Raw genomic sequence first — 144179 nt, forward strand, 5'->3', positions numbered from 1 at the left:
CGCCTCTAATCCCTGAGCCACACTTCTCCTCTCATTGCCCTTTCTAGCTGTTCCCAGTCACACATTGGTGCTAATACCAGTCGTGATAGACAGAAACCGTCTTCACATGTCACTCGTCAAAAAACTACCACAATCACTCATTTTCTTTGCAACTGGACATTCTGAGTTTCCATTTTATTCACCTCTTAGAGCAATTTTCCTGCGGATTGCCAGAGATCTGCCACGCACCATAGTAGACTAATCTTGTGTTGTTTTGAATTATCCTGTGTATTTTCTAATACCCCACATCCCTTCAAGGGGACTGGTGCCCTTAAAGCTGAACACAGGATATTTTTTCATGTTTTTTTGTTTCACACATTTGCTCTGGTACAGTCACGATAATATACACATTGTCATACTGATTGTCTCTATCCCAATTTATTAATGGATATATGGTGTACTGCATTTTTATGAATCAAACTGGTGCTAAGACTAAGTACACTTATGCTGAAAAAAATCATAGACCATATTTAATGTTTTATATATTTATGTTTATCTGTAGTGCTACATTTCCTCTCATATATAATATTTCTTTCCTCTTTTCCTGTTATTTATTTCTTAGGGGATCAATAATGAAGGTTCACCTTATTGCAAATGTAATATACCCTTATGTTTTTACTCTGCCTGCAACATACACTATTTCCAAACAGTTAAAGAAAGGAATAGCAGTAAGATACTGTTGAACCTGGCCCTATCTGCAGGGTCAACCCCAACCTTTTTGCCTTCCTCCTCTATTTTCTGGATGAATTTGTTTTTGTTAGCCTTACACTTTACGGCTGCTAACTAGTGCAAATGTGCTGGTGCTCACTCTGCTAAACACAAATAAATTGGTTTTCACCTGTTTGTCATATTTAATTTCCCTGATAGCCAGGGCCGGACTGACTACCGGACAGTTTGGAATGCTGCTGAGCTGGGGGCTGATTTTGTTAATGGGGACCTGCCTGAGTTAAACGAAATTTGTTTTGCTTACAGTATTTCGAAGCAGTCGCTAGTCTCCTTGAACGAAATCAGCCCCCACTGTAGTAAAATCAGCCAGCAGCTCGGCAGCATTCCAAACTACCCGGTAGCCAGTCCGGCCCTGCTTATAGCATGGTATACCATTTACCCAGGGCCTGTAAATAAAATCCTCCTAGTGGGCCTGCAGCACGAATTGTGCCACCCACTTACATAGATCCATAAAACATGTCCCTGTCCTGCCATTGCAGCTTAAATGCAGTTTTAAACTGCTCATTCAACTTGGCAATATAACCCCCTGTAGCGACAGGATAATTTGCCCTATTTCCATTGGTGATGACTATGGTCCACTGCCATCTCAGTATATTGCTATAAATCCTTTATTTTAGCCTATTTGTAGGGTTTGCCTATTGGCTTTGGCATGATTCTATGCCTATTTTTCCTCTTTTTGGGCCTAAATGCCAAAACTAGAGAGCAGCCATCTTGTCTTCCTGCCTCAGTTGTCTGAGGCGTTTGTAGGTCAGAAGTGATATTTAGAGTTGAGTTGTTATTCACTAGTTAGAAACCGGTGAGGAGCGGCCCTTATCGAAGGAATGTGCTTACTTTCCCCGGGCTCTAGACGCAACTACAGCTGGCCACTGTGGGAGCGCAGGGGGCACGGGGCTTGGTACAGGAATTCGGTGGGAGGCCGGGTGCTTGCTGGAAATTTCCATGAGCAGAGAGCCTCCCATATTATCAGAGAACAGACGAGCAGAGTTGTCAGATGGTTTTTGGAACTGAAGAGAGCGGTCAGATGTTTTTTTGGAACTGAAGAGAGCGGTCAGATGGTTTACAGCAGTGGAGAGATCAGATGGTTTTTGGAATGGTAGAAGTCAGATGGATTTGAGCGGTGAAGCTGTCAGTCAATTAAGAAGTCAGTTGGGAGTCGGCTGGAAGAGTTAGAGTGCAGTTGGAGCCAGTGGAGTGCAGAGACCATGATGAACATCAGAAGTTGGTCAGTTGGTGGTGGTGCCATGGTGATGGAGAGAGTCCTAATTCCACCAGAGAGGGACAGAGAGTTGGACCATTCTTAATAGGGTGAGGTGTTCTTAAATAATTTGCATTATATAATCATTCACTTCTTTTTGCTTCCTAGGTTATGTTTAGGTCTCCACTTGCATAAATAATGACCTACTGTATTGCTTATACATATATCATTGTTATAATGTTTTCTTTGTTTTGTCATTCTATTCTAATGTTAAATAAAGGGACCCCAGTTGCATATTTGAGTGTTGTTTTTATGGCAGGATTAACCTTTCTTTTTAACCAGGTGCTGTCGTATAGAAGGATGGGTGATTCCCTTCTTACAGGTAACTGAGAAATGGAAGACAGAGTGGTTTTGACAGGAAATAACTCCCAAATGAAATAATTAGACAGCTCTTATGTGTACATCTAAATTATGAGAAGTACCGTCAGAGAACATTAGGTATACTGTCGGGCAATGTAGTAAATACTGTCGGTAAACCTTAGGTGCACCGCCGGACCCCCATAGAATACCCCGCCGGGAGACAACAGGTATACCGTCAGGAAGTGCAGATAATATTGGCCTTAAGAGTTAGGGACATCGTCGGGTGACGTTAAAGAATCGTCGGGAGATGTTAAAGATAAAGAATTGTCGAGGGACGTTAAAGAATCGTTGGGAGACGTTAAAGAATCGTCGGGAGTTGTTAAAGAATCATCGGGTGACGTTAAAGAATCGTCAGGAGACGTTAAAGAAAAAGAATCATCGGGGGACGTTAAAGAATCGCCGGGAGACGTTAAAGAATTGTCGGGAGACGTTAAAGAGTATTCAGTGAGGTGATTATAGGATGTGATATGAAATTCCTTAGAGAGTTAGTGGTATCTTTGACTGTACAGGCTTGCAAATAGCTCTTTTTCCCATTCTCAGGAGAATATTCTAGATATCATGTGTAAAGTGGCCTGAGAGGGGTGTGGTTGCGTGACGATTGGGTTAGCTAGGCTGCTTGTTCTGAGAATCTGGTCATTACACCCCCTTGCCACGCCTTAAACTCCCCTTTTATTCAAATCAGTCACCCCAAGGGCTGTGCTAGGTAGCCCATAGGGCAGGGTGCATTGTAACTAAAAGGTTGAACATGTAAGATTTACATGTCCTGGTAGTGAACAACTCCTAAATTCCTTTTTCAGTAGTGAGGCCTACCTGTCCCATAGGACAACACTGGGTTGCCTTAATGCATTTTATCAAGTGCTCATGTTTGATTGAGGACAGAAATGTATTTCATGTTTGGTATCTATGAAATTGTAACTCAAAACTCCCCTTTAATGGTAAAGTCAGATTTTAAATTATAATTCTGAAAAATGCCTCTTTTGGAAAGTTGGCAGCTCCCTGCCCTTAGCCATTTGGTACCTGTAGCCAGTCGGATGTCTGGGTGTAACTGACAATTTGAGTTTGTGAATTCCTCCCAGACAGTCACACAATAGAGTGACTAGGTGTGCCGGAATGGGCCTTCTGCTTGCAGGATGGGGGGATGGACCTGGGAAAAGCCCCACTTGAAACTGAATAGACTGTGCTCTGCCTTCACACAAAGTGCTTGCCATCTCCATATTGTCTCTACAGCCAGCTTAGAGCCAGGGCAGGGGAGTCAGTAAATTCCAAGCACTTCAAGGTAAAGCATCTAGAAACTTCTTCCAACTTCAAAGAAGGTGACAGGTATAAATATAGTAAAGTTATACAGGAGCAAGACCCATAAACCTGGTCGGGATCAGGGTATGAAGGTAGAACAAAAACAATATCCCAACAGGTAATATTTGTTAGACAATTATATATGCATGTTGAAAACATTACATGAACGAAAATAAAGGAGACACATATTCAATTAGTCTTTTGTTGTTATTCATCTTGTATTCAAAGGGAATTGAAAAACAGGGTCATGATCATACTATTGAAGCAGCACTGTATTTAGACAAATCAGATGACAACCATAAAATACTTGGTGCTCAATGGTGTACAAGTGAGAGATAGCGACGCAAGTGGTTGGAAAAAACAGCGTGAACGGCTGCAGGTAAGGTGTGAGTGCAAGTATCATACAGTGGGTGGTTTAGTGAAGTGAACAATTCAAGTGACTTAAGTGTTCAATTCACAGTTAAGCAATAGCCACAGTAGAATTTGCGCCAATAAATGTGCTGTACAGTCGACGGCGTTTCGACCCTCAATAGTTTGGGGTCGTCTTCAGGACGAGGTTGTCGGCTAGTTCCAGTGCTTGGAAGGCAAAGGTTGGGAGCTCGGCGAGTTGAAGTGAGGGAGCAGGCGTCTTAAGAGGATCGGCAGTCAAGTGGTATGGAGCGCCGCGGTACTGCATCTCAGGAGTGCTTAATTGGCAATTGAGGAGCCGCGAATGTGGCGGGATGACTGGCGTTTATCTGTGATTCATGGGTCCGGTAAACAGAGCGCCTCGGTCGGGCGTCTCACAGGGGCTGAAGTAATGCCGCAGGACCTGAATCAATCGCGGTCACTGAAGGGCTAAGGTCCCTTGGGCGTCTGTAGAGGCAGCCAAGGTCCGCGAGGGCAGTGCGTTTAAATATAGTGGTATAAATATAGGGCCCTAAAACCCACACTTCACTTTCTGGGCCTTCAGAAGGACTCTCAGAGGACTGCCAGCTGCTGTGCTTCTCTGCTGCAACTGTCAGGACATCTTTGCTGTCTGGAGCCTGCCTTGAGCACTCTAGGTCCAGCCCTGCTGTTTGAGCCCTGCATCTTTACCTGAACCCAGAACTACTAGAGTGACTCCAAGGACGTGTTTGCTGGCCACCTGTTCAGAGCAACTGGGAAATAAAAGGCTCCCATTATCTTGAACCCACACCCGGACCCAGGATGAGTGATTACTGAACCCCCAAGTGGTGTCCCACCAGTCTTGGATCCTTGGTTGTGCGCTACAGGTGCCAAGACTGGGACCAACCTGCTGGTCAATCCATCCAAGGTGCATATTAGGCTGGCCTGACTTCGCAGCTACTCCACCTACATTCTTCTCCACAGCAGTTAATACTATTCAGCAGTCCTTCGCTAAAGGGGTATCTGGTATCTGACCACTGGAACTGTCTTTGGCTACATCTTCCTGCTTCATCCTGTTGGAGATTTTCCGATGACTCTCCCTCCTTGGATACTGCCTGCAGCCTTGCCTCGCGGAACTTTACCTTCTCTGAACATTTTTCTTGAAAATTCTTTGAAGCCATAAGGTAAGCTCTGACTGGGCCCAATATGCTTCTTCCATCCGACCCGCACTCCATCGCAGTCAGCCAATATTTAAACTTTCACCCAGTTTCACATGACTACATGTCCACAGTTGGTACTGTGATCTTTTAGCTGCTAGTTTTCAATAGAAAGCTTTTAAAACTCATAACTCCAATTCTATTAATTGGATTTTTGTTATTTTGGTGTCCAATAATATACTAAAATGTACTCCATTTTTTCTAAATTGATGTGGAATTTTGAATGTGTTGTGCTTTCACTTTATTACTGTTTGTGCGCTAGATAAATACTTTACACATTACCTCTAAGTTAAGCCTGGCTGCTTTTTGTGCAAAGCTACCCTGGGTTAAGGACAAGGTAATTTAGAGACTTTTTGTGGTTCACCCTTCTAGGGATTGTGGCTGTTGCCTGATCAGGCTTACACCCCAGTCAACCAACCACCCAATTTCTCCGATACAGTATTTATACCATGAAGAAAGAGGCTAAAACACATTGGTCTATTGTAAGTCAGTTTAGTAACTAGTAACTGAACTCATATTTTTGTCTTAACTAGAGTAGACTGCAGTGAAGAGACATTCAAGAAGCCATGTAAGTAATGTATAAATAGGAATATCCAACATAAAAGGTATGAGAATCTCTGAAAAGTCCTTGAAAACAAATTAACAATAAAATGGAGTTAGGGTTGGCAGGGCTGTAAAAGCTGTTACAGCACAATTCACAAACCAATATGAAACTCAAAAGTCATGGTAATACCATATCCGTAGAATCCTTACTCCTTGCCATCAATCACACCACCACTATATACTGAACATCCTGGAACTTTTGGCACATAATCTACTATGCTACGTAATGTACGACATTATACAGTATCTGAATTGGGAAAAACACTCATTTACGTGCTCATGTTGTCTCATACTTCCATGTAATTTCAGTCTTTCACAGTTGATGTTCAGTAAGTGAGGATGGTGGAGTGCAAAGGGCATGTGTTAAGAAAGCACCATAGAAGAAGTGTGAGGAAAATGGGTTACTACTCATGCCCTTGCAGATATTAAATGAGCCCACTATTATCCCCTGCCCTTCATGAAGTCAAGAGGTGAAATCCCCTGCACTTGTGCACTGTGGTGTTGGGGACAAACAGTTGCTCCACCATTGACAAGAAGAGGGGTGGGAAAAAATGTCCTTGTTTTTGGTGTTTCCAAAGGTGGTCGGGAAAAACGTTTATCTCCAGCTGCTCAGCAAGGTTGTGGAGGGTTTATTTTTGATAAACCCTGCCTGAACATTTGTTAATATGTTCCTTCCCTCTGATACTGGTCAGCTTTTGGTGCTGTTAGTTGAAGTTCCATGGCCTGCTCATATAGCCACTGTGTGATATAAACTCTCCTGCTGAGTTGCTTCTATTTTCATTCCATGCTAGTGCTTGTAAACACTGATTGGACCGCAATGCTGCATATCAGGTGTTCCTGCTCCTAAATGGCCCATGGGCAATTATAATTTCTTCTGTGGATTGTGATACATTCTCTGTAAATTTTCTGTGTTTGGGATCATTATATAGTGTATTTGGTTCTGGTGCCTGCACATGAGACCCTCATTTTTTTCCTTATATTCCCAAAATCACTGTGCAAAAATTCCCCTAATTTAGTAAAGGCACAAAATTATGACAAAGTTGCCAGTGTCATTTAAGTTTGGCAGACTTTAGTTCAGCAGCTCCTTAGAAATTCACACAGAATCCACCTGCGGGCAAACCCATGTCATTGGAAAAGCATTGGTGTTCCCCACATAACTTTACAACTACTTGGCCAATATGTACTAAATTTGACAGGCTTAGTTACTGAATTTTGAGTGACATTCCAAAAATGCAGAACAAATTATTAATTGAGGGCCATAGTTAATAGGAGGGGGCAGAAACTTGATTTTCTATTAAGTGAGCTGTCAACCATAATGTATTATTCAACTGGTAACAAAACCACAGCAACAGTACTTTCCAATATTCTTCTCGCTGCACTCAGATTTATGTTTGAATATTCAATTAATTGATACGTTTGTAACATTGGCTGCTTTAAATCAAGAATGTTCTCTTCCTTAATGATAAGATAACCCAGATATTCCCAAACTACAATCAAACCAACTATGATGTTACACCTCAACCGTACAACATATGTGACGAACAAGAGTTTTCTTGGCATGTGATGAAGTGGAAGGTATAACACCACAGATAACTCACTAAATGTTTGAACATAAATCTGAGTGAGGCAGAATTTGAACTGGAAAAACCATGGCCCAGCTTTACAAAGCTTTTGCATCATCTGTGTCGCACAAATTGACTCCCCGCAACACAATGCAAGGACTTAAGTTAGATTTACAAAGCAACAGAGTAGTTGATTTGCATCACTTTTGAAGGCTGCATGGTTCAAGTCCTCTGTTGCATTGCCTTGCATTAAGGAGAATTTGTTGGAGGCAAGATTAGTGTTCTCACGCAAATCATCACACAAGGCTAATCTAGTGTTATTTACATAACAGACGATGCATTCCGCAGCATCATACAGTGTAGAGTACTCCTCAAAAAGTATAACGATGCTACGCATTGTCCTCACAGTTGCAAAAAGTCATGCAATTACATCACAATAAGAAGAGTTAGGCCCTAACAATCGTTACCAACCATTTAAAACAATGGAAATTGTTATTCTGTGAGTGAACCAACGTCTGCATCAGCACCAGCTACAGAGAAGGAGGAAGGAGAAGACTTTTCATCAGAGGATCTGCCTCATTTATCTGAGAAAGGAGGGGGTGATCCAGGTATACAGATTTCAGAAGAATATCTTTGATTTATAGCAGTTCCCCTTAAATATCTCCAAATGTTGAACTACTGGCAGTACTTCATATGTTGGCATCTGGATTTTTTCAGAGCACTTCTGCCAGGTTGACAGGAATTTTCCAGCCTACAATGTCTTAATTTTGCCCAATGTGATGCCATCATTAGACTAACTCCCATTTTTTTCATGTTCCTAATTCAGGGGAATATCAATTTATAATGAAGCAAGGTTTATATTAAATTGCCTGGTTCCCTCATATCCTGGGAGCTATTGATTGCACCTATGTACAATTGGCCCCACCTGCAGCAACAGCACACATCGACCTTAATCTGAAGCATACGTATCCTATTAATGTACAGATTAGCATTATTATTCTATTAATGTGCAGACTATTGTGGACTGTAAAGGACAATTCACCAATGTTGTATTCGACTATCTTGGAAGTGCACATGATGACTAGAAATTCAAACACCACAAGATAAATCAGCGCTTCCAGGATGGGCTCTATAGGAGCTCCCTTCTGCTATTTCTATGGCATTTTAGACTAATGTGCCATGTATGATGACTTCCACACCAGACATGTTTTTGATAAAGTACATGACTCAAGATTTATTGTGGATCACTGACACAATATCTAAAGCAACAATATTGTGATACAAAAACTTAGGGGTCGATTCCGATTCGGGAAACAAATCCGTACGATGATTCAAATTCGTAGCCGTTTCCGTACGAATCTTACAAATCCGTCCGAATCGCGTAGTACGGTCCGTAGTAAAAAAATACGTCCGAATCGTTGCAAACCGTACGAAAAGCAAGGGAAAATCCATACGATACGGACCCTGAAAGTGAACCGTACGATTCGTAAACATGACGTACAACGATCATGGGGTACGGTTCGTACACCCCATGATCGTAGGAGTACGGTTCTTACAACCCATGATCCTAGGGGTACGGTTCGTATACCCCATGATCGTAGGGGTACGGTTCTTATCCCTATAATCATGGGGTGTACGAACCGTACCCCTACGATCATGGGATGTATGAACCGCACCCCTATGATCATGGGGTGTACGAACCGTACCCCATGATCATAGGTGTATGAACCGTACCCTTAAGATCATGGGGTGTATGAACCAAACCAGGGGTCCGTTTTGCACGCATTTCGAGTCGAATTCTCCTTTTCTGGACGTTTTCAGCTCTCGTAAAAAAAGAGTCGTACGTAGTGTTGACTGGACGAATCGTACTTGCTGGGTCAGAAAATGATGCTTCGATCTGTACGGACATCGTGTACTGCGCGTTCCGAATGCGATTTGTCCAGATTATTGAGTCGTATGGGCTTTGGTACAATTCGGAGAGAGAACTGCTCTGGGTACGCATCATACTACATCGTACGTATGGAAGACGTTCAAGGATACGATTCGTACAGGAAAAATGCTCCGTACGGCTATTTGTACAGGATTTTTCCGAATCGGAATCGGCCCCTTAGTGTACAAAATATTGATTAAACAAATATTGTGCTGCTAAAACATGCAAAAATATCAAATATATATTTGTGTGTGTCTATATCATTTACAATAGCAAATCAAACATTTTATTATATAACATTAAGTATAAAGTATATTAAATGCAATTAAATATGTAATAATAAATACAAATATATACTTATATAAACACATACATATATAAATCAGAATTTTATTTTACTAATACTATTATACAAAAAGATATATATGTATGTATATATACATATGTGTATATACATATGTGTGTATATAAAATATTAATATCTATATAAATATATGTATAAACAAAAAATATAAAAATAAAAAAAATAACTAATAATAATTAATATATATTTAAACAAGATTAAGGAAATTATTGAAGTCTGGGAATAATGGATATAATATTCCCACACCAGCTTATGCAACAGTAGTGAACGAGTAAGCTTTCAGAGGGATTACATTTACTGTTTCCACTCCAAACAGGTCAACAGTAAGGAAAGTATTGGACTTTGGAGGGGTAAGATTTACTATTACACCTCCAGTCTGTGCAACAGTATGTAAAGCATTCAACTTCAGGGAGATAAGATTTAATATTCCCTCTCCAGTCTGTGCAACAGTAGAAAGAGCATTGGACTTCGTAGGGGTAATATTTACTATTCCCCCTCAAGTCTGTGCAGTAGTAGGGAAAGCGTTGGACTTCAACGGGGGTAATATTTAATATCCCTACTCATGTCTGTGCAACAGTACGGAAAGCGTTAAACTTAAAAGGGATTAAACTTACTATTCCCACTTCAGTCTGTACAACAGTAGGGAAAGCGTTGGACTTTGGAGCGGTTAAATTAACTATTCTCACTCCAGCCTGTGCAACAGTAGTGAATGCATTGGACTGCTAAGGGGTTCAATTTACTATTACCTCTCCAGTCTGTGCAACAATAGGGAAAGTGTTGAACTTCGGAGGGGTTCATTTTACTATTCCCACTCCAGTCTGTGCAACACTAGTGAAATTACTTCACTTCAAACACATCACATATTTCAATAACCCAAATAAGTTAGAACAAATATAAAACTATTAATATGAAAATTGTTAACTAACTCTGCAAAAAGTATATATATATTAAATATAAAAAAACTATTAAACAATTGTTATGATTATTAAACAATTTTGTAATTAATTGCCAAATACATGTATTTATTTATTTATTACGTACCTAAAACAAATTATATTCTTGACAACAATATTGCTGCATAGAGATATTTTTGTATCACAATTTTTTCTTTCTGATATTTCTGTACCCTGATATTTACAACTCAATATTTGCCCAAATACCATTTATTGGATGTTTATGCTAGGATTATAACAGTGTACTTTATATTGCAGTAATATTAGAATCTTATATGTTTATTTTACTGAGGGGTATGAAAGCTGTTTATTAATATATAGCTAAATACGTTTCACTTACTGAAACTTTTTCAAACAGTAAATGATCATTTCAAAATCACTAGATAAGCCACATTTAGTAATGTATTGTGCTAGGCTGTGCAGCAACGCAAGCTTCTGTGCTGTGTTGTGTAAAGTGAAGGGAGCTGATTTGGTACATATTAACACATACATTGTGCATTTCATCTCTCTCCCTGTGTTAGTACACTTTGGAATGTCTAGTGCCAATTTAGGTACCTTGGTAACATAGCACTAGTTGTTTGGACCAGTTAGGAGGGAGACTACTTTGCAGTCCACCTATGGTGCGAAAAACAACAGTGGTGTATACTGTGCTGCATAATATGTGCATGCAGCCAACTAAATAATGGGAAAGTGAAAATAGGTACCACCTAGTGATGATTTTAAGGTTGGCAATTCAGAAGGAGTTCATGATTCTAGAGAAGATAAAATAATGAGGTTTAAAATATTTTCACAACATGATATATTAATGTAGTTAATGCTTTGACATTTTTTAGAAATAAAGTGGAAGATTATCTATTCTACATCATATTTTACACTAATACATGACGGTTAGGAAGTACAATGATATTTTCTTTGGATTTTGTGTAACTAGCATGTTTTGTTGATTCATTAATGCTATGTATTTTTTTTGCTTAAAAGTAATCATTGCCAATAGCTATAACACAGGCATGCATACATGTATAATAAATTAGAAAAATGATGGTCATTTCACCCACTTGCTAACATGTTGTAAATGCCTGTGCTATCACTCTCAACATGCTGAAACTAGTATACACATGATTGTATGTTTATTCCTTGCTATAGCCTACTATATGCTACAAAAGTTTAACATGGCTTGTAATGCAAATGTTACTAGTGTACTTCAGTGCCCATTGTGACACCCACTGCAGTGATACTACAACGCGACCCCAAGACTGAGGGCCTTATAATGAGTTTAGCAGTATGACCACTGTAGGATCACACCTGCCCCCGTCAGCAGCCCACATAAAATATGTGGGGAAAAGACATATACCCATTACCGGGGATTCTGCCCAGATGTGTCCAGTCCTGGCAATGTGGAATATGGCTCAAAAGAAATTGTCTTGTTGAAGATCCTGCTGTGAAGAAGAGGCCTGGAGAAAGGGATCCAAGTTGAAATCTGCTTGGAAGAAGATGAAAGGAGTGAGTACACACTCCAAATCCTTCATCACCGCCCCCTTGATTCTGGTGGTTGGACCACCACAGTCTGTTTATGGAACAGGCAACTCGCAATACGGACAACAGGGCAGCTCTCCCATGCCACCCTATGGAGTCTGCCTTTCCCCCAACTGCAAACTCATTGGTCGGTGGTCTGCTGGCAGTCATGGCGGTCCAGTGTTGGTCTTCCCAAAGCCAATCTGCCTAACACGTAATACGGCAGTTGCACCGCAGAGCTCACCATGCTCAGACCGCTGGTATGGTGGTCCATGAGACCTCCACACTTACAAATAAGGCCCTGAATGCTTTAGCTGGTTTAACTCATTGTAAAATTACAATCTTGAATTTTGCACTGTCCACACAAACATTATTGACAGGCAAAAACGGACTTTTAAATGTTTATTAAAGCTTGTTAAAGGAGCTTCTTTATAACAATAGTGCAGGATACATAGTTTGTAAAAGTATGGAATGTGTAACTATACATTTCTACATATTCTTACTGTCAAAAAGGTCTTACAACTATTGTAACTGGTTTAAGCCTGGCTACTTGCACAGGGAAAAGCAGGATTACATCAATATAACTTTCAAAGCAACATTTGTTTTCTTATCAGCTATAAAATTACTTCAAGGAATATCTTTAAATAGTTAAGCCAAAAAACATAAGGCTCTAATCTATTTTTTTCCAAAATATTTAATGAAAATTAACTTCAGCTAACTTAGCTTTTCACTGACTTACAAATGTAAAGGTCTTAATGTAATAGCATTCCATTGTCTCTTGCCTATTAATGTACCCCTGCTGTTAGTGATGAAAATCTCCCAGGACAGGTACAATGTTACTTTGGTGTTGCAAGCTGTTTTAATTCTCCTCACAGGATGCCATGTGCCCAGCCTCCCTCTGTACTTCAATGGCCCCTTACCAGTCACAGACAAATGTGCACATCTGGCCATGACTTCCATTTTTTTTTATCAGTTCAACTTAGCTGCAATCTCAGTGGGAGTGTGTGCTGCCCCATAACTTGATTATATTGACCATCAGGGAGTGGTTGCATTTCCCTATAGACACACCTCTGGAATGGCACACTGAATACTGTATGAAACATCATTGCATATTATAGTTATGGAGAGAGTTGCATTGTGTGATCGTTCACTTTGAAAAACACTAATGAAGTTCTACAAAAGTAGCTAGTGTCACCCATGTGAACTTTTAGCACAATTAATTGGCAGGATACACAGGCTGACTTTGGGCATAAATGATACATCCCCACTACCCTTCTCAGAACAGTACTGGACCTGTGCAAGGTACAGATGAATGAATTGTCTTCTGTCAGAAGTCCTGAAAAATACTGGCCCTGCTCTCCTTGTACCCAGGACCACAGAACAGAATACAATGGTCAGGTGAATAACCTCCTGTTTGCCCTTCAGGGATACACCTAGCTACAAGAGTCATTTCCATGTTTTAATGATAATGACTAGTTACAACTAGAACTGACCACGTCACTTCTGCTGGCCTTTGCTGGGGCAACAAGTTACTGAACCCTGTGCTGGTGTCAGTGTGTACTCCACCTGGGTTAGCCCTACATTTCTAGTTATAATGTTTGTGAATTTGATTTGCTATTATAAGTGGTGTGTGCCTAGAGCAAACCTAGCAAGCAGATCGGTCAAGGGTTCAATGGCCCTGTGACAAAGATTGTTGAACCTCCCGACATGTTTTCCTCTGGAACAGCAAATCTGTATGAATGGGTCCACCATCAACTGGCATACCCAATGGAGCTTTCTAATCTCTAAATAAATAGGTAAAGACTTTGCTATCTATTTATAAGAAACCATTGACAATGCAAAATTATTTTTAACCAACATCTTTAATAATACAAAATAGATATATGTTAAAAACACAGATAAACAGACTAAAATCAGCACACTATTTAATAATCTAAATAATAAATGTTCCTCCTTTAACAAACACATAATACTATGATATTTTGGCCATTTTGGGCGGCAGTTTTAAGTAATTCTTGAGATCACATTGTGTATTTATATATATATATATGTTATTGTCAAACTAAAAATACACTTGAATGGCAAGAGCAAAGCAACGGACCCTTTGCAAGGGTACACAAAAATAAAAAAGTGGCCACACATGTCCCAAAAAAATACACTGTTGATGACATTTATGTAATGTTAGAAGAAGTTGTGATCTTGCTTAACCATAGGCAGGAGACAACAGGCCACATCCAAATTACTAAAGTCCCCCGAAAATTGAACGAAGGAACAAAAGGTAGTAAGTTGAGTCCAAAGCTCAAAAATGTAATAAATACATATCTCTGGACCTACATCAAATACTAACATAGAGTTAGGCCTCAATGATTGTCTCTCAGTGACTGCCATTGTGGATCTCACAAAAAGGTCTCCCCCTCTAGTTTATATGGAAAAATCCAGAGCGAGCAGAATGGTTGGGGCGGTGGGATATGGTCCTTATCTTGTAGTTTGCTCTCCCCTATTGACCTATTGAATACTTTACTTTATTTAGCCCATGTGCTGAGTTCTGCGATCATTGAATAGGAAAAATATGATCCAACAGCTGACAATTATCTTGCAAAAATTGTGAAAGGGAATTCTCCTGCACTGGTCCTCCTCCCTGTAGTAGCCCTCCTAACCTTCCGAATTACAACCCCAATTACTTGTTTTACTTAATGAGGCTAGTGAACCAGACTAGTTAAAGCCAAGGAAAATTACAGGGAACTATAGAGCCCATTAAAAGGAGGTACCCTTCACTGATTTTAGTCACTCATATCCAGTGGCTAAGCAGTATAATATGAAAGAAGTAACATTGCAATAACCCAGTAAACTTTTGATAAAAGAGGGGGTCAAAGGCCATCTACAGTGGGTCCCACAGGTCAGGTGTGAAATGGAGCTGCATACTTCATGAAAGCTGGAAAAGTTTTATTATCAATATTCCCAGATACTGGCCTGGCATTTGGGATGAGAACAAGTCCTTCATTAAAAAGGCAACTCATTCGATCAGCACTCCCTCTACTGTTACTCACTGGTCCGTTCTGTCATTCTAGCAGTTGTCTTTACCAGGATCTGACTATGATTATATCAAACTCAGTCTCACAAAGAGAGAGCTTGCAGAATAGAATAGTTGGGTTAGATCTCGGTATCACCCCCAGAAATGGTATGTCCATCCAGTTCAAATATAAATCCACTGACTTCATTGAGGCAGAAGGGGATGAGGGGAGTCTCCTTTACTTCTCTAAACTGGCCTAATGTATATCGGAATTTGATTTATAAAGTTGACAGATGTCAGATAAAGAAATACAGGTAACTGAAATGGGTCCTTCCCAAGCATACAACAAACCTCCATCTTATACCAGATTTATGGCCAAAAGGGGTCAATTAGTTAGCACTTACATGAACAACATACAGACAATGATGTTCTTGTCTCCGTATTGTTGAATTGAGTTAACCAAACGGGTGCACACACTATATGTACACAAATTGCTGTTGGTAAGTTCAATGAACATCACCGATTATGTTGGGTCTGCTGCAATCAAACAGAAAGGAGGTGAGCAATGGGGTACAAATAACATCTACAAGGAAATTGAAGCCTATGCTGATTTAAATATTATTTTCATAGAATATAGCAGGACTGAAAGGAAAATTAGCCAACCCGAGTTGGGATGACTTTATCAACAAAATGTTGATGTTCACATATTCCAGGAAACCTGGCTAACATCACCTGTCCATAGTCATGCAGTAGTGACCCACCAACATCGGGGAAGGCCATCAGTGGGCATTACTGTTTGGATTAGAATTGCTCTGGACTGCAGAATCAAAAAGATATCCATTAACTCTAGGGACCTTTTAGGATTAATATTAATAATGTCCAAAGGCCTCACACTAAAGACTTACAACATCTATAATTGTGGCACCGCTAGGAATAATGAATCAGAGATACTAAACCTCATGGAAATGAGCTTAGAATCTAACCCAGCTGAGTGCTTTATGACAATTGCAGGAGAATGTAATTACACTTTTTGAGCCCATTGCTGCAATAATAGTATAATGGAAATCGAAAACAACAAGATAGGTATGTTCAACTTGATCTTCCAGTGGTTAAATCAGAACAGTGAAGGTAGCAGAAGAATTGACCATATATTGCATGACATAAGATTGTGGGCATCTTTGGGGGATAGGAAAATACTAGTATAAAATGACAGTGATAATAATGCGTCCTTACCTGTTGGTTCCTTGCCAGGTCTGGCCCCAAGATTGATGTCCAGACCAGGGTGTCTAAAGGGTGTCTAATAATACAAAATCAATTAAATGGGCCAAGACACAACAAAACCTGGGTCCCTAGCAATGATTTATAAGGAAGTAACAGAAGCATGGGATTGTTAAAAAACATAATTAAAACTTCATTGAATGTTACGAGTAACTGCTTGATAACGGACATTCATACTAGGCTGTGTCTAGAAGAAACAAATATGATAAGGCAGAGTAGTGAAAAAATGCCTTGGTTCAGTAGTAACTGTAAGGAAGCTAAGTCTACTCTTATACAAGCAGTTACAAGTACAGAAACTGACACTTCCAAGCTGTCGAGATAGAAGTATAAAAGGCTAACATTGGAAAGTAAGAAATTAAATGAAATGAAATGTGGCATTTGTAATGAGCAAACTGTCTCTCTCAAAGGACCTCCTGGCGCTACCAGATAATGAGCTTCAGCAGTGAAAAATTAGGATCGAGATGAGTGCAAAGCAAGATTCATCAGATGTTCCATAGATCCATGTCTTTAGGTCCTTCCTAAACTGCTCTTCAGAGTCAATTGATCTTAATTTGCTTGGCATGAGGTTCCAAGCCCTTTCCCCTAACACAGTAGCCAATTTGCCTCCCCTGGTTTTGAGTTTGAAGCCTGGCACTTTAAAGAGGGTTGCAGAAGTGGATCTAAGTGTTCTCATTGTTGTGTATGGTGTGAATCTTGTGGAGAGATATATTGGCCCTAATCGGCTAGTTGCTATGAAGGCCATGAGGAGAAGTTTGAATAAAATTAATTTGTGTAGCGGGAGCCAGTGAAGGGTTTTCAGAGCCGCTGAGGCTGACGCCCTATGGGGTAGCTTTAAGACAAATCTAGCTGCTGCATGTTGCACTACCTGTAGTCTCCTCAGGGTTGATTTATTAACACCTACCAGGAGGCTGTTGCAGAAGTCTAGGCGTGGGAATATTAAGGCCACTGCCACTGTTTTCCTTGCAGCAAGTAGGAGCAAGTCAAAGAATTTTCTAAGAGTCCTAATTAGGCCAAAGCATGTACCCACCACCTTAAGTGCGTGGGGTTTGAAAGAGAGGGAGGAATCAAACTATGCCCCCAGATTTTCTGCCACTTCCACAGTAGATGGAGGGGCTGCTGCTTCTTTTGGCCACCAGTCCTTAGGTTGAAAGGGATTATTTTTCCCTATCAATAGGATTTCAGTCTTATCCATATTGCAATGGAGGTGGTTGTTTTTCAGCCATTTGATGACCACAGTAAGACAGGCTTTGAAATTTTCTTCTGCATCCATAGAGTTTTTTTCAAGAGACAGGATCAGCTGAGTGTCATTAGCATAAGATGTTGTTTTGATCCCGTAAACCGAAAGGAGGGAAATAAGTGGGGCCATGTATATATTGAAGAGGAGTGGACTAAGTGATGCACCCTGTGGGACACCCGTGGTGATGGTACGTTCTGAGGAGAGAAAGGTGCCCAGGGACACACCTTGTCTCAAATTCGGTAGGAAGGATGTGATCCAGGCCAGTACAATATTGGAAATACTGCAGGATTTTAATCTGGCTAACAAGATGTTCTGAGTGATGGTATCAAACGTGGCAGACAGATTCAACAGGATCAGCACTGCCTTTCTGCCGCTGTCTGCAATACATTTCAAGGTATCCAATGTTTCTAGTAGCGCAGATTCAGTAGAATATTTTGGGCGATAGCCAGATTGACGAGTGTGGAAAATCTGAGCTGATTCAGAAAAATTGGAGAGTTCCTTGTGGACCATTCTCTCTGTGATCTTACCTAAAACCGGTAGAAGGGATATGGGCCTGTAATTGGAAAGATTAGAAGGGTCTATATATTGTTTTTTCTTTAGTGGTTTCACAATGGCGAATTTGAATTCATCCGGCACTATGCCGGAGGATAGGGAGGAATTAACAATATCATTGGCCACAAGATTCACTATGTCAATGATGTGATGTAGTATCGTTGGGGGCAGGCCCTCAATGGCGGACCCGATTTGCATGTCAAGACGGCTTTATGTGTCTGAGATTAAGTAAAATTTTGAAAGGCTTGAAGGGCAGACCTGCCCTGCCTATGATCCTGCTCATGTTCGTTGATAGATTCAGGTAAGCTTAAGGTTCCAAAATCCTTTTGTATATTCTTGTCCTTCTCTTCAAAATATGTTGCAATATCATTTCAAAGCATTTGAGAGGGAGGAATTTCTGAGTGTAGAGCTTCGGAGACAATAAAAGATTTTAAAATTTCAAAAATCTCTTTTTGGTTTTGATTCACCATACCGATTCTATTATCGAAGTACTCTTTTTTAGCTGATTTAATAGCCAAGTGATATTGTTTCCGGTAGATTAAAAAAATATGTAAATTGGCTACTTCATATCCCCTTTGAGGTTCCGTGACAATTGTAAGTGGTGTTTTCGACTCGCTCGAATATGGTCGAGTCTGGTATCTATGAACCGCAAATGACGAGTTTAGTGGGTGTACGCGTTTTCGCTATGCTAACCTAAACCGGTCGTCTGTTTCGTGGGGTTCTTTATCGGAACCCACGGGTTTCATTTTAGATACGGCATCCATTTTGTTTCTTGCCCTCAAGTAGCCAGCGAACGGACACTGTCCGCTTCGTGACCCTGGGATTCCCAAACTCTTGCGGAAGACACGTGTTCCTTTGAGGGTGTCTTTATGACGAGGGGGATGACACTGCAAGGCAGATGGCCCCGCTTGAGGCTCATCTTGCCGTAACGGTCTATTGTTGCAGCCGTGCATTCATTAGGCACGTCTCCTTTGATCCCTGCAATCGTGTTTCCGATATCACCGCTTACACTCTTTTCAATCTGTTGATTATCTTTGTCTTCCTCTACACCTGTTTCTGACTCTTCCTTGACTCGTTTACAGCCGGAATGGAATGCACTAATGGTGAGAAGATGTACTTTTACAGTTGGGAACCGGCGAGGCTACTGTAATTATGTTCCAGGACCTTGAATACATGAAAGCGACCCCCTATGAAATTTACTGTGGGAACTGGGTTGTAACCTTTTGTTTGCCATGTTGTTCTATGATGAAAACTGTATAAAAGGAGCGATCCACAGATACAATTTGAAGCAGTCTCCTAGAACCTACATGCTATGTACTTCTCGTGACTTCTGTGTTCCCTGCAGTAAATAAACCTCGAATCTTTGACGCCGAAGGAAGTGTCCCGTGTCTCTGTCATTTGTACGCCGGAACAGGTAACCCACAAAGGTTTCAGGTGTTGTCCCCTGGCACCGCTGGGTCTTAGAAAAACCCAGTCCTTCAGTTGGCGCCCAATGTGGGGCGGCATCAGCGGTACCGGTCCAAAGCCCGACGAACGTGAGGAACTTCGTGTGAAATCTCCGAGGGAAGGTGCACCCCGCTTCATCGATCCTGTTGTCGAAATAAGTGGCCCGAAGACTTTTCCCGCGGAGATCCCCGCCTCCTGACGGCTGCGACGGACTGATGCCCTGACTGTCGACCTGTTTTGGCGCCTGGCGTAGACCTTGGTACAGCGAGACGATTGACGGGCCTTCCTGGTGACGCCATTGTTCTTTGAGTTAAGTATTTGTGGGTCGCTCCCAGAATCCTTAGTTGTTGTGGGTGCTTAGTTGTTGCATGGTTCCATTGCATTTGTGGTTCTTCGTACTTTGTTCTTAGTTGTTCTATTTGACGACTGCAGTCGCCAAAAACCGAGGGTTTTTGCATTTTTGCAGGGACATTGTAATCCAATAACCCTTGACGTTTGTGAAACTCGGTTAGTGTGCACGATGCCTGGCCGTAGTACTTTGTTTAGCTGTTTTAGAGGTTGTGGTGCGGACTCCCGATTGGAGGACTCATGTCCGATACCTCCAGTTGGAACTCCAATCTATGAATTATATAGTCGCCATGGTGTGGGTCCTATCACCTTTAATGATTGTTGGGTTCGCTACACTAAAGATGACGGTGCCCTTAGTTGGCCACCTCACGGTAGTTTTGAGACCCCAATTTTAGATAATCTTGAAGCTAAATTGTTTCAAAAGAAAGCAAGGCCGGCCATGTTCGATTCCTTTCGGTTATGGCGTAAAGAAGCCAAGCAGAAAGAAATCAAACAGCTTAAACGTAATAAGAGAGACGGTATAGTTATGACGATGAGAAATGCAGAGCAGTTTCAGCGAGACAAAGAAGAGAAGGAAAAGGAAATTTTTGATAGATTACAACGTATGACAGTGGATAAATGTTATCCCGTTTTACCGACGGGTACTGATAAGAAGGGAGAGGAAGCAGTAGAGGACCCTTTGTTGTCTTATCTACTGAAGTCACCACCTCAATATGCACAGGATACCACAGCCCCTGTGGTTCCCCCTGTTCCTCAACCTGTTGTTCTGGCAGCTGTTAATCAGCCTGTCGCTGGTCCTGTCCTTGCGAATCCTTCTGTCCCTATTCCTCTACCTGCTGCTGTTCCTCCTGCTCCACTGTCTATACCTTCTCAAGCTGTTGTTCCCGCTACTTCTGCTCTTGTGGTTACTCCTACTGCTCCTACTGCTCCTATATTTAGCTCTCATGTTGTTGCTCCTGTGCTTTTCTCCTCTTCTCCGTCTGCTCAAAGACGCATCCCTAATGCTGTCGCTAATCTTTATTCTCCTTTTGGACCGCTTCTTGGGTCTGATGATTCTGATGTTCCCCAACGTCGAAGTCAGCTTCCTGGCGGTAGGGAACGTGATACGCTAATGAAAATGGCGCGAAATTGGATCAGGTATCCCCTTAAAAATCCCCCGCGCATAGTTGTTGAGACTTTCTCTCAATTCAATGAGCCAACACAGAGATTTGTGTTTGACGAAATGTGCAAATTCTTACGTGAAGCGATATCAAATGATGAGGTAAACGAGGTACCGGTCGTCGTAACTGAACTTCAGCTTCAGTTTTCGAGTGGTATGATTGTGGGTAGCAACGTTCGACGTGCTATAGAACACCTTCTATCTTTTCGTCCCACTGTGATGCCTCGTGCATTGTTTAAAGATGAATCTGAGGAATGGATGGCAACACCTGGTCAGTATCCTATGCGAGAAGTCCCTCCAGTGTGGATGCCAGGTGATGCGCAGGCTAATCCTATCATTTTGCCACACTTCCAGAGAGTGTGGATACACCTTCCATGGAAGCGATCGGACGTTTTGCAGGTTAAGGAGTCTTTGCCAGACCCCCGCAAAAATCCTGCAGGGTACTATAAAGAGTTGTCCCAGTTAGTGGATGCTACGATTATGAATCTTGCCGACATCGATATGTTGTTCGGCAATGTCGTACCGCAACCAGCTTGGGCGAAAATTCGTCAAGAGAATCACGGAGCCGAGTTAGGCGGTGATTGGGCTGCTCTTGTGGCGGCTGACGTACGACAAGTTGGTGGGGCTAAGCCTGAACAGCTCATTACTGATCTTCCCCAAAGAATAATTACCCTTATGAAGACACTTATGCCAGCAATGAAAGTTAATTGGGATAAACTGTCTGCGTGTAAGCAAAAGAAGGACGAGAGTGTCTCTGATTTCTTTATGAGATTTGAGGAGGCATTCATTGATCACAGTGGTCAGGATATGAGCACTGAGGGAGGTCAGAGGTTGTTCGTGGATAAATTCGTATCGAATTTGTTGCCTGAACTTAGCAACAAATTGAAAAATTCAGAGAGTTCGTGGGCCGTTTCTACCTCTGCTCAGATATTGACTACGGCTCAATACTATGAAAATAGAGAGAAGGAGGAAAATGATTGTGCGGATAAAAAGACGAAAGATCTCAAAACAAAAGTTCTGTTACAGCAAGCGTATCCTCCGCGCTCAAATCAAAATGATTCTCAACAGCGGAATAGATCGCAATCGCAGTCCGTTAGGTCACAGTCGCGGAATGACTCTTCTTCGCAGAGATCTATGCTTGGGTACAATCAATGTGCCTATTGTAGAGGTGAGGGTCATTTGAAATTTGATTGTCCGGTTTTGCGCGATCGAAATAATGGTAATTCATCTAAAGGAGGTCGTAGTGGTCCTCAACAGGCTTTTCGAGGTAGAGGTCGTGGTGTTACTCAGAATCAAAATGAGCGTTCTAACAATTCCTCTGATTCCAATCATTGTTTTGATCAGCGTGGTTCATCCTCAGGTAGATCCGTGCAGTACCATGTGGACGATTTTTATATCGAGCAAGGTACTGATGACGGTAATTACTAGGACAGCCATGGACAAAGAGAGGGAGTAGTATCAGTTCCGGTTGATCAGAGAGGGCCTTACGTCGCAGTTGTCACATCGGGCGTAGTTGAGCCTTTTCTGTTGGACACTGGTGCAGCGAAAAGTTCTATCATGCATTCAAAACTCCCTGGCGCACCTTTGTCTGGCTTAATGAATGTTTCCATTGGATTCTCTGGCGCCCCTGTTAGCAATCCGGTTTCTCGCCCTTTGCCCCTCACAATTGGGCCTCGTGAGCTGAAAGCTCCTTTGATTTTGACTACTGGTTGTGGTGAAAATCTTTTGGGCCTGGATTTGCTGAAACGTTTGTATGCGACTTTGTATTGTTCTCCTGCGGGAGTGGAGCTTACGTTGGGTCAGAGAGTGATCTCTCCCATGTACTTGTCATCTGATAAGCTCCCACCGGAATTGAGTTCTCTTCCTGCATCTCTGTGGGCAACAGGTCCCAATGACGTGGGCCTGCTTGACATCTCCCCTTATGTTGTCCAATTGAAATCGAACGTGCGATTACCACGTATTCCCCAGTATCGTATCTCCCTTGATGGTGAGCGAGCGTTGTTGGCGATCATCTATGACTTGATTGAGAAAGATGTTATTGAGGAGACTCGGGGAAACGTGTGTAATAGTCCTGTGTTACCTATTCTAAAACGCACTGATCCATCTAAGCCTCCTGTTTACCGTTTTGTCATTGATTTACGGGAGGTGAACAAAATTGTGATTCCTCAGTTCCCTGTGGTGCCTGACATTACGGCTTTACTGACTCTGATTCCAGCATCTGCGTCTTCGTTCTCTGTGATCGATCTGAAGAATGCTTTCTTTAGCATTCCGATTGCTGAGGAAAGCAGGGACCTATTCGGTTTCTCGTTAGGTGGTCGCAGCTTTAGGTTTAAACGCGCTCCTCAGGGCTACTGCGAGAGCCCATCGATATACAGCCAAGCCCTGAAGAGTCAACTTGATGCGATTGTGTTACCGGCTGGTGCAGCCTTGATCCAATACGTTGATGACTTATTGGTGGCTGCGGACACACGAGAGATTTGCAAGACTGCTACGGTATCTCTGTTACAGCATCTCTATGACTTACATCACAAGGTGTCACCTTCTAAACTGCAATATTGTTGCCAAGAAGTAACCTATCTAGGTCACTTATTGTCAAAGGAGGGAAGAAGGTTGACCCCAGAGAGAATTGCAGCGATCGCTCGAATGACTGTGCCAACAACTCAGAGAGATGTGCGTGCCTTTCTAGGTATCACGTCATACTGCAGGCAATGGATTCCAAATTTTTCATTGCTAGCAAAACCATTGGTAGCCCTCACGTGCAAGGATGTTCCAACTCCTTTGCCATGGACGGGAGAATGTCAGAAAAGTTTTTCTGAACTGCGTGTTGCGTTGTGTTCGGCCCCTGTGTTAGGTACTCCTGACTACAGTAAGCCGTTTACACTATACGTTCACGAGAGGGAAGGTTGTGCGTTGAGTGTTTTGACGCAGCAATTTGGGGGTAAGTAGCGTCCATGTGCATATTTTTCCTCGACCTTGGACCCAGTAGCTAGAGCATTGCCGAGTTGTCTAAGAGCGACAGCGGCAGCTGCGGTGTCCATCCGACAATCTGCAGGATTGGTCATGGATAATATGCTTACGGTGATGGTTCCGCATGCAGTTGACACTCTCTTGAATCGTACGAAAACCCAACACTTGACGAGCGCAAGGTTGTCCGGTTACGAGTTGACGCTTTTGGCAAGTCACATTCAAATAAAGCGCTGCAATGTCCTAAACCCGTCAACGTTGTTGCCAACTAATATGGAATCAAACGACGTACCACCACATGATTGTTATTTGCGAACTGAGGAGGAAAAACACTCCATTGGAAGATCCCGATGGTACTTTGTATGTGGATGGTTCGTGTTTTAAGTTGCCGAATGGTGATGTAACGACTGCGTATGCTGTGGTAACGTTGAGTACGGTTGTGGAAACTGCAAGATTGAATCAGAATTCTGCGCAAGCGGCAGAATTGATTGCCTTGATGAGAGCGTGTGTTTTGTCGAAAGAAAAGCGGGTGAATGTGTTTACCGACAGCCAATATGCTTTTGGCGTCGCACATAGCTTTGGTCGATTGTGGCGAGAGAGAGGTTTTATGACATCGCATTGCAAGAAGATCCAGCACGGACAGCTTGTAAACGAGCTTTTAGACGCACTTACATTGCCCAAGCAGGTGGCGATTATTAAATGTAGTGCGCACCGTAAGGTGACGGATGATGTTGGTCGTGGCAATGCGTTTGCTGATGAGACTGCTAAAGAGACTGCTAGAAACCTTGCAACCAGAATGTATGTGACAAGTTTGGTAAGGTGGCCTGCAGAAATTGGTATGTGTGAGGATACTGTTGAAAGTGTGAAAGCGATTCAGAATGAGGCCACCGAAACTGAAAAGACCAGGTGGAAGGAGAGCACAGGAAAGTTGGATGTGAATGGATGTTGGATTGATTTGTCGGAGAATCAAAGATGGATGTTGCCGGATGCATATGTGCTAGCTGTTGTGACTATGGCGCATGGTTTGTCACATATTAGCGCGAAAGGTATCTGCAAGTTGTTGTCCCCTGTATGGAAGAATGATGGTATCGCCAAGTGTGCTGAGAGATTGGTCAAGAATTGCATGGTATGTATGATGTACAATCCTGGCAAGGGCACTCCTACACCCCCTGGCCACTTTGCTCCTCCTACATGTCCCTTTGAAGTAATCCAACTGGACTTTATCCATATGGAGCGATGTAATAACCTGAAGTACGTTTTAGTTGTGGTTTGCGCATTCTCTCGATGGATCGAAGCTTACCCTCTCAAAGACAATACTGCCCTGTCCAGAGCGAAAGTCCTACTGAAGGAATACTTTCCTCGGTATGGAATGCCATGGATTGTATGGTCCGATAACGGAAGTGAGTTTGTGGGAAGTGTGATGAAGAGTGTGTGTAAGGGCCTTGGAATTACACAAAAATTCCACAGCGCCAATCATCCCCAGTCAGCAGGTTTGGTTGAGGGGTGCAATGGTACTCTAAAATTAAAACTCGCAAAGATTCAGGCTACAACTGGTCTGTCGTGGCCCGATGCTTTGCCTCTGGCTCTTTTGTCGACTAGGGCGACTGTGCACTCTCGAGTAGGGCTCAGCCCATATGAGATTGTGTTCGGCCGTCCTGCACACATTTGGGGGGTTCCTAGACCCAGGTCATTTGCAAATCTTGAATATCCAATGCTAATTGACTATCTTTATGATCTGACTGCTAAACTGAGGTTAATTTATCAACAGGTTTTTGAAGCACTGCCGGCACAGACGGAGGGTCCTGGCCACCGGCTCCAACCGGGAGACTGGGTGGTAACAAGAAATTTTGTCCGGAAGCGAAACCTCGAGCCGAGGTTTGTGGGACCCTTCCAGGTGCTACTCGCCACGAGAACTGCAGTTCGTTTGGAGGGCCGCAAGCATTGGGTGCACGCCACCCACACCAAAAAGGTACCAATACCTTTACCAGCAGACTCGTGGGTGAGGACTGGCATCGCCGCATCAGAGACAGAAGCTCTGCCGAACTTTGTGCCGTTCAGTGACGCTCAGCCTGTGGGAGATACTTCAGTGCCGTCAGATAACTTTGTTGAACCTTTGCCATTGGAGAATTCAAGACTTGAACTATCGTCTGACCGACAGAACTCTGTTCCACAATCTGAACAATTATTTGAGGAGCAGACTCGTCCTGGAAGAAGCAGATATTTTCTTCGTTCCAATACCAGAGACTAATAAAATTTTTGCCTTTTTCCCCTTTTTGAAAATTCACGTTACCCCCCATTATCATCTTGAACATTTTTGAACAATTGTGGTTTCTACTAAATTCTGAGTTCTTTTCCACGTGTGTGTTTTACCACAACTAGGAGATTTTGTATTAAAAGAACCTTACATCCGGGTTGACCGTAGGGCCGTGCGGGTACTTCCTTCTGTTTAGTAGGTTTCTGACACTAGGTCGGAGGCCGTCGATTCCTAGGAACTCCTGGGGATTGACAATTGCTACACAGAACGAAGTGCGTCAAGAACGTTGCGGACGGTTTTAGAGGATGGCATTCTCAAAGTTGTTGGAAGTGGAGAGGACTCAAGCGCAAAGATCGTTACTGCACAGGGTTGTATGTACCAAATGCTTTCTGTTTCAGGTGTTCCTACTGTTTCTAACTATTTCCATGTTACTGGTGGGTGGAGTATATTTTGGAATACAATCGTTATTGCCTTCTGCTTCACCTACTCTTTCCTCTGAACGAAAACCTACTTCCACTGTTTCTCCCCATTCTTTTCATCTTTTACCTCAACACGAGCAGGTCAGACGTGCGGAATTTATGAATAACTCTTTTGTCCAGCTTCTTCATCAACATCAGTTGGTGATGAACACTACCAATTGTTGGGTGTGTGGTTTAATGCCACATACCATGGATAAGGGAATTCTGTACTTGGTCCTTCCTTACAGTTCCCAGGGTTCAGCTCGAGCATTCCAAACAATGTTTCGTAGCGCACTAGATTCCTACCCCCATCGAGAGCCACGCACTGCAGATCATGGTCCTGGCCCGTACCACAAGCCTTTGGCAAGAGCGATTGCCGATTTAGATAGGGATATCTTCGACGCATCGCTTATCCCAGAGGAAGAGGTGCGAGCATACAGAGATCTGAGTGAGGCTGAGTACAGCATGTCAGTGGGTGATCGGCAGCTTAAAAGCTCGTCTCCGATCTGGATCGTACCCCATCTCGGTAATTTCTGTCTAAAAGGTCTTTGCCGAAGTCCGCGAGCTCAGCTTGGGAGGAGTGCCTGTACTGAAACGTATGTTTTACCAACAGCCTCTTCCCCTGTTCTTCTGACTGCCAAGGGTACATACTTTGTTTCTTACGACCGCGCATATACATGGTTGCCTCGTGACTTCTCAGGCACCTGTTATATTGCAAATCTGTTGCCGCCGACCTTTACTGTTGGGTCGGATTATCACAAGACCAGAATTGTGAGAGGCGTGATTAGCAAAGAGGACACTGCCGGTCAAGAAGCAGGAGACTTCTTTAAAGGTTTCTTGCCATTTTGGGGACCTATGATCAATAGTAGGAACCTGAGACAGTTGACTCGAGTGGTGGAATCGACTGCTAATATCACTGCAAGTGCCCTTGGTAACATTACATATTTACAACAAGGGGTGGTGAGGGACAGAGTCTCTGAATTAAACAGAAAGCTCTCACCCAGTCAAGAGATCAGGGCTAGATCCAACACCGTTTTTTAGCTCACTGCACCATCCCAGTTTCAGAACCTGGCTGTATGCAAATTAGTCTGTTCCTGTCCCAGTGCATGATGGGAACAGGGCAAACCAAACTACAAAAGCCAATTCTTACACTGGGAAGGAAACAAGCTCCCGGGGACCGGTTTCTGGCATTACAGCCGTCTTCGGCCCGGTTTGCTTGAATCCTGATGGTGCAATGAGCAAGGGTCTCACATCTGAGAATACCCTTCCACGCTTAGGGTGGACACAAATATTTACAACAAGGGGTGGTGAGGGACAGAGTCTCTGAATTAAACAGAAAGCTCTCACCCAGTCAAGAGATCAGGGCTAGATCCAACACCGTTTTTTAGCTCACTGCACCATCCCAGTTTCAGAACCTGGCTGTATGCAAATTAGTCTGTTCCTGTCCCAGTGCATGATGGGAACAGGGCAAACCAAACTACAAAAGCCAATTCTTACACTGGGAAGGAAACAAGCTCCCGGGGACCGGTTTCTGGCATTACAGCCGTCTTCGGCCCGGTTTGCTTGAATCCTGATGGTGCAATGAGCAAGGGTCTCACATCTGAGAATACCCTTCCACGCTTAGGGTGGACAAAAATATTTACAACAAGGGGTGGTGAGGGACAGAGTCTCTGAATTAAACAGAAAGCTCTCACCCAGTCAAGAGATCAGGGCTAGATCCAACACCGTTTTTTAGCTCACTGCACCATCCCAGTTTCAGAACCTGGCTGTATGCAAATTAGTCTGTTCCTGTCCCAGTGCATGATGGGAACAGGGCAAACCAAACTACAAAAGCCAATTCTTACACTGGGAAGGAAACAAGCTCCCGGGGACCGGTTTCTGGCATTACAGCCGTCTTCAGCCACTGGGCCAGGGACAGACTGATTTGCATATAGCCAGGTTCTAAGCTGGGATGGGGCAGTGAGATAAATAACGGTGATGGATCAAGCCCTGATCTTTGGACTGGGTAAGAGTGGTCTGTTTAACTCAGACACTCTGTTCATCACCACCCCCTTTTTGTAAATCGTTTTTGGCCACTATAGTTGTGGCAGGGTATACTCAGACATGAGTCCCTTTCTCACTGCTCCATCAGGATTCAAGCAAGCCGGGCCGAAGAAGGCTGAAATGCCAGAAACCGGTCCCCGGTAGCTTGTCTCCTTTCTGGTGAAGAATTGGCTTGGTAGTTTAGTCTGCCCTGTTCCCATGATGCACTGGGCCAGGGACAGACTGATTTGCATATAGCCAGGTTCTAAGCTGGGATGGGGAAGTGAGATAAATAACGGTGATGGATCAAGCCCTGATCTTTGGACTGGGTAAGAGTGGTCTGTTTAACTCAGACACTCTGTTCATCACCACCCCCTTTTTGTAAATCGTTTTTGGCCACTATAGGTGTGGCAGGGTATACTCAGACATGAGTCCCTTTCTCACTGCTCCATCAGGATTCAAGCAAGCCGGGCCGAAGAAGGCTGAAATGCCAGAAACCGGTCCCCGGTAGCTTGTCTCCTTTCTGGTGAAGAATTGGCTTGGTAGTTTAGTCTGCCCTGTTCCCATGATGCACTGGGCCAGGGACAGACTGATTTGCATATAGCCAGGTTCTAAGCTGGGATGGGGCAGTGAGATAAATAACGGTGATGGATCAAGCCCTGATCTTTGGACTGGGTAAGAGTGGTCTGTTTAACTCAGACACTCTGTTCATCACCACCCCCTTTTTGTAAATCGTTTTTGGCCACTATAGGTGTGGCAGGGTATACTCAGACATGAGTCCCTTTCTCACTACTCCATCAGGATTCAAGCAAGCCGGGCCGAAGAAGGCTGAAATGCCAGAAACCGGTCCCCGGTAGCTTGTCTCCTTTCTGGTGAAGAATTGGCTTGGTAGTTTAGTCTGCCCTGTTCCCATGATGCACTGGGCCAGGGACAGACTGATTTGCATATAGCCAGGTTCTAAGCTGGGATGGGGCAGTGAGATAAATAACGGTGATGGATCAAGCCCTGATCTTTGGACTGGGTAAGAGTGCTCTGTTTAACTCAGACACTCTGTTCATCACCACCCCCTTTTTGTAAATCGTCTTGGTAACATTACAGCAGAGCTTCAGGCGGACAGGCTTATGACGTTACAAAACCGTATGGTTTTAGACGTTGTCCTTGCAGATAGAGGTGGAGTATGTAAGGTGATCCATTCGAGTTGCTGCATTTTCATTCCTGATAACGCTCCAACTGTCTATCAAGCCATTTCGAAGTTGCATAAGATCTCTGAGTCCATACACGTGGACGTAGGTGATTGGACGCTACTAGGGTGGTTTTGGGGCCTGATGTCGACGTGGGGTTGGAAAATTCTGATGATCATTGGAGTTGTTGTAGCATTTTTGTTCACGTGTTGTCTTTGTGTACAGTGTGGTCCTGCTTTATGTGGCCTCTGCGCCACAACGTGTATAAGACGGCCACCTGTTACCAAGGAAGCATTGATGAATAGAATGATGTTGCAACAACATCTGGATGGTCTGATGAATATCGAGATCGATTCTGATTTCGACTAGTGCTTGCCTACATGAGGGCAAAAGGAGCGTCTGAGGTTCCGTGACAATTGTAAGTGGTGTTTTCGACTCGTTCGAATATGGTCGAGTCTGGTATCTATGAACCGCAAATGACGAGTTTAGTGGGTGTACGCGTTTTCGCTATGCTAACCTAAACCGTTCGTCTGTTTCGTGGGGTTCTTTATCTGAACCCACGGGTTCCATTTTAGATACGGCATCCATTTTGTTTCTTGCCCTCAAGTAGCCAGCGAACGGACACTGTCCGCTTCGTGACCCTGGGATTCCCAAACTCTTGCGGAAGACACGTGTTCCTTTGAGGGTGTCTTTATGATGAGGGGGATGACACTGCAAGGCAGATGGCCCCGCTCGAGGCTCATCTTGCCGTGCCGGTCTATTGTTGCAGCCGTGCATTCATTAGGCACGTCTCCTTTGATCCCTGCAATCGTGTTTCCGATATCACCCCCTTACACTCTTTTCAGTCTGTTGATTATCTTTGTCTTCCTCTACACCTGTTTCTGACTCTTCCTTGACTCGTTTACAGCCGGAATGGAATGCACTAATGGTGAGAAGATGTACTTTTACAGTTGGGAACCAGCGAGGCTACTGTAATTATGTTCCGGGACCTTGAATACATGAAAGCGACCCCCTATGAAATTTACTGTGGGAACTGGGTTGTAACCTTTTGTTTGCCATGTTGTTCTATGATGAAAACTGTATAAAAGGAGCGATCCACAGATACAATTTGAAGCAGTCTCCTAGAACCTACATGCTATGTACTTCTCGTGACTTCTGTGTTCCCTGCAGTAAATAAACCTCGAATCTTTGACGCCGAAGGAAGTGTCCCGTGTCTCTGTCATTTGTATGCCGGAACAGGTAACCCACGAAGGTTTCAGGTGTTGTCCCCTGGCACCGCTGGGTCTTAGAAAAACCCAGTCCTTCACCTTCTCCATCTACGTTCTAGTTGCTTACAATGGAGATGTTGTTGCGCTAGATCTTTCGTAAACCATTGATCGTTTTGCAATTTCCTTTTACCCCTTCTGGTGGTGTGCTTTGAGGGAATTAATTCCTCACTTATAGATGTCATCCAGACATGAAAACTGTGGGAATCCTCTGCTCAGTGGAAGGACTAGTAGGACCTGCTAGATGCACTGAAACACAATGATACTAGGGAATTCTGGAGCTTAGAATTCCATGGAAATTCTGGAATAAATGATATCATTGAAATATACATTCAGTCCCATGTGTGGTAGGTAAATCACGTTGAACACAGTGGCGTAACACTGGCCCCCACAGCCCCCGGCGTGTGTGGGAGCCCGAGCTGCAGGGGGTCCCCTTAGCGCAGTACTCAGGCCTGAGAGCTCCATATTAAATACAAAGTGGGGGCTCCTTCATGTATCTTGAAGGGGGTCCCCTTCAACTATTGTTATGCCAGTGGCTGAACAGTTATATTCAGGCAATCTGGCTGATGTCCACATTAGCAAAAAGGTAAACATAACTATCCCTACTTCCGAATTTGTGGAACTTGAATTCACATTAGATAATATTCTAGCTGTCATCAGTAAAATGAAGCCTGAAGAGGTACCAAGCCTAGACAAAATGCCAGGAAGCCTGTTCCTTTCTGAGCCATTGAATGTGGCTCTGTATATAAATGTTTTGTCAAATGCTTTTGTTATGGGCGCAGAAATCCCAGAGACTTGGCATGGGGCTGTGTTCATTACAAAATATAAAAAGAGGTGTAAGGGTAATCCTGCTAATTATAGGCCGAATAGCCTTATCAACATTTTTCTAAAAATCTTTTGTAGACATATTCTTGGTAAATTACATGAATATATGGAGAGTAATGAGTCTTCAGCACATTTTCAAGCAGGTTTTGGATGTAGAGTAAGTACTGTTGACCAGCATTTTCATATTTTAGTTAATCTTGGGAAGCATGTGGTTTTGCAGTGGGGTCACCTCTATAAAGCTTTTATTGATTTACAATCTATATTTGAAGTTATACCTAGATTAAAAGTTTGGCAAATCCTAAGAGAATTGGGTGTTTCCGACCCTATATTAGGACATCCTTATAAGATTATAAACTGTAAATTATGGCCAGGTGAGATGGGGAATGAATTGGGAGGTAACTAAAAATATAGTTGTAGGCAAATGAATGAGACAAGGATGAGTCTTCGCTCCAATTGTTTTCACTTTTTTTATCAATGGTATTCTGAAGTATTTAGAAACATTTATTAATAATTTCTCATTTTTAGCTGGAGAAAAGGTTATAGCCTTACTGTATGCACATGAAATGCTACTGAATTGATGTACCCTGTGTTAACTCCAGGCTTTGCTGGACAGCTTTCCTTCTTCCTGTGTAGAGGGCTAAAAATTAACCTGACTAAATCTAAATATATGTATTTTAACACACATAAATGTTTTAGACATAATTTGAGGCTGGGTAGCTTTATCATGGAGAGGGTAAGGAGTTTTGAGTAGAAAGAGTTTAGTAGAATTACTCACCCTTGACCACATAGGGTAATCCCATGGCTGGCCTCTGTTAAATAAATCAGGGTTAACTGATTTATGGGACAAGCCATTGTTCATAACAAGGGCCTCTAGAATTTAGTAAAAAAACATATTGAGGATATGTAGTAGATGTTCGATGAATGAATCTGAAAAATGGGTCCTTAACTACTGAGGTTCTCCACATTTTGCAGTTCTGTTAGACATCCTATCATTGCTGCCCAGAAGACAATACTTAATATTTTGATATGGTATCTTACTACTTCAAACCTTTAAGTGCAAATAGTCAACGAATTATGTGTTTTCAAACTAATCATTGCACAGTCTGTTTAGTAGATAGAGATACTGAGGCGTGTGTGCTTTTTTGCGCTGTTACTTAGAAAATGGATTGTTTCCTATTTGTCGTATTTTGTGTATGACCCAACATGTTGATGCTTTGACTTTTTTTAATCAAATACCTGTGGTCTTATTTTTTTAGTGTAAAAATATCTACTTCATCCTTGAGGTCTACAAAGGAAATATTGTGTACCTTACCTTGATCAAGCATGTTTAAACCACACATTTATATTTACATCTATATTTGAACTTGATTCTGTTTAGTTTAGAAGGATTGACAGCTTTCAATATTATGAATACGTTATCATTTTATATACTGAGAGATCTGTGTATAACTTATTTTTTTGAATAAATAAATGAATAATTGTCTTATATTGCCACTTATTAGTTTATTGGACTATTAGAGCTAAATTGACAAACAGGTCCCCAAGTTGTGTTGTGCTCACTGCAGTGTAATGTAACCACATGCACAATATTATATTAATAGAGGAGCAAGAGTCAGTAGAAACAGCAATTGTTTGCCTAATAACCACATAGGATCCTGTCAGGAGAAGGATATGCCCTGCATTAGTGTGGTCCAAGGAGGAAACATTCTAAATCCTGTCCCTGACATATTATTGTGTTGAGCTGCGATAAATATGTTTGGAAGTATAAATGGTGATTTTTCATTTTTGTTAAGTGATCCACGCAAACTGTTATGTAAGTGCCTTTCTATGGCCTTGATTCACCAAAGTTATGCAACGCATAGTGTTGCTTTGCGTTACCTTGTCTCTGGTATGCATTATCTGTGTTTCCGTGGGAATTCTCATGTATTTACATAAGGATTTGAAGTTAATTCCATGTGTAGCACCACTTATAAACGTGTGCTTGCAATTAAATGCTGCTACATCCTGAGGCTGGCTTACCAAGTAGAAAACTCTTAATTAGTCATTTGTATGTTCTCTTTGCATGTTTAATGCATTCTGCAGTACACATACAACAGAAAAAAGACTCAGATGATAATATTGTTGCATTAAGGAAATTATTTCAGGAAACAAAATATGCAGGCACCAAAAAGGCACCCTTGCACCATGGCACAAGCATGTCTACATTGCCGCTAGGCAGCACCAACTGCATCAAGCAATGAGAGAGCTAAAATGAATAGTATTAATAAAATACAAAGTAAATAACAAAAGCCTAACGGTGAACCCTTCTTGTTGTCAGCACCTGACTTCCTTTCTCCCCAAATGTTTCTCTTCCCCTCAAGTTCCAATTGGGATTTGTGTGCACACTGTCTGGCACCCACCATAACTGTGCCTATTCCCTAGGGAACTAAATTCAACTAAACAACCGCAAAGGTGCACCACTAGATACTTCAAGGAATAATATTTATCAATATAATCAATCACAAAAGATGATGTTTTCTTGTCTTTCTTTATTTTCAATAATGAACACCAAACAGCCGATGCGTTTCGTCCACAAGGGACTTATTCAGGGCTTATTTTTTTAATGAGACTATTTCCAAATGAATCCTCAATGGAAAAGCTCCAAAACAGCTCCTAACACCAAGTTGCTTGCTCAAAGAAGTTGAGGGAATATACTCAAATGTTCAAGCATGACTGATCATCACGCAAGCTGTAAATAGTACGGATATACTGTGTTTGTGTGCTAGCTCTATTGAGATCTTGCCACGGGTTGGGGAGGCAAGATGGCGACCGTGTGAGACGGTCGGCAAGCAGCTCGTGTGAGGAGGAGAGATATGGTGGAGTAAGGCCCCGTGTTTCCTCATCAAATTGGAATTGGAAGGATAGCTGAAGTTCGAGTATTCGAAAACGCTCTGCTAAAGGCGACCGGCGGAAAAGAAGGTTGTTTGGTAGAAGCGTGGCTGGATGAAACTGACCTGCAGTTTGCCGCTGAAGCGGCTGCTCCTTGAGATCGCGCAGCTGACACGGAGGTTCAGAGGCGGAGCTGACATCAGACAACAAGCGGAGGCGGCGGAGCTCACGGAGCTCACGGAGCTTGTACACAGCCTGGAAGCCTCGCGGAGTTTGGCTAGGAGGCGGCGAACTCGGCAGAAAAGGAAACTCTGCGAGAAACGAGGGAAGGCAGTTTCGAGTTTACCGAGCGGCGAAAGGAGGCGGACAAAGAGCACTCTGGAGGGCATCGGAGCTCTGCAGTGTGAGGCGGAGACGGAGACAGTTGAAAGCGGAGATCTCCCATCCGGTAAGGAGGCATTTGGGCCAGAGGAGAGGCGGAGGGAAATAATGGCTCCAAAGCAGAGTGCCAGTGCGAAAGCGGCTGCTAGGAGGAAGGCAGCAGCGGAGTTAGCGAAGGCATCGGACATGGATGGCAGTAAGGGGAAAAAAAAGCAAGGATCCCCTCAAGTTAAAAAATCAGTACAGCAGGGCTTTGGCAAAGGAAATCCGGATAATGCAGGAACTATCCCTATTTCGGATATTTTTCACAAACTGAATAAAACCAAAGACATAAAAGAACAAAGGGAAGATAACATACAGGCTGACCCTGCTACCTCTGCGTCCCTGGCTGTTGTTGGTAATGAGGAGGAATCACCAGGCACTATATTGAAAGAACTTGCCGATCAACCATACACAAATACAGCAATAACTGGTGAAGGTGAAGTCGAGCAGCAATTGGGGTTGACAGTAGGAGCTCAGTTGGGGGATAGTAATATACTTCTCCCTGCCGTAGAAAAAATTTTTGTAGACAATACTGGGGGAAGTAGCTGCAGTAAAAAAGAGGCATTGAGTGAGGCTTTTTTTTCAGTTTCTGAAGGCGGTGAATGGTCGGAGGAGGGAGAAGACAGTTCGGGACAGGAAACCAGTGACATAGAGACTGGTAGTGATTTAGATCTTGACGAAAGTAGCCCCCCTAACACAGCAGTAAAAGTGGTGGGGAGAGGGAAAGCCTCTAATCAAAGCAAAGATTTATCACAACCAAATGCCTCAGCAGGAAACGTAGAAGGAGACTCTGCACAAATGTCACTCTTGGAGGTCATTCATCAGGAGATACTGGCCCACAGGGAAGAAGCACGGCAAGAAAGCCGGAGATCGCAAGCGGCGGTTAGAAAAATGCAAGGGGTGGTGAGAAAACTTACCAAGGCTTGTGTGAACTTGGGTGAACGAGTCACCAATTTGGAAGAGAGGGTGGTATCTACAGAAGCGGATGCTGCAGCAGCAGTTGATAAAGTTGACACTCAGGAGAAAAATCTTACGGACATCCAATGGAAACTGGAGTCGTTAGAGAATAGGTCAAGGCAAAATAATCTGCGTGTCCTGGGAATTCCGGAAGGGGCTGAGGGGGGTGATATGAGAGGTTTCATTGTTAAATTGTTTTCGTCCGCCTTCATAGAACTGAAAGATTGGGATTTCGATAGGGAAATCCAGAGAGCACATCGCACCCCGTCCAATATTTACAAAAAGGCTAAAGAGGGTGAGAAACCTAGGGCGATTTTAATTTTTTTGGGTAACTTCAACCTTAGACAAGCAATCTCTGAGAGGGCAAGACCCGACAAAAAAAGAACAGTTGATGAGTATACTTTTTTTGTCCGTCCGGATTTTTGTCACAGTACAGTCGAGAGGCGGTGGAGGTTGCGGCAAATGATAAAACCTTTTCAGGACAAGGGTATGCAGGCGTATCTGATTAACCCAGCCCAGCTGAAAGTAATCCAGGGGGGGAAAGTATTTTATTTCTCCTCAGAGATTAAAGCCAAAGAGTTCTTGCAGCTATAGGTGGAGTATAGGTGGAGTATTGGAAATGATGAACTGTACTAGGAAAATTGCATAATGAATTATTGAGATATTTTTAGGGGGAGTGCTCAACTTTTGGGTGAGATGTTTTCACTGAGTGGTGAAAAGGGGGAAAATGGTGAAATAGTTAAAAAAAAAAAAAAGGGGGGGAAAGTATAAAAGGGTGAAGTTTGATCTCTTCTCTTCTCCTCACACTAAGCTGCAACCATCATATGCACAGACCTAAGGTCTGAGCGCCTCTAGTCTAGCGGGGGGGGTGAGGGGAGGCCCCATATTGGAGCCTTGGTGGGGGAGGGTGAGAGTGCAGAGGGAGGAGTGGGTGGGGGTGGGGAGGGAAGGGGGGGTGAAAATAAGGAAAAAAAATTCTGAGATGGAAAGGAATAGTTCTCAAGTTGATAACAGGTATCTGGGTGTGAACTTTTGTGGGAAAGGTAAATTTGTACAGTATGCCAGACATTAGAATATGTAGTATAAACGCTGGGGGGTTAAATGACTGGAAGAAACGGCAGAGAATGAGCCATCTGGTGAGATCGAATAACATGGATATAGTTTGTGTCCAGGAAACCCATATCCCTTGGAATAATAGGAAGGTCTTAGAAATGTATGGGTTTACATTGATTGGATGCTCCACCCAGACAACAATGACAAGAGGAGTGGCTATATTAGCTAAGAATTATCTGGGTGGTGCTAAACGTATAAAAACGGATGGCTCGGGTAGATGGATTATAGCGGAAATGAGTAAGGGGTTTACATTATGTGTAATATACGGCCCAAATGAGGATGATCCTATGATGTTTGATAAGTTAGAGGAGGAATTGGCTAATTGGACAACCCCAATGATAGTATGTGGGGACATGAATATCTCTGGGGATTGGCAACTGGGGACTACTTTTACAGGGCGCAAACGTAAAGTTAAGACAGCGATCAGTTCCATGTTACAATCCCACGGTCTGCTTGATGTATGGGGGGAAAAGATGCCAGGTGTTCCGGGCTATACGTATTTCTCTCACCCAGCACAAAAGTATTCCAAGCTAGATTATTTTTTTATTTCACAAGAGGAGCTAGGCAAGGTAAATATTCAGAAATTACCGAGGGTAATCTCTGATCACAATCCTCTGATACTTGAATATAAAGTGCCCAGTATTGATAGGAAAATATCCAGATGGACTTTTGAGAGAAAGTTACTAAATGATGAAAGATACCTAAAACATATGAAAAGTTGGACAAAAGAATATTTTGACTGTAACAGATATAGCGCCTCCAGGAATGGTGTTTGGGAGTCGTTCAAAGCAGCATTAAGGGGGGAGACGATTAGTTGTTCATCGAGAATCAGGAAAGAGGATAAAAGTAAGACAGATAAATTGACAGCAGATTTGGCAGAGATAGAGAGATACCATATCGATGAAATAATAACTGGTAAGGATAGTAGTGAGACCATGAGAAATATGGCCAGGATTAAGGGGGACCTCTTAAAAGTAATTACCCAAAAGGAGATCTGTGATTTTCAGACACAAAGAGCGAGGCGTTATGAGACAGGGGAGCAAGCTGGGAGAGCATTAGCACTGCGCATAAGACAAGATCAGAACAGAAATAAAATCAGTAAGATGAAATTTAATGGGAGAGAGTACAATGACCCAAAATCCATAATACAGGTATTTCAAGAGTTTTATCAAAAGCTCTATGATCATGAGCCAGGGGGGATGTCCCATAGACAAGATCAATTTCCTATAACACCTAGGGTTGGGGATGATGATAGAGATCGATTGGAAGGAAGCATAACAAGCGAGGAGATAATGAATGCTTTAAGTGAACTGACATTGGGTAAAGCAGCTGGCCCGGATGGAATTCCGATTGAGGTTTACAAGGCTCTGAGTGAAGAAATTCTCCCAGTTCTTGTGGATCTTTTTAACGGGGTTATATGTTCAGGGGTTATCCCAGATACGTGGAAGCAGACTAATATTGTGGTATTTCACAAAAAGGGGAAACCAGAGGATAATCCTGGGTCTTATAGGCCAATTTCTTTGATAAATACAGATGCGAAACTTTATTCAAAGGTTTGGGCTAAGAGACTAGGAGGAATTATAGGTCATCTGGTGTCACCCTGGCAGCATGGGTTTGTTCCAGGGCGAGGTACCACCGAACATACAGCTAGGGCTATTTCGTTATTTGATGCCGTTACTGCTGCTGGGAGTGATATGGCCATGATCTTATTGGACGCCGAGAAGGCGTTTGATCGGGTCGTTTGGAATTTTATGTGGGAGGTGTTGGAGAAAAGGGGGTTTGGAGAAAACTGTAGGAAGGGTATTAGGGCTATGTATGAGAATCCGGTGGCTAGAATCACCACCATGGGGCTCCAATCAGAGGAGATATCGATTAAAAGGGGCACACGCCAGGGCTGCCCATGCTCACCCATTTTGTTTGCTCTTTACATAGATCCTCTGATTAGGAAAATTGTGGAGATGGAGAGGATTTCCCCGGTGATATCTCAGGGTCATGCTACCAAGATTTTAGCATATGCAGATGACCTAGCAATAGTGACAGACAAACCGGACACTGCAATACTAGAATTAAATAATTTGGCTCAGCAGTTTGGTATATATTCAGGATATAAACTTAATACTGATAAAACAATAATAATCTGTACAAAGAATATTTCGAAAAAAGATCAAAGATATGTTGATGCGGCAATCTATTTAGGAGTGAAAATTAATGCGGATGTGGGTAAAATAACTCAGGAAAATTATCTACCAGTCTTAGCCGAGATTGAGAAAGAACTAAAGAGGATTGATATTTTACATCTCTCCCTGATTGGACGAGTTAATGTGCTCAAGATGACAATGTTTCCAAAATTGTTGTATTTATTCCGGGCTATCCCGTTGTTAATTGATGAATTTCTGATGAAAAAAATGGACTCAGTCTTTTCAAGATTTTTGTGGCAATACGGGAAAGTTAGAAGATCACTGGCTAAATTGTCATTACCATTAGAGAGAGGAGGCCTAGCAGCTCCTAATCTAAGATTATATCATTGGGTTTGTTTATTGTTAAATATGAAACACTTACTATGTTTTAATATAACTGATGATCCTTCTAGGGTCCCCACAATATATGAATTGGTAGCTGGTGAAAAAGCCAATGGAATTTTAACCCGGGAAGTGAGCGCTAAATTCTTTAAGAGGAGTAAAAGTAAGGTGATGTTAGGTGTATGGGGGGTTTGGAATTTAATGTTGAAATTTTTTAAAATCCCGAAAATTAACGGAACTTTAGACCTGTGGGAGTCAACCCCATTCATACATTTGGGACAGAATAGAAATAGTGTTCTATGGAAAAGGTTGGGCATTCATTATCTGGGGGATGTTATGAATAAAGAAGGGATGTTGGGATTTGAGACCTTACAACAAAAGTTTGGTATCTCCGCGAATCACTGGATGCTGTACAACCAGGTAGAACAATCGGTGAAATCCATTAGACCCAAGATTTTTATTCAGGAGGTGAATCCGATTGTTCAGTATGTAAGAAATGGGGGCAGGAAGATCAAAATAGGCTATAGCTTCATGCTACAGGCCATGGAAGATGATGTTGTACATGTGGAAACTGCCTGGGCTACTAAAATCGGGGATCCAAATGTGGATATGGATTATGTATTAGCATTGAATAAGAAAATTTTAAGAGCAACTAACCTAAAAGCCCAACATTATAAGATGATTTTTAATTTATATTACACACCTGCGAAATTATATCAGTGGGGAAAAAGGGACACGGACAGATGTCCGAGATGTGATCAAGGCCCAGCAGATTTAATTCATATGTTTTATTCCTGCTCAAATCTAAAACCGGTTTTAACTGAAATGGAAAAGTTTTTATCGGGGCTGCTAGAGGGCCAAATCCTTCTATCCCCAACGACTGTGTTAATGGGCAGGGAAGAGAATTCTAATATTACCCAGGATGTGGAAGCCTTTGTATTCTTGTGTGTTGCAGTATTAAGAATTTTAATAGCGGCAGCCTGGAAAGATCCAATAGCACCTTCATTCCAGATATGGCTAACTAGATTGTTAGGGATTCATAATATTGAGGATTGTTTATATAATTTTAAGGGACCAAAGAAGAAAAATCTAGGGGAAAAAATTTGGGCACCTCTTAGGAAATGGAGGGAATCAAGAGGATGACATGGAGTATATGTAAGATTAATAATAAGAAGTTAATGTGTAGTTGGATATTGACCCTTTTTAATCCTCCGGGCATGTTGATCTTTTTCTTTTAAAAAATCTCTGTGCATATTTCTATGTTTTTACCCAGTTGTTAATTTATACCTGTGTATGTATGTGTTCTTTTTGTATTCTAATCCATCTCATTAATAAAAATATTTAAAAAAAAAAAAAAGAGATCTTGCCACGGGTTGGAAACTGGGTTTGTGAGAGTTCGAGACAACCTAACGTTTCTTAAGGTGTCCTCTTGGTATCCAACTCTGAAGTTTTATTCGAGGAAAAAATGCGATGGCGACCTGTCCGGTCGATCATGATAAATCGTTCCGACAGAAAGTAAGTCCAGAGAGCCCTCGCTTCCACCGTAATCCGTAATTCGAAGTGCCTGAATTACGGATTACGGTGGAAGCGAAGGCTCTCTGTCGGAACGATTTACTTTCAGTGACTGCTGCTGGATTTGTATTTGAGGACTTTTTGGACTTTGGAGTTTGGATCACTTTTGGACTTGAGATTTTACAAATAAGTTGGGGTTGTTTGTTTGGGGCCTTGCAGTTGAGGCAACTAAAGTTCTAAAACTTTTTTCACAACTTTAACAAAATATATATTGTGGTGGGTAGCCACACTATCCAGAAGGCCCAGGGTTAGTCATGGGTGCATGATACAACTGTTTCTGTGATTTGTTTTTTAACTTAATTCTCATTTATGTCCTGAAATTTTAGCTCACTGTTATATTTTGAGTTTTTAAAAATTTTGGGGCGCCTGTAAAGCCTCACTAGCCAGTAGGCCCAGGTGTAGTGAGTGGTGCATGGGCCTAGTCTTTCTCTGGGGTGTTGTGAATTTAAACATCATTGAGGGCATGGATGGCATGGGATTGTGGTGATTTTTGAGTGTTTTTCGACTTTTTGGGGTGTTGTTGGGGCCTGGCCATGTGGGTGGGGGCCATCTTGAGGCCTGGTACAGGCAGGGCCTGGCCATGTGGTGGGGGTCAAGGGGCCATTTTTAAGCCAGGCAGTGGGCTCAGGCCTGCACCTAGTTTGCCTTGCTTTCAACCATTATGCCCAGGGGTACTCAGTGGTGCATGGGCCTAGTCTTTCTGTGGGGTGTCTTGAATTTAAACATCATTGAGGGCATGGATGGCATGGGATTGTGGTGATTTTTGAGTGTTTTTTGACTTTTTGGGGTGTTGTTGGGGCTTGGCCATGTGGATGGGGGCCATCTTGAGGCCTGGTACAGGCAGGGCCTGGCCATGTGGTGGGGGTCAAGGGGCCATTTTTAAGCCAGGCAGTGTGCTCAGGCCTGCACACAGTTTGCCTTCCTTTCAACAATTATGCCCAGGGGTACTCAGTGGTGCATGGACCTAGTCTTTCTGTTTGGTGTCTTGAAGTTAAACATCATTGAGGGCATGGATGGCATTGGATTGTGGTGATTTTTTAGTGTTTTTCGATTTTTTGGGGTGTTGTTGGGGCCTGGCCATGTGGGTGGGGGCCATCTTGAGGCCTGGTACAGGCAGGTCCTGGCCATGTGGTGGTGGTCAATGGGCCATTTTTAAGCCAGGCAGTGTGCTCAGGCCTGCACCCAGTTTGCCTTGTTTTCAACCATTATGCCCAGGGGTACTCAGTGGTGCATGAGCCTAGTCTTTCTATGGGGTGTCTGGAATTTAAACATCATTGAGGGCATGGATGGCATGGGATTGTGGTGATTTTTGAGTGTTTTTCGACTTTTTGGGGTGTTGTTGGGACCTGGCCATGTGGGTGGGGGGCATTTTGAGGCCTGGTACAGGCAGGGCCTGGCAATGTGGTGGGGGTCAAGGGGCCATTTTGAAGCCAGGCAGTGTGCTCAAGCCTGCACCCAGTTTGCCTTGCTTTCAACCATTATGCCAAGGGGTACTCAGTGGTGCATGGGCCTAGTCTTTCTGTGGGGTGTCTTGAATTTAAACATCATTGAGGGCATGGATGGCATGGGATTGTGGTGATTTTTGAGTGTTTTTCGACTTTTTGGGGTGTTGTTGGGACCTGGCCATGTGGGTGGGGGGCATTTTGAGGCCTGGTACAGGCAGGGCCTGGCCATGTGGTGGGGGTCAAGGGGCCATTTTGAAGCCAGGCAGTGTGCTCAAGCCTGCACCCAGTTTGCCTTGCTTTCAACCATTATGCCCAGCGGTACTCAGTGGTGCATGGACCTAGTCTTTCTGTGGGGTGTCTTGAATTGAAACATCATTGAGGGCGTGGATGGCATGGGATTGTGGTGATTTTTGAGTGTTTTTCGACTTTTTGGGGTGTTGTTGGGGCCTGGCCATGTGGGTGGGGGCCATTTTGAGGCCTGGTACAGGCAGGGCCTGGCCATGTGGTGGGGGGCAGCGGTGTCCGCCGGGGACTAAGCTGGAAGCAGCACCTCCACTTCATTGGGCTCAGTGCCACCACGCCAAGTTAGGTCCAAGACCACCATGAGTGCTGCTGCGGCAGCCACTTTGGTTGTTGAATCACCATCGACCAGTGATCTTGGCTCATCACAAGAAAGTACCATCCAATCAACACCGGGTGTAACTCAGCTGACTAGTGTTCAACAACCACATCCACAAACACAGGTGCAAGTAATACAAGCGCAAGTACATGGGCAAGGAGAGGCACAAGTACAGCCGCAAGGAGAGGCGCAAGTAGAGGCGCAAGTACAGCCGCAAGGAGAGCCGTATGGAGAGGCGCATGGACAGGTGCATGGAGAGGTGCGACTAGCGGTTCATGGAGAGGCAGAACTGCCTACAATGCTTGGTCCTCCAGAAGTAGGGGCACATCAGGAAATTGCTATTCAAGAGGAGGTATCACCCGAGGAAGCCACTCCTCCTGATGATGATTCATTGTCTTCCAGATCCCCAGCAAGAAAAAGGTCAAGGAGGGCTACTACTACTACAAGTTCTTCTTCAAGCCCCCTTCCTGCTGATGACCTTGATCCTGATTGGAACCCACAAATGCAGTCTGAGAGTGAGGCACGCCATGATGTGTCGACAAAGGTAGCTAAGCCTAAAAGGAAGGCTCCCGCAAAGCTTCAACTTATGGCTGATGACGACGAACAAGTGGTGTCTTCTGCTGCTGAACAGTCTGACGATGACCCAGTCATCACAGTCGTCACTCCAGCCCCAGCAGGCATGCAGCAGACAGACATTTTCACCCTATCCCAAATGGATGCTGAGCTGGATATGTGCGGCATGGCACTGGTACCACCACCGTTAACTACAACACCAACACGACCCACAGCTTCCATATTTTTTAGTCACAAGGGCCGGCATGGACCTCCATCCAGCTCGACCTCAAGTAGTGGTGCTGTAAGTGAATAACAGAAACGAAGTCAGCCATGCCCATCCTCCACTTCATCTGGCATTGCAAGTCAAAGTAGCCCCTCCACCTTCAGCAGACATCACCAGCCCCCAGTTTGGGACTTCTTTACTGTTAGCGCAAAGGCGGAAAACATGGTTGTTTTTTCAATTTGTAAAGCATGCGTTAGTCGGGGTAAGCTTGGTTCCAACTATGGTACCGGAGGCAAGAGAGGTCATCTCAAGCAACAGCAGACTCTCATTTGGGAAGCACACATGAGGAAGATCGAGGAAGCCAAAAGAAAAACAAATCCAAATGTATCCCTTGATATTGTATCTGATGATGACGAGAATCTGATCGTGCAGGGGGGAAGTGAAGAAGCGACAGGCATTTTTTCTGGTACACCCAGTACCACTGGCAGCAGCACTGCAGTGGTATCGCTCACACCCTCTACCCCTGCAACATCTATGAGGCACACTAAGAGTGTTGGAGAGACACCAATGCAAAAAACTACATCAATGGGTCTAACTGGTTTGAAGATGTCATCATCATCATCACGTAAAATGATCCAGCCCACCATTCGCACAATGTTGTGGTCGGAGGTGCCATTTAAACGCAACCACCCAACGGTACGTCTGTATAACGCAAAGCTGGCTAAAATGCTAGCGCTAGACCTTCTCCCTTTTTCTTTCGTGGAAGGGGTGGGATTTCTAGAATTAGTGGCAACAGTCTGCCCTAAATGGAAGGTTCCTAGCCGGTCCTATTTTGATAGAGATGTGGTACCAGCACTACATCAAGATGTGCTGGAGGTGATTGGGGCAGCTTTGCAGAAGAGTGCTGTTCACACTATTTACTTGACAACAGACATGTGGACCAGTTGCCAAGCTCTTGATTACATGTGCATCACTGCACACTGGGTCTCTTTTGCAGGGTCTTTTGCAGGGGTTAGAGACAAGTCAAGTGCAGTTGTTGACCTGGAAACAGTTTTTCAAGCTTCTCGGACACATGCAACATTAGCCATGCTTGCCATGGAGAAAACTCATACTGCAAAAAACATTTTGGATGAGTTTAACAGTAAGGTCTCTGAATGGCTGAAACCAAGAAATCGCATGGTTGGTTATGTTTCCACGGATAATGGCAGTAATATAGTTAAGGCCATGCAGGATGGTGAATATTTCAGAGTGCCGTGTTTGGCGCACTGTATAAACCTGGTTTTTCAAGATTTCTTGAAAACTGAAAGCCAAGTCAAAAAGTTACTGTCTACCTGCCGAAGAATCTGCACACATTTCAGCCATTCTTTTAAGGCCCGGAAGCAGCTGAGGAGCATTCAACATGTACGTAAAGTGCCATTCAAAGGACTCATCCAGGAGGTGGCAACACGTTGGAACTCAACCTTTTACATGCTTGAGCGTCTGTTTGAGCAGTGCATGGTAATCAATGACTATATCTTTACAGTAGGTTCTATTGACCTGAGGCTAGAGTTGGAGGAATGGCAGCTAGTTAAAAGCCTGACAGACATGCTTCGTCCTTTTGAGATCTTCACGCGTGAAGTCAACAGGGAGGACTGTTCTTTGAGCAAAGCTATCCCATTGTTGTGCATGCTAGAGCACCAACTGAAGGCGGTGTCTTCAACGTTCAGAGATGATGTTGGAAAGCAAGATCCATATCGGTTGGGGGAGAACTTATTAAGCCGCCTAGTTGCCAATGAAAGGCTTCAAAAGATACATACAGAACAACATTACATTTGTGCCACTATTCTGGATCCACAGTACAAAAAGGCAGTGGCCAGCAAAGCATTCATTCCTTTTGATGAAGAAGATGTTTCAAAGTACAAACATTGGCTAGCTGTGTCAGCCAGTCGGTTCAAAAAAGATCAGCAGAAAATTCAAGGAGCCGTCAGAAGTCCAACTGAATCAGCAGGCAATCCAGCGTCAAGTTCCACTTCTGAATCTGTGGGCGAAGGGAGTCACTTTCCTTCACAGCCGTTAACGACACCAGCAGCAACCCTATCATCATCCTCACCTGCACCAGGCCCACCCATAATATTGTCGGAAGCGGATTGGCTAACTCATCAAGGGTTTGTTCGTTCCAGTGCTGAGAAGGCCACAGATGGTTCGCAAAGTGGAGCAACCGTGGAGAACCTTGAGTAGATGGTGCAGGCCTATCTGGATGAGCCAACACAGGTCTTTGTTCATACAAACCCATTGCTGTATTGGTACAGGAAAATGGCTCTATGATCAGCAACCTGGCTCTAAATTATTTGTCTTGCCCATTCGCAAGCGTGTCTACTGAACGTGTTTTCAGTGCTGCTGGTGCCATTGTAACTTCAAAAAGGTCCCACCTCTCGGCCAAAAATGTGGAGAGGAAAACACTGATCAAGATGAATCAGCACTTGATACCACCAGATTACAAAGTACGTGAATGCACGCAGGAAGAAGAGGACACCGACTTAGGTGACGGAAGTTCTTCTCTGTTACCTGACCTACTCCCGTCTCAAATCATGGAGTTGGAGGACGAGCTCTACTTCCCTGACACCGAGCCCTGAAAATGACTTCCTTTTTTTCGTCCCTATTCACTTTTATTCCCGGTTGTCCTTCTTTGTTTTGCAACTTTTACCACAACAAAAAACTCTAATCACCTAATCACGACAAGTCCATCAGCTGCACTGTCTTCATCTTATATTCCTTATTGATTTGAAGGGGCCGCAGTCTGCATTCCTGAGGTTCACAAGTTCACAACTCAATCATGCTCCTTTATGCTCCTCCTCCAGACTCCCCCTATCCATTTCCCTCAAGGCAGATGGATGGATTACGACGAGTCCCCTCAAGTGGGACTGAAATTACTGACTTACTACATGCTTGCTGATTGCTGACAGAGTTACTTTTGATATTGACAGGAGAGGCTGCCCTGTGGGCCCTCACTTTCCGAAGAAGATGTGGACAAAAAGTAGAACAGGTAATGAATAATTGAGAAGGGTATGCACTGGACAGCAATGGCTGTCTGACCCTGATGAAACCAATTGCTGTTTTTTTTTTGTCCATGAAATGAGGATCCATATGTCTTCTTGTCTTAGTTATTATCTAATCTTTCACACAGTAATTGTAACTCATGTCAACAACTCTGTTTTTTTACCTTGTTTAATTCAAATTGTACTTCATATTCAGGGGCCTCTATATTGCATTTCACAAAATATGCAAAATGTCCTTGGAGCGGACTCACTTGCCAATATACCATGATGATTGATTTACAGTCACTCACTGGGATTGATGGATCATCAGCGTTGATTTACGGAAGAACTATGGCCAATTCGTGAGGGGTAAACAGGTAAACCAGTCTACAACAACTACTACAGCAGGACTACATGTCTGTCTATTCTGTCTATTTGTGGTATGTATTGGTTGAGGGTGAGGCAGTTTACTGTTGTTGTTTTGCCAGGCAGAGTCCACTCCAGACAGCAGTTCATGTAAAATTGGGGCTATGTGGCTTCCTGCATACAATTAGATATACTTTGTCTGTCTGACAAAGAGCCTAGGTATGCTACATCAGGTTGCTTCACTCATTGGTGCCTGCCTTGACCCTCTGCATGGCACTACCTCAAGCTTGGGCCAAACATCTGTTATGTTTGCAAACTTTTCAGTTTTTCGGTATTTCGCAAATCTCGCGAAAGTACCGAAAAATCGCAAATTCTTTAGCGGAACGGATTTTTGGCCTATGCTTGCGGCAGGGCCATGCAGACGGTCAAGGCAGGCACCACTGAGTCAAGCATCCTCCTGATGTAGCATACCTATTTATTTATTTATTTATTTATTTATTTATTTATTTATGCAATTTTATATAGCGCGGACTTTACCCGAAGGTGTCAGAGTGCTTCACATAAGGACCAATAATGAAATACAGGAACAAAATACAAATGCTTACAATAAGTTACATGGATCAAAAGTGACACTAGTGAGCAACCAAAATACATGAGGTAGCAGTCGGTGCATTACATGAGAAAAAAAGTGAATGGGTGCAGGTTACAAAGATGTACAAAAAACAAGTCGAAGAATAGTACTGCAATAAAAGGCAGACACTCCATCACAAGAACAAACGTTACGTAGGCAATGGAGGCACTTGTGCAAGTATCTAAAACAAACAAAATGTGTGAGGTAGCGAACAGTGTGTTATAAAACAAAAGTGACGTGTGCAAGTTCCAAAAGGGTACCATACACAGGTGTTAGGATATTACTAAACATTTAAACTACCAAAACACACTGGGGAGGAAGACCATACTCCTGGCCAAAAGACTTTCCAGTAATGGGAGGTCTTCCTTCAAACGAAGGCAAGGGTGTGAGTTAGACTTGGAGGTGTCTTTGGAGGAGGAGAACTTTAAGGTCCCGTTTGAAGGCCTGAGAGGAGGAGATAGTCTGGAGCTGAGGCGGGAGAGAGTTCCAGATTCTCACTGCGCTGCCTGAAAAGGATTGGGCCATCGATCTTTCCTTCTTGAAAGTGGGGGGTTCAAGCAGAAGATTTTCCGCATTCCGAGAAGGTCTAGAGCCTCCAGAGAGTTTCAGTTTATTCGACAGGTAGCGAGGAGAGGAGGAGTGCAAGGCTTTTTGGGTGATACAGGCAGTCTTGTAGATAGCTCTAGCCTCGATGGGAAGCCAACGCAGGGAGGATAGCAGCGGTGTGATGTGGTCGCTTCTTTTAGCCCCATAGATGAAACGGGCTGCTGAGTATAGGACCGATTTCAGGGGCGATAGGTGGGATTTGGGGAGGCCAGTAAGAAGAGAATTGCAGTAGTCCAGTCTGGAGAGGACCAGCGATTGCACCAGTGTTTTAAGGTCATGCTCAGGAAAAAAGCGACGAATTCCCCAAAGAAGTCGCAGTTGGTATCGTGCAGACTTTGCAATGGAATTGATGTGAGGGATTAGATTGAGATTCTTGTCGAGTAAGACACCAAGGGATTTTGCGCTTTCAACAATGATGTGCTTATTGTTGAGTAGATTTGTCTGATCCATCCAAGATTGAACCGGGGGAGGGGCAAGTGAGGCAGAGAGGAGGAGGAATTCAGTTTTGGAGGGATTCAGAATCAGTTGGTGAGTTGACATCCAGTTTTGAATGGAGTCGAGAGTTGATCTAAGGAAAGTGAGATCGTGGGTGGAGGCAACTTTGAGGTAGATTTGAGTGTCATCTGCGTAGAGGTGATAGTTGATCCCAGATTTACTTAAGAGATTTCCCAGGGGTTCTATGTAGAGGTTGAACAAAGTAGGTGCAAGTATAGAGCTTTGAGGAACCCCTTGACCTACCGCCAGAGGAGATGAAAGGCTGTTCGCTATTTTGATCATTTGGGATCTATCAGAGAGGAAGGAAGCAAACCATTTAAGCACATTACCCTCCATGCCCATTCTCTGTTGCAGAATATTGAGGAGAGTGTCGTGGTTGACAGTGTCAAAGGCTGCAGAGAGGTCAAGGAGAATAAGGAGACAGGACCCCCCCGAGTCGAGTATCCTCAGGGCGTCATCGATCACTTGCATTAGGGCTGTTTCAGTGCTGCAGTTTTGGATGAAGCCGGACTGACATTTGTCAAGAAGATCATTGTCCCTGATATAACGAGAGAGTTGTTTCACTACACATCTTTCTGTGATCTTCGCAAGAAAGGGAAGGTTAGTGATGGGGCGGTAGTTATTGAGGTCATTCGCATCAGCAGAGGGTTTTTTAAGCAGAGGGGTGACCTGCCCTGTTTTAAAGGAGACAGGAAGGGAGCCTTGGCAGAGGGAGAGGTTGACCAGAGTGGTCCAATAGGACAGTGAGTGGGAATAGAAGTTGATAGCAATGGCACTAGGGATGGGGTCAAGAGAGTGGTTGGTGGGCTTTGTTTCGAGGATGCATTTGAGGAGGGCATCTTCAGAGATGAGGTCAAAGTTCTGCCAAACGGCTAAGGATTTGCGCTGCTCAGGAGGGGTAGGGTGAGCTACCTGAGCCACAAGGGATTTCACTTTTTCGTCAAAGAATAGAGCAAAGTCTGTTGCTTTCTTGGAAGAGTCCTCCAGCTTGGAGGTTGGGGGAGAGTGGTTGGGAATCTTGATGAGATCGAATAGTTTTTTGGGTCTATTTTTGGCAGAGTCAAGGAGGGTTCTGAAGTGCGATGCTTTCCCAAGGAAGATGTTCTTATGGTATATGGATCTTGCAGAGCGAAGAGTGGCTAAGTTATCGGTGGAGGGCGCTTGCCTCCATTGTTTCTCCAGGTATCTTAGCTGCTTCCTTTCTTCATAGAGGGATTTGTTGTACCATGGTGCTGAAGGAGTGGGCCTAACCTTTTTGCTTTGGAGAGGAGCGACCTTATTGATTTCGACTGCAAGGACTGTGAGGCATTGGGAGGTGAGTACGTCCACATCAAGGTTCGGGTCTAGCTTGGGAAGTGATAACAAGGATGATTCACAGAAGGAGCTAATGTCAATATTTTTAACATCACAGAACCAAGAGGTAGCCCTCTTAGGTTGGCCAAGAGTTATAGAGTGAGAAAGGTGAAGAGAGAATGGGATGAGGAGGTGGTCAGACCAGTCCACCTGAAAAGGGGCAGTGATAGAAAGCCTGTCTGCTTTGGAGATAACAAGGTCCAGGATTGAGCCCTTAGAGTGTGTTGACTGTGTGCAGTGTTGTATAAGATCGTTTGCAGAGAGGAAGGTGGCAAGTGAGCTCGCAGAGGAGTCTTGCTGTGAGCCCCAATGGAGATTGAAGTCCCCCACAAAGGTCTGATTGTCACTTTCTGAGTATTGGTCGCTGATGAAGTCAGTGAGTTCTTCAACAAACGAAGGGTCGCTACCCGGTGGACCTAGGCTCTTTGACACAGACAGACAAAGCATATCTACGGTTTATGGTTCAGTGCGATTTACTAGGGTTTTTGGGTTTGAGTTGGTATGGTTCACTCTGATTCTAGGGCTCAGGCCCGATGCAGCCTCGTTCATAATGATGTTGGCAAGGTTTTAGGGGGGTTTGGTGTTCTTTGGTCCAGAATTGGCAGAATTTTGGCCTTTTTGGGTGTTTTGCGGGCTTGTGTGGTTGGGTGAAAACTAAGTGAAAACTAGTCGTATACCTTCTTCTTCTTCTTCTTCAAAGAGCGCAGTGGTTCGATTTTGTTCTGCCTTGCTGAGATTCCTGTGAATCGCTCGAACAAGTGACTGTACAGGTGAGTTTCAAGAGGATCAAAGTAGTGGAAGTGCTGAAAACAGCAATGTTTTGTGAACAGCGCAATTTGCTATGTTTTGAATATACCAGTATTGCATGTTTTTGGGGGGCTGTTTAGGGGTGTTATAGATTTGTGGGGGAGGGTGTGGGGGTCTGGGAGCACTGCTGGGATATCATAATTTTTATTGGAAGTGATCTGAAGAAAATCCATGGTGGGAAAGAGGAGTTAGGGCCTAGCTGCAGAGCGCGTTTGGACCGATGTTGACTGGTTGGCTGAAAACTTTCTAAGTATGAGTTATTGCATTTTTGCTCTTTGCCTGTTATGGGGTGTTCAGCTTTTTTGCGGGTGGCTGCAGGGGTCTGGGGGCATAGCTCGGAAGGTCTAATATCGGAATCAAGTGTTTTGGACCAAATCCATGGTGAAAAAGTGTTTGCGTTTTTGCTCACTTGCCTGTCTTTGGGGTGCTGTTTGGGGGGCTTCCAGGTTTTTGTGGGTGGGTTTTGGGGTCTGGGAGCACTGCTGGCACAGTCTACTGTTGATTGCATTTGTTTTTCAGGAAATCCATGGTGGAAAAGGGGAGTGAGGGCCTAGCTGAGGAGCGTATTTGGACTGAATTGAAGGTAGGCCCATTTTTGCTTTTTGCCTGTTTGGGGGTGTTCTGCTTTTTTGCGGGTGGCTGCAGGGGTCTGGGGGGCATAGCTGGGAATGTCTAATATCGGAATCAAGTGTTTTAGAGAAAATCCATGGTGAAAAAGTTTTTCACTTTGCAGAGTTTTCTCTCACTTTCGTATTTTTGGGGGCCTGCTTGGGGAGGTTATTGGTGTTTGGGGGGGGGGGGGTTGGAGGGTATTGGAGCAACACTGGGTATGGATACTTTTGATTGCAAGTGGTTTGAAGAAAATCCATGGTGGCTTTGGGGAGTTAGGGCCTAGCTGCAGAGCGCGCACAGATTGATTTTGGAACTCGGGCTAAATATTTCTAAGTGCCCATTTTTCCATTTTTGCTTTTTGGCTGTTTGAGGGTGTTAAAGTTGTTTCCGCCTGGGTTGATGGGTCTGGGGGCATTGCTGTGAAGGTCTAATACCGGATAAAAGTGGTTTGGAGAAAATCGGAGCTGAAAAAGTTTTTCAATTTTCAGGCATTTTGCTCACTTTAGCATTATTGGGGGGCTGTTTGGGGGGGTTCCTGGTGTTTGTGGATAGGATTTGGGGTCTTGGAGCAACGCTGGGTATGGATACTTTTGATTGCAAGAGGTTTGACGGAAATCCATGGTGGCAAAGGGGAGTTAGGGCCTACCTGCAGAGCGCGCACGGAGTGATTTTGGAACTAGGGCTAAATATTTCTAAGTGCCCATTTTCTCAATTTTTGCTTTTTGGCTGTTTGGGGGTGTTAAAGTTGTTTCCGCCTGGGTTGACGGGTCTGGGGACAATGCTGTCAAGGTCTAATACTGGATAAAAGTGGTTTGGAGAAACGGAGTGATCTGGGAAATATGCAGAAATATGTCAAAGTGCCCATTTTTCGATTTTGGCTTTTTGGCTGTTTGGGGGGTAAACCTATTCCCGCCTGGGTTGACGGGTCTGGGGGCATTGCTGTGAAGGTCTAATACCGGATAAATGTGGTTTGGAGAAAATCGGAGCTGAGAAAGTTTTTCCATTTTCAGGCATGTCGCTCACTTTAGCGTTTTCGGGGGGCTGATTGGGGGGGTTCCTGGTGTTTGTGGGTGGGTTTTGGGGTCTTGGAACAACGCTGGATATGGATACTTTTGATTGCAAGAGGTTTAAAGAAAATCCATGGTGGCAAAGGGGAGTTAGGGCCCAGTCGAAGAAAGCACAAAGGGGAAAAGAAATGGGAATCAAAGCATAATTTGCCTGCACTAGTCTTGAAGTCCCTATCGGTTTTAATGGAGAAAAAGGTGCGAACCACGGGCTGGTAGCACAATTCCCTATACTTCCTAAATTTAGAAGCTGATTCAAAGAACCTAGCATTCATCAATATACAAACACATGATAGCCAGGCACACTTTATACACAACTTGTAGCAAATTCAGAAAACAGTTCATAGGATTTTGTTCCATAGATGAGTCGATGTTCGATTTCAGTTTATTCTTTATTTTTCATTCTTTAAAAACTTTTGAAAGCACCACTTTTGAAACCGCCAACACGTTTCGTCCCATCCAGGCACTTCTTCAGGGCTACAAAAGTACATATAAAAAAGACTATTTACAATTCATCCATAACAGTTTCCAAACAAAAAGCACATACCTTGAAAAGTTAATATAGAATGTTCAATTTGATCATCTTTCATATGTTCGCAACAGGTAATTCTGTCAGATGATGACAGAATTACCTGTTGCGAACATATGAAAAGTATGTGCTTTATTTGACCGATTTGATTGACTTATCATGTTGCAATAGATGAAGTTGTTCCTCCCCTTTCTCTTTTTCTTCTTGAACATCTGTGTTGGGTATGGGTCCAACACTTTTTGTACTATAACGAAAGAAATCTTGTGATGTTAGAGACCAGCTTTATACTTCTGTAAAAGTCGATCTGTGTTTTTTGCTTGGAAACTGTTATGGATGAATTGTAAATAGTCTTTTTTATATGTACTTTTGTAGCCCTGAAGAAGTCCCTGGATGGGACGAAACGCATTGGCGGTTTCAAAAGTGGTGCTTTCAAAAGTTTTTAAAGAATAAACTGAAATCGAACATCAACTCGTCTATGGACAAAATCCTTTGAACTGTTTTCTGAATTTGCTACTAGTCGAAGAAAGCCTTTGACACTATTTTTAACTTAGGGCTCGTTAGGGTTAGCAGTATTGCATGTGTTTGGGGGAGTTCCAGATTTTGGAAACTGGGTTCTGGGGTCTACTCTTGGAGCACTTGTCGAGAAATGTCTTATTTTGGTTGCAAGTGGTTTGAAGAGAGTCCATGGTGGGAAAGGAGGGATTTGGGCCTACTTTACTTTCAAAGTACATTTTGTCACCATTTTCCACTCGGCCTCAGACTGGTAGCAGTATCGCACGTTTTTTGTGGTCTGATTGGGGGTTTTCTACATTTTAGCGTCAGTGTTTAAGGGTCTGGGAGCACTGCTGGGAAGGTGTAATTTTGTTCTAAAATCGTAGTTTACACTACACCTAGCTTGAGGGGAAAGATCCGCAAAATTCGCCCATACTTAGGAGACTCAGAGTACGCCCTTTCGAAACTATTGAACTGTCGATTCTGAAACTGAAAGTGTGACTTTCAGCACTACACAGCATACGTACTTTATATTTTTTTCTCAGTGGTGTTTTAATATCACTTCCTGTTTTTGCATCAACATTTACAGGGCGGCTTTCACCATGTGCAATGGAAAAAAGGATTCACATTAGCGACACGCAATTCAGCATCCGCCAGGCAGGCAGTGGACAGGGTGTCTTCTGGTCACCAACATTGAACGACGGAGCGTCAGATGGAACGGAGGAGTACCGCAAATAGGAGGAATGGCTTGATGCATACAACTTCCCAAATTCAACAGGACAAGTACAACAACATACAGTAACAGTATCCATTTATTTCTACTTATCTTTTAAGTAATGTTATTGCTATGAACTTCTATGAGTGTGAATCTGCATTTCTTTTCTCTCTGCTTCTAAATTTGCTATGTTTTTGCTATGTTTAACAGTAATTTAATGTTCTAAGGGTTTACTCTCTCTGAGGGCAGAGACGCAAGTGAAATTGCATAATGACAGCAGCCCTGTACTCTCAACTTGTTTCTTCGTAGTTCAAATCCAAAAATTTGTTTCTCTTCATTTGTTGTTTGTCTGTCCATGCTATGTTTTTTTTCCTCTCTACCAAACTTTCCCAAAAAACCCCATTCCCATCCAATTTTCAAAACCTAACCCTCTTCCCCCGGGCTGTGTGGTATTTCATTGTGGTGTGACTGACAACAACAATACATTCCACACACTTGCTGGGGCGGATAAAGTCAAAGCAGCCAAAATCATTACAATCAGAAGTTCATGTGCGCCATCGTGGATTGATAAGAACATCCTCCTCCTACACGACGTGAACAATCAAATGCTTAATGCTTACGTTACGTTGATGACGTGTCCTTTGCCTTAATTTCTTAAAGCAGTCCTACTCCACGCAACTACTTCTTATATTTACATAAATTTAACACTGCTTATGCTACAATTTAGGGCACTGTTCTCTACCGTACTATCTAATGTACTGTTTCTAATGCTAGGCTCAGCCCACTCAATGTTTCATTTCCTTTTTTTTCATATGGTGATACTGCCAGTGTGTACCACTACTGCTACTAGCACAACAATGATATTGCATCCGTCGAGGATTCAAGTCAACAACCAACCTTATTCACCAACCGTGATTCACAAATCACAGGTAAGATAAGCATATTTGAGAGGTAGTAGAATAATGGGCTAGGACTAAGTTGGGAGGAGAGCAGAGACTGACAGTACTACTAGTAAAGTACAGTAGTAGGGCTACTGAATTGACTAACTCGGTTACTTGCATTCTGGTACATTTCAGGACAAGATGTTTCATTCATGCTGGTAAGTTTGAAAAACCAAACGTCCAGTAACCACGGCCAACCCCCACACAAAATAATATGAGCGTGTATACTGTGTTTTGGTATGAAAAATATAATTATTAAGAAATATAAATTATGGAAATAAAATAAATTACCCCAACTCACCCCACCTCCCTAACCAAACCAATGTCCAAAAATCAAAAAGTCCCCTTTCCCAAAAACCCAATTCCCACCCCCCCAACAGTCTTTAAAAAAGGGGCAAGGGACAGTCATTTCCTCTGATGGCGTAGTGTGGACAGCTGGTGCTGCACGCCCCCCAGCACTTTGCGGAGGTCCCGGAGCTCGCGCTGATGTTTTTCACCCAACTGCTCCAGGTAGTCCACTCGCTTTCGGAGGTGGCGCACACATGCCATCCAGGCTCTGGGGGGGGGGGGGGCAGCTGTTGTTTTTGCTGCTGTGCGGTGGCGGCAGGAGGCTGTCGGGCCACGGCTCCGTTTGGCTGGAGGCTTGTAGCTGGTGGACCCGGGGACAGTGGAGGAAGATGTACTGGTTGTTGTAGTGTCCTCATGCTCCCGAGCCCACAACCGGCGATACTCGGCACAAATAGCCTCCAGCTTACGTGCCCTGGCCCGGACAGCCATCTCCTTACGGGTGAGCTTTTTTGGAGTAGCATCTATGAAGAAAGAATGAAAAATACTGTAGCCAATAGTCTTTAACATAAAGTCAAAATATTTCAACAGAAAGTTGACACTCAGTAACACCAGCATCAGTAGCACCAGCAAGTAGCAAACACAGTATAACATTTTGAAGATAACGGACCAGGTTTTTTTTGATTGTCGATCCACAACTGGCGCCTCCCGTGTATGACGTTATTTATAATTTCTAACCACTATTTTGAGGGTGCCCCAGATAGGAGGAAGAACCTAAACCTCCAATTAGGACCAAGATCCAAACATAATTGATACAACAGGTATCTGTGCACACATCGTCTTTTACAGAGTAAATGCTGTAGGTAATCAAACAACACAACCAATAGACAAACAATGTGGAAGTAGTCTTGATGGAAGTTTTTCTTCAATTCAGATTTTATTCTCCACGCCCAGCCAACACGTGTTTCGTCAGGGCTAGTAGCCCACGACTTCATCAGGGCTCCCGTGGGCAGGGGTTCCAAAGCTATTGCCACAATGTCTATGTGCTCTCAGCCGGTTCTAATTCCGACCCGGCTACCGGGTACTGTGGAGGTTCTCGCTGATTCATCTCAGCTGTCTCATCTTTCCAGCATCTCCACGTGTAAATGACTTCCGCATTTATATGCGGAGACACTGGAAAGGAGTACAGCTTAACCTGCTGTGCACACAGATACTCCTATGGGGTGTCGCATCTTTGGTATTAACCATCACACGGACGGCTGAGACGAATCATCGAGAACCCAAACTGCAGGACATCATCAACACCTCCTTCCACACCGCCACCTTCCCGGAGAGCTGGAAACACGCCGAGCTCAGTGCCCTCCTGAAGAAACCAACAGCGGACCTCACCGACCTCAAGAACTTCCGCCCCATCTCGCTCCTCCCTTTTCCTGCCAAAGTCATCGAGAAGACCGTCAATAGACTGCTCGCCGCCTTCCTCGAGACGAATGGATCCCTCGACCCCTCGCAGTCCGGTTTCCGAGCCAACCACAGCACCGAGACCGCCCTTATCGCAGCCACTGATGACATCAGATCCCTGCTCGACGACGGGGAAACAGCGCCCCTCATCCTCCTGGACCTCTCCACAGCGTTCGACACTGTCTGCCACCGCACCCTAGTACAGCGCCTCAGCAACATCGGAATCCAAGGGAAAGCACTAGAGTGGATCATCTCGTTCCTCACCAGAAGAACCCAGAGAGTCCGCCTCCCCCCGTTCAGATCCGAGGCCACCGAAGTAATTTGTGGCGTACCACAAGGATCTTCACTCAGCCCGACCCTCTTCAACATCTACATGAGCACCCTCCCTCACCAACGACCCCGCCACCGCCAGAACCAGCCTACATGAAGGGATGAAAGACGTCGCCGAGTGGATGAAGAACAGCCGCCTGAAACTGAACTCAGACAAAACGGAAGTCCTCATCCTGGGATCATCGCCCTTCGCCTGGGACGACTCCTGGTGGCCCCCCGCCCTGGGCACCACTCCCAAACCAATGGACCACGCACGCAACCTGGGCTTCATCCTGGACTCCTCCCTCTCGATGACCAGACAAGTCAACGCCATCTCCTCATCATGCTTCAACACCCTGCGTATGCTCCGTAAGATCTTCCGTTGGATCCCGACCGAGACCAGGAAGACCGTCACCCAGGCACTCGTCACCAGCCGATTGGACTATGGGAATACCCTCAATGCCAGAACCCCAGCCAAACTGCAGAAAAGACTCCAACGCATCCAGAACGCCTCCGCACGACTCGTCCTGAACATCCCCCAACGCAGCCACATCTCGAGCCACCTGAGAGACCTGCACTGGCTCCCCGTCAGCAAGAGGATCACGTTTAGGCTCCTCACCCACGCACACAAGGCTCTCCATGACCTGGGCCCCAAGTACCTCAACGACCGCCTGACCTTCTACGCACCCACCGCCAGCTACGATCGACCAACCTCGCCGTCGCCGCCGTTCCACACATCCGCAGAGCCACAGCCGGAGGAAGATCCTTCTCCTACCTGGCAGCCAAGACCTGGAACTCCCTCCCCTTCCACCTTCGGATAACCCAGGACCATCTTTCCTTCAGGAACCAACTCAAGACATGGCTGTTCATGCAGTAACATACCCCTCTCTCCCAGCGCCTTGAGACCCTCCCGGGTGAGTAGCGCGCTATACAAATGCTATGATTGATTGATTGATTGATGATTCTTCTTACTGTCTCAAATGTACCAAAATTTCTTTTTGTCAACAACCAACTAACACCCATTTCATTAAATTTTGGAAACCGCCGCCTTCTTATCTTGAATTGCATTCAACAAAAGCATTCTTTACAGTCATAAATATTAAGACTCGCTCGTCCTTCGTTTCACCCTTCTTTAACTTTTCGTTCTTCTCATCCCTAAACTACATCTGTTATGACTTGGCTTCACAATAAAAATTTGCCAGCTGAGTTGAAGTGAAATAGAGGGGGCCATTGGTTACCCGAGAAGTACCGCAGCTAATGCTATTACAAGTCAAGGTTGACTGTCTTCTCCGTGATAGTAGCCCAAAAAGTAGTTCTAAATTAGTGACTGTTCTTAACAGTACAGTCTACTTATACTAGTGAACTGTGTACTACTGTACAGTACATAATACACTACTTTGCAAGTCTACTCAAAAACATTTCAATGAGTAAGGAGTATAATAACTTACCACCGTCCGCTGCCGCTGAGTCTTCCACCCAGCTCCCCCTGTTGGCGCAGCCGCATCCAGAGTGGACCCCTCCGCAGTGCTGGCCCCGGCACTGGTGGTCATTTGTGCCGCATCAGATGTTGTGACGTCTAGGAAAAACATGTCCTATTTTCAGATGCCATACACAACCCCTATTTTATCTCGTAATGGAAGAAAATGTTACATAACACATTTTTTATTACTGGGATTAAAAAAAAGTAACGGTTTTGGGGAGGAAGTGTGAACCTTTTATATGCTTATTCCATTAAATGCTACACTTCTTCTTATGACAACTGATGAATGCTTGCTTAACGGGCACCATTTTTCTCATTACAGAAAGAAGATTCCATTGCCCTTCTGCCAGACGATTCACCAACTACTAGTAAGTCATCACCAGCAGTACTTCAAGTACTTTAAAGAAGGTGGGGGCTCCCGCACAGTTATTATAATAATTTCATGTGTCTGTTAACTATTGTTAAGTTTGAGTCATAGTAATTTAATTCATGGTAATGTTGTTTAAACTTTAACATCGTCTTCATCCTTCACCATTGCTCGCTCCGAATACTACGCTATTAAAAATAAAGAAATAATGTTTTCATTTCTTAATTGAAAATAAAACTTTAAAAATAAAAAACACTATGTGGTTTTTGTTCACGAGTGAATGAGCGGAAGGGTTTGAACTACTGCACTTGGCAGTCATGTTTCAGTGACTCAGATAGGCCGGGACTCGGCGGTAGTCTTGTTCTGTTCTTCTGGGTCGTAAAATCATTGGTCAGACACACTAGATAGTCGGTCAGGGGATTGGGGGTTCAACTTCTGTTCGGAATGAGCTATGACGAAAGTCGAACTGCACCTATCATCAACAATGTCCTATTTCTCTTGTCCATACTTCTTTGTGTGCAGAATATTCCCTGAAACACTAGCGGTATGGGATGTGCTCCTCTCAAATCAAAAAGGCAACTGCTACCTTTTACTTGGTGTAAACAATGACATTTTGTTGTTGGAAATTGTCAAAGCACTTACATTAAGAAGACTGGAATAGACAGCAAGGGCAACCCAAAGGACTGCACTCAGTGCCTAGAGCTATTGCTGGATCAGAGTTTTGTTTCACACCGTTTGCTGACTGGGCAAGCTAAGCTACCTACACAGACTGACTCATAATCGTAAATAGTAGTAGCACAGAGAGTGATGGTAGAGGCAGGATAAGAAAGTAGTCTATATTAGAAGAAGATCAAAGACTATTTTGTAAAACATAGAATTATTAGGAAACAGTTTGTAATGAATAGGAGCTGTAAAAGTTAGGGAAGTAAAAGTATTAATATAACAATAGAACAACTTACTGGGGCCAGCATAAGAGCCTGCAAGGGACTGATCCTGTCCACCTTCTTCCACCGGAGTCTCAGTCGCCATCGCGTCTTTCCCCTGGGAGCTTCTGGTGAACATGAAATAAAGAAACACAACATGGATGATTGTTTTTTCGGTAATATTTGATTTCTTTGAACACAATCTAAAATTCTGTAAGGGAAACAAATTAAGAACAATTGCATCTGATCTGGTCGACTAGGAGGATAGTAGTAGTACAGTATTGTAGAATTCGCAGACCGCCTAATAGTAAAGTTATGTAACTCACTAACTACACCAACAACAAAAAGGTTCTAGTACAACTGCCATCACTCTGCAGCACGAGACGTCGCGTGACAGACACAGTCCGTCATCATGATTGCAGACCACTAACAAATGTCCTATAACAAGTAATAAATAATATACTCAACGTATCAATCCACCACTATCTCTTCAAAGTGGCAGCAGCATGAGTACAAAGAAGGACTAGACTTGAGTCTACTGTCTCTTCCATTACGCAGCAATGCTCTCAAATGAGTAAAAAGTTGCAAACAAGTAAGCATAGTAGCAACGCCAATAACCAGGCAAGCACCAGAAATGACAGAGGCTATTTAAAGATTATTTTACCTGCAATGTAATCGAATCAGCAGCATTCGTACTCTTCAGGAAAGAAATAAATTAGCAATATAACAGAGCAAAAGAAAAAAAAGTCGTTATTAAATAGCTACTTACGAAGGACAGGGATCTCCAATCCTAGCAGGTCGAGCATGTCATGCTCCCGGTCCAGGATGTCACTCCACTGGTGCGTCGCTTGCTGGTAGGTGCGCCGGACCCCAGACTCCTTCGGCATGCGCCGGCACACCTTCTCCCACAGCTGGCGACGCTCGCAGAGGCCGTAACCGGAAGCAATCCGCCCACCTGCTGTAACGGTCTTAGGGAGGTGGACTTGGACAAAAACCATCAAGGCGGCCACCTCCACCGCAGAGAAGATCTCCCTGGCCTGGACTAGCTCCCCCCTCAAACGCCCGCAAGGGAGCCGGGTACGGGGAGCTGGGCCCTTCCCTTGCCCTTGTCGGCTCCCTTTGCCATGGTCCTGGGCACAAGAAAAAGGAAAGAAGAATAGGTGTGAAAAAAGTAAAAGAGAGAGCGAAAGAAATAAAGTAGGTAATAAAGTAACAAAAAGTAAAAAAAACCTCAAAATATAAATGTAGGAAATTGTATAGATAGATATTAAGCAAAAAAAACAAAAAAAAGTCAGAAAAACATAGGATTACAAAGATGTAGGATGGATAGAAAGATAGCATGCCCAAAAACCATAGCAATGAATGAAAAACAAGATGTTTACAAACAACAAGAGAGAGAGGGAGAGTCACGAACACTCTTAGTCCCCAAATTATAATATGTAACAACAACAAAAGAGTGTTCCTGTTCTGGTTAAGGTGGAAAAAGGCACAGAGCACAAGGAAACAACAAAGCCCAATAGGTTTGTTAGGAAAGCCCTCACTCACCGACCTGGTCGGTGACTTGCTTCATCATCGGGCCCCACCGGGTGTGACCGAATGTCACCCCGGTGTGCTTCGACGCCAGAATTACTGCGGAGCTGGTTTTTGTGATGGGAGGGCTATGTGAAAAAGTACGTGAATAGTGTCAAGTGGTGAGATTAAAATTGCCTTGTATGTGTCAAAAATTTAATTTTAATCAAAGACCATCAAGGACAAGGTTAAAAAATGTGTAGGTGAGTAGGGCCAACTAATTGGATGGTCTTACTCCCACTAGCATTAAGTGAAGATGTGAATGGTCAACATGGACATGTTTCAGCCGGTGTGGTATCATTAACCTGGCATTCGTCAGGACCTATGGTGTTAAACCTCGGCGGTATGGGCACTCTAAGGCCCACCCTACCAGAGGACTTGAAAGTTAAAAGTCTGTGAAGTGCAAAAAAACGGAGGCGGGCTTCACCACCCGAAGGTAGGACGCACACACCTCCAGCCTCTAAAATTTAGAGACTAAAAATAAAAGGCACTTCACCAGGGATGAAAATCCACCCCATAGACCGCGGGAGGGAGGGGACGGCGCATTTGGCACATCGCCCACGGCGTCCGTCTCCTGCAGATAAGCCTAATCGCCCTCGGGACCGGGTCTCGTCGATGACCCGGTCCCGAGGGCGATTAGGCTTATCTGCAGGAGACGGACGCCGTGGGCGATGTGCCAAATGCGCCGTCCCCTCCCTCCCGCGGTCTATGGGGTGGATTTTCATCCCTGGTGAAGTGCCTTTTATTTTTAGTCTCTAAATTTTAGAGGCTGGAGGTGTGTGCGTCCTACCTTCGGGTGGTGAAGCCCGCCTCCGTTTTTTTGCACTTCACAGACTTTTAACTTTCAAGTCCTCTGGTAGGGTGGGCCTTAGAGTGCCCATACCGCCGAGGTTTAACACCATAGGTCCTGACGAATGCCAGGTTAATGATACCACACCGGCTGAAACATGTCCATGTTGACCATTCACATCTTCACTTAATGCTAGTGGGAGTAAGACCATCCAATTAGTTGGCCCTACTCACCTACACATTTTTTAACCTTGTCCTTGATGGTCTTTGATTAAAATTAAATTTTTGACACATACAAGGCAATTTTAATCTCACCACTTGACACTATTCACGTACTTTTTCACATAGCCCTCCCATCACAAAAACCAGCTCCGCAGTAATTCTGGCGTCGAAGCACACCGGGGTGACATTCGGTCACACCCGGTGGGGCCCGATGATGAAGCAAGTCACCGACCAGGTCGGTGAGTGAGGGCTTTCCTAACAAACCTATTGGGCTTTGTTGTTTCCTTGTGCTCTGTGCCTTTTTCCACCTTAACCAGAACAGGAACACTCTTTTGTTGTTGTTACATGAAAAACAAGATGGCCACGCCCATAGAGGACCGCGTGGGTAAGTTTGCGCGATATTTTCCCCGCGAGCACGCAAAAACACAGGCAAACTCGTAATAGCGCACCACACACAACGCGAGATTGCCAATAGCGCCAGGAACCGGAAATACGCAACGCGCACAAGATGGCCGAGCCCAAGTACAACCGCATGGGTAACTTCGCAGTCGGTGCGCTGCAAGCAGCTTGCGAAGACGCAAAAAAACCAGCGAACACGCAAAAAAAAATCCGCCATTTTGCAAGAATTCAAGGATTGCAAGTTCGATTTAGCATGAATTTGCGCCCCGCGAATCTCGTGAAATTGCAGAAAAACGAATTTTGCAAAAGTGAAAGCACTTAGCACTTAGCAGGTGCAACAGCTCAAGCTAATTTGTAGTGCTGTAGTGCTTCCTGAGGGGCCCCTCCAAAGTTCAGTTGGCTACTTGCAACTATTCTCTGACCCTGCTCTGACCCTCAAAGCAGGGTCAGAGAATAGTTACAAGTATGGCAAAATGCTCCTTTGAAAACATTTTTAAAAAAAAATTAAATTGCAACAGGAAGCACTTACAGATAAGAAAGCAGGTGCCAGACGTGAAGCTCAAATTCAGTGACACATTAACCAGCCCCAAATTAATTCATCTCAGTTGAGGCTGGGAAGGTGTGCTTTGCTTTCTCCCCATAATCTACAGTGGTGAACAAGCGGGTGGTAGTGGTGAACCAGAGGGTGCTGTGATAAACCAGAGGGGGACAGTGATGATCCAGAGGGTGGCAGTGGCAAACCAGAGGGTAGCAGTGATGAACCAGAGGGTGGCAGGGATGAACCAGAGGATGGCAGTGATCAACCAGAGGGTGGCAGTGATGAACCACATGGTGGCAGGGATGAACCAGAGAATGGCAGTGATCAACCAGAGGGTGGCAGCCTTGAACCAGAGGGTGGCAGTGATAAACCAGAGGGTGGCAGTGATGAACCAGAGGGTGGCACTGGTGAAGCAGAGGGTGGCAGTGATTATCCAGAGGGTGGCAGTGGCAAACCAGAGGGTGGCAGTGATGAACCAGAGGGTCGCAGGGATGAACCAGAGGATGACAGTGATCAACCAGAGGGTGGCAGTGATGAACCAGAGGGTGCTGTAATAAACCAGAGGGGGGCAGTGATGATCCAGAGGGTGGCAGTGGCAACCCAGAGGGTGGCAGTGATGAACTAGAGGGTGGCAGGGATGAACCAGAGGATGGCAGTGATCAACCAGAGGGTGGCAGTGATGAACCAGAGGGTGGCAGTGATGATCCAGAGGGTGGCAGTGGTAAACCAGAGGGTGGCAGTGATGAACCAGATGGTGGAACTGATGATCCAGAGGGTGGCAGTGGCGAACCAGAGGGTGTCAATAATGAACCAGAGGATAGCAGTGATGAACCAGAGGGTGGCGTGGTGAACTAGAGGGTGGAAGTGATGATCCAGAGGGTGGCAGTGGCAAACCAGAGGGTGGCAGTGATGAAACAGAGGGTGGCAGTGATGATCCAGAGGGTGGCAGTGGCGAACCAGAGGGTGCTGTAAGTGAGAAGTTGGCCTGGTATATGATGATCACTATTCTAGTGAGCACCTTGCACCAGTCCAAACGACCCTTATGGTGATTGGTTGTAAGTCAACCTTATAGATCAGCTATCCTAGTGGTAGTATGGACAAAAGCAGTCTTAGTCTAAACTCAAGAGTGCATGTGAAGCCAGCTGCTTTACCATATGCAACCCTTTAAATACCAAATGAAAGGACACCACACAAGTTATATATTATAAAATATATGTATTTATTTCTAGAATAATTCCCTTGACTCTTTATGAGCACAGGAGCACAAGCGTTAAACAAAGAACACAGTATAACATACAATAAGATGCACAATTATGGATAGGCCGGGTGGCCACTCAAACCATATATTAAGAAAGTGGTATAAGTACCACGGCACGAACAATGAACAGGCCTAGGGCCTAGGTAATCGCTGGGCCTACACTGGACTAAAGAAGGTTAGGACATAGGAGGCCCACTGGCTTCGGGTGCAGTGTCTATAGGCAACCGCGTTTACCATACAAGTCAATGGTGCGTAAAAATCAGAAAGTTATAGGTTTAGGAGTCTTCTGACTGGACTAGAACTTAGCCACTAAAAACTAGGACACTAGAGGTGTAAACCTCTATAGGAGCACCGGTGTAATCTCGTTACCTCACCCACAGGAAGCGGGTGCATAGGTGCCAAAGTGCGTCGGGTTTCTTTGTGGAGTTCTATGGAGCCTGGAGGTAAAGATGCTGCAGGCAGCCAGGAGAGAAGAGTCCAGTTGGATCCAAGGGTGGATCGAAGATGTAGAGTACCTGAAAGCAGAGGGGACAGAGTCTAGGTCACTAGCCAGTGACCAGGATGGAACCAGGATGGAACTAGGCAGTGTCGGGTTGCAATCATGTGCTGTCCAGTAGTTTGTCTCTGCTGCCACGTGGACCAGGAGGGATCGAAGATGACCAGCTGGTGGACACAAGCTGTTCCACAAAAGGTCTTGCTGTCGGCGGTATCGGTTCTCGAATTGAAGCCACCAAACCTTGGCAAATGCAACCCAAGCAGGACTCAAAGATGTCTTCTGGATCGGACCGGGAAAGTCAGATCGATGGCTCCTTTTCAGGGGAGCTAGGGCCAGTCTGGAGCAAGCAGACCAGCAGTGTAGTTTTGATGGATCATTGTCACAGAGGCCACTAGCCAACGGGCAAGCGACCGGACAATGCGTCAAGCAGGAAAAGTGCAAAAGGGCCCCACGCAGCACTCAGTGAGTGTGGAGGGGTGATCTTTGGAGCACAGGCTGAACGGGGCTGGAGCTTCTCAAATTCCAAAGCACAGCATCAAGGGTGCCTCGGGAGTTGCACAGAAAGCACTTTGTTGACTTTTCAAGATGGCTGGTCCCACGTCTCTCGTCACATCCACGGGTCTCAGCTTTGCCAGGACTGTGAATCGGGCTGTTGGATGTCTGGGAGTCTGGATCTTGTCGACCGTTGTTGTTCGAGCCATGGCAGGAGCAACGGCAAAGATAGTCTCGATGCACTGATGGTGCCTGCTTGCACAGGGTGGCCACTCCTTGACCACAGAGGAGATTCTTCAGTCTTCCATGTCGAGTGGGATGTCGAAGGGTCCAGAGTTTTGTTTCAAAGTCTCAGTCAGGATGATCTGGTTTGCATTGGCACAGCTCCTACCTTTATTTCAAATCTAGGGGCTGGATCTCCTGCTATGTCCCTCCTATGGGTGGGACACAGGAAGGGGGTGGTTACACCCCTTTCCCTTTGTCCAGTTTTGTGCCAGAAATAATCTTTATGGGGTGACCCAGTATCCCTAAGAACCTGGGCAGAACAACGAGTATTTCAACAGTGGTTCTTTCGGGTAGACACAAATTGCTTTAAATCATTATTAGCATGGGCATAGCCTCATTACTTATTATGCAGAATTAATTAGCTTAAGTGCAAAAACCAAACAGGGAACAGGGTCAGGAGTGATTTAATTATTCAATCATTTTTCATTTTTTCATTGGTTTTTCATCTGACACCTCTAATATATGCATTAAAAAAACTTTATTACAAATACAAGATACGGCGCAATAATTCAACTCAATGTGAAGGTGACATAATGTGACAATAATGTGACAATGTGATAAATAAGTGATATTCTATATACATGTGACTGAAACAAACATTGAGGGAAAAGGAAATTTACAAAGGGCCAATTCTTATTTGATTTATACTCAAGCACAATATGCTATATTAGCTAATTATTGTTGGGCATGGTAAGCTGGTCCTTCGATAGTTTTGTCGACGTTTCGACCCTTGTGGACACCTTATTTGCGGGTCACTAGCGGGTCTTCTTCAGGACGGGGATCATGAAAGGGGATTAGAGCGCCAGTTCGTCACGGAACAGCCCAATATTCTATTTGATGGGGGTGTCCTCTGTAATCGTGGATCTACTGGTAATGTCCTGTTTTTTGAATCAGGTATCTTGCTATACAATGGTGGCGTATCTACAACGATCCTATGTACGATTCTAACTTCTTGTAAATGTGGTGTGGATTCAGACTTCAGGATTAGTGCGACTCCATTTATCAGTTTCCTCAATTCCTCAAGTCCGCTCAGTCAAACAGTCTTTGATCTCCCATCAAAGACTGTTTGACTGAGCGGACACCCACGGAGAATCCAAGATTGAGGAATGTAATCATCCTAATCGTGAAGTTTTGAATTTATATCACGCATACGAGAATTGAGAGCCGACTGATAAATGGAGTCGCACTAATCCTGAAGTCTGAATCCACACCACATTTACAAGAAGTGAGAATCGTACATATAGGCTGATTATTGGGAGCAAAGAAAAAGGATCGTTGTAGATACGCCACCATTGTATAGCAAGATACCTGATTCAAAAAACAGGACATTACCAGTAGATCCACGATTACAGAGGACACCCCCATCAAATAGAATATTGGGCTGTTCCGTGAAGAACTGGCGCTCTAATCCCCTTTCATGATCCCCGTCCTGAAGAAGACCCGCTAGTGACCCGCAAATAAGGTGTCCACAAGGGTCGAAACGTCGACAAAACTATCGAAGGACCAGCTTACCATGCCCAACAATAATTAGCTAATATAGCATATTGTGCTTGAGTATAAATCAAATAAGAATTGGCCCTTTGTAAATTTCCTTTTCCCTCAATGTTTGTTTCAGTCACATGTATATAGAATATCACTTATTTATCACATTGTCACATTATTGTCACATTATGTCACCTTCACATTGAGTTGAATTATTGCGCCGTATCTTGTATTTGTAATAAAGTTTTTTTAATGCATATATTAGAGGTGTCAGATGAAAAACCAATGAAAAAATGAAAAATGATTGAATAATTAAATCACTCCTGACCCTGTTCCCTGTTTGGTTTTTGCACTTAAGCTAATTAATTCTGCATAATAAGTAATGAGGCTATGCCCATGCTAATAATGATTTAAAGCAATTTGTGTCTACCCGAAAGAACCACTGTTGAAATACTCGCAGTTTTGTGCCAGAGCTGGGGCTGGAGAGCCCCAGCACCGGTTTGAACTGGACTTTGCATGGAACACCTTGTGTGCCCCAGGCAGTGTCTAGTTTCATTCAGCCCTCCCTGCCCCAATCCACTATCTCCTGTCTGGTGAGGTGTAACTCCGCCCTGTGACAGGAAACCTATTGTCCAGGCCTCCCCTGCCGGAGTTTCGGTCAGCAGCAGGAGGCCAGACTTGTGTCTGTGGCAGCAGCATCTATTTTGTGATGCTGAGGCTCTGGTTAGATTTAACAGCGTTTAAGCAAACTAATATGTCTTCTCCCTCTAGAAGGGTGGAATGCTACCCCCGTCGCCAGAACTGGCGAGGGGGTAGTATTCCAAAGCGTATGACACCTTACACGACATGTTTCGATAAAGCCAAACCAATGTTAGCAAGTAACCACGAGGATTATAATGCACTTAAGAATATATGGTATGGCAATATCCCAGAACAGCTAAAGGACATGGTTCTGAAAGCTGCAGACAGGCTCAGCTCATGCTAGAGCACCATGTCTCATAAAACCAAGCACTCTGCCTCCAGGATTGTTAAGGCCTGCCATAGGAGTGACTTATAGGTGCATATGTGTCCAGATATAGGTTTAGATATAGGTATACTATATCTAAGCAAGGGGTGATTACACCATCTTACGCCAGCTGAGTGATCAGCCAGTTGTGTCAGTTTGGATAGCCAGCCGGGGTGGCAAAAGATATGCTGCAGCCCCTGGTGGGCCTTGGATGCACCTATGCCCTGGGTACCTATAGTACTCTGTATAGGGGCTGATAAGGTGATCCAATCCCAATTGGTAATGTACCTAAAGTACCTGGATATGAATTTTACAGAGAGAGCTGATGGCCTGGGGCCCTGATTAGCAGGATCCGAGGCCAACTTAATAGAAAACCAGCTAAACACTAGGCAAATAAATATGGGGTAACCATAGTCAGGTATCCACCTTCCTACACTGTGATGAACCAGAGGATGGCAGTGATCAACCAGAGGGTGGCAGTGATGAACCAGAGGGTGGCAGGGATGAACCAGAGGATGTCAGTGATCAACTAGAGGGTGGCAGCCTTGAACCAGAGGGTGGCAGCGATCAACCAGAGGGTGGCAGTGATGAACCAGAGGGTGGCAATGGTGAAGCAGAGGGTGGCAGTGATGATCCAGAGGGTGGCAGGGATGAACCAGAGGATGGCAGTAATCAACCAGAGGGTGGCAGTGATGAACCAGAGGGTGCTGTGATAAACCAGAGGGGGACAGTGATGATCCAGAGGGTGGCAGTGGCAAACCAGAGGGTGGCAGTGATGAACCAGAAGGTGGCAGTGGTGAACCAGAGGGTGGCAGTGATCAACCAGAGGGTGGCAGTGATCAACCAGAGGGTGGCAGGGATGAACCAGAGGGTGGCAGTGATGATCCAGAGGGTGGCAGTGGCAAACCAGAGGGTGGCAGTGATGAACCAGAGGATGGCAGTGATGATCCAGAGAGTGGCAGTGATGAACCAGAGGGTGACAGTGATGAACCAGAGAGTGGCAGTGATCAACCAGAGGGTGGCAGTAATGAAACAGAGGGTGGCAGTGATCAACCAGAGGGTGGCAGTGATGAACCAGAGGGTGGCAGTGGTGAACCAGAGGATGGCATTGATCAACCAGAGGTTGGCAGTGATGAACCAGAGGGTGGCAGTGATGAACCAGAGGGTGGCAGGGATGAACCAGAGGGTGGCAGTGATGATCCAGAGGGTGGCAGTGGCAAACCAGAGGGTGGTAGTAATGAACCAGAGGGTGGCAGTGATGAACCAGAGGGTGGCAGTGGTGAACCACAAGGTGATGAATTAGAGGATAGCAGTGATGAACCAGAGGGTGGCAGTGGTGAACCAGAGGGTGGCAGTGATGATCCAGAGGGTGGCAGTGGCAAACCAGAGGGTGGCATTGGTGAACCAGAGGGTGGCAATGATGAACCGGATGGTGGCCGCAATGAACTACAGAGTCGCGAACAGGCTGGGCACGTAGAAACAACATGGTTGCGACCGTTGCGACCACACAAGTAAGTTTGCGTTCCCGAAATTGTACAAAACCCTCGCGAACTGGCAAAAACAGCAAATTCGCAAATTCACACGAATTCGCGAATTTTGCAAATTGCGAGTTCGCTTTCGCACAAATTCGCGGATCACGAATTCGCAAATTTCGCCCATACTTACTATTTTTCCCCGAAGCACCGCACTATCAAATCAGCTCTGGCACTACATTGTGAATGATGTGTTTAACTATGACTGAAAGTGTGTGTATCACGGGCCTCTTATGAGTGACACAATCAATTGAACTTTATCCGTGTTTCACATATTTTCTCAAAAAACACATATACCAACCAAAACATAACCAATAGCAAGTGAAATAGGAAATTGCATCATTCATCATCACATTTTTTAGATTCCTGACCTTATTATCCTCTGTTAATATTTCATGATGATAGGACTTCTCAGACAAACATTTTGGTATATTTGTGACAGGAAGTGCTTCGCACTTGCATCATGCAACGGGGTACATGTGCAGTGCAACTCCAAAATGCAATTTTTGAAGTCACACAAGGCCACTATGTGTGGCCCTAAGTGTCTTCATAAATCTGAAGTAAGGCATCATAGCGCAAATCTCTGCAATGTATTGATCTGCCCTGGGAAGGCGTTTCATACGTATTTTGACATATTTCCAGATTTTCCATTGCTGGTAGACCTCGGAATGCGCCAAAAAGATACACCTTCTCAGCGGAGGCGTAACAAGGAGAAACATCTTTATTTCTCCTTATTACTTCAGTGCACAGACAGAATATCACGTTTTAAATGTCGACATACAGAAATATCCAGTTGGAAATACTGTGATGCAGAAATATCGACAGCAAGAATATTGTGGTCAAGAATATCGACTTGGGGTAAGAAATATTGTTTTTGAAAATATCGAAGTCATTATTATGGTTTGTAAAAATATAGTTGTTAAAAATGTCAATGTTCTAATTAGTGTTATGTATTTTAGTATGTATTTTAAAAGTATGTGAACTATTTTTTTGTATAAGTTTTGCTTTTGTTTTTTAATATATGTGTTACATTTTTTGTAGTTCTTAAGTTTATTTTAATTACATTTTTCATTTTTTAGTACTGTAGTGGGTTGTGGGTTTGTTTATAGGGGAATAGGGTGAAAAGTAATTTAATTATAATACATTTTTTATTTTTTATTAGTATTTATTAAACTTAGATTTTATAGTGTCAATTGTGGGAATTGATTTATTATTAAGTAATTATTCATTGTTTATAAATTATTAATATTTAATTAATAGGTAATTATATATTTTTTCTAGAAGTAGGTTGTGGGGTTTATAGGGAATAAGGTGGGAAGCAATTTAATTATAATTGATTCATAATTTGTTAATTGCTGCTAATTAATTAATTAACGTAATTAACATTTAAATATGACAATTGTGTAATTAATTTTAGATGTGAGTTGAGGGGTTTATAATGGTAAAGGGTGGGAAGTAATAACTTTTAAATTAATTAATACGTTCTTGTTAATTGATATTAATTTATTAACATTAGGTTAGTAATGGAAATTGTGTAATTATTTTTAGGTGTGGAATGTGGTGTTTATTGGGGTAGAGGGTGGAAAGTTATTTTTGTTTAAATATTAATAATTAGTTGATCATTAATATTAATTCAACAATTCATAAATATATATGGTAATTGTTTATTTTTATTTTGTGTGTGGGTTGTGGTCGTATAGGGGAAAAGTTTGGGGAGTAAATTATTTTTTATCTGTTTTAATTTGTTTTTTAAGTAATTATATTTCTTTAATTGACAATTAATTATGTTAATTATAGAGGCACTTTTTTAATTTAGATGTGTGTTGTGAATTGTGTAGTGTTATAGGGCAGAAAATAAAAAAGATTACATTCATGTAATAATTAATGTGTTTGATTATAGATAATTTCTATTGAAACAATTATTTGTATGTAAATTATTTTTTAAATGTTTTAAATAAATCTTTCTAGGTATTTGATAGAACTTTTTAACATTATAATATGTTTTGATACTTTGTGATTTTTGAATATTTTTATGTATGTATTCTTTTTTTGCTTTTTGTTGTAGGTACTTTGTTTGTTTTTAATTTTGGAGTGACTCCAATGGTAATATTAATTTTTACCCCTCTTACATCCAACACTTTCCCTACTGTTGCATTCACTAGAGTGCGAATAGTAATTTTTACCCCTCCGCTATCCAACACTTTCCCTACTGTTGCACTCTTTAAAGTGGGAATACTAATTTTTACCCCATGCTATCCAACACTTTCCCTACTGTTGCACTCACTGGGGTGGGAGCAGTAAGTTTTACCTCTCCGCTATTCAACACTTTTCCTGCTGTTGCACTCATTGGAGAGGGAATAGTAATTTTTACCCCTCCGCTATCCAACATGTCCCCACTGTTGCACACAATGGAGTGGGAATATTACGTTTTACCTCTCCTTTATCCAACACTTTCCCTGCTGCTGCACTCACTGGAGTGGGAATAGTTATTTTTACCTCTCCGCTATCCAACATTTTTCCTACTGTTGCACTCACTCGACTGGGGATAGTAAGTTTTACCCCTCCTCTATTCAACACTTTCCCTACTGTTGCACTGACTGGAGTGGGAATAGTACATTTTACCACTCCGCTATCCAACACTTCAAAGTGCAAAATTTAAGCTTAAAGACTATTAAATATTTTAATGTTTTAATTTATATTTTAATGTTTTTTATTAGATTTTATGTTATAGGTGCATGTCAATATATATATATTTATTTGTAAACTGTAAAATATTTGGGGCGCTAGGTGGCGCCAGACCAAGATGGTCGCACTAGTGTGAGGCTTCCAAGCGACCGAGCACGTTTGACTATCCTTAAGTGATCCTGACCGTCAGAATCTGCTCGAAACCGCCTCCTACATCTGCTCCTCTACGTGCTGATCACGGCGATACCACATCTGCTCCAGTTACCATTGGTTTGGCGGAGTTGGCGGCCAGAAGAAACCCGTGCGACTTTGGGGGCGGCTGGCTGTGCACTCCTGGGCGGCATTGCCTGGTCGGGAGAGTCCGGTGCTTCACGGCCTCCCCCGCCGGACCTGTGGCCTGGCCTGCTGTGGTGCACTCTCCCCGCCTCACTCCGGATCACTCCTGCGGGCCCGGTGGCTGCCTCTGCCGTTGTGCCAGGTGAGGGCTGCCTGATTGCTGCGAACCTCTGATGCCTCCTCCCTCACTCTGGACAGCGCGGACCTTGCCTCCTGCTGCACCCGCCATTTTGCCGGCGCGCTATCCTGCAGCCATCTAGTGCCAGCCTCCTGGGCGTTCAGCGAGGCCCTCCTGCAGTGCGCCGCCACCACCCCCGTCCGGAGTCTACCCACCAGACATTGTGCTGCTACACGCCCGTGGGGGGGCCGCCGACCATCGCAGCGGGTGAGTGCTGCTCTCTGTCCGCGAATGCCCGCAGCCCTGCCCCCCTCCCCGGTCGGCGCTGCCCTTTCTTCTTCCTGTGGGTGCTTCGTGCCCTTCCCGGCCAGATTGTGAGGCCTGGCCTGCTGTGGGAGCTCTCCCGGCCCCGCACCAGATCACTCCTGCACGCCCGGCGGTCGCTTTAGCCGTTTTGCCTGTGGGGGCGGCCTGACTGCAGCGAACCTCCGTGGCCGCCTCTCTCCCTCCGGGCAGCGCTACCTTGACTCTTGCAGCGTCCGCCAGTCGGCCAGTCATCTTGTGCTGCCCCCCTGCTCCGATCAGCGAGCCGTGTGTGCCGGCCCTCCTGCTGTGTGCCACCGCCGCCTTCTGGAGCCTCCCAGCCGGACATTGTGCTGCTCCTACACGCCGGGGGGGGGGCATCGGACACCGCAGCTGCTCTCCATCTACGAGCCTCCGCAGCCCTCCTTCTTCCCCCCCTCCCCCCCGACTGGCACTCCCCCTGTTACCTGCTGGACACACCTTCCTGCAGGAGCTCTACCCTGCAGCCTGCCTGGACCAACCTCCTGGTCATCTGCAGGTTAGGTCTGATGGCCTCCCTCCAGGGCGCCTCTTCCCCTGCTGCTGGCTTGGTTTTTGCTCTTCGCTGCTCCTGCTGCAGCCTGCCCCCCACTGCTCTGGGACCACCACCTGCCAGCCTCTCTCCTTCAAGTGGCGAGCCCTACATTGCCTGCATCAACTGGGCTGCTTTTGCTGTCTTCACGGCTCAGGGGGTAACCTCCTAAAAGACTTGACCACCAGCCCCCCACGCTCTCAGGCAGCCATTCGGGGGTCGAGGGGGGGCTTCTCTGCCCCTTGCCGACGCATCCTGTTGTAATTCGGCGCTGTTGGTCCCCTCTGCGCAAGGTCCCATTCACATCAAGGAGGCCCGATTATGTCGGATTGATTACTCCCCCACCCCCCATCCACGTCTGCGGATTTCTGCAAGCAACGCTGATGTATTCCAGAGCGCCCCCACCCTGAGCATGAACGCGGACGCAGACTGACACGAGACCACAGCTGCCGGAGATCTCTGCGTGGGACATCGGTCCGCAGTACTACTGTTCCCCCCCCCTGGGCTAGCTCTTCACGCTGCCGCTTCCTGTTGGCTCCCCGCAATCAGACTGAACCTCTAGCCACGACTCCTTCCTGTCCAGATCCCACTGCGTTGGATGAAGTGGGTGCTCATTTTTCCCTCTTTTGCTGGACCCCCCCCCCCCACGCTCTGGCGTCCACTCCCCCCACTACGTCGCGGACGCCCAGAAGAGACATGGGCCGCAATGATGTACGCCAGTCCAAAATACCCTTTGAATCCAAAAAACAGCCCAAAACAATGCCGGACCCTGGCGGCAGCCCCCCTGCTCCAGCCCCTCCGGAGAAGGATTGGAAGGCATTACTGTTGGGGATGAAACAAAGTCTTTCCACAATTGACGCCAAAATAGACACCATCAATATACGCATGGATAGCGTGGTCTCTAAACTGGAGCAACATGACACCCGAATCAAGGAAACAGAGGACAGAGTTTCAGTTCTCGAAGATGGGGCCACTTCCACGAGTAAACAAGTCACTCAAATGGACAGGTTACTTAAACTTATTGCGGACAAGAACGAGGACTTGGAAGCGAGGTCTCGGCGCAACAACGTCAGAATTTTGGGCCTTGCGGAATCCACCAACACTGGTAAAATGGAGTCATTCGTGGAAAACCTGCTAGTGGAACTATTTGGGAAAGAATCATTCTCCCCACACTTCATCATCGAGCGTGCCCATAGATCTCTAGCAGCACGCCCTCCTCCAGGAGCCCAACCTCGCCCTATTATAGTGATCTTCCTGAACTATAGAGACCGTGATGCGGTGCTCCAGCGGGCAAGAGCTATGGGGACTGTGAACTATTGCAATACTACCCTCTCCTTTTTTCCTGATTTCACCCCCTCCGTCCAGGAGGCCAGGCGCAAATTTAATATGGTTAAAAAGAAACTTCAGGCACAAGAAATCCCATATGCCATGCTGTACCCTGCGAAGTTGAAGGTCTCATTTCAAGGTACAACTCACTTCTTTCTAAACCCGCAACAGGTTGAGGATTTCCTTAAACACTGCAGAAGGGACCGTAGCAGTGACGAGGCGGCACGACGCAGATCTAGGTCGCATTCACCGATGTCGCAGCAGGACTGAGAGACTACTTTGGGATATCATTCCCTTGTCATAAAGCGTGCACTGGTCAGTCTCTAACAGATGTCTATATATTACTGTATTATTTTAGAAGCATGACCGGCATGGGGCTTATCGGTCCATGATTCTCCTCCGTGCTCGGTCACCCACCTCCGTCCCACTTCCGACGACTAGGATTTCGTCCTGTTGTCTGTGGGTGTAAGCAGGGAGGTGGATTGGCAGGTCTGGTGCCCCTGGTTCTGGTCCCCGAATGGGCATACCCCCTAATACCCCTTCCCCCCTGAGGGTTGGGTTCTGTATTATGCCTTATCTGGGTTATATTCTGTTTCAGTTTAGGGATGTGGGGTGGGGGCTGTATTCCCGGCCAGTTGGGGTAGCCGGTGTGGGTGGGATGGCAGTTTGCTATGCTACCACTGTCATTGAAATGTTTTTTGCGTTGACTCGAAGGGAGGTTGGTGGGGGTTCTTTATGGGGAGACTGTATCATGTTAGACGTACAGTGTGCTTTAATGGTCGTGTGTGTAATTCCGAGCTACAAGCTTACTCCCGTGTATGAATGGGTGACGTAGGCGATCCACCGCTATCTCACCATCTTCAGCTGATGTCGTGGAACCTTCAGGGGCTGAATAACCCTAGGAAAAAGAGGCAAATCTTAGGTTACCTCGATAGGCAGGGCGTTTCCATTGCAATGCTGCAGGAAACTCATTTATTGTCTGATAACTCATCTCTCTTTGCGTCCAGGTGGGCCTCCTGCAAGGTTTTCTCCTCTTACTCCAACTATGCAAGGGGGGTCACTATTCTAGTTAGACGTGGTGTGAACTTCACGCCTGCTGGGACGGAAGTAGACTCCGGCGGCTGATACTGTATGGTGTGGTGTAGGAGAGTAGGGTCTGCTATCCTATGGTCACCCCAAATTTTTGCTTTTTGCTTCACTGGTTTCTGACTTAATGTGGCTGTGGGCCTGCTAATCAGACCCACAGCCTGCTGTTCTCTCTCTAAATTACTGCCAATGCACTCTAGGTGCATTACGAATTGGAACTGGTTCACCTTATGAGCCCCTGTATAAGTGCACCCTAGGTGCCCAGGGCATAGGTGTATCCAAGGCCTACCAGGGGCTGCAGCATATATTATGCCACCCCTGGCCTGGCCTCCATATTTGACACAACTGGCTGATCACTCAGCTGGGGTAAGTCGGTGTAACCACCTCTTACTTAGGTACAGTATGTCTGTGCCTAACCCTAAACTGGACACATATGTTCCTATCAGCCACTCCTATGGAAGGCCTCATCAATCCTGGAGGCAGAGTGCTTGGAAATATGTGAGATGGTGCTCTAGCATGAGCTGAGCCTGTCTGCAGCTGTCGGGAACAACTCCCTAAGCTGTTCCGGGATATTGCCATACCATATACTCTTAAGTGCATTATAATCCTCGCGGTTAAATGCTATCTTTGGTTTGGCTTTATCAAAACATGTCGAGTAAGGTGTCATACGAATTGGAATACTATCCCCTCGCCAATTCTGGCGACGGGGATAGCATTCCACCCTTCTAGAGGGACACGACATGTGTGTAGCCTTAACCCCGGTTAAAGTTAAACAGAGCCTCAGCTTCACAAAATGGACGCTGCCACCACAGACACAAGTCTGGCCTCCTGCTGCTGACCGAAACTCGGCAGATGGTGGCCTGGACAAAGGGTTTCCTGCCTTGGGAGGTGCGAGCACCACCCCAGACAGGATTTTGTGTATTAGGTAGGACAGGGCTGAAAAGAATCAGACATGCCCGGGGCACACAAGGTGTCCCCGTGCATAGGCCAGTCCAAACCGGTTCTGGGGCCTTCCAGCCCCAGTCCTGGCGCGGAGCTGGACAAAGGAAAGGGGGTGTAACCGCCCCCCTTCCTGGTTCCTCCCAGAGGAGGGACCTAGTAGGTGATCCACCCCCTAGATTGGAATAAGAGGGGGAGCAGTGCCATTGCACAGCAGATCATCCCGAAATCAACTTAAAACTAAGAAGAAGACTGGACTTCGACATTCTGCTGCACAGAAGACTGAAGAAGAATCTCCCTTGTGGCCAAGGAGTGACCACCCTGTGAACACAGGTACCAACCAGCAACTCGACGTCTGCTTTGCCGCCGCCTCCCGCCGGAGCCCGAGCCCAGAGCCCGACAAGAACCAGATTCCCAGACCTCTCAGAGCCCGATCCACAGTCCCTGCAAAGAAGGGACCCGTGGAGGCACCGAGTGACGTGGGACCGGACCTCTTGAAAGACACCCGAAAAGCTGACTGCGCAGCTTCTGAGGCATCCTCGACGTTGTGCTTTGGGGATTGAGAACCCCCACCACCGAGCAGCCCTTGCACCGAAGATCAGCCCCCCAGCATCTCCACGATCTGCGTGGGGCCCTTTTGCACTGTGCCACTCGACGCGCCATCCCGGCCACTAGCCACGCGGCCAGCGGCCATCTTGGCGACGAACCCGAAGATTTAAACAGCAGGTCTGGTTGCTCCAGACCTACCCAAGCTCCTGTGAAAAGGAGCACCCGCTCTGACCTTACTGGTCCGAGTGAACAGCATCTTTCAACTTCTGCGTGGCTTGCATTTGCCAAGGCCTGTTTGCTCCGATCAGGTCGCCGACACCGCCAACAGCGAGAAGCCTACGTGGGACAGCTCGTGACCGACTCCTGGACGTCCTTGACCCCGGGTATCCACGTGGCTGCTGAAAGAAGCTACCCGACAACGCCTGTTTGCACCCGACATCACCTGGTTCCACTCTGGTTCCACGGCAGTCACTGGCTAGTGACTTTGAACACTGTCCCCTCTGCTTTCAGGTCTTCACATCTACAGATCCACCCTTGGATCCACCGGAACTCTTCTCATCGAGCCGCCTGCAGCATCTCCTGCTCCAAGCACCATCGACCAGCGTGACGAAACCCGACACATCTTCGACCCTGTGCACCCGCTTCCTGTGGGTGAGGTAACTCAGCTCCGCCGGTGCTCCTGCACTGGTACACATCCCAAGGGCCTGTGTTTTAAGTTTCAGCTCCGTAGGTCACTCGGAAGGTTCCTAACTTTCTAACTTTGTGCTTTTTACGCACCATAGACTTTGTATTGAGAAGTGCGTGCACTTTGAACACTGCACCCGAGTCCCGTGGGCCTTTCCCGACTTAGTTAACTCCAGTCTCGAATAGCTCCAGCGATTCCCAAGGCCCTAGGCCTCTTCACTTTCCTTTAGGTATCTCTTATACCACTTATTTAGTATATGGTTTAGGTGGCCCCTAGGGCTCATCCATATTGTGCAACTTTTGTGTATTTTAAACTGTCTTGTGATTTAACGCTTGTGCTTCTGTGCTCATAAAGAGTCCAGGGGATTTTAATAGTTAATAAATCAATATATATTTTCAATATATATCTGTGTGGTGTCCCTTTCATTTGGTATTCAAGGGGGTTGTGTATGGTATAACAGCTGGCTTCACATGCCTTTCAGAGTTTAGCCTAAGACTGCTTTGTCCACGTTACCACTAGGATAACTGGTCTACAAGGTTGAATTACAACCATCATCATAAGGGTTGCTTGGCATGGTACAAAGTGATCACTAGAACTAGTGAGCATTATATACCAGGCCAACTTCTCACATTGGTGAGCAGCGGATTGGGATCTGAGCTTGCTGTTGTTTTACCATTACAATCTTTGAGATTATCATTTGAAAGATCATACAGGTACCTGCTAGGTACATATAAAACAAGACTAGTATACTTAAGTTCTACTGAACTTAGTTGTTGTAGAGCAAAGGGAGTAGCACACCCTAGCTACAACTACTAGATAGGTTTAGTAGGTAAACACCAGTGTAGGTAGATTGCAACACATCCACCCACACTAGAGCAATGTCTGGAACAGAGGGGTCCAGTGGACTTACTCCTGTTGAGAGTGACCCTCCAAGGGCACCATCCCAGTTTGCTATTTTTCCCTTTAAGGAATTAAGACAGCTTTGTGTCTTAAGGGGTCTGAAGACAGGGCCTACCCCTACTACAGACCACCTAAGAGAGCTCTTGGATCAGTCTGAGGCTCTAAAGACCTCTAAAGCAAACCCCACAGGGAATGCTGAAGGAGGCCATCCTTCAGAGGATGACACTGTAGACACCCCTACCCCTATCATCCTAGTAGATGAGGAAGCCTCCACCACTGGAGCTCCTCAGGTAGATGAAGAGGAAGAAGAAGAAGAGGAGGAGGAGGTGGAAAGCAGTGAGTCAGATGATGACAGAGATAGTCAGGTGCTGGTCAGTAGACTGAACCAGGCTAACTTAAGTCAACTTGGGAATGAATCAGGTAACAACCCATTCAGACCCCCAGGTGGACTTAACCAGGGCCATAGGAGGAGAAGGCATCACTCAGGTGAATCCAACACCTCCCATGTCTCTAGAGGCTCTCATGGTCACTCCAGAAAGGAGATGACTAGCCCTCAGAGAAGGGAGCATGAGGCCAAGATGAGAGAGGCTGAGCTTAGGATCCAGAGGCAAGAGTTAGAGGTTGCCCTGGCTAAGGAGAAACTTGCTAGAGCAAGACAGCCTAGAGAGAGTGGGGTAATAGAACCCACTGGTGGCAGCAATATCCACAAGGATAAAGACAGGTCTTTTGATAATAGAAACCTGAGTAAGATTGTGCCCCCCTACAAAGCTGGGGATGACATCCATAAATGGATTACTGCAATGGAGAGAGCCTGCAGAGTACAGCAGATCCCTCAGGAGCAGTGGGCAGCAATCTTGTGGCTCTCCTTTGAAGGTAGAGGCCGAGACAGACTCCTCACAGTTAGTGATGGGGATTCTAGAAACTACCTGGTCCTGAAGAGTGCTCTGATTGATGGGTTAGGCTTAACCACTGAACAGTACAGGTTAATGTTCAGAGATACCCAGAAGACACAGACTCAGGACTGGTCTGAATTTGTTGAGTGTGCCACTAAGGCTCTGGAGGGATGGTTGCTGGGAAGCAAGGTTACAGACTATGAAGGATTGTACAATTTGCTGATGAGAGAACAAATTTTAAATAATTGTCAGAACCAGCAGTTGCATCAACATTTGGTTGACTCAGATTTGACCTCTCCCCAAGAATTGGGAAAGAGGGCAGATAAATGGGTAAGAACCAGAGTTAAGCAAAAGAACCAGAACCAGAACCAGGGTGGTGACCAGAAGAAAACAGACCAGAAGGGTGGGGAGCAGAAAGCTAAAGACCAGAAGTCTTCAACAGGGCCCCAAACTGAGACAGAGGGTGGGTCCCAAACTTCCAAGAAGAAGAAGAAAGAAGGTCAGAAGAAACCCTGGTGTAAAACTTGTAAGAACACCTCTCACTGGACAAGTGAGTGTAAAAAGGGTGGAGCCCCCAGCACTGCAGCCCCTAAGGCACCTGCACCCACTAGTACAGTTAGCAGTGTTGGTCCTCAAGCCAAGGGTTTAGTGGGAATCACTTTGGGAACTGAAGGAGATTCTGACCTAGTCAGAACCCTTACACAGGCTGTTCTGGTTTGTGAAGGGGACATAGATTTGACCCCTGACATAAGTCCCAGTAACCTGGGCAAATACAGACAGACACCTTTGATTAACAACAAAGTGGCTCAAGCTTACAGGGACACATGTGCCAGTGTCACTATGGTGACACCTAACTTTGTGGACCCTGGACAATACATGCCAGGCGATGATTACCTGGTGACCAATGCCAGCAATGTCACTACTACACATAGTGTGGCACTTGTTAACTTTTCCTGGGGAGGGGTAACTGGCCTAAAGAAAGTTGTGGTTAGTGCTGATCTCCCAGTAGAATGTTTGTTGGGCAATGACCTGGAGAACTCTCTATGGTCAGAAGTTGAGTACAGGACTCATGCAGAGATGTTAGGGATATCATCACATGTCCTTGCTGTGACCAGGTCACAGGCCAAAAAGTGCCTCTCTGAACCTCAGGTCTTGGATCCTGGAACAATGGACCAAGTACCTCCCAAGAAGAAGAACAGGAGGGTTAAGGCTGTGCCTTCCCAACTGCCTACAAGTGAGGATCAGGCTTCACAGGAAACTGATCTAGAGACCCCTGAAGGAACTGTCCCTGAAGAACTTGAACCTGATCAGGTTGAGTTTCTGGGGACAGGGGGACCTTCTAGGGCAGACTTGGGGCAGGCTCAGTTAACCTGTCCTTCTCTTGAACCCCTCAGACAGCAGGCTGCTGCTGAGGCTGCTGGGAATGCTCAAGGTGCCCATAAAGTATATTGGGACGATGGACTCCTTTATTCAGAGGCTAGAGACCCCAAGCCTGGTGCTACCAGGAGGTTGGTTATACCTCTGCAATTTAGGGGCTTCCTACTCACCTTGGCCCATGATATTCCTTTAGCAGGACACCTAGGCCAGAACAAGACTTGGGACAGGCTTGTCCCTCACTTTCACTGGCCTCACATGTCTGAAGACACCAAGGAGTTTTGTCGCTCCTGTGAAACCTGCCAAGCCAGTGGTAAAGCAGGTGGAACAACAAAGGCCCCCCTGATACCACTACCTGTGGTGGGGGTTCCCTTTGAGAGAGTGGGGATTGATATTGTTGGTCCAATGGATCCCCCTACAGCATCTGGGCACAGATTCATACTGGTGGTAGTGGATCATGCCACCAGGTACCCAGAGGCAATTCCCCTTAGGACCACAACAGCTCCTGTTGTGGCCAGGGCCCTACTTGGAGTTTTCTCCAGAGTGGGGTTTCCTAAGGAGGTAATATCAGATAGAGGTACCAACTTCATGTCTGGATATTTGACAGCTATGTGGAAGGAATGTGGTGTAAACTACAAGTTCACCACTCCTTATCACCCACAATGCAATGGGCTTGTTGAGAGATTTAACAAGACCCTAAAGGGCATGATTAAAGGATTACCTGAAAAGCTCAGGCGAAGATGGGACATCCTTCTGCCCTGCCTTTTGTTCGCTTACAGAGAGGTCCCTCAAAAGGGGGTTGGCTTCAGCCCCTTTGAATTGTTGTTTGGGCACCCTGTAAGAGGACCCCTGTGTCTTGTGAAGGAAGGATGGGAGTTACCTCTCAAAAAGCCTAAACAGGACATAGTGGACTATGTACTTGGTCTCCGCTCCAGGATGGCAGAGTACATGGAAAAGGCATCCAAAAACCTTGAGGCTAGCCAAGAATTACAAAAAGCTTGGCATGACCAAAAGGCTGTCCTTGTTGAATTTCAGCCTGGACAGAAGGTATGGGTGTTGGAGCCAGTGGCCCCAGCAGCACTCCAAGACAAATGGTCTGGACCCCATACAATTCTGGAAAAGAAGGGAGAGGTTACCTACTTGGTGGACCTAGGAACTCCCAGGAGCCCCCACAGGGTGCTCCATGTGAACAGATTGAAGGCATATGTCAGCAGGGCAGACATGGGCTTGCTCATGGCTACAGATGAGGGACAGGAGGAAGAGAGTGACCCTCTCCCAGACCTGCTCACTCAGAACCCTGAGGATGGCTCAGTTGATGGTGTGGCCTTAGGTGGCAGCCTCACTGAACATCAGCAACATGACTGCAGACAAGTTCTACAGGCATACAGGCATATGTTCTCCTTGACCCCCAGTCAGACTAACTGGTGTACCCATGTGGTGGACACTGGTGACAGTCTTCCTGTAAAGAGCAAGATTTACAGGCAACCTGACCACGTCAGGGACTGTATAAAGACTGAGGTGCAAAAGATGCTGGAATTAGGTGTCATTGAGCCTTCAGAGAGCCCCTGGGCTAGCCCAGTGGTTCTGGTCCCCAAACCTCACACCAAAGATGGCAAGAGAGAGATGAGGTTCTGTGTGGATTACAGAGGACTCAATGCTGTCACCAGGACAGATGCACACCCTATTCCAAGGGCAGATGAGCTCATTGACAAGTTGGCTTCTGCCAAATATTTGAGCACATTTGACTTGACAGCTGGCTACTGGCAAATCAGGTTAGCTGAGGAGTCTAAAGCCAAGACAGCATTTTCTACCCCTAGTGGGCATTATCAGTTTGTGGTGATGCCCTTTGGTTTGAAAAATGCACCTGCCACCTTCCAAAGGTTGGTGAACCAAGTCCTCACTGGGTTGGATGACTTTTGTGCAGCTTATCTGGACGATATTGCTGTCTTTAGCTCCACCTGGGAGGATCACCTGATCCACCTGAAGGAAGTGCTTGAGGCTCTGCAGAAGGCAGGCCTCACTATCAAGGCAACAAAGTGCCAGATAGGGCAGAGCAAGGTTGTATACCTGGGCCACCTTGTAGGTGGAGGCCAAGTTCAACCACTGGAGAGTAAGATCCAGACCATCAAGGACTGGTCCCCTCCAACTACCCAGACTCAGGTCAGAGCTTTCTTGGGCCTGACTGGGTACTACAGGAAGTTTGTTAAGAACTATGGGTCCATTGTGACTCCTCTTAATGATCTAACATCCAAGAAGATGCCCAAAAAGGTTCAGTGGACAGAAATCTGTCAAAAGGCATTTGATGACCTGAAGAAGGCCATGTGCTCTGCACCTATCCTGAAGAGTCCTGACTACTCAAGAGAGTTCATTGTCCAAACAGATGCTTCTGAGTTGGGAGTGGGAGCAGTGCTTTCACAGCTTAATGTAGATGGCCAGGACCAGCCCATTGCTTTCATTAGCAGAAGGCTGACCCCCAGAGAGAAACGTTGGTCAGCTATAGAGAGGGAGGCCTTTGCTGTGGTGTGGGCCCTGAAGAAGTTGAGACCATACTTATTTGGCACTCACTTCAAGATTCAGACCGACCATAAGCCCCTCCTATGGCTTAATCAGATGAAGGGTGAAAACCCCAAACTACTCAGGTGGTCCATTTCCCTACAGGGGATGGACTTTACAGTGGAGCACCGCCCAGGGACTGACCATGGCAACGCAGATGGTCTCTCCAGGTACTTCCACTTAGAACATGAAGACACAACTGGTCAAGGTTAGTCTAATGTCCCTGCGTTTGGGGGGGGGTTATGTAGGAGAGTAGGGTCTGCTATCCTATGGTCACCCCAAATTTTTGCTTTTTGCTTCACTGGTTTCTGACTTAATGTGGCTGTGGGCCTGCTAATCAGACCCACAGCCTGCTGTTCTCTCTCTAAATTACTGCCAATGCACTCTAGGTGCATTACGAATTGGAACTGGTTCACCTTATGAGCCCCTGTATAAGTGCACCCTAGGTGCCCAGGGCATAGGTGTATCCAAGGCCTACCAGGGGCTGCAGCATATATTATGCCACCCCTGGCCTGGCCTCCATATTTGACACAACTGGCTGATCACTCAGCTGGGGTAAGTCGGTGTAACCACCTCTTACTTAGGTACAGTATGTCTGTGCCTAACCCTAAACTGGACACATATGTTCCTATCAGCCACTCCTATGGAAGGCCTCATCAATCCTGGAGGCAGAGTGCTTGGAAATATGTGAGATGGTGCTCTAGCATGAGCTGAGCCTGTCTGCAGCTGTCGGGAACAACTCCCTAAGCTGTTCCGGGATATTGCCATACCATATACTCTTAAGTGCATTATAATCCTCGCGGTTAAATGCTATCTTTGGTTTGGCTTTATCAAAACATGTCGAGTAAGGTGTCATACGAATTGGAATACTATCCCCTCGCCAATTCTGGCGACGGGGATAGCATTCCACCCTTCTAGAGGGACACGACATGTGTGTAGCCTTAACCCCGGTTAAAGTTAAACAGAGCCTCAGCTTCACAAAATGGACGCTGCCACCACAGACACAAGTCTGGCCTCCTGCTGCTGACCGAAACTCGGCAGATGGTGGCCTGGACAAAGGGTTTCCTGCCTTGGGAGGTGCGAGCACCACCCCAGACAGGATTTTGTGTATTAGGTAGGACAGGGCTGAAAAGAATCAGACATGCCCGGGGCACACAAGGTGTCCCCGTGCATAGGCCAGTCCAAACCGGTTCTGGGGCCTTCCAGCCCCAGTCCTGGCGCGGAGCTGGACAAAGGAAAGGGGGTGTAACCGCCCCCCTTCCTGGTTCCTCCCAGAGGAGGGACCTAGTAGGTGATCCACCCCCTAGATTGGAATAAGAGGGGGAGCAGTGCCATTGCACAGCAGATCATCCCGAAATCAACTTAAAACTAAGAAGAAGACTGGACTTCGACATTCTGCTGCACAGAAGACTGAAGAAGAATCTCCCTTGTGGCCAAGGAGTGACCACCCTGTGAACACAGGTACCAACCAGCAACTCGACGTCTGCTTTGCCGCCGCCTCCCGCCGGAGCCCGAGCCCAGAGCCCGACAAGAACCAGATTCCCAGACCTCTCAGAGCCCGATCCACAGTCCCTGCAAAGAAGGGACCCGTGGAGGCACCGAGTGACGTGGGACCGGACCTCTTGAAAGACACCCGAAAAGCTGACTGCGCAGCTTCTGAGGCATCCTCGACGTTGTGCTTTGGGGATTGAGAACCCCCACCACCGAGCAGCCCTTGCACCGAAGATCAGCCCCCCAGCATCTCCACGATCTGCGTGGGGCCCTTTTGCACTGTGCCACTCGACGCGCCATCCCGGCCACTAGCCACGCGGCCAGCGGCCATCTTGGCGACGAACCCGAAGATTTAAACAGCAGGTCTGGTTGCTCCAGACCTACCCAAGCTCCTGTGAAAAGGAGCACCCGCTCTGACCTTACTGGTCCGAGTGAACAGCATCTTTCAACTTCTGCGTGGCTTGCATTTGCCAAGGCCTGTTTGCTCCGATCAGGTCGCCGACACCGCCAACAGCGAGAAGCCTACGTGGGACAGCTCGTGACCGACTCCTGGACGTCCTCGACCCCGGGTATCCACGTGGCTGCTGAAAGAAGCTACCCGACAACGCCTGTTTGCACCCGACATCACCTGGTTCCACTCTGGTTCCACGGCAGTCACTGGCTAGTGACTTTGAACACTGTCCCCTCTGCTTTCAGGTCTTCACATCTACAGATCCACCCTTGGATCCACCGGAACTCTTCTCATCGAGCCGCCTGCAGCATCTCCTGCTCCAAGCACCATCGACCAGCGTGACGAAACCCGACACATCTTCGACCCTGTGCACCCGCTTCCTGTGGGTGAGGTAACTCAGCTCCGCCGGTGCTCCTGCACTGGTACACATCCCAAGGGCCTGTGTTTTAAGTTTCAGCTCCGTAGGTCACTCGGAAGGTTCCTAACTTTCTAACTTTGTGCTTTTTACGCACCATAGACTTTGTATTGAGAAGTGCGTGCACTTTGAACACTGCACCCGAGTCCCGTGGGCCTTTCCCGACTTAGTTAACTCCAGTCTCGAATAGCTCCAGCGATTCCCAAGGCCCTAGGCCTCTTCACTTTCCTTTAGGTATCTCTTATACCACTTATTTAGTATATGGTTTAGGTGGCCCCTAGGGCTCATCCATATTGTGCAACTTTTGTGTATTTTAAACTGTCTTGTGATTTAACGCTTGTGCTTCTGTGCTCATAAAGAGTCCAGGGGATTTTAATAGTTAATAAATCAATATATATTTTCAATATATATCTGTGTGGTGTCCCTTTCATTTGGTATTCAAGGGGGTTGTGTATGGTATAACAGCTGGCTTCACATGCCTTTCAGAGTTTAGCCTAAGACTGCTTTGTCCACGTTACCACTAGGATAACTGGTCTACAAGGTTGAATTACAACCATCATCATAAGGGTTGCTTGGCATGGTACAAAGTGATCACTAGAACTAGTGAGCATTATATACCAGGCCAACTTCTCACATGTGGGGTAAACTACATTCACATACGGTCCTCTTTGCTTGCTACTATGGCCCCAATGTAGATGACACTTCCTCGCTTCTCATGCTGTGGGGTAAAATTCAGACTCTGGGCATTGGCCATGTGATACTGGGAGGGGACTTCAACTCTGCTGTGGCTCCGAGTATCGATAGATCCCACCCCCAGCCTGCACACTACTCCCATACCCAACGCATCCTCTCCTCCATTGTTGTCGAACACCACTACACTGATTCATGGCGACACCTCCACCCGTCCCTTCTACAGGGTACTCATCACTCCGCCGTACATTCCACTTGGGCTCGACTTGACTATGTGTTCCTATCGGCAGGCCTCACTCCCTGGTTAATCGCAGCCAGACACCTGGCCAGGACTTTCTCAGACCACTCCCCGGTCCTCATATTACTACGCATTCCAATTGAGACCTCCCCTTATCTGAGTTGGCGCCTCAACCCTTCCCATCTGACTGATTCAGCCTTCAGGGCGGACCTCGAGCAAGACATCCAAGATTTTTTCGACAGAAACGTTGGGTCGGTGTCGGACCTTTCTGTAGTCTGGGAAGCCTTTAAGGTTACCGTTCGGGGATGGTGCATCTCTAAAGGGGGCGGTGTACTTAAAACCTTGCGGGGAGATCTTCGTGAACTAGAATCCGAACTCCGGGGCTTGGAACGGACTGGTACTCGAGAGGCCCGAGACCATTCTACGAATGCCCTCCTTCGGGAGAAGCTGAACGAATACGCGGAGGCGGCTGATAGGGAGTGCAAATTCCTCGGCAAACAGCACTCTGCGCGAGTTTTGGGTGAGGGAGATAGGCCTGGCAGGGCCCTTGCCTCCGCGGTCCGGCCCCCGAGATACAATAATTTCGTTGCTGTCTTACTTGATGAACATCAAACCCCACAACGAAATCTCCCTGAGCAACTCCGCATCCTTACACAACACTACTCCACCCTTTACACTTCTCAAAGAACGGCTCCTATTAACCTACATCCTTATCTGGAAGACACTGCCATAGCGTGGCTTGGCCCATCCCAACAAAAATTCCTCCATCACATTCTCGAGGTTGATGAAATAAAGGATGCCATCATGTCCATGAAATCGGGCAAATCCCCTGGGTCTGATGGGCTGCCAGTTGATTTCTATAAGGCATATGTCCATATCCTTGCCCCAATACTGCAGCAAGTTTACTATTCCGCGCTCGAAGTGGGAACCCTCCCGCCCTCGATGCGCGAGGCCCTTATTGCGTCTCTCTTGAAACCGGGCAAACCACCTGAGCACTGCCACTCATACAGACCCTTGTCTTTGCTCAATACCGATGTTAAAATCCTAGCGAAGGTACTGGCAGCTCGCCTTAACCTATTGATGGAGCGTCTTGTCCTACCCGACCAGGCGGGTTTTGTCCCCAATAGGGCGACCTAATATAACCTGTGCACCCTTCAGGCGGTCCTACAAGATATTAATCCCAAACCCGAGGCAGCAGCAGTGTTCTTAGACGCTACCAAAGCGTTCGATTCCCTTGAATGGGATTACCTGCTGGCCCTCCTTGAGCGCATGGGGATCCCCTTCAGCTTTTTGGATTGGATAAAGTTGTTATATAACAACCCAAGTGCCTCAGTCTTACTCAATGGGGCCAAATCGGCTCCGATTAACATACATAGAGGCACCAGACAGGGCTGCCCCCTCTCCCCTGTCCTCTTTGCGATCGCCATCGAGCCGCTGGCAGCCAAACTTCGTCAGCATCATAACCATCGCTCCCTTATTTATCCGGAGCGCCAGCTCCTAATAGCTCTGTATGCTGACGACATGACCCTCTATGTGAATAAACCGCAAGAAAACCTTAACCCCATACTTTGAGAAATCACTAAATTCGGCGCTATCTCAGGAATACAAATTAACTGGTCGAAGTCGGCTCTATTCCCCTTAACAGACAAGACCATGCAGTTCCCCCTGGACTATCCCTTGATCTGGGTAACGGAGGATCTGACATATCTCGGAATTGTGGTGTCCCGGAACCGCGAGACCCTCATTCGGGCCAACTACGGTACTGTGCTTGACAAACTGACCGATACCATCACCAAGTGGATCCATCTCCCACTTTCGATGGAGGGACGCGTCTCTCCTATAAAGATGGTGGTCCTCCCCAAATTGCTATACCTCTTTACTAACATTCCATACAATCCTGGTCCCCATTTCTTCCGCGCACTCAATTCCCAATTGTCGAGACTTATTTGGGGTGGTAAACAGGCCAGGATAAGTCTACAGACGCTCATGTTACCTTACCACCAGGGTGGGTTCGACGTTCCTAACTTCCAGCGTTACTACGACTGTGCCCAGGGTCACTTCGTCGCGTTCTGGCTCCATCCCCCTCCCTTCATGGCCCATTTAGCGGTGGAAGATGGATATATGCTCCCTGTGCAACCGTCGGGATACCTCTACACTACTCCGAGCGCCTCTGATCGGGACCCCACCAAAGTCGACTGCACGGTGCAAGCATGGAGGCGAATAGCGGATCATATGGAGGTTGAGTTTTTGTACTCTCCACGCATGCCGCTAGCACATGACCCTAGGTTACGAGTCGCCTGTGAGGAGATTGGTCGTAAACTACTCTCGAAACTGGCGATTCACACGTGGGGTGACCTGTATATCCAGGGGCAGTTCCGAACATCGGCGCAATTCTTCGGAGAGGACGCCGCCTCAGTCATGGACACGTTCCTCTATGTCCGGTTGCGACAGAATGTTAAGGCAGTCAATCCGAACTTTCCTGACAAGCCGGACACACTGGCCCCCTACACTTGCTCTTACAAGCAGACAACCCCAAACATGTGGTGTCCATGCTGTACAGGCATGCCCAGCCAGCCCCGACTCCGCCTCCGCTCAAAGTCCGCAGTGCATGGGACGATGATCTTGGCTCCCCACTGTCTGACGATCAATGGGAGGAGAGCTGTTCGCACACTAATTCAGTAACCGGTAACACTCGGCTCCGGTTGATACATTTCAAATTCTTACATCGCATTTACTTTACTCCTTCCAAACTATTCCGGCTTGGCCTACGTGACACTGACCATTGCCTTAGATGCGGGGTGGAGGGCGCCGATTTCTTCCACCTGGCGTGGACATGCCCCTCCGTTGCAGCGTATTGGCAGGACATTTTTCGTGCCATTTCGGATATGGTTGGGGTCGCTATTGATCCCTGTCCCAAGACGGCCCTGTTGGGTCAATCGGTCCCTGCACTGAAATCACATAGAAAGTTTTTTGCACTGGGCCTCTTATTAGCCAAACTCCATGTGGCCTGTAGATGGGGGAGAGGCCGTGCTCCTAAATTCAAAACTTGGCTCGACACTATGTCAACTTGGCAAGATCACCTCCACAATTACGCCGATCTCTTACCACATAAGTCACGTCCCAAAGACATCTGGGGTCCCTTGACGGCCTATCTCCTCCGACAACAGAGTGAGGAGCATTCGGACGCCTGAATCTCTGCCCTTACACTCTATCCTCCCCCCCTCTGCTCTCTTACCGCTCCCTATACCTATAGTTTGCTTCCTCAGTTTCCTGGCAGTTTCCGATGCCCTGCTCTAGGCTGGACCGCGACGCATACTTTGCACCTGAATGCACACTCACGTTAGTATATGTTACATGTAGCACCACATACACGACCCTTGCACATTATTGACCTCACTGGTTTGGTTATGAATCTCCCCCTCCTCCCCCCCCCTCCTCCCTCTCCCCCCCCCCTTCCCTCCCCTCTCCCTTCTTTGCCCTTCCCATGCCAGCCAAAAATATTTAGTTGGTGTGGTACCTACTGCCCAAGATGGAGGTTGCTCCTCCCACTTCTTTATACTGCATTAAGGTTCCTCACCCTCCCATCCTCTGATCCACATACACTGTATGGTGGTATATCATGGGAAGGAATGCTCCCTGTTGCGTTCGATTTCTGGTTGTTCTTTCATTCAAAAATTGAAAAGGAAGCCTCAATAACTTTTGCATGTATACAGCTTGCTCCTACCCTGTAGATATGCCATGTGAACTACCTGACTGGGCCACCTTTCTATCGCAGCCGGCCCAGTGGGTTGTAGGCGGCAAGCTGTGTTTAAGTACTTGTGAGCATGCCCAGCGCTCTATTCTATATTGCTGCCGGCCTGCAAATGCAGGTTGTAGGCGTGAAGCTGTGTACTGCCTATCACCTTTGTCACCAATAAAGGTTTTAAAAAAAAAACAAAAAAAAAAACTGTAAAATATTTAAACAAATTTTAAATAAATTAAAAATAATAGTTTATTATTTGATTTAAAGTAAATATATATGTATATTTCATTTTATATACATTTGTTTAAATTTTTTTAAATTAAATGTATATTTGTTAAAATGTATATTAAATCCAACTAATGTTTTTAAAGTTCATTTTATTATTTAAAATATTTAACATTATGTTTTCCATATATGAAAAAATTGATATTTTGTACATCGATATTTTTGACATCAATATTTTTTTCCTTTATATTTTTATCCTTCCCATTATAAAAATAGGATGTCGATATTTTTGATATCGATATTTATGACTCGATATTTGTGTATGGGGATATTTTGGACGTCAATATTCTATCAGTGAACCCATCACTCCCTCTCGATATGGGTTCTGCTTTCTGCAGCACACATGGAAAGAGGAATATACTGCAGGGGATTGCTTTTGTGCAGGAAGATACCCGTTCTTGCACAAAACAGTCCTTCTTTGGCTCTTGGCAGCCATTTGAGCACCAGCGCTGGGGAAAGGACAGGACAGATGACTTGCTGCACTGCACTGCAATACAATTACGTAAATATGCCGCACAGTTTCTTACAAGCTGAAAATGTTCACCCATTTACAAATAAAATAACTCATCAGTAGCCGCTGGATTGTGAAAGGAAGGTTTCTTCTTCTCTTCAAATGGAGGAGAGCCACCTGGTAAATAAATGCAAAAACATTAAACTGAAAATATTATTATATTATCCAAGAAAAATTAGACAATGATTATACCGTTGTAACCTACTGTAGGGCCCATAATATCATTTAAAGACTACACCTGACACAAGTTTGGCATTGTTTACGTCCTTAGATTACAGAATACACCAGCAATCATCTTATCAACTCCCAATTATACACAACATTAATATTCTGAAAATAATTATCTACTTAAACACTCATATCATCCATGATGATTCTAGTAACATAGTAGAAGGATGTCTGTTTAGGTAGCAGCCTAATTAAGATGCACCACCAAAGGGTGATGTTAGAAGTACATATAACTGATAATATCAAGGTAAGCAAATTAATGATAGGAACTTTACACCATGTACCACATACTTCTGATTTATCCAGTTACATGCAAGTACTTCTAATAAATTGGAAGTGTATTTACCTTTTATTTTTAAAATGTGGTATTGCTTAATTTATTGTATAATACACATTGAACCCACATTTGGAAACATGATCGCAAGGCTTAGGTAAAGGTCAGTAATGCAGACCATCTATTAACAGAGATTTGTCTTTTCACAATTATCGCAACACTTTTATGTTACCATGTGCTTTATTTACCATGTGCTTTATGTAAGTTCCTAACAATCTGAGATTATGCTGCTTTTTAAACACTTAGGCATAAGTGATGCTTGAAATGCTTGAATTAATTGCGGACACTGTTAATTACTCGAGGCCGCAACCCAGTCCATTGTTATTTTGCACACCAATCCAACTCAGTTTGGACCACGCCATATGCAAATCGGTCATGACTCTGCTCCATTTGGAACAGCCAAACCTGAACTGGCATGCCAGGTCCTCCCTGAACTGGAACACAAACAAACCACAACCAGTTTTGTTCATATTATGGCACATTTATCATCATACATAAAAACATGGTGGGTGAGTTGTACTTCATATAAAACCACACATGAATCATTTTTATGAGCCACAATTTGAGCCCTATCATATAGCCTAACAAGGCTAAACTGCCTGGCTCGTGCTTCATTTGTTGTCGTCAACAAGAGATGTCGGAGACCTGCATCTCGGTGATGCATTGGTTCTGCTTAGGGTTGCTCAGCGGAGCAGTGGAGATGCTTCAGTTCTACCGGATCCACAGATGCAAACACAGGGAGATGATGGACGGAGGGCCTAAACTTTTCAGACACTCAGCCATGTCACAGATCTGGGTTGAATCCATCATCCTTCTTTAGCTCACTTTGCCACCTCAGTTCAGACCCAGCTATATGCAAATGAGTCTTGATCGTGTGCCTCATGGGAATAGTCCAGCCCAAACTGCCAAGCCAGGTCTTCCCGGAACAGAAAAGAAGTATCCTGGGACTGGTTTTGGGGTAACACCTCCCATTAGCCAGGCTAGCTTGAATCCAGTGGCAAAGTGAGCAAGGGACCCATGTCTGGGCAAATTTAAAATGCTCTACAGCCCAAACAACACTCAAAGCTTCTCTCTCAATACAAGAGTAATTAATGTCTGCATATTTAAGAACTCTAGAAGCAAATGCAACTGCTCTCTCTTTTCCATCCACAACTTGAGAGAGTACCGGACCCAACCCATTGAGGCTGGCATCAGTAGTCAACAGTTTTCCTGTTGACATCAAAGTGCCCTAGTGTAGACATTTCCCAATTTCAGACTTGATCATATCAAAAGCTCTCTGGCAGTCATCAGACCATACAAAATGTGATCCTGTCTTAAGTAATGCTCTGATAGGTTCAGTCACACATGCAAATCCTCGTACAAATTTAGAAAAGAACTCAGCGAGTCTCAAAAATGATCTTACTTATTCTTTATCTTTTTGTGTGGGAGCTTTCACAACACTCTCTGCAAGTTCAATTTTTGTTTGGATACCTTCACCAGAAATCACATGACCCAAATATGTAACTGTCTCCACCCCAAATACAACATTTTTCTTTTTTCACTGTCAGTCCTTTTTCTCCCAACCTTTCCAATCATTAGTTAATGTCTTGCTATGATCTTCTTCATCTTTACCATAAATCATAATGTCGTCTTGGAAGAGCATGATGTTACTTATGCCCTTCAAGACCAACTTCATGACCCTCTGGAAACATGCTGCTGTCAACCCAAAAGGCATTCTTAGGAAGCGGTATGCACCCAAAGTTGTCATAAACGAAGTGAGGTGTCTCGAATTCTTGTGGTGGTATGCAGGCAATAAGTCCAGTACACTAAAAACAGGGGCTCCTTTAAGTGTACTGAGAGACTCAAAAATGTTTGGCAGGGGTTGTCGATCCACTCAAATCCATTCATTTAAGCCTCTCAAGTCCACACACATTCTAACGTTGGTACCACCTTCCTTTGGGGTCAAAACAATGGGGGCCAACCATTCTGATGCTATCTCTTCATTAACTTCCACCTTTAATAGTCTCTCAAGTTCAGTCTTAAATGGTTCCATCATCGGTCGGATCGCCACGGCTCGCATGGCGGTGGTGATCTGCCCATGATCCGACACCGCCCGCCACCCATTTCCTCCACCATATTACTATGGCGGGGGGACCGCGGTGGATGGAGCGACCGTCCGCCGCTTTTCCACACGGTAAATGAGTTGAGCGGGCAGAAAAGGGTTTAATATGGTGGAGGTGTCTGTTAGACACCGCCAACCATATTACCATGGGAGCGCCACAGAAAGGCATGCAGGGATTGACTGCAGGGCCCTTTGAGGGTCCTCAAGTATTCTGGGGGTAAGGGGTGCTCATGGGGGGTACCTATGGTACCCCCCAGCAGTTCCATGCACAACATTTCCTCCCTGGCATTGTGGTGGGCGGTGCTGAGTGCACCGCCTGCCACAATGCCAGGAATGCAGGATGCGCCCGCCAGTGTGGCAGGCGCATCCTAATTGCCCCCATGGGACCCCCGCTCTTATGGCAGGTGGTCCTTTTTAGATGTCCCCCGCCATCCTAATGATGCTTTTTGTGTACACAAGACACAGCCTTTTCGTTAAGAATAATTTGGTGTTCAAAACCTTTAACACAACCTAAACTGTCTGTAAATACCTCAGGACATTTTTTGTAATATTCACAACTTTGATTCTCAAACACACCATTTTCACTCTCACAGTCCACCAGCATAACTTGTTCTTTAGGATCCTTGGCATTTGGATTAAGCATGATACCAAGATCACGTTGGTGTCTCCACCCCAACAAGTTGTCCCCTCTCTCAGCTACATTGACCTTACCCACGGTGTTTCTATTTTTAAACTGAATACAAGCCTCGACATATCCAATAACTTTCATTCTTGCCCCCCCCCCCCCCCTTAACTGACTGGACTTATATCAGGAGGAGAAAGCTTAACACTATCCAAACCCACAACCTCACCCCATTGCTTGTTACCGGTCATGGTAAACGGGGAACCAGAATCAGCTAGGACTACTAAGTCAAAATCATTTACTAAAATGTTACATTCAGGCATTGATAATTTACCTGCATCAACTTCACTATTTTCACCATTAACACTCAATATCAAAGTACGTACAACCTCAGTATTTTTCTCCAGATTGCGAGTTGACTTACATACGCGAGCATAATGCCCTTTGACTCCACACTTCATGCAAATTGATTCTCTAGCATTACAATGGGGAGAATTTAAAAAGTTCCACACCTCAAACACTTAGGTTTAAGAGAATCTCTATAACCCTTCTCACTTTCATTGCTACCATTAGCGGTGGATTTCAGATGGATTTTATGATCTGTTTTAGTTGGTAAACTCTTGGAAAAATTACGCATGTGTGATTCTCTATCTGAGATTTTAGATTTTTCAATAGGAGAAATTTAAGCCACACTATCCGAACCTTCCAAATTGTCAGTTTCAGTCAGAACATGAATATGGCTATGTCCTTACTTCTTATCTTCGTGATTCTTCTTCATCTCCTTCACCCAAGAAGAGGTATTTTCCATACACTCCACAATTGCAACAGGTTCACTTAACATAGGGTTTTTTGACAGGAGTTTTTCTTGCACGCAAGTACTATTTGTACACCTTACTAATTGATCTCTGACTAAAGAGTCAGAGAGATCGCCAAACTCACATGTACGTGCTAACATTTTAAGAGAAGCAACATAACTTTTAGCCCATTCATTAGGACCTTGAACCCAAGTAAAGAACTTATGCCTCTCTAAAACCACATTAATGCGAGGGCCAACATATTTCTCCAACATTGTCATGGACATTACATAAAGATCAGTTGGTTCACCTTCCCCATTGCCAATAGGAATGAAATCCATGCTGTCATAACTATTCCGTCCTTCAACGCCTAAATTATGTAAAAGAATAGTTTGTTATCTGAATGCTGAGAATTCCCCCCCCAATAGCCACAATGGAAGGGAAGAATTGGTTTACCTTTTTCTGAAAGAAAAGCTGGAGGTTGCGACATTATTGTTGATGTAGCCATATTAAAATTTCACGATGATAGAAATACAATGTGAGTAAGTATCAAAATACTTAAGAGCTTACAACAGTCTTGGTGTAAACAATTGGGTTATTGGACATACATAGTTTCTATTCAGTAAACTTATGACTAAAATCCTAATTATGTTAAAAAACAAGTAAAAATAATTAAAGAAGTCACCATACTCAAAAGATCTAGAATTGCTTTCCTGAATTGTTGCTTGTAGTTTGCTCCTACTGGTAGTATTATATTTTCAAGTCCATTGTATCTGAGGCTTTTCCCTTTAAGAAATCTTACTGTGGTGAGATCGTGTAGAAAGATTTTCTGCGTGCGTCCCTACGCACAATCGTGTCATATGACATTGCTGGCGTCTTATATAATCACGCTGAAACAGTATGATGTGGCGGTGTGCGTAAAGAAACAATGGCAGGACACGCGCGTTGAATTCCAGTTATATTGATGCAGTACGAGGCGGTGACACATGCAGAATAATGACAGAGTAGGCACGTTAACAACTGCCGGTGAGTGTATTTTAAAAAATAACACCGGAGAGTCCTTTTTAGTATGAATGCAGGTTCACAAAATATATATTTTAAATACAAACACGATCTCCTACTGCCACCGGTGCAATCATGACACAACTTTCATGCCGTACTTTAGGCATGTATTACACACAGCCGCTGGTGCAATCAGGGAAAAGTCAAATTCAAACACACCGTCACTGACCTTCAATGAGTGAACTGTGTGGTGGTTCAATACAGGTCCAGAATCCGTAGATGTAGGAAATCGTTTGGACATACAACTCCTATTCAGTCTTTCGTGGGTTAAAGCAGTCCCCCAAAAAAATTGTTGAAAAGGGGAATTGATGCTGAAGATGCCTGTACCCAATTTGGCAAGGTCCCTCGTTGCCAGTGTAATAAATATGTCCTCTTCACAACAGTTGAAGTAATAAAATAGTTTTAGGATAATAACACATATAGCATCACCCGTCTAGTTAGGTCTTCAGCTCTGGAAACAGTGATGATCAGGATCACCTATTCACCACTTTGCATGACATAGCAGGGTTCTTAACATAGTAAGGTTCCTAACTAGATTACAACAGAATTTGAATCATTACATTTGCTATCATATTTGCTAAAAAGTGGGGAGTATTGGTGAAATGTGCCAGTCTTTGTAGTAATGGAGAATGCTTATGGATATAAAAAAATAATCTATCATTCTTAACTGATATACCATAAAACTAAAAATTCATTGATCTTATCAATAATAAAAAAAGTATCTATTTTCGTCCTGGGCAAAATTTCCATTATGCCACAAAATCCTATGTAATTTCCTGGATTTCACATTATTCTTGCTATACGAAATTGCCAAAAATACACCATTATGTCACGTCTTGTAATTTCAAATCTATTCAGAAATAAATCATATCACAGGAGCAAGAGCATGAATTTGAGTGCTGCTGTTTTGTGTCATTAATGTTACTTTTGTAGTGCAAAATGCATCCTCTCGTCTAAAATGTAAGTAAAGGATGTATTTCACATAAAATACAATGTTAAATGCCGGCTCCATATTATTTGTAATGTTACATGATTTGTGAAATATTCCTTGAGTTTCAAATTACACAAAATAAAAATGATGCTAATTTCACTTAAGCCTAAGGGGCTCATTTACAAGCCCCTTGCACCACCGGTGTGTCACCTTTACCCATATTAAAAGTGACGCACCGGCAGCGCAAGGGACTTGTAAACAAGCCTCTACGTTTTTAAGTGGCAGCAGAGCACTTTGGAATGGTGTGCTCAATGAATGAGCTCTTTTTATTTCTAACCAATGTCTCATGTCTAAGTTAAAAAGGCATCATATTTATTTTGTAAAGTAGTGTAAAAGCTGTTAAAATTTAAAGTAAAAAAATAGAAGTGCATCTTCTTACTCATTTCAAAGTGTGCGTGTGAGTTACCCCTTGAATATAACACTGATTCATTCTCACAAACTGTCTTTCAAAAAGTACATAGCAGGGACAATAGAGACTCTTCTACACTGTCGGTGGAAACAAAAAAAACATAGTTCCACCTGCAGACACCTAGTACTCCACAGTCCAGACCTAATACATTATTGAATTCCTGCAAACACAATAATGAACAGTCAAGCCATATTGAACAGATCCAGCTGGCAAGCAATAAGCATCCTAACGGTAGTGTGGTTGAATGTTATCACATAAAGTATACCTACATCGCATTTACATTTTGAAGCCTCTCAAAAGAAAAAACAAATGCTTACAAACTAAAGACTTTGCAACGGAATAGTCACATAATTGAAAAAAAGCTGCAGAAATGTGTGGAATCTAAGACATGCGTACACTAGACCAAATGGGGGTTATTTACTAAGGTTTTCCACAGGTGATTGCATGACTGAAAGCGATGCACAACATTTTGTACATTTACTTACTATTGTAAAAGTCCACAGTTGCAGGGCAAATTTTACTTTATTGCGCGAGCCATACACACGCCATTGTAAATCTAGCCCTCAGTGTGCTATGGTAACCCTCTCTTCCTCAGATGTGTAGAGCTGTTTCATAGACTCTGAAGAACATGATGAATTCATTATGATTGCAGGTTTAATCAACTCATGTCAATCATGTCAATATTTTAGGTGAATCTCATATTGTATTGTAGTTCCTATTTTCCCAATAGGCTCTGCGCATTGGAATAACATAAACAGCAGTGTAGACGTAGGACTTAGGTCATCTAGGTCTCTACTGACTATGTTAGGCTTAATTTCGGTTTGCCAGCTAGCTCAGAGGTCACTAGAAACTTTCTCGAATGAACAGGGAGGAGTGAACTTCCCTGATTAGACAAGAAGGGATCCAGTTTCTGACAACCGCATAAACATGACAACTTTGCTCCCTCAGAATAAAGAGTGTATCTCTCGAGTCGTGTGAAAACAGTAGACAGCTATTTCACTCAGTCAGTCGTGCATGCTTAGTTCCGCCAGATTGCATAGAAATAGAGAGACAGGTGTTTTCAATAAAAGGTGTTATTTTATGGAGCAGTCTTCTTTCTCATGCAAGAGAAATGAATTGCCACAATTGCAATACTTATTATAAAGTAAAGTGCGTACAGTAAAAGTAGTATAATGAAATAATACTGTAAAAGCATTGATATGGTTTCTTAGCCATATGATACTTAAAATGGATAAAATATATACATACATAAAAACATTGACTAACGTACTCAACTGGTGCTTCTAAGATACGCCTACCCCGGTGTACCTGACCTAAGCCTAATACGTGGGAAGGAGTAAGTAAGTAGCAGTTTTAAGTTAAAGTTAAGTTATTTGCCAAGTATCGGAATCAAGAATTCTCTCTAAGGTTTTAATCAGCTCCGTACCTTGGTTATAGAATGAAGGATGTCTTGTATCTCGTTTCTCAGGACTCGATCTCCCAGCAACCCGCGAGGGTGACTCGGGAACACCGGAGCTGGATTTTTTCGGAGTGAGAAAAGGCAGTTTCTCCAGCGTGCCAAAGGGAAGGGGCGGCTTCCTTCGGCTCTCGCATCAGCTGGGCTTCGGATAAGTAGATAACCGCTCTGCTCCACACCACCGTGTGTTTGCTTAAGGCAACGTTGGTATATTTATACCTGAAAGGTGCCGGGTTTGACGTAAGGTTGGACATAAGACGTCACTGAGAACTAACAGTTCTTTCTGGACTCCAGGAGTTCTTGTGCAAATCAAAACAAGAGCAGGGGGGGATTCCCGTGCTGCTGGAGGCTTGGTTTGTGTAAAGAACGCGTTGTGCTTTCTAGGAGTCTATGGGAGTAGCCGTGCCGTTCTTTTGACTGCATGTGCTATTACTGTATATGGATATGATTCTTATGCCTTTATAAGGATACTATTTATTATAACCACATAAGGGCATGAATCGGGAATATCGAATTAGGGTCCTAGATAGAAATACACCAATATAAATTAAAGGTCCTCAACCAAGATTAACGTATTTAGCGCAAAAATAAATAAGAACTTGTACAAAGACAACTTCATTATTTTAAAGTGACCATCCACTTCATATTTCCAAGAAAACAAACTATTCCGCAAACTGCTAACTAATGCTTGACTAAGAATTTTAAGTTATTAAGTAGCAAATATAAGAAATTAACTGTTATATAAAAATTAAAAAATACATTTACCCTAAAGTGCATACTATTAAAAATTGCCACAAAACTATGACAATTGAAATTAGGTGTTCACTTAACTCTAAATCAGTCATTTTTAATTTGATCTAGTTTTCCAGGGGCATATTATCAATAACGGTGTTAAAATTATCGCTGGTTTAGCAGCAGAAAACTGCTGCTAAAGCGGCAATAATGGGCTTGATAATATGTACTGGAGAATTCCAATAGAAGGCCATGTTCACACCAGAACATTGACTTCTATTGGAATTCTCAAGGGCATATTATCAAGCCCATTATCATCTCTTTAGTGGCAGTTTTCTGCCGCAAAACCGGCGATACTTTTAACGCAGTTCTTAATAATATGCCCCTCAGTCTTTCTTGGGACACCTCGGAAGTTAGTAGTCACTTATGTTCCAAACGTAAACACTGAACACATTATGGGCTAAATCTGATGCCCGTGGAAAAAGCTTTTTAATCAAAGTGCTGACTGCTTACCTACAGAGGGCAACATAATAAAATGTGTTGTGTGTAGTAACAGCATCAACTGAATTAGCTGCACACAATATTACAGGAATTACTCTACATTGACTACTAATGCTATCTGTGGAATGTGGTAATAAACTGCAATACCAGAAGTTATCTGGTGAAGTGTGTCATGAGATGACGAGAGGTTTGAAGAAAATTGAGCTTTTAATCATTGATGAGGTAAGCATGGTCTCAAATGTAATACTTGCCTTTCTTCACTTTAGAATGCAACACATTTTAACAATGTTCTCTTCACAGGGAGGCATTTAATTTTGTTTGGTGGTTACTGCAACTAACCAGTGTGAAAGGAGAGACTGTTTTCAAGACTCTTCTCCACAAACAAACTGATAATTCATTCGGAAGTATTGGAACTGTGAACATATGGCTGAATTTTTTCTGTTAAAGACTATGGATCAAGCATCTGATGAGGTATATGGAAATATTCTGAAGGACATTAGCGTTTGAGTTCTGACCAAGAAAGGTAAAGTACCTTAGAAAGTTGATTTTATCGAAATCTACTCTCCTCTTAAAAGGCACCAGCACAGCTCATGTTTGATTGAAGAAGGGAAATCAATACTCTGTTTAATGTCTACACTTCAACAGTGAACTAGGAGCTATTGGCAAAATGGAGCACCAGGGAGTAACAATACTGCTAACTGAGAAACTGCAAGCAAAGTTTGGATTCTTTAGAGAAATGTATATCTAGGACTGCAGGACTAGAAAAGTGTTTATGTGTTTGTAGAAATTGTAGAGTAATTTTGTGGCGAAACGTAAATGTTGAGAAAGGCTTAGTAAATAGTGCAATGAGTAAAGTAATTGATTTCAGTGATTTTCCAGGAAGGAATGAAGTTGAATATGTAGCTGTAAAATTTGATCAGCTTGATGGTATGAAACAGATTTGTCGATGTGTCGTATGGTTTTTGCTTGTGAAAGACTTATATGTGATGCAGCACCAGTTCCTATTCTCTCTAGCATATGCTGTAACCATCCATAAATCTCAAGGAAATCACAAAGTGTAAGTGTAGATGTAGCTTTTATTTAGCTTGGGAGTTTATAAGTGGGATGTCTTCTTTTGGTCATTTTCTATGTTGCTATCTTAAAGCTGTCTATTTGGGTTCTGTTGCTACATGTAGGATGGAGAGATGATCACTTTTTCTGGCTTAGTACCTGAAGCATCAGGTCTTGGAATCATATAAGGTTGCAGTGGTAGTCAGTTTAGTTGATTGGGCTTGAGGCAATGCAATCTAATAAAGTTTTCCTTTCATGAGGTAAGTGGTGCATGTAGGATGATTTTGAGGGTACTGTGCAAAATTGCACTAGAACCTAGTCAGTCTGTTGCGATATATAGTTTGAAAAAGCCTCATTTACCTCCTGTTTTATTGACAATTATGTTTGTCATTATGGAGATTTGTGAAGTTAACTCACATCAGAGCATTGAATGTGGCCCTGTGATTTTGCAGGTCATCAGGTAACTCTCTAGTCGTATATGGTGTCGGTAAGTAATTAAGCAAACCTGTGGCAAGCCCGCACAAATCTTGGGAACCTAAGTCCAATTAGGACTTGTGCACTATAACTTAGTGAGGTCATTGCCAATGTCATTTGAGATTTCATGTTATGAGATCATGAACAGTGCATGGCAGGGATTTGAGTTATGATTTAGGTGGCTAACCAAAACTATCAAAGGTTTTAGTAATGTTGAATGCAATAGTCCGTGGCAGTAAGAGGATTTCCTGTGAAGCTGGTTGCATGATTTTAGCAAAGTGATGAAAGATACTCATATGTGGTAAAGCAAGATTTTCATTTTAACGTTAACTGTATAGCTTGCCATTACGGCAATCCAGACTTTAGCCTTTGTCATTAAAGCTCTTTCTCTATATATCTAAATTTTCATCTCAATTACATTTCAGTGCTGATTTGAAAAATAAATTGTGCAAGTGATATTATCACATTATTTGATAGACAATGCCATTACATCTTGTCTTGATGATGTGAGATGTGAAAGACAGGCTAATGTTAATGTAGAAACTGGGCGATTTGTGTTGGGTGATATGGAAAGTAAATCCTTAACCACTCAAATTTATTGTTGCTGTTTGGCTAGGTGAAAAGTTGGGGCTCTTGGATATGTGGAGAAATGCCATGGCTGGACATCAATGACTAAACGAGTAAAAGCCATGATCTGACACACTGAATGGCAACAACACAAGAAACTTTCAGATGCAAATAGGTGGTACCAGCAAATTCATTTATGTTGATCCAGGAACTGGCCAGGATGGCAAAATGATTATTCTGCAGAGGTTCAGGATCATGAAAGGCAAAATGTCACCTTAAGAAACTTTAAATGTGACATATTGTTGTTTAGATCTGAAAGATCCTATGTAGACATACACATAAACATACTTAAATAGAATGCAAACCACAGTATTACTTTATATGCAAAGGCTACATGGCAGGCAAGGATATCAATGGGGCGTTTGTTGTAGACAATCTTCAATCTTTCCAATAGGTACCATAGTACATGTACGCAAGGGTAAATATTGTATGTTTTGCAGTTGGAGGGGCCTAAAGTCGAACAGAATGATGATCATAAACCAAAGCCTAACTGAATGATGATCATAAGCCTGTATCTGATGGGGAAATAACAAAGTTTAGTGCAGGTGATTTTACATATTTATTTTATACAAGTTGAGGTATAGCTTGCATCCTGTTATCTTTTGATCATGTAACAAAAGAGGGAAAACTCAGCAATATCACTACTGCATGATTAGTGTTTCATTGGTATTTGCTAACAAGCTTTGAATATGGTCATGGTCTTGTGTGTTTGCAGTGTTGATGGATGGTTTTTGAGTAGATGATGCTAGCTGTAGTGATTACTTTTGTATGGGTCGCTTGGAAAGTTTTGAGTACTGTGATAACAGTTTTTCACAATAGCCTGTAACTTCCTGGACTCACCAGGTGAGTGAACAAGAGTGCACCCGAGCACAGCATCTCTAGCAGTCTGCCACTGAGTATGAGCCCAGGACCCTGTGGAAGCATCACAGCTAGGTATGGGTTCCGCTTGCAGGGGGTCTGGTAAGCTCCTGATCAGTAATCTGTCCTACACCACAGTTTCACCGCTACACACCTTACCCCCTACCTTCCACCCCAAGAGCTTGGACCCTGGTATCAGGTAAAAGACTTGTGGCAGCGGTGGCAGCGGTGACAGTGGTGGCTGGGGTGGGGTGGGGTGGGGTGGTAGCAAGGCAGCGTGCTGGTGGTGCCATCCCACCCAATATCTTATGAGCAATTAGGCTGGTGTATTCGGACACATGGGTCAAGATAATAACTGGAGATGGTACGCATGTATCAAAGAACGCAAACAACAACTGTTTTGAAACAGGGCTGTGTGCTAGCCCCCTTCTTTTTACTTTGCGGATCTCGCAACAGAGCAAGATGAGCAGATAGCTCATGCACCGAATGTGGGAGGACAACAAATGTCTCATATTTTATATGCTGTTGATTTACAGTTGTTTAGCAACACTTGAATAGGCCCCCAAAGACTGCTTAATACCCCTGGTATTTATACAGAAAAGAATGGCCTGACAGTAAACTGTAAAAAAACAAGTTCGATGGCTTGTAATCGGGGCTCCAACGAAAGTTGAAAAGGCATCTTAATAGAAACAAAATTGACGAGGTTTCCGCTTACATGTTGGGGTCAATAGAAACGCAAATGGCATTTTTGCATCTAAGAAGAAGGTCATTGGGGGAAAGCACTGGCCATTAATTATGGATTCTTATCACTGCCCAGATCCATCCAAGGGCAGTTATGAAAACTAAATGGATGCCAACCCTAGCGTATGGATCGAAGATAATGCTAGTTGACGAGGCTCTTCTGCTTGATAAACCACTGATCAGAGCCAATAAACAAACCTTCAAGCTTCCCAGGCTGGCCTCACCTGCACAACACTAGTTAGAATTTCTACAAAAAAAATTGTTACTCGCCAGGTCGGCGGCATTTGTAAAGCTCTGCCACAAATTGCATGCTGCAGCCGATAACACCTTGGCCATTCCCATCTGGTCTAAGATCAATCTACAATGGGGAAATGGCACCCACAACATACAACTTGAGAATAGCAATAGGATGCTAGAAGCAGGTGACCAATATAACTCTAAAATCACTGAGCAAACCTTTAGGAAATTGGTAAATAAGTCAACCAGATTGCAAAGCTCGATAGCAGACAAGGAAAGGTTGTCCAAAACATTGTCATGGGTTGCTGGTACTTAAATCATATTAAACCCCGAGAGAATCACTTCTGCTTGCAGCACCATATCACTGGAGGGTTAAACAGTAATTTTTTACCCTCAGACTTGGTGAGATACCCACATTATGCGACTAGATACATTGAGGAACATCGACATCGGAGGTCAGGCACTAGCCTAGAATTTATCCTATCTGAAGGATAGAAAACAGAAAATATGGACTCCCCATTTCCCAGCCTCCATGCCCATCATGGAGGCAGGAGTCCCTCAGGACTCTATTTTGAGCTTAACTCTTTTTAATTTATATATGTCACCCATAGCCCACTTGGTGGAAGCAAATGACGCTAAGATAAATGCGTACGATGAAGATACTTAGGGGCCCATTAGGATGTCTTGCGGATCGCAACCGCCATGTGGGCGGTGGCGATCCACCAGAGATCCTTATCCGCCCGCCACCCATTTCCCCCCTGCCATATTACTATAGCGGGATGACCGCGGCGGACGGAAAGACCGCCCGCAGCTTTTCGGACCGGGCAAAAAAAGGTTTAATATGGTGGCGGTGTCTAATAGACACCGCCAGCTATATTAGGATGGGCCAAAACAGATGCCTTTCCATGGCTGTAATGCCGCCACGGAAAGGCAGGTGGTCTTCTCTTCGGGGTCCCCCTGCGGGCCCCCAAGGTGAAGGCGAGGTGGGGGTGCACATGGGGGGTACCTGTGGTAACCCCCCTGCATTTGCATACGCAATGTGGCAGGCACCGCACAGTGCCTGCCGCTTTGTGTATGCAAATGCATACATGCATTTTTAGCACTGTGACGGGGGTGCTGAGAGCACCGCCCGCCACAATATGAAAAATGCAGGAAGCACCCGCCACTGTGGCGGGCACATCCTAATACCCCCAACGGGACCCCCGCCCTTATGGCGGGCAGACCCAATATTCGATAGGATGGCAGCTGGACTAAGTCCGCCCATCAACCTAATGACCCCCTATGTTGTTGTTCACATGGGACAAAGGCACAGACTTTGATGGGGACTCTATCAGATCCTGCCTCACAAAGGTGTTTAAATGGCTGAAGGTTAACCAGCTCAGTGCAACCCTGATAAATCAGAAATTGTTTTCTTTGGACTGCCTTCTGTGTACAATTGAAGCCAATGGTGGGCAGAGGAATTGTCCCCCCATAAGCATTGCCCAATCCACAGTTAAAAACTTGGGAATCTACATTGATAATGCCCTCTTTATGAATTCCCAAATTCAGGCCCTGGTGGGAACCTGTTTTGACCCACTCCGTATGCTGAAAATATTCCTTCTCCTCCTTCCTCGGCACTCAAGGAAGATTGTGGTTCAGGCATTGGTCACGTCTAGATGAGACTACGCCAACGTCCTTTACGTCTACCGGACTACTTCCTTCAGCGCCTCCAGGTGGTGCAAAACTCAGCTGCTAGGGTGATTTTCAGACTGAAACCCAGTTCTCATATGGCCCATCATCTCAAGGCCTTACACTGGCCAGTGAAGAAGAGGATAAAATTGAAAGCCATGGTCAGATTTTTTAAAGCCCTGTATGGCAAGGGTGCTGAATACCTCAGAAGGTGCGTCTGTTGCGATGCACATATTAGATCACTAAGATTATCTTCCTCTGATTTTGCTTTCACCCCCAAGGTCCACTTGGCACGTAGGGTTGGAAAATCTTTCAGTTTCCTTGGTGCTCAAACATGGAATAACCTCCGGTGGCACTGCCAGTGAGCACTGATATGACAACATTAAAGAAACAGCTGCAAACATGTTTTTTAAAGAGTTAGGTTGTCCATTGGGAGCAGTCATGTGTGAATCTCCGGCACCAGGACACTCCTGAGAGAGTAGCTGTGTGGTTTATAAGCTCTGCACATTCATTCATTCATTAGACTTCATGGCAAAATGGAGGATGGGATGCCTAAGTTAAGACCAGAACTGATGATTATGCCATCAGGGGATCAAGACTCTGCTCCACATTATGTGTATTTGTCCAATGCTGATTGACCATCACAGAAGTCTAGGAAGACAAGAGTTTCTTGACCAGGGAATCAGGTCTAGTAGGACTGCACTGGTGGAGTCACTGGACCCAATTAACACAATGTGGAACATTAGACTAGTCCAGTTTCCAGCCATTTTTAAATATTTGATTAACATATAGGTTGAGTGTTGAGTGAGCCTGGGGGGCCTTGAGGGGACAGATAAGTTCCAAATAGGCCACAGGATCTGTTGGGATGGTTGGCAAGTTAATCCGATACAAGACTGCCAACCCCGTCATTTTTATGTAAACTCACTTGAGCAGGAAAACTGGCTCCGCAAGGACGATCTGCTAGGGACAATAGTAGTTGTTCCCTGTCCCATCATGCTAAGGCAAAATGATCTTATCCCAACGTTTTTGTCATGCACATCAGCACTTTAATAATACATAGTTTTGTATACTGGCATTTTATTGGTTTAAATACTACTGTCCATTTAGTAAAGCACATATACCCGCTCTCTGGACTTGCACACAAGCACTTTAATTATTTATAGTGATTTATTTTAGTAGCTTTACAACTGTGTGCATTGTAAATTCACGCTTTAACCAATTAGGGTAAAGGTTGGTCCTCCATCAGTCACCTCGAGCCACTTATTATCTGTATTTGGCTTTTTAATTCATATAATTAGGAAGGGAAGCAAAAAAAGGTTCATCAACAAAATGCAATGGCAGAAGTAGATGTATGATAAACTTTTAGAATATTTCATTAATTGTTCTGTACTGTATGACTGAGTCGTGTTTATGGTGTTAATTGACTAATAAACTATATATTACTACTTCAATAGCCTGTAGAGTTTCTTATTTTTTTTAAATCCTTTTGCTTTCATTTAGCCTAGGATATATTATTGATCAAATTCTTGGCCTTGATTTTCCTTGGTGCATGGTTGCCAATTTTGGTTTTTAAGGTGTAGTTAAGGTTGACCCAAAATGTTTCCATGTGAGGGCATTGAAGTAATGGCTGAGGGGGGAACTTGAGGAATTGGATCTGTGTGTTGGGTCTTGATGGAGTGTCATGCAAGGTATGACAGATGAAGTACAAATGGCCAGTTCAAAGGTTGAATATTGATTTGTTGAAGGACTTTCAGTCAGATTCTGAAAAGGTCTTGTGGTTTACCGTTGTTACTTGTGGGGTTAGGTGGTGTATGGGGTGTGATGAAATGATAGGAAGGTACGTCTTCCACCTTTTTTTGCAACTAGAACTCCTAGGATCTTGAAGTCTATGTGGTTGGTGTATTTTGTTCAAGTGAAGGGCAAGATTGGGATGGCATGGCCACGTTGTGGCCTGTAGATGAGTTGAAATACAGGTATGGGAGAGTGGAAGAAGGCTAGGTGGAAGGCTATTAATATGAAGGAATTGAATGGTGATACGTATTCGAAAGGTACTCAAAAGGTCATCCTCATGTTTCTTTCAAGGTTGCTTGATGTCTTGCATGTGTGAACGTTGCATTGCATGTTGTACCTAATTGTGATGCCGTTTTCATAATTAAGTGTTAATGTGAAGATAAGCCAGGTTTCCTTAAAGAGTGTATCCAACCTGTACTTGATGATCATGTTGGCAATATTTAAGGCATACTGAATGGCAAAATGGTGCCAATGAACATTAGATGTTGTGGTATCATATAAAAATATTTTGCCTATTTTAGGTTTTCTTTGGTTGACTTGACTAGGCCACATCAGGGTGCAGCCTTTACAAAAAAAGCTTATTTATCTTTGTGCAGGAGCTTTGCATGATCATGGTTTCAGAAAATCATTTTAATTCAGCTGCACACCATGGCCTCTGCTTGAAGGTAGCAAAATTATGTTTTACAAGTTTCGCCGGGTAAAGCATCATCCAATGTTACAACATTGCAACATTGTTGTTACAACTCAGCCGATCCTCCGTAATCATGTTGATGTTATTTTTGTTCGGTATACATGCTAATTCTCTTGATTAATTAATGAACTGTTGCCTTCCGTAATGATTATTAACTAATATTTTGATATTTAAATTTAAATATTTAAATTAATTAACAGAACTGTGATTGGTGTCACGTCTTTTCCTTAATGTCATATGCTAAAAATACAATACCAGTATTTTTTCTGTTTCCAACAACTTGATTCCATAAACTTAGATATGTTTAGGTGGCATGTAATTATTAGTTTCTAATTGATTTATTTGTGGCTAATTAAGATATTTAGTATAGATTGGGCTATGAATTAGTGAAGTGAATTAAATAGTTAGACGCTCAGTTTGATAATCTTAGTTCACGGTGTCCCAGGGTAAAGTATTGCCATGGTGTTGGAGCCTGACGTAGGTGCTTTGACAGTGTAGTTCAGAAGATTAATTTGGTGAATATTAATATAGTGTGTTTTGCAACATGTTGTGCTGTTGATGATTGTGCCCGTGTTGTATCATGGTATTGTGTTTATGCGGAGCTGTTTTAATTATTGCTAGTGATGGTTTTTTGTTGAAATATTGTTGTGGTCTATTGTTTTGATGATGTATTTTATGTGAAGGATTTTGGAGAAGTTGAGTTAGATAAATCTGTCTGTGGATAATTCAAGGATGGAGTCAAGGTGTTTGAATCTATGATTTCCTTTATCATCTTGTTGTGAAAAGGCACAAAAATAGATTCACTGCTTCTAAGAGTAGGTTGATGCTGGTCAAAAGCCTAGTTCTATGTGCGATTGTGTAGTGCCTTTTAGGTATTACCTCCTTTATTGTAAATTATATTTTAGTCCTGATTCCCAGTACCAGTAAAATGCACATAGTCCTACTGCCAGCAAAAATTAGATCAGCAAAAATGGACGAAGAAAGTAAAACAAATGCTCGGGGGAAGACCACCCTAAGCTGACAGGCCTAACAAAAAACTGTTTTATTGTTTTGTTTTTATTGAATTTTTGTGACTTGAGATATTGAGGCGACGTTATATCCTGTTTATTCAAGTATTGTGTTTTGAAGAGCATTTGATCTAAATGGGTGTGAAGTTAGTTAAGTCGAAGTTGCGACCAAAAGGACAACCTAAACCACTAGTTGGCACTTCCCCCTATGAGATAATCATAATTTCTGACATGCACGCTTGTTTGTAGCTTAGAGAATGACACAAGCCTATGGTGAAAATAAGAAATACAGTTCCTGAAATTGGGAATTGCCTTCTTGATAAGTTGCTTGTTTGATACTAATCCACAGTCGAGACCTGTGCAGTTTGAAGCATTGAACGGATGAGATATGAAAGCCAATACAGATACAGGAAAGTTTGAGAGTCGAGGCTTGTAATATGAAGCTGGTGAGGGTGTACATGATTGAATGGATGCTATATTGCATATCAGAAAAAAGTGAGGCATACGGAAGAGCTTGATTCTGTTGATGTGCTTCCTGTAATCACTGAAGATCAAATGAAGGATAAAACAAGATAAAATAAAAATACATTTGAGAAAAAGGATTCTAAAGATGGTTCTAATCAAGTGGATGAAGTGTTGGTGTCAGACATGCTACTAAACTCGACCAGGTATGTGGTGGAGGCGGAGCAGCCAGAAACAACACAGAAAATACAGGCACAAGGACGCTTCATGTTCTAGTTGCTGCCTGCATGCCTTCCGTCCTGCTTTCACTCACCTTTGGCTTCCGGGTCATGCTGCTACGAGCTGTTCATATATGAAGTTTCACAGTGGTTACTCCTGTGGTTCCTGAATCCGACTCCATGTTGCTTCTAACATCTTATCAGGGAAATCTTCCTGCAAAAAAAAGAAAATATACAACTAAAGGATCACATCTCTTGAAAGGTGGTAACACGTTTTGCGTTGACAGTTAGGGGCCTATTATCTTGGAGTGCAGATCGTCACCGCGCTACTAGCGGTTGTGATCCACCTGTCAAAACACTCTGCAGGACAGCCATTTGTCCCCCGCCGGACTGCGGCGGACGGAAAGACCCACTTTACCACCTGCATTGCCATTCACAAGGTGGAAGGCACTGTGCGGTGCCTGCCACATTGTGCATGCCAACGCACAACATGCGGGTGCTGCTTACAGCACCGCCCGCCACAATGTTGAATATGCGGGATGCGAATGCCAGGGTGGTGGTTGCATTCTAATGGGCACAGCGGGACCGCCGCACCTCTGGCTCTCAGTCCCATTTACCCTTACTGTCGTGATGGGCCCCTAAGTGTCTGAAATTACTTCTCTGAGTTCTGCTACTAGTGATGAGAAGGTTCAGATTTTTTATTTGTACTAGCCTAAAATGTAATCCTACATGAAACAGAAAGCATATGCATTGGCAAAATGCTTATTCTTGTGAAACCTCAATAGTTAAAGGCTTAATAGCCCTGCACTAATTGTTGTGCTCTAGTTTTCTGTTTTTATTTTGTCGTTTACTATAAGGATACTTGTTTCTTGTTATCCATTCTTCCAGTCCTGGAAATTGTATCGCTTGGGCTTATATTGAAAGCAATACCACAGCATGCTTTTTGGTGTGGTTTGGAGTAAATTATTTTAGCTTATTTAAGAATTCTCAATATCATGGTGTATTCCAAATACAGATGTCCTCTTTGTTTTTGTTTCCATAAATCACATATAAATCCAGTATATGCAGTCATTTACTTAATTTCAAATGATGGGAATCTCACAGGTAGTCAAGGAGATAGAAACTGAAGGCATGAATCGAGTATACGAATTTATCCCAATGTTAGGGAGTCATATTGCTGTGGATACTTGCTCTGTTTTCTTTACACACTCTAATTTGACTCTGTGGGACAGGTGTTTTCTCTTCCTCCCTTTCTTCCCCTCTTACCCCTCTTACCATGACATACTTTGACATTGTTGGGTTGTCCTGCTGCTATGGAGAAGTTGGATTCTTACATCTCATTTATTGTATCTCTTCGGCAGAAAAAACAGGTGAGAACGGAGAGTTGGATGATTTGCTGACACAATCAACCACCATATAATGAAGTTGAAGAATCAGAGCTGAGTGAAAGGAGTGAGAAAGATGCAGATTTGAAAGTTGGTGAAACATTGAAGATACTAATAGCCATGGCTATTAGGTTTTCTACAGGGAATTTTAAATAAAATGTTGAATTAGCTCTTGATCTTTACAAGATTTCAAAATTGACTTTTAATTAACTGTGTGCATAGTGTTGCCAACTTCGCGGTCCACGAAGTAGGAGTAGTAGGCAGGCTACGCACACGCCATGGTGGGGGAGAGTTGCGCCACCCGCCTTCCTCCTGCCCTATTTTAAATGCCCTTACAATCTTTTAAAGCATGTTAAAAGTAATTGAAATGACTTACCTGAGCTGCAGCATCCCCGGACTCCCTCTTCCTGCTCTATCGTCGACTACTTCTTCACAAATGTGAGGAAGATGTCTGCGATAAAGCAGGAAGAGGGGGCCCCGGGACGCCACAGCTCAGGTAAGTTATTTTAATTACTTTTAACATGCTTTAAAAAATTGTAAGGGCATTTAAAAGAGGGCGGGAGGGAGACGGGCAGCGCGTAGTGGGGCTACGCGGAGAGTGTGCGTAGATTTTCCCTCACTCTGTGGTGCTCCGCATAGCCCCACTACGCCCAGGGTTACTTTTGACGAGCTAGTGATTTTGAATTTGGCATTAGAGAAGGAATCTCTAAGTGCATATGACAAATTGGAGACCATGGCTAAAGACTTCAGAGTGGCTATAAAAAAAGTTGCAATCCTCACAAAATAAAAAGGACAGAATTTGAATTGCAAAGAATAATCCACTGTAAGACTGTGATTAATTTTCGAGAAATTATAGAATTAATCAGAGATTCGGAGAATGTGGTTAAGCATAAGAGAGATTTAATTAAAGATCAACTAAACAGTGAGTCTTTAGTGATTCTGAATTTGATGGTGCTCTGGGAGAGTTCCCACTGAGAGAAGTACCAGGCAGCCTTTGTCCAGTTGATGTTCATGAGACCTGGAATAGGAATGACATATGGATCTTAATGGAAAAGTGCACCAGAGCTTAGGGAAAAGTGAAATGCAGATATAGAAAGAGTTGCTACTATTTTCATGGTACTGTGGGCAGATTTGGGTGCATTGTTTTCGGTGATTGTGATAAAAGATTTATTGACCTATACCAAATTAGTAGTAAAAAGTCTGGATACAGAACCACGTTGTAATGTGCCATTTTATGAGACTATGTCTGTGGTGATGGAAAAGTATACAACAATTATTGATCATTAGAAAGACAAGGTTTCGGCTAACTAGGTTCATTTGTGAAAGATCATGAGAGCAACTCAAAATGTTGATTCAGTACAGGCATACAGGAGAGATTGATGCAGATTTATATTCCAATGAGAAAAGTTGCTTTGGTATTTGCTTTCAGCTCTTGCTTCAGGTTTGCGTCCAGAGTAGAGTTCAGAGGATCTGGAATGTGTCATGTGTTGACAAGTAAATTTCTTGAATAAATATTGGCATACACAAAATATTTCAGTGATTCTTGTGACTCTAAAAATAAATTCACAAAAGAAAAGTTGATGATGGCACAGCCAATATTGTTTCAGGAAGGAGGGCAAGCTTTAATGTGTCAAAGAGGTGGTTTGCAGTTTCAGGTCCCTGCAACAGGTGGAGGTGTTTTTTGAGGTAGAGGATTTAATACAAATCTTATAAAGGTACAGTTAAATCTGGAACTTGTCGTATTTGCGGAAACGTAGGATATTGGAAAAGAAATGGTATATTTAATGTAAAGCCATATGCTAATGGGACACAATTGGTGACTCAAATGAATCCTATGCAACAGAATATGACTCCCATGGCACAGAATGGCATGAGAAAATCAATGGCCGCGGCACTACCAGCTTCAATGCAAAAAATGCAGCATATGCAGAATTCATGGCAGTTATGTAGCCTTCCGCTCCATTTCCACTTCCTCTGATGAAAAATAGTGCAACAGGATTTCCACAGCATTGACATAATCTTTAATTTCAACAAAAAAACAGTTCAACCCCAGTTGAAACCATCAGTAATTAGAGATTTGTTTCCTCCTTTTGTGGCTCCCAATAAAGTTCTGCAAAGACAGAGTCATGTGCCTGACACAGTGTCAGTGCCTGAGGAGAGAGGAGGGCTGTATGCTTGGTGCAGCTATGCCAGAATCAACTATTTGTAGAAAGAGATGTGATGAGCCACACTGTATTATTTTTGGTTGATACTGATGCTAAGTGTTCCACATTAAGACCAGTAAAGGTTCCTATCCTAACCCTTTCGGGAAAAGAAGCTAAAGTTGTAGTTATTTCAAATAAAAGAGTGATTGATAAGTTGCCAGCAAACGTTCCAGGTAAAATAGGTTCAGGAATAAACTAATATGAGTTTATGATTAGTGAAACTAATCTAGTAAATCTGTTAGGTTGTGACTAAATGTGTAAAATGAATTGTTTTATTATTGTAAGGGATGATGTCTACTTTTTGACACAGTATCCCAATATAGTATATAGATTGAAATCAGAAGAGGTGAAAAAGTGTATATTCCCAGTAAACACAGAGGATACCTTTAAATGTAAAATATTTGGACCAATAAAAAGTGCAAGGCCGGGGCAAAATACAGTGAAACCGAATGCAATGATTCGACGTACTCCCCAAAATTGAGGGGCTCATTAGAATGGTGAGCGAATTTCCCCCTCCAGGCAGGCGGTAGCCACCGCTGGCCTGGCGGGGGCAATCCGCCCGCCATCCTAACCAGAATGACCCCCCGCCATATTAGCATGGATGGGGGATCTGTGGCAGATGGAAAGACCGTCCGCCGCTTTTCCGACCTGGGGCGGAAAAGGTTTAATATGGTGGCGGTGTCTATCAGACACCGTCAGCCATAACAGTATGGGCTGCAACAGATGCCTTTCCGTAGCGGCGATGCCACCACAGAAAGGCAGGTGGTCTTCACTTTGGGGGCCCCCTGCAGGCCTCCAGAGTGAAGGCGAGGTGGTGGGTGCAAATGGGGGGTACCTGTGGTACCCCCCAGCATTTGCAGGTGCCTGCCGCTTTGTGTATGCAAATGCATACATGCATTTTTAGCATTGTGGCGGGTGGCCACAATGTTAAAAATGCAGGATGCGCCCGCCACTGTGGCAGGCGCATCCTAATAACCCCCTTATGGCGGGCGGTCCCAAGTACCGTGAGGATGGCGGGCGGGCAAAGTCCACCCACCATCCTACTGGCCCCCTGAGTTTCTCAAGAAGCTGAGGAAGTGACTGGAAAGATGGTATGGCAAGTCAAGAGGTTTGGGAAGTCCATGTAATTCACTTATACTGGGCTTGCGAAAACCTAATGGAAAATGAAGGACAGTTCAGGATCTTTGAAAAAGCAATGATAGTAGTTCCAAATCCTGCTTTACCAAATACAGATTTTTTTTCAAATTCAAGCAGATGTAGAGTGGATCACTGCAATTGATTTGTGTTCTGCATTTTTCACAATTTCTCTCCTTCAGATTTAATAAAAAAGTCCATGTTTGGGCAGAGATCCAATAAGAGTATACAGAGTCCTCTTAAGTGTATAGCCAGGTACTTAAAAAGGATTTCACATCTTTGAAGTTACCTTCTGAGTCCGTTTTTGTGCATAGATTGATGATTTGGTGATTGTAGCAAAACACTAAAGAAGGTTATAAATTGGAAACCATTGCATTGTTGAATCAGCTATCCAATAAGGGACATAACGTTTCACCCACAACGTTACAGTACTGTCAGAAAGACGCCATTTACCTGGGACATCAAATATTGAAAAAAGTGAAGAAAGCGTTCAAAGATCCTATTTCCAGGGTTCTAAAAATGAATTTGCTGCCAAATCAGAGAGAAGTGAGAATGTTTCTAGGAACAGTGGACTGCTGTTGCTTGTGGTTTCTAACTTTTCCTTGATTGAACAACCATTAGACAATGGCATGTAGTGACATTACAGATCTGTACCATTGAATGTCCTTGTAAGCCCTCATAGAGCTAAAACACACTTTGGGCCTCATTTGTGAGGTTTTACCATAGGGCAGCAAAATGGTAAAAGAAAAGGGCAGAAATGCACGTTATCTATCAGATACGGCACATTCCTGTCCTTTTCCACTGTGCCTGTGCACAATGAGCTGCTGTGCGCCAATGCAGGCACCATGGTGCAAGGGTGCCTGCGTTGCGGGATGATTATTTCTGTGCAGGAAGGGGAACCTTTCTGCACAGAAACAATCAGAAGAGACTTTTTCCTCTTTGTATGTGTACTGCAGAATGCATCACAAATAGAAAAAGGAAACAACATGCAACATGCCTCGTTTTTGGTGCTGCCTCAGATTTACGATTTCTCGTAAATCTGAGGCAGTGTCAAAAAGCCATGGATGTTGCTGTGAACACCCCCAGCAACATCCGTGGCATGCCTCTTTTAGGCAGAAAATTGCGTTAAAGGAAGCCATGTTTACGAGCCAGCATTAAGCCAAAAAACGTGGCTTAGTGCTGCCACACAAACATGGAGCAGGCTCCTGCACCATGGAACGTCACATAAAGTGACATTCCGGCGGTGCAAGGGGCCTCATAAATGAGGCCCTTTGTGTTCAGCACCTGTTTTAGGAATGCCTGATTATGAAAAATATGGATGCTCCCTTTCTGTTTTGGCACAACAGTAAAGCACTAAAAAAATACCTATAGCATATTGTTCTGGAACCCTGAATCTAGCTTCCTAGGCTTAGCCTGAGATCAGTTGCTGCCACTTCTATTCCCTTACCCACAGCGATTCAATAGTCATGGGTCGCATGTTAATCAAGTTAGTGTCTACTTCAAAAAATGCAATTTTAACCAGCACAAACACTCAGCATGTGACCGAATTCGAGATTGACTTACTATGAATTGGTGAGATTGTATCAATAATGAGATGTAACTTATTGAATCATGCCACTCTTTTATCAGCTTCAAGTGATTTAAAAAATAAGGATGATGTACATAATATAGATGCGGTCCCATGAGGCACAGGGTCAGACTGATTTGCATATAGCCATGTCTGAACTGGGGTGGCAGAGTGGGCTAAAGAACGATGATGGATTAAACCCAGATCTTTTGACTGGGTGGGAGTGTTTGATTGGTTTGGATGCTCTGTCCATTACCACCCCCTTTTGTACCGCATAATATAGATGAACATGATTATGTGACTGTGACATAATTTTGTTGACATTTGTGATGTAACATTCGATTTGGCTGATTTTATTTTATTTGTGGATGATTTATGCTTAGGAGATGTACAGGGAATTTTTCAAGCTGCAAATGCTGTGTGCACATTGACATACATTGTTGAGGAATCTACTTGTGCACTATAACCTCAGCCCAATTCAGTGACTTGATTGCTGTTACAAGAGTAATGCTGCATAGCAGGGATGAACTGCACTCCTACTTTCAGCAATGCAAGCATGCTTTCCGGTCGGAAAGCATACTTGCATTGTAAGGTATACGAATGCGACGGAATCCTGTTCGGTCGCATCGTACTGCCAGGGCTGTAACCGGCGACAGCAGGTTGGTCCGTTACAGCTCCTGCCAGATGTCGGAGGGACTTAGGTCCATCTGACATCGGAATAGGCCCCTTAGAGAGCACACCATCTTTGGAGTTGTGTGCTCCTACATTAAATCACATGACACTGCAGTCTGATGTGTAAAGTGACTACAGTGAAATCCAGCAACACATACAGAAAATAACATCATCCACAGAACAGTTCATCAAAAGATGTGACAACAGGTATTTTGCTGTGGCCCATATGTTGGTGAGAGTTAAGTTCCTTGTTTGTTCTTAAGCTAGGAAATCATATATTAATTGCAGAGGCTTGCAGCAGATGCAGAGGACTTGAGGCCAAAATTAGTAAACAAGGTAAGGGAATTAGGGAAAATAAGCCGGTATCAGATAACAGGAAAGGAATTACAGTGTCTATATTTTAGTGTATATAACATCTGTAATGGCCAATGTATGCAAAATAAGAACACAATTGTTTTCATATGTTGGTTACTTGATGTACACAGTGAATTTCTTCAATCGTGCTGTTGTTTTACCTGCAAGTTTGAAAAATACTAATTACTCAGTGCTTTTGGCATTTGTGCTAGATATTCACTTTAATTGGAGGAGTGCTCTTTAAAATACACTGAACCTCTGGAGAAGTGCCACAGCGTGTGATTGTTGTGAAGGAAGTGTGCAGAGTGTGTCATAATCTAGAAAAAGTTACGAGAGGCCAGAGGTTGGTCATGACAACTACTATCAACTGAGAAGCAGTAACTATCATGGTAAATATTGGTGTAATGTTTCTATCATGGTAGGTAAATGTGTAAAAAGGGATTGAAGATACGTTCAGTGATCAGCTATACCCTACAGCCAAGCACACCCCTGCAGGCACCTATGAATACAAAAGAGGATGCCTTTAATACTAAGTCTTATCCTAGGTCAATTGCAAGGGTCAAAACATAATCAAATGGCTATGAAAGGGCTGCCCAGCATATATATGATCATTTGATTATCGTTAAAGTGGATATACACAAACCCCCTTATCAGAATCAATGTATCTTTGATTACTAAGCTATCATATAAGTAGAATATACCAATAATAATTGAGCCAGTAACCTTAAAAAACAATACCTCACGTAGCAAGAAGATGTTATGTGACATTAAGGGAACACAGAATTACTCACAGGAAGCAAGCAGGGTTTGTGGTATGTAGAAATTAGGCCAATATTTCATATAAAATGGCAGCTTCTCTATGTTGCACCTCAGAGGTGACAACCATCAATTGGGTAGAGCTATTGCACACTATTGCTTCATGTGTTGCTTACGTTAACAGCAGGACCCTCAGCTCAAAGTAAAACAGTGAGGAATCTAAAATTACTTCTAATTGTGATAGCTCTTTGCTGATGATACTCTTAGTGATTTGCCAGGTATTTTACAGAACATGATACATGATTTTAGATAGATTTTTCAAACCCTTGAGAAGAGGCCGTGAACAGTCTCAATATCGAAAAAAAACAACTGGACAGAATATCAAGTTTTTTATATAGAATGGACAGAATATCGAATTGCAAACATATGCTGCAGAATATCGAAATTCAGATAAGAAATATTGATTTTCATAATATCAAAGTTAGTACCAGCGACAGTCATAATGTAGTTGTTAAAAATAACATTTTTTTTAGTGTTTTAAGTGTTACTATATGTGTTAAAAGTATGTATTATTTTTGTAATGTATGTTTACATTTTTTTAAGTAATTAATTTTATGTTATTTAATTTTTGTGTAATTTAATTCCGTAGCAGGTTGTGGGTTTATGGGGGAATAGGGTGGGATGTAATTCAATTATAGTAAATTTAATAATAATTTTTAGGAATTATTAAATATTTGTAATTCAATTTTGCGTTTTAGTTCTGTAGCGGGTTGTGGGTTTATAGGGGAATAGGGTGAGAAGCAATTTAATTTAAATAAGTAATTATTTATTTTTATATATTGGTTTTGATAATTTATTGTTAATTAATTATTAATTGGTAATACATTTTTGTTAAGTGGTAATTAATTTTTATGAATTGATTAATTGAGAATTATAATAATTGTATTCATTTATTATTCGGAGCGGGTTGTGGGTTTATAGGGGAATAGGGTGGGAAATAATGTAATTGTTATTAAGAAGTTATTAAAATTATTTTTGTGTATTGATAATTAATTTATTGTTAATTACTTAATTGGTAATTACATTTTATTAATTGTTTAATTGATTGTATTAATTGTATTAATTTATTATTTGGAGTGGGTTGTGGGTTTATAGGGGAATAGGGTGAGAAGTAATTTAATTGTAATTAAGTAATTGTTGAATTTATTTTTGTGTATTGGTAATTATTGTATTGTTAATTACTTATTAATTGGTACTTAATTTTCATTATTTGATTAATTGCTAATCTTATTAATTTATTATTCAGAGCGGGTTGTGGCTTTATAGGGGAACAGGGTGGGAAGTAATTTTATTGTAATTTAATAATTATTTAAATTATTTGTATGTATTGATAATTAATATACTGTTAATTATTAATTGTTTTTTATTACTTATAAATGTTTGGTATTGCAAATTAATTTGTTAATTGATTATTAATTAATGGGTAATTATTTTTTAATAAATAATTGTGATTGGTATTTTTTAAATAATTAATTATTAAATATTTTGCAATTGGAAATTAACTTTAATAAATATTTAATTGGTATTGATAATTATTTATTTTTCTTTAATTATTTAATCATTAATTTCCATACTGTTGCACTCACTGGAGTGGGAATAGTAATTTTTACTCCTACACTATCCAACACTTTCCCTACTGTTGCATTCACTGGAGTGGGAAAAGTAATTTTTACCTCTACGCTATCCAACACTTTCCCTACTGTTGCACTCACTGGAGTGGGAATAGTAATTTTTCCCCTTACGCTATCCAACACTATCCCTACTGTTGCACTATCTGGAGTGAGAATAGTATTTTTTACCTCTACGCTATCCAACGCTTTCCCTACTGTTGCACTCTCTGGAGTGGTAATATTAATTTTTACCCCCACGCTTTCCAATGCTTTCCCTACTGTTGCACTCACTGGAGTGGGAATAGTAATGAAGACCCTCTCGCTATCCAACCCTTTCCCTACTGTTGCACTCACTGGAGTCGGAATAGTAATTTTCACCCTACCGCTATCCAATGCTTTCCCTACGGTTGCACTCACTGGAGTGGTAATAGTAATTTTTACTTGTCGCTATCCAACACTTTCCCTACTGTTTCACTCACTGTAGTGGGAATAGTAGTTTTCACCCACCCGCTATACAACGCTTTCCCTACTGTTGCACTTAGTGGAGTGAGAATAGTCATTTTTACCCTCCCGCTATCCAGCGCTTTCCCTACTGTTGCACTCACTGGAGTGGGAATAGTAAATGGTACCCTCCCGCTATCCTGTGCTAAAAATATTGAATATTTTTTAATAATATTAAGTAAATATATATGGTATTAAAAAATAAAAATGCATGTTTATTTTTTTTTACTTACATGAATTATTTATTAATTTTAAGGTTATTTAAGTATTTTTAAGTATGTTTTACTTAATTATATTTATTATTTCATTAATTTTACATTACTTTTAAGACATTTTAATAATTTGATATTTTAACAATTTATGGCCCCCATTAGGATGGTGGGTGGACTTTGCCCGCCCGCCACCCTTGCGGATAACGGGACCGCCCGCCTTAAGGGCGGGGGTCCCGACGTTAGCATTAGGATGCGCCCGCCACAGTGGCGGGCGCATCCCTCATTTCTAACATTGTGGTGGGCGGTGCTCACTGCACGCCCGCCACAATGTCAGAAATGCATGCATGCATTTGCATACACTTGCGGATGTCGGGCGGATTGCCCCCGCCAGTCTGGCGGTGACTACCTCCAGCCTGGTGGGGGCAATCCGCCCCACATCCTAATGGGCCCCTATATTATTTACAACTATATTTTGGATTCAATATTTTTGTACTTACCTGTTTGTAGATAAGAATTCAATATTCTGGTAGTCAATATTTTGTCATGGATATTTTTGCAGGTCGATATTTTGCTCCTCGATATTCTGTCAATAATTCAGAAGAGGCACAACACAAACAGGGACTAGAGAAAAGGTAGCTTATGAATCCTCTGATTATTATAAAGTTGATTATTGTATCTTTGCAGAGCAAGCCTCTCCTCATGAAGCACACATTCATGTGATTAGAAATTTGCATATTTCTTTGTATGTATCAAGTAGCTTAGTTTATGGGGAAATGGAAGGTGCCATTTCCTGGCCTACGCAATTTGAAAACAATGGAGCTGATGATGTTATTTTGCCCCATATCAAGAACAAATAAGGAGCTCCTACAAAAGAAATTAAAAAATTGGAAGCAAGTCACATATGTATTAGGTCTATAGACAAATGCTAAAGTGATACTGAACCCTGTATCCATTGTTAAAAAAATCAGATGTGCTAAACATTAAAATGCAAAATTCAGAAGAAGAAACTGTATAGGTCCAATGCAGACAACGCACAGCTCTACATTACCTATAACTCTGCACTATACGATGCACTGTGTTCTCAGAAATTATGTCATTTAAGATCTTATAACTGTTGTTATGAATGCTATGATTTCACATGCTAGAAGTGATGGACAACAAAAGGGCATGCGCAGTGCATCAGAAAGGTGCAATTTATAGTTAATGTAGTAAGGCAAGCAAGTTTACAACACTCAATATGGATGTGTGCAAGTTATAGTAATTTGAAGGTGGCACATAAATGATAAATAAAAGTTATAACTATAATTCTAGAATTTTTAATGTTTGTGTAGTTTAAGTTCATATGGAATAGAAAGAATACATAAAGGTTTCCTATCTGTAACTATGTTTTAACCTTTGTTTTTTTTTATTGAATTGCAATGGTTTATTTTTATTTTTTATAAAAAAGTGTTTCAGATCTTAGAGTGTGCTGTTGTAGAGTGGAATGATGTTAAATAGTGTTATAGAGTACAGTGGAGGACAGTGGTCTACAATGTATTGTCTGTCAGTGGCGTGTCCCAAAGTGGATTTGAGTACAGTGGAGCAGAGTGAAAAGGCATACAGTGGGGTAGTGTTAGAGTGCAATAGCAGTAGAGTGGAGTGAGATAAACTTTAGTGCCCTAGATTGGAGTGGCATAAACTTGAGTGGTGTATATTTGAGTAGGGTAGCTGTGTAGTGGCTTAGGATGGAGTGCATAGAGAGAGGTGTACAGTACAGTGGCAGAAAGTGGAGTGATGTAGAATAACGTAGAGTGGAGCAGCATAGAGTGGCGTAAAGTCAAGTGAGATAGAGTAGAATAACATACAGTGGAGCAGCATAAAGTTGAGTGGCATACAATGGAGTGGTATAGAGTGGAATACGGTTCAGTGGAGTGGTGTACAGTGGAGTGCAGTCGAGAGGCATATAGTGGGATGACAAGAAGTAGGGTGGCAAGGAATGGAGTTGGTTAGAATGGAGTACCATAGAGTTGAGTTTTGTACAATAGACTGTTGTAAAGTGGAGTGGTGTACAATACAATAGCATAGAGTGGAATTTCATTGAGTGGATTAGAGTGCAGTGGAGTGGGGTAAATTAGTGTATAGGGGAGTGGCGTACAATGGAATAGCATACATTAGAGCGGCATAGAGTGGAGTGATGTTGAGAGGAGAGGTGTAGATTGGAGTGGTGTAAAGTAGAAAAACTGAATGATAATATCAGTGATTTCATCAGTGAATTTATTTGAGATGTCATCAGTGATGTTAGTGACCATGTCATAATTGATATAAGTGAGGTCATAAGCAGTGCTTTGCGGGGTGTAAGGTATAGTTAGCTTAGGTAACTATAATTTCTGAATTTCTATGATTTTATACAAGGGAAATTGGAGCCTAACTATAACATTCCTGTAACCTTTGTTCTTTTCAGTGAATTTCTAAGGTTTTTTAATTATATATCCTAGTAACCTTTGAACATTTTAGTGAATTTCTAATGTTTTTTTATTATATTTTCTAACTTATTTATTTATTCAATCTTTATTTCGACCATTTGGTCATAAAAGATACACATACAATAAAATCACATGAATCTGTCACAGTTAATAAAACATCAATGCATGCTATTCAAATAAAAACCAGACTTTACAGATGATTGTTAAAAGTATGAGATTCTCCAATCTACCCAGCATTTTTTAAAAGACGACTGCGCGTATGCCAGACATTCGTTAAGAATTTGGAAAGTGCAAAAACAGTTGGGCCGGAAACATCGCTTTTTAAGATCCTGTACATCGGTACATATTCCCTGCCACCCAAATTCTTGATCAATGGCAGCAGCCAGTACTTTCTAGCTGTCTTGTATGCTGGGCAGAAGAAAATCACGTGCAAGTCATTTTCCTCTTTGTCAACGCAAAGAGGACAGAACTTGGTAGAAGGGATTTGTGCCCAGGTACTAGTAAAGGACCGTAAAGGCTCTCCACTGGAGAAATAACTTTCTGGTGAGTATGGGGTAAACGGGATCAAGAGATTTCTCAAATGTATAAAGATCCTTGGTTTGCAGGAATAAGGAGGAAAGGGACCCCTCTGTCTGGGTAGCTATAACCCTAACCCTTTTGTGCTCGTGGTACAGCTTCGCGAGTGCTCTCTTAGGGATTCTTGGTGCTGTATTAGCTGGATCGGTCCACAACTCGGGGAGCCCCAAATCTGTGCAAACTGACTGGATGTTTTGGACCCAGGGAATACTGAGCGCCTTGGGGTGTTTTAGTAGTTCGACCAGTTCCGCCCTGTAATCGGCGAGATCGTCACCGCTCCATAGCCTGCGCCAGAAGGCAATGGGTCTTAGACTTATCTCGTCGGCAAGTGGCCTTAGCCCTAAATCAAGCCTCAAAGGGAGGAGCGGGGTGCTTGAGGGAAGTGCGGTAATTTGTCTTAAAAACCTGTTTTCTGTACAAGACAAATTCCGACATGGAATATGGCCCCACAATTCAGCCCCGTACAAGATCGCCCCCCTTGCCTGTGCCTTATATATCTGGATTAGGGCCCCCAATGGGCGATAGGTCGAACCGGTCATCATCCGTGTAATGCCCCCGGTGATTTGTACTAGTTTAAGGTTAGCCCTGGATTGGTGGGTCTCCCAGGTCATGTTTTCATTGAGTGTCACGCCGAGATATTCGAACGTGGCAACTCTTTCCAGTCTCGTTGCTCCTAGTAAGGGATTCGGGCGCTGTTTGGGGCTTGGATTCAACACCATATATTTGGTCTTTGTGGCATTGATTTCGAGCCCTCTATCCTGACAGAAGGCCACAAAGGCATCAAGTATCTTTTGAATGCCCATGGGTGTCTTGGATACCAACAGCGTGTCGTCCGCAAACATTATTGCGGGCACACTGTTGCCATTCAGTTTAGGGGCATCTGTATAGTCGGTGGCATTTAGGTGAGCGAATATCCCGTTGACGAAGAGGCAGAACAGGGTCGGCGCCAGCACACAACCCTGTCTTACCCCTCTGCCAACGGGAAATCTATCTGTCAGCTCCCCCGACCTCCCACACCTCACCTGGGCATAATTATTATGATGCAGCCTCTGTAGGGTCAATAAAATGTCTGGTGGAACGCCCATCCCTGCTAAGATGACCCAGAGTTTTCCCCTGGGCACGAGGTCGAAGGCGGCTCTTAAGTCCAAGAATATCGTGTACAGACTACCGCCCTCGAACCTCACTGTCCTCCAGTAGATCATGTTCAGTCTGAAGACCTGGTCCACAGTCGATACCCCTTTCCTAAAGCCTGCCTGATATGGACTGAGGGCGCCCACCTCCTCAATCCATTCCTGAAGCCTGTTCAGGAGAACCCTGCCGAACAGCTTCTGTGCTACATCTATCAGGCTAATCGGTCTGTAGTTGGCTGGGAGCAGGGGGGAACCTTTTTTGAAAATCGGGACCACCTCAGCCCCCAGCCAAGTACTGGGGATTTCCATCCCACCGAGGACACCATTAAAAAGGGCTACGAGGTAGGGTGCCCAGACGGTGGTCTCCTGTTTATACAGATCTCCCGGTAGCCCGTCCAGGCCAGGCGCCTTCCCCGAAGCCAGGCCTGAAATAGCAGCTGTAACCTCACTCAGTGTTATCTGATCCGCCTGCAAGCCCTGACTCCCTAGTTCAATTGGCACAGGGGGTTCTCCGGACTCAGCGCTATATAGCGACTGGAAGTGGGCCTGCCACACTCCAGGAGCTATATTAGGCACCACTGCCGAATGTAGACTCCCTGATCCCCCATTCACCATTCTCCAGAACAGGCGTTGGTCTTGCACTGCTAGGGCCTTTGTAAGCTCCTCCCACTGGTTTTCCTCCCATTCTATTTTGGCCTGTGCGAGAAGCTTCTTATAGGCTTGTCTGCATTGCTTGAGACGTTCCCCTCCTTTGCCCTCCTTAATTACTCCCAGGAGTTCTGTTTTGGCCCGCCTGCAGGCTATGTTATACCATTGTGTTTTGCCTCGGGGCCTCACTTTTGGTTTTTGCACTTTGCGTGTAAAATGGGGTGCCGCTACTTTTATAAGTTCTTTATGGGCATCAAACAATTTACTCCTAATATCTGTTTTGTTTGCCACACTATCAAGGTCCCCAACAGTTTCCAGGATGGGGGTAATCTCAGCATAAAGCAGTGGGAGTTTGTCCTTGTTTGTGACCATATGCTCCCACCTAATTTTTCTCCTGCTGTTGTTTATCAGGAGTGTGGGATAATTCCCTGCCTCATGGGTCGCTAGGCCCTGGGGTGCTGGGTGGACGAGGTCTAGCTCGAGAGCATTATGGTCACTGTCCATCCTATCAACTACCCTAAAATCCTGTACTGTTGACCACCTCGCTAATTGTACCAGGATATAGTCCAAATGTGACTCCCTTCCCTGGCGATTATAAGTAATTTTGCCTGGTGTGTCGGAGTTAGTTCGCCCATTACACGCTCTAAGTCCATGCCTTAACGTGAGGGCAGTAATTTGCAACGCTAGGGGGGTCCAAGCTTTTGGAGATGGCACATCAACCCCAGGTACTGCCCACCTCTCTTCTTCTTCTGATAGGAACCCTTCCTGGAGGCGATAGGAACCCTTCCTGGAGAAATTTTCTAACTATAACATCTCTATCACAATTTTTTAAGTGAATTTCTACAATTTGTTATGGTATTTCCTAACTGTCACCTGTTATCTTTGAGAGTGAGTGTGTCAGAGAATGCATGTGTGTCTCAGTGGGGGTGTGAGTGAGTTTGTGAGTGTCTGATGGTCTGTGAGTGGGTGTATGAGTGTCTCAGTGGGCGGCCTGTGAACGGGTGCTCACCAAACCATACAGACACTCATACTGATACTCAAAAAAACAACTAATAACCCATATACACACACATGTAGCTACTCACCAACCCATGCAGCCACTTATACACAAAGTGAGATACTGATACATATATTTAAATATTTAAACATTACGCGCTAATATATGTATTCACTAAGATACACTTAATAAGTCAGTTAACCAATCAATTTTACAAATAGAAACATCCATTTAGACACTTATTTAACCATTTATTCTTCCATCGACCTTTAGATATACATATATAAAAAAACATTATTTTTCAGACAGACACACATTCACTGGATGATGTCATCAGTGATGTCATTTGAGATGTCATCAGTGATGTAATGATTGATGTCACTGATCATGTCATGAGTGATGTAATATGTGACGTCATCAGCAGTGCATTGCGGGCGTGCGAGTTATAGTTAGCTGAACTAACTATAACGGGGGAATTTCAAAGGTTTTGTATGAGTGAAATGTCCAGCTAACTATAACATGTGTGAAACCTGTGGTTTTTTCCATGAATTTGCAAGGTTTTTTAAATGCTAATTCCTAACTATAACGTGTGTGAAACCTATGTTTTTTTCAGTGAATTTGCAAGGTTTTTTAAAAGCTAATTCCTAACTATAACGTGAGTGAAACCTATGGTTTTTCTCAGTGAATTTTAAAGGTTTTGTAAATGATAAATATTAAATGTATTAATTGTTATATTTTTTTATACCGATTTACTACATTATTTTAAACTATTTATTTTTAGATATTTTATTTTTTAAATTACATTGCATACTTTTAATATAAATTAAAAAAATGTTTTTAAAAATATTTAAATTGTAATGTATATTTTTTAATTTAATCTTTTTTTATTTATATATATTTTATATAGCAGGCAATGATATTCTATGGAAGGAAATTCAAGTTACTGGTAAGTACAGTTAAATTTACTTTTCAGGAATAGTAGTGAGCTAGATTGGGGAATAAATTCCTCTTCAATCCTGAGGTCCCCTGTGAGCCAACTAGCCCACCAGGTACCTCCAGTATGCACCAGGCAGCTGTGTTGCAGAGAGGTGTTCAAAGGGCACGCCCCCTTTTTAGAACACTCTGCAACACAGCTCTGTGGCGCTTACTGGAGATACCTGTTGGACTAGTTGCCCCCTAGGGGACCTCTGGATTGAACAGGAATTAATTCCCCAACTTAAAACGCGCCTCAGGGCATGTTTACACTCACATCATCTCAAGCCCCGCCCCCTACCTACACCATTGTGCTAATGCGCCCTGTAGAGTGTTCTAAGTTTGGGGATTAAGTCCCCTTACAAACTGGTGGTCCCTGGGGGCCAACTAGCCCACCGGGAACCTCCTGTATATGCCAGGAGGCTATGTTGCAGAGAAGTGTAATGAGGCCACGCCCCTTTTTACACCTCTCTGCAACGCAGTCCCCGGGTGCATTTGCAGAGGGGGAACTAATTCCCCTTGCATACTGGGGGTCCCTAGGGGCCAACTGGCCCACCAGGAATCTCCAGTATGCGACAGGGGGCTGCATTGCAGAGAGGTGTAATGAGGCCATGCCCCTTCATACACCCCTCTGCAACGCAGCTGCCGGGCACGTTTGCAGAGGGGGAATTAATTCCCCTTGCATACTGGGGGTTCATGGGGGCCAACTAGCCCACCAGGAACCTCCAGTATGCGCCAGGGGACTGCATTGCAGAGAGGTGTAAAGAGACCACGCCCCTTTTTACACCTCTCTGCAACGCAGCCCCCTGGCGCGTTTGCAGAGGGGGAACCAATTCCCCTTGGAACCTCCAGTATGCACCAGGGGGCTGCGTTGCTTTGCCCCAGGGGTGGCGGTCCCCGGGGCAGTGTGTGGGGGGTTCTTTTTCACTATGCCCCCGGGATTTGGTCCCCCGGGGGTAATTTGAAAAAAAGCAGACGGAGTTTTGTGGAAACTTTTTTAAGGCCTTGGGGGTCCATGTGGGACCAACTGAGCAGGACTAGGGGGTCAGCGTGTTTATACCCTGCCCCATTTCTGCATTCTAGATGTTTGTTTTTCTTCTTTCTTGTGCCTTGGTCTACCGAGCACAAGATGGCTGCCAACACTTCCTGGTTTGGAGTGTTGAAAGCCAATGAGCATGCAGCTCATGCTCCGAAAGGTTCAGAAATCAAAACGGGGGCAGGGTAGAAGCACCCTGACCCCCTAGGCCTGCTCAGGGGGTCCCACAAGGACCCCCAAGGCTTCCCCAAAATGTATTTTTTCAAAAATCGCGGGGTACGCGTACCGTACTCATACCGTACGCGCACCCCACGATTTAAGAAAAAAAAATTGGGGGGGACCTAGGGGGTCAGGGTGCTTCTACCCTGCCCCCTTTTTCAGTTCTACACATTTGTTATTCTGCTTTCTTGTGCCTCAGTCTACCGAGGCACAAGATGGCTGCCAACAATTTTTGGTTTGTAGTGTTGACAGACAGTTGACAGCAAATCAGCATGCAGCTCGTGCACCGGAAGGTACGCGTACGGTTCGCGTACGGTACGCGTACGGTATGCGTACGGTGCGCACTTACAGATATAAAAACAAAATTCTTTTGATTTTCTCAGGAACTTATGGAGGGATTAACACCATTTAAGCAGAAGCGTGATCTGCGAATCAGACTCTACCATTTTGCAAAATTTCTTGTAATTCCGTTCAGCTGTTCGGGCTGTAGCCGTGTCTAATCGTCCTATGGAAATTAACGTGGGGAAAACACATTTTGGGACCCCCCTTTTTTCTCAGCCCCCACTTGACAAATCCCCCCAAAACTTTCAGGGAAGGAGCGGAGTAGAGCGGGCCATCTTCTTTGAGAAATTCGCAAAGATTCATCAACCATCGCCAAAGTTATTCCCAATAGAATTTTGCGGATTTCCTATGGAAACTATATATATATATATATATACTTAGTTGCAAATGGGATCATCGTCTCACAATGGACAAAGTTTTGAAATGAGCAGAAGATATAATTTGGGCAAAAAATCTGTTTTGTATTGAAACATTTAAATTAACTGATATTGCTGCCGTGCTTTTGTACATGTATTTATACTGTTATTTAATATTTATTTAACTTAACCAAACTATTATGTAGGCGATTGGTTATAAATGCAGTAAAGTGGATTTCACGTAGAATGTTTTCACTGTTTATGGTCATTTGACCAAACATGTGGTGTTAGTGGGAGTATTCAATTCACCTTATATAAAAAAGAAGAATTTGCTGTGACCGTTGTGTGATCAAGGGGATCCGTGTCCCAAATGCATCACCATATGCTGATTTGGAAATAAATAAATTTACTTGCCGAAGAGAGTGGTCTGTTCTACTTCTTCGCCGGGTTCATTGGGACTGGAGGTGGCTCTTTTGATATATATAAATATATATATTTTTTTTTTCCACTGAAAAAACCATAGGTTTCAGTCACGTTGTAGTTAGGAATTAGCATTTAAAAAACCTTGGAAATTCACTGAAAAAACAACAGGTTTCACCCATGTTATAGTTAGCTGGACATTTCTAACATACAAAACCATTGAAATTCCTCTGTTATAGTTGGTTCAGCTAACTATAACTCGCGCACGTGCAATGCACTGCTGATGACGTCACATATTACATCACTCATGACATGGTCAGTGACATCACTCATGACATCACTGATGGGGGGCGTTCTGGCCCAGGAACACCTCCTAAAAGTGGCTGACTGAAATATACAGGATTTCACTTTGTCACTTTTGGGCTCATGCTGTGTCCAAACCCAGCACTACCTTGAAGCAGGTATAAGGATTGACACAGCAGTCTGAGCATAGGGCCCCGAAGAACATTGCTGGAGATACATTCCACTTGCAACATGACGCAAACAAAGCACCATGTTTACAGCACAGATACATCACATATATGTGCCATTTTTGTCCCATGGTACACCGCATTGTAAATACAGCACGTCCATGGTGGTGGTGTCATGGAGCACAATACCTGACATATTCCTGGGGATATGCCAGTTATTGTATATGTGCCCATTAGTGTTTTAATGTAGTGAATGGATTACAACATACCGATGAATGAGTCACTACAAAACTAAAACAACAGTGACAGAGTGTTTGGTGAAAGTGTAAGGATACAAACTGGTTAATTGAACGTATAAAAGACAAATTTGCAAGCACATAGAAGACTGCATACATCGTCTATAAGGGTTTGAAGCAGTAATGCCCTAAGGCCTATTTTAATGCATGAGTACCTAGGTAGCGACTGGATGATTACAGTTCTGCAAGGAAAGAACCTGATTGAATTCATAACAGCCTCAGTTTTACCACAGTATACAGATAAACACATACTGCTGAATGGCTCACTACAATATTGAAACACTAGTGTGAGAATGTTTGCGGGAAGTATAAGGATACACATTGAGGAATTGAACGTATAAAACATAAGTTTGCTGGTGCGTAGAACAATGCATGCACAATCTATAGAGGTTTGAAACAGCCCATGGACTAAGGTCTCTTTTAATCCATGAGTATCTAGATACTGACTGGATAATTACACTTCTGCAAAGAAAGTTCCTCACTAAATGTATTACAGCTTCAGTTTTACCACGGTACAATGGAAAAGAACATACTGCTGACTGGCTCACTACAATACTAAAACAGCAGTGTCAGAGTGTTTGGAGGAAGTCTAAGGATACAGACTGGGGAATTGAAGGCATAAAACACAAGTTTACAGGTGCATACAAGACTGCATGTATACTCCATACGGATTTAAAGCAATCCATACCCTCAGACCCACTTTGCATATTTTAAATCAATACAAACATTTAAAGAATATATAACTGAATCTATGAGTGCTTCACTTTCAGTACAATAAATACATTAGTAGATAGTGTTTAAACCTTTATTATTTTGAAACAATACATTTATTCGATTAACATCACATAATTTAACACACATTCCAATAGAAGTTCATCAGATATGTCATACAGATCAATTCCCTCGTTAGCAGTTTCTGAATTAATTTGTTCTAAACTTTCGACATTATTTAATACTTCCAGAAGTTCTCCATTCAAGCTTTCCTCTTCGAAATCATACCTCATGTCTCCAGCACTAATTACCCCATCTTCACTCTCATTGCCTGTGACAGATACGATTAGTTCTTCAATTATACTGAAGGAAATATCCAAAATGTCCTCAGTATGAGGCTGTTCTTTTTCCATAATTTTTCCTTTATGTTCTCGCTCCTTGTATAAAAATATATACAGTTAATTTGATCACTTTTCGTAATATATAATACAAAACTACAGTTTTCACCTAGTTTGGCCTCCAAAAAATACTATATAAATACTATTGTCTAATAACATTCCATTAGTAGAGTTTTAGTCCTTTGCAAAATTATATAAATATAATTATTTATAAGGATATCCTGTTCTTAGCTTTTCTTAAATTTTGAAACAAGTCACTCCTTATGACTATAGGAAAAGACTCAGGCTGTTATAGTAAAATACACGACAAAAAAATGTAGAATATGTCTATTCACCTTACCCATTCCAAAATACTAAATATGTTTTACTAAAATGCAAAAGATACTATTCATTGTCCAGAATAACACTGTGTATCTGTGTATATTTAGACATCATTATCACACTACTTTGTGAATACTTCTTGTGTTTACTCTATCTCTATTCCTCATCTATAACTTAGACTAACCCTACTAATTACCTACCCCTTCGACTTTCGAACTAGCCTCCTCTCTAGTATTTATCTGCAACCTTGTAGCTTGTGGTTCTTTATTTTTCTCACTGCTTATAACCTATGATTACCTAACCTAGCCCTCTCAGTTTATTGTCTAATTTTTATACTATTAATTTTCTTGTGTTCTTATACTTACCTTTCTTTATGCAGTTGCTTGTTATCTATTCTATCAATCCTTGAATATCTTGTGTTTTTCACTAATGTTCCTTCTTAATTCAAACGTCTGTCTAGTATTCCTTACTCAATGTGTTCTTTTCCCTTAAGACCTTGCTTAACACAAATGTTATTGTTTCTTGTTTTAAGTTATAGAAAATACATTGACTGAATACATTCAATTGTCTATAATGTCAGGTAAGTTTACTTATTCACTAACTTGTCATATAACGTTCTTTGACTCTCTCAGAAATGTCTATGGAGCAATTGAAAACGAGTCTGAACTCCAGAACGTCTTCGATGAAGTGCGCACTCGTTAGTGAGCGCGCGCCTCACCAAGGATTCCCCACAAGTCTGTGGTAAATGACTAGATCACTACTGCATCTTTCATCCACGGCCCGTGGAGGGAGTTGCAGTGGGGCAAGCAGGCGGGGAGGGGCAGGGTGGGGGGTGATAAACAACGGAATCTGGATGATTGCAGGTAAGTAAACAAATAAATTAATAACATGAATTTCGTTCCATGCCCTGCATTAAAGGCTCAACAAAGGACAAGATTTTGACCTTAGGGATCATTGTAAATCCCCCTAAGCAGAGCTATGGGATCAGGAAATCCTATAGCAAATAGCAAACTTTTCTGATCAATCTACACACTCAATGTACACACATATACAAATAAATAAAAAATCACATTTATTCCCACATTAAATTAAAAAACAAACACACTTTTATATTGCTTGAACTTTTGCACCCTTTCCAACTGACAAAACTTTCAACCCTTCCCCCATTTCACAATCTGGCAGTTACCATAGAAACACTTCAGGGAACACCTAACTCAGCACACAGGTGAAAAGTTCATCATATATTGTTGCAAGTTAAAACAGCAAGTATGCTTGACTTGAGAATATACCAGCTTATCTTATGTAACGTTCTGTTCTATCAGATTTTCTTAACCAATTAAAATAAGGCTTTTAAAAAACAGAAACATGCATCCTAATTTTCTGTAAAATGTTGTCAAACAACCAATCATTTCTTTTCTTTTTTCAAAACTGCATGTTGTCCACCATTTTAGAAAAACATTACTTTTCAAACTGCCATTTCATTTACAGAGACCATCAGAGTGCATCCAGACCTCTCTTCAAAATGCTTACAGTGTGGATTGTGGGACACAGCTATATTTTCTGAAGTCAATGGTACACACAACAGAAAAGAATTCACAAAGACCTACGTTTACCAAATGTTGACATTAAAAGGATTGGACAGAGAGGATTAAAGTGGCATCAATTGATGCCATTGGTGAAATCCTTTTTACATCTCCAACACCCTGACCTCAAATTTGTGCACTGTGGTGGCAATGACCTAGGCACTTTGACTGGGGTAGGTCTGGAAATGCTTATGAAGGACACCTTTAGAGAATTGATGGCACTTTTCCCCCAAACTGCCTTTGTCTATTCTAATATATGCCAAAGGCAGAAATGGAACTGGTCCAACCACTATTGTCCACAGATTGAAAAAGCTAGGAAACATGTGAATAAATCTGTTTCTGCCTTTCTCCGAGACTATCGAATGGGGTCCATCTACCACAACAATTTGCCTTTCAATATGCATGACATCTATAGGAGAGATGGTGTACATTTTACAGATGAGGGGAACAGAGTCTTCCTCATAAACTTAAGACTCTGCTTCGGTACTTACTTGTAGGTACTAAAATCTCCCAATGAACACAAGGGCTCTTTTTAGAGCCACCCAACATTTAAAACATAAACTTGAAAAATATGTAAAATTATTTTTATTTTTATTGCTTACGTACGCTTACTGGACAACTTCCAAATAGTCCAGCTGCACATCGTCCATACGTGCTTGGTACACGTACGATAAATCTACCATATAAAAAATAGCCTTTATCACAAATTTTCTATGCTATTTTACGCTACCAGGAAAACACAACAAAAGTACAAGGCCCAAACTTCCATTGTAGTGATTTCTTAGTTGCAGGTCTAGTTTTCAGATCGACACACACACTCCCTCATGGCTGGTATACACCCACACCACACCCATTCAGCGCATCCGTCACTACACACGTGACCCTATCTATAAAAAAGACGGAATACACGTGTTATATGCCATTTTAGAGTTGTTCCCAAAGCACCTAACAAGGGGCCCACTACTACATGTGTGGCCTCTTTGGTCACTTGCGATGATGATGATGATGGGAGCACGAGTATGTTGTTAGCCATAGAGATATCAAGACTCGGCACCATATATGAGACTTCTTTGTTGGAGATCGGGACTGCATCATGAAGAAACTGTCGTTTCTCCAAAAGGTGAGCAGTGACACTTCAGTACGCATCAGAAGGAGTCAAAGGGTTGTAGCTGACTTCATACAAAAATTAGACTTAATATTTTAGACGAACGCACTCCTATATAATGTATTAATTTACATGTATAATTTTTTTTCGCAATAGCACTAACGTTTTTATTATTGCTGAAATGTCCGGAATATATTCACAATACAAACAGGCACATATTATCAAGAACCGGTGTTAAGATTATCGCTGTTTTATCGGCAGGAAACTACCGATAAAATAGCGATAATCGGCTTGATATTTCGCCCTTGTTAATTCCCATAGAAGCCCATGTTAACACCAGAACATGGGCTTCTGTGGGAATTAACAAGGGCCAATTATCAAGCCCATTATCACTGTTTTATCAGCAGTTTCCTGCCGATAAAACAGCGATAATTTTATCACCGGTCCTTGATAATATGCCCCCTGGTACGTGCAAATATGACAATGAATGTCTATAAAACCGCAATATTATCGAACTCCAAATTAATATAGCAACAATTATCAATCATAACATCTTTCTTTTACTTCCTTTTAGATGTACAACTTTGCGATGGATCATGTAACAATGACGACGGCAATAGCACAAGGTGATCAAAGAAGCTTGTTTCTGAAACAACAACTTATCTGTAAAAGGAGACAATCTATAGTATGCAGCAGGCGCGAAAAACACACATTGGGCTAACAAGGCCTCAGCTAGGATGACATACCTTCCTGCGCCAACACACCATCTCACCCAAGTACGTCGCAGGTCTTTGAAAGACATTTTGCTTGTTAATGAGGCTTTGATGATCACCCCCCCGCTTACAGCTCCTGCCGCTCCACTCTTCTTTTTGTTTGAACTTAAGCCCCCCCTGAATATTTTGACTGTCGTTGCGCCTCTGGCTTCACGTACTCCCCCCCCTGTCGTGTGTGTGTCTCCCACATTTTAAAGTCCTTTTTTCTCTTTCTCTTTCTTACTCTCTAACATTGTTTCTCTTCCTTTTTTAAAGTTTTTGACAATACTATCTCCACTCTGCTGTATACAACCTTATCTGAATTAAAGTAGTTAACTATCTTGATTACAGTGAATGCTTCTTTCACACGTACAGCACCATCTTTCAATCACCCCGATGGCACTAGGTGACAAAGAATTGAGGACCATATTATCATGCAATGGCGATACATGATCGCCGCTTTTATAGTCAGGTAACTGCCGATAAAGCGGCGATAATGGGCTTGATATTATGCCCTTGTGAATTATCATAGCAGCCCAGATTCTTGTGTTAACCTGGGCTGCTATGGGAATTCACTAGAGCATATCACCAAGCCCATTATCGCCACTTTATCGACAGTTTCCTCCCAATAAAAGAGACTAGGATTGAAAACTACTGAGTCATATTTCCTCTGGATAGACTATAACTTACAAAAGAGATCAAAATAATACGAAACAATGTGTAACACATTTACAAACCTCATGCCACATTTTCCAGTGCAAAACGTACCCCACTACAAAATTAAATGTGTGGACCTCAATCACGCCCCTCAAACCATGGAAACAATCACCCCACTAAGATTTCTACATTGAATGAGGAGCTGTGTGGCCCTCCACCTACTGCCCTGGAGTCCACGACGCCTAGACCCGGTTGCTGCAGTGTCCTGGGGGGAAACAGCCATTACAATGTGGTCATAAGCACGCGTGATTGTCACCACGAAGCCATTAGCACGCATATAGCTTTACCACGCATGCCTTTACCACGCATGCTTTTAAAACTACTATGCATTTACCACGCATGATAAACACATAATCTTAATAATGTCTTTGTGTTGACGGACACGCGTTGTAATGGCTGTGGCTTACGTCCTCCAAATTCGTTTTTACGTATACGTGTGACCAAGTCTGATAACATCAGAGGCCAAGGACAAATACTGTGGTGTCTGTGGCAGGAAATCTGATCGATCACAGAGAAAATAGGAGGACGGTAAAATGAAAGTAACAGATATAATAAAATTAACAGTGAAAAACTACTAAAATGGCGGTGGACGGAGTACGTAATCAACGTTTGGCGCCTCGGCACTACGTTTCAAATAAATATAGATAAAGTATGATTATTAATATATTACAAAAGTACAGCAGCGGATGACACACACGACCCGGGAAAAGAAAGCAGCAAATTTAATACCTGAAATAAAGAAAGGTTTGCTTGTTGAACTTGAAGAAAAAGAAAAAACATGGGCTTCGAAAGGAGGCTGCGCATGCGTAGAGAGTACAACTGCTGCACTAACGGAAAGTTTTACATACTATCATAGAAATATACCTCTTTTTTTGACCAGTAAACTTAGGTGCATATTATCAAGGACCGGTGTTAAAATTATCGCTGTTTTATCGGCAGGAAACTGCAGATAAAATGGCGATAATGACCTTGATAATACAGCCTTGTTATTTCCCATAGAAGCCCATGTTAACACCATAACACTGCTTCTATGGGAATTAACAAGGACGTATTATCAAGAACATTATTGCCGTTTTATCCGCAGTTTCATGCCGATAAAACTGCGATAATTTTATCACCGGTCCTTGATAATATACACCCTAGTTCTCAAAAAGAACCATGAGCCATATTATCCAGCAAAGGCGATACATTATTGCCGCTTTTATCGGCAGGAAACTGCTGATAAAGCCGCGATAATGGGCTTGATAATATGGCCTTGTGAATTCCCATAGAAGCCCAGGTTTCCTACTTGATAGAGAGAGCAGATTAACTTGCTCTCTCTTTGAAATAGAAAAATGGTTTGCTGTGGTAAAGTGGGAGAGGCAACGGTACCGCCCTACCATTCCAACAACAGTGTCCTAGGAGTGCGCACTCCGACACACAGCAAGAGAAATGGTGCTCCCCAGGACCATCAATGGTTCCACTATGGGGGCCACGCGATGCCCTCCCAACATTAATAAAAAAACCCAGACAGTGCAGGTACCCGGAGCTGGAAGGTAATTTTACATAATATTGCCCCAGAAAGGTGGCATTCCCCGCCACATGTACGGGGAGAGAGGGAGGGAGAGCTCAAAACATATATTTTTTTTAAAGCCTGAGGGGTGTCGCTCCCCAAGACTGTGGGGAGTAGAAGCGTAACCCCTACATACTTCAAAATAAAACCAGACAAGTGGCATTCCCCAGTGCTCGGGGTACCTTACAAGCCCCCCATTATAGAAAATAAATGCCCCCGTAATGTGCCCCCCCGGGACCTAATGAATAAAACAGACTTCTAGTTTTTTTCACCTTTTCCACCGAGTACTGCACGAGTACCCCGCGATTTTTTATTTAAAAAAAATAGAGCCTAAAGATCCATGTACTGAACGGATTTACACCATTTAATAAAAAGCACAATCTGTGAACCGAACTCTACCTCTCTGACAAATTTGGTGTAATTCCGATAGGCCGTTCGAGCTGTAGCCCTGGCTAAAGGTCCCTATGGAAAATTGCATGGGGAAAACACGTTTTGGGACCCCCTTTTTTCTCGGCCCACTTCACGAATCAACCCCAAACTTTCAGGGAAGGAGCGGAGCAGGCCATTTTCTTGGAGAATTTTGCGAAGATTAGTCGACCGGCGCCAAAGTTATTCCAAATAGAATGTTGCGAATTTCCTATGGAAACTAGGTCCTAACTATAACTACCTACTGGTGACCGTGAGTAGGTAATATATATATATATGTATATATATATTCACTGAAAAAACCATAGGTTTCAGGCCTTATATAGTATTATAGTTAGGAATTAGCATTTAAAAAACCTTGCAAATTCACTTAAAAAACCATAGGTTTCAGGCCTTATATAGTTAGGAATTAGCATTTTAAAAACCTTGCAAATTCACTTAAAAAACCATAGGTTTCAGGCCTTATATAGTTAGGAATTAGCAATTGGAAAACCACTGAAATTGCTCCTGTATAGTTAGTTGTACTAACTATATTTCGCGCCCCCGCAATCCAATGCTGATGATGTCACATATTACATCATTCATGACATGGTCAGTGACATCACTGATGACATCACTGATAACATCTCAAATGACATCACTGATGACATCACTGATGTCATCTCATTTGACATCACTGATGTCAAATGAGATGTCAAGTTCAACTGCAAGGTTTTTTTAATGCTAATTCCTAACTATGTAAGGCCTGAAACCTATGTTTTTTTCAGTGAATTTGCAAGGTTTTTTAAATGCTAATTCCTAACTATATCAGGCATGAAACCTATATTTTTTTTCAATAAATTTCAAAGGTTTTGTAAATGCTAATTCTATTAGCGAATAATGTTTATATATGTTATCATCCTTCTGGGACCAACTGAGCAGCTATCTTGTTTTTCAGGAGAAGTGAGGCACAAGAGAGCACAAAACAAGAGTGGAAAACGTGAAAAGGGGCTGGGTAGAGACCCCCTGACCCCCCAGCCTTTCTCAGGGGGTCCCAGAAGGACCACCAAATGCAAAACAAAATTTATTTATATTTTAAATCGCGGGGTACCCCTCGATTTTTTCGAATTATTATTTTTTTTTTGTCAGCAGCCCTCTAGGGTGTTGCGTCTGCGCATGCCGGCGTTTCGGCTTCTGAATCTCTGCTACAACTTTGCTTTTGGTGACGAGCACTGTATAAACAGATGCGTGATTATGTCCTTTAATGTGACATTTGTCAGCAGATCAAGCCCTCGACTGCTACGCGTCCGCCCGAGACACAGTTGTACATTTCAAATAAACCAGTTGGTAGTGTTTATTTGGATCACTGCGGTCCTTTCTCTTCTGATACTGCGTATAAGTACATCTTAGTTGCAGTTGATTCTTGCACGCGCTTTGTATGGGTGTGGCCCCACCGAAGTGCTGATTCACGAACTGTCATAAGGGATTTGCATGTCTTTGAAAGAATTTTTGCGTGTGGAACCTTCCATTCGGACCAGGGTCCAGCGTTCGCCTCTAAGGCGGACAAGGATGCCATGAGTTCATTGGTGGTCCAAGTCAAATTTTCATCTCCTTACAGACCTGAGGGTAATAGTGTTGTGGAGAGGATGAACCGTGACTTAAAGCAGTCCTTGACAGCTAGGGTTATAGGTACCGGGAGGAACTGTCTTGCCCATCTCAATGGCATACAGTGTGCACTCAATAATCTCCCTAGAGGGTCTCTGGGTGGGCAGACCCCATACGAGATGCTCTTTGGTATCAAAATGCTTGTCCCGGACCTTGAAGGTCTAGACCCAGCGGCGGCTGCTGCCCCCTTTGACGTAGATGAACATTGTAATGTTTAACAGACTCTACAAGAGACAAGAGACAGTCTTGCAAAGGAACATTTGCCCTCCACATCTGATGCTGCGTTGCAGATTCCCGTAGTTGGCTGGCTACCCAGAGTTGGAGAACTGGTCCGAGAGAAGATCGAGAACAAGAAAGAATTTGGTCCCTCACATCGAGCTCCAGTTCCTGTACTTGGCGTGCAGGGCACAAGAACAGTCATTTTGCCTCCACTTCCATGTCAAAAGGAAAAAAGGTACATCTCCATTGACAATGTCATATTACACAGAGTGGCCGATTCTTCTTAGTATCACACCAGCGGTCTCCTGTCCATCGATACTGTGAAATTCTGTTTTGGCTCCAGCTCCTACCAACAGGCCTGACGTTGCCATCAAGATGCCTGCTGTTTCAAGTCCTTTACTGAATACCACACCTGAAGCTCATCTTGATGAGACTGAGTATACTTACCCCACAGACTTGGCGATGTCCGATTTACAAACCTGTTTGGCCACTGTGTCTAGATTTTCATTTGACACTAACTCTACCACATCGAAGTCCCCTTCAAAACTTTCTGTTTTTTCAGCATGGTTTAAAAAAAAAATTTTGAATCCTCCTTGGACTTACATTTGGTTAGTGCTTTTTTCATTTTTTTGTTTATGTCAATTGGGTTTGTGGTGTATTTTTTCCATCTTGTAAATAGACACTACGTTGAAGAGAGGACTTATGCAACATATAAATGGAACATTGGCACCTCATTCCTCATCGCACAGATTGAAGAGGGACCTGAGTTTTGTGAATATTACTGCTTGGCCCATCTTAGATGGGATATTGTTAAATTTCAGATTCATGGTCCCACAGAGGTTGTAAATGTCCCGAACGTACTAAGAGTTTCCATGGGGGATGTGGTTAAACAAAATATACGCTCTGATGATTGGGATGTTCAAGCCATAGAGGCTTTGTTTTCAGATTAGAAATATTATGCTGATTTTGATGCTGAGGATTTATATTTAGATTCAGCAAATTATGGTGATTTATTCTGTTATCAACACTATGGTAATCACTTCCCGCATAAGGCAAACACAAGCAGGAATATGGTTAATTATACGCAATGGGAACATTACCCCGCTCCTGTGGAAGGCAGTTCAAATTCTCTTTTAAAGAGATTCACTTATTTTACTGATTTCAATCAGTCAAATCCTAATGCATTTTATTTTAAGGTGACCGAAAAGTCCTCTTCCAAAGTTAGACTGACTCACACAAAATTATTATATTCCAAGTCCATTTCTTGACCAATTGGCTATTGGGGGCTGTGAACTGTGGAAAGATACTATTGATCTTAAATCTGTTTGGGGTTCTAAAAGTTGGCAAGTGCAAGGCACTGAGGCTTTGCACCGTGCATGTCTCATCCCAAGCCATATGTTGTTTTTGAATTTGAATATTTCACAAACCATCTGCTTTGGATTGGCTACTACTAATAAATGAAATGCTCCTTCTTTTCCAGAATTGGAAGAGTATCCCGGTTGGGATAATAATACCAGTATTTCTATCAGTGAATTGCAGACCCTGTTGCGGAATTCTACTTTTAACATATCCAGTTTAGATCCTGAGGGATGGTTGTTGTGGCACCGAAGTGCTGATTCTTGCCAACATCGTTTTCTGGGTTTGGCCCCTGGCTACACATGGGTTAGGGTGGATCCCCATTTTGAGAGTGACCATTCTGTGACTACCTATTCTGTAGGCAAGCTGTGTCAGAATTGGCTCAAATACTCCACTTTACTGTCAGTTAAGCTTCATTTGTCTAAATTGACTGACGATGTTGATCTGAATTACTTTGTCAAAGGCCCTGCTTCTGGCAAATCCAAAAGGTGGATATATGCTATTTACAACAAATTTTGTAAACTGTCCCAGATTGAGGCTGCTTCCTGCTTAAGAGCTATAGATCAAGCAAATTTAGAAAAAGTGCTGGTAGTTATAGATAACAGCATTAACACGCTTTCTTCCTGCATTTACATATTAGATAATATTGTTTCCTCTGTTGTTGATATTGTGCAAGAAGATGTTTCTGTTTTGTACCATGGTCAAAATCAACTGCATTTCATTATGCAGTTTGCATGGACTTTACAAACGCTGAAAGCATGGAAAGTGCCTTGGACTACATGAACATGTCCTCATTGTTTGCCCCTTTTAATTTGACTGACAAACAGAAATTT

Source organism: Lissotriton vulgaris, chromosome 6, assembly GCF_964263255.1.
Source record: "Lissotriton vulgaris chromosome 6, aLisVul1.2, whole genome shotgun sequence".
Classification (NCBI taxonomy): domain Eukaryota; kingdom Metazoa; phylum Chordata; class Amphibia; order Caudata; family Salamandridae; genus Lissotriton; species Lissotriton vulgaris.